The following is a 144,179-nucleotide window of genomic DNA, read 5'->3' as shown; positions in this document are numbered from 1 at the left end:
ACATATGCACACACTAAATAGATAAATGTGTTTTTTTAAATGATGGAAAAATATTGTCAAGTCATATTTCTGAAAAAAGGACTTGAAACTGCAATACATAAAAAAATTTATAGTTTGATAACATAAGACAAGTAGCTTACTTTCTAAGTAGGGGAAAGATATGGACAGACATTTCTCCTAAGACTATACATAAATGGTCAAAAGCATGTGATTCTCAGTAGCATTAGCCATAGGACCATGAAAATGAGAAGACATGCTGTCACTTCAGTGTTGGTCAGAATGAGAGGGCTGGAATTTTCATTCACGTTAATAGTGGGTCTGTAAACCAGAGCAGATACTTGTTTAGAAAAAAATCTGATCATTCTTCCAAAGGTTAAGCAAACATATTATATGATTGATGGGTGATTCGTTCTGCATGCTGTGAATATGTGTTGCTCTGATTGGATGATAAATAAAATGCTTATTGGCCAGTAGCTAGGCAGGAAGTATAGGCGGGATAAGCAGACAAGGAGAATTTTGGGAAGAGGAAGACTGGGTCAGGAGACACCAGCCAGACACAGAGGAAATAAGATGTGAAGGCAGAACTGAGAAAAGGTACCAAGCCATGTGGCTAAACATAAATAAGAATTATGGGTTAATTTAAGTAAAAGAGCTAGTAAGTAATAAACTTGAGCTAGTGGCCATTCAGTTCATAAATAATATAAGCCTCTAGGTATTTATTTGGGTCGAGTGGTTGTGGAACCGGTGGGTGAGAGATTTGTCCTGACCATGGGCCAGGCGAGACACGGGAAAACTTTCAGCTACATATGATCTGGCAATCCAAGAGAAGTAAAACATGAATACATAAAAACTTGTTCATACTTCATAGCAGCATTATTAATAGTAAACAAATAATAAAAGCTAAATGTTGGTCAACTGCTAAACAGATAAAGGTGTTATGTTCATAAAATGAAATTATATTCAACAATGAGAAGGAATTTATACATGCCATGGCAAGAATGCAATTTTAAAACCTTTAAAGACACTAGTTACAAAAGGCCAAAGCTTGTATGATTCCATATTATAAAGAGCAGGATAAAAAAAAAAGCAGGTTGGGGATTTAGCTCAGTGGTAGAGCGCTTGCCTAGCAAGTGCAAGACCCTGGTCCTCAGCTCTGGAAAAAAAAAAAGAGCAGGATAGAAAAATCTATTAGGGCTAGACTGGATTTCAGGAATTTCTTATAGGTAGAGTACAAGGGACTTGAGGGACTGCTAATAGCTACAGTTTGGAAAACCTCTTTACAGACCTTTAGACAGGCCACACACTCATCTTTCAATACCAAGCAATGGTTGGTTCCGAAGATAAAGAGAGCCTGGAAGATCCTAGATCAACTGCTGGATGCACAATAGTTTCTTCATCTTCTTTTCAGGTTCACCACTGAAAGGTTCTGTGGCGATAAAAGAGCCTTTTGTCTTCTCCCTGCACACTGCAAGGAATTGCTTTTCTTCTTCAGGCCCAATCACGTGACTTCTATTTAGCTGCAAGAACCCACAGGGAACCCTCCACCATCACCACACACTTCTGGCAGAGACGAGAAAAGCAATGAACACTCACCACGCCTACTCCCCTCCCCCAAACACACACTGGCTTGTTCAGTGTAACTCTACAGGCTGAGAACAAGTCAAGGGCGGGCTCTGAATAGATATCACTGCTCCCTTCAAGTGAGCTCGGTGGACTAGAGACTTCTCTTCAGAAAAAGCTAAATAATAAAAACTAAAATTTGCATGTGGTTTCGGAAGTGTCTCAGTCTCCTGAAGCCTCTGTAGACGTATGGGCTCTTGCTCCTCTACAATACCAATGATGCGCCTGAATTTAAGAATGCCGAAAACCATGTTTCCATTCCACCAACGGTGAGCGCCCTTGTTTTTAGTCTGAGCATAAAGAATAGAGTAGGGGCAGAGCACGTTTTTGGCTTCAGGTGGCTCTGGGGTAAAATCTCAGTATTTCCCTACTTCAGTTCCCACAGCCTCAAGTTGTGCTGTCTGAAAATAGAGGGCCAGAAACACCCAGTTACCAACTCTTGGTTTCTCTTATAGGCTCTTAGAAATAAGGTCTTACTCTGTAACCCAAGGTGCCCTGGAACTCACTTAGTCCAGCCTGGCCTTGAATTCATGGAAATCCTCTTTCTGCAGCTTCCCAAGTGCTGAAATTACGGGCATAAACCACCTACCTGTCTTCCAGAGGCATTGTGGACATTAAATCCAGTGATGCCAAAAGCAACCTGACTTCCTTCCCACAGCACTCTACTCCTTGCCATGATTCAGTCAGTTAAATTTAGTGACTGTCACTCCCGTCCATACAAATCTCAGGAAGCTGTCTGCACAATCCCAGGGACCATATAATTGCTGACAGGCTGGTTATTCAATAAATGGTAGGTCTTCTTAACGTCCAAACCAATAAAGACCAGTAAGGGCCAGCCAAAGGGTTTCCTGAAGAGACTGCTGACCTCAGAAACCAGTTGAGAAGATGCGTAGCCTCCACAGTGAGGAACAAGTATTGCTGTTGTGAAGAGGTAAGGTATTCAGAGACTTGAAGTTTATCACACCACAGAGCGCCAGAACATGAGTTCCTTCACTCCACTCCTCCCTCACATATGATCCTCACAGGATCTGTGAGTCTGAGTGGAAAAGAACTGTGTGTGTGTGTTGGGGGGAGAGGGGGCATCTACGGTGAGAGACCCTATCCTTCGCCCAAGAAGTTGTTACTTTTGATTTCCTCCAAGTGTTATGAAGGTAGGTGAGGCAAAAGCAACTGGAAAGCTGGGTGAGGTCTAAACTGGCTTAGTCAGTATTGCCCAGGGCCCCCTGGGAAGCTCTCATGGAGAGAGGTGCAGGCAAGCAATCGTCATCTGGGAAATAAACTTCAAAACCAGTGGGTAGATTGTTATCAGCCCACAGAAAAACCTGGATTTAATTAACGGATAGCATACTGGGTGGAAGTAAGATCTTGTATTCAGAAGTAGAATCTTGTGTTTACCTTGGCCTTTCTGTCCCCCCAGTGACATTCTTTTTCACCTTTCTAGTTCATGAAGATATGGCTAGAATCAATGAAACGAAGTGGAATCTACACTATTAACTGAAAAAGTACTTAGGGGGTATCCTAGATAATGAAATATTGTCTTTGATGGTTAGCTTTAATTGTCAACTTGATACAACCGAAAGTCACCTGGGAAGTCTCAAGGAGAGACAGTCTACATTGGGTTGACCTGTGGGCGAGTGTGTGGGAGGGTGTCTTAATTCAGTTAATTGATGTGGGAAAACATGGCCCACCATGGGCAGCACCACTCACTAGGCTGGAATATCAGCCCTGAACTGTGCAAGAGTGGAGAACTGAGAGCATGCAATCATGCATGTATACATTCATTTTTCTCTGCTCTCAACTATGCATGGGATGTGACTAGCTGTTCTGATTTTCCTTATATGATGGACTGTAATCTGGAATTGTGAGGTAAAGTAAGCCCTTTCTCCTTCAAGTTGCTTTTTGTCAAGGTATGTTTTCACAGCAATGTAGCTGGAGTTTTCCTGGTCCTGCCTGGCCCAAGGTCAGGACAAATCTCTCTTGCCCGCCAGTCCCGCAGCTGCTCAGACCCAATCAAGAAAACACACAGAGACTTATATTGCTTACAAACTGAATGGCCGTGGCAGGCTTCTTGCTAACTGTTCTTATATCTTAAATCAACCCATTTCTATTCATCTATAAGTTGCCACGTGGCTCGTGGCTTACCAGTACCTTACATCTCGCTTGTCATGGCTATGGATGGCAGCATCTCTCTGACTCAGCCTTCCTGTTCCCAGAATTCTCTTCTCTGCTTGTCCGACCTATATTTCCTGCCTGGCTACTGGCCAATCAGCATTTTATTTATACAGAGCAATATCCACAGCACAGCAGCAGAAATGAAACTGAAACATTATCTAAAAGAATTGGGTTAATAAAAATACCATTGGAAAACACTAATGTGGGCTATTATTATAGCAATTCAGCTCAAGTTTGAAAAGAGGCAGAAATATCCCATCTTATAAGATACAACCTCAACCAAAGGATCAGCATTCTTGGGTGATTTCAGTTTGACCAACTATGTGATCTCAGGGCCGCAAACTACAAAGGAAGAAAAACTGTAAGAACCCAACCCAATCACGAAAGTTTGCAAGAGGCGATTTAAGCTCCCTCCCAAATTCTTACGTTTAAACGTTCCTTTCAAATTCTTAACCTGATTCCAAAGAAAGACTGACAAGCTTGTATAAAAGAGTTTTAAAAAGCAGAGAAGTGCAGAGTGGTGAGGATTCTGTGAGCGAAGTCTAGAACTACGTTCCAGGAGAAACTTCCGTAACAAGGAGAAAAAGCAAGACCATTTCCCAGGAAATGTTCTCTATCCACAATGGCTGCAATTGTCAGACCCAGCGATGCCTTAACTACATCCTATGCATTATTTCTAGTCCTCGAGCAAGTCTTTGTTTATAAATGAGACAGAGAGAGAGCTTGAGCCAGTGAAGAGTCACAAAGCCTAGATTTGAAGTCAAGACTGCTTGCTGGGCCAGGCCTTGCATCCCACTGCCATGCCTGTTGCCATCCACAGTGGACCCCAGAGGCTGGTCCATCAGAAGGGACCAGCCAGGCTGGCCTATGCTTCAGTCCTAACTGGGACAATTACTCTGCCAGAAGTATAATACTGAGCTAGGTAGCTCTCTCTCTCTCTCTCTCTCTCTCTCTCTCTCTCTCTCTCTCTCTCTCTCTCTCTCTCTCTCTCCAAGTCTTTATCCAATAGAATAAAGATTTCAAAACCAGACACACAAAAAATGATTAAAAAAACCTTTTTATTGTGGAATTTTAAATATAGACAAGTCAAGATAGTGGTAAAAAGAATAACTTAGAGTTGGGCTGTGGTGGCGCACACCTTTAATCCCAGCACTCAGGAGGCAGAGACAGGCAGATCTCTGTGAGTTCGAGGCCAGCCTGGTCTACAGAGCAAGATCCAGGACAGGCACCAAAAACTACATGGAGAAACCCAGTCTTGAAAAACCAAAAAAAAAAAAAAAGACTAACTTAGCTCTACTCAGCCACCAGCTTCCATCAGCAATTTGGCATTCTTATTTTAATCATTCCCCTTCTTTTCTGAAATGTTTTCAATGATTTCATCTCACTTCATGACATTTTGGTATTGGTCTTTATATATAAAGATGACATACCCACAAATTAATTATCATTCCCAAGAAAAGAAATAATTCTCTATTATTCCTTAGTGCATTATTTTTTTCTGTCTTTAATTTTTTTCTTTTATTATGGTTTTTGTTTGTTTGTTTGTTTTTGATTTTTCAAGACAGGGTTTCTCTGTGTAGCTTTGTACCTTTCCTGGATCTCGCTCTGTAGACCAGGCTGGCCTCGAACTCACAAAGATCCGCCTGCCTCTGCCTCCCGAGTGCTGGGATTAAAGGTGTGCGCCACCACCGCCCGGCAGGAATATTATTTCTAGGTGGTAAAAAATATTTCTTACACAATGGACTCAGAAAGACATAACCATTCAAGCAAAGCAAACTACATTATCCCAGTTTTGTTCTTCATGTTACTTGAAATTATTTCAGGGTTATGCATTAATTCCTGCTGTTGCCAAAGCCAAAGACTGGATTTTCATTGCAATGGACAATGTGTGGATCAGTGAAGAAAACTAAATGAACGGAATGGGTGAGAAACAAACTTGTTGATTACCTTAATCGTAAGTAGAAAACTGTTCCTGGAAGATAAAAATATATCCACAGCATTAACAATAATGTACTGTTTAAAATATAGGATAAGTTTCATAGCCTCCTTTATAATATGAGGGATGAGTCTGAGCCATTTTGTGTTTCATATTTAATAAGCAAAAAGATTATTATTTTTTTTTCAGAGCTGAGGACCTAATCCAGGGCCTTGTGCTTGCTAGGCAAGCGCTCTACCACTGAGCTAAATCCCCAACCCCTTATGGATTGGGGATTATTATTAATAATAATATGGATTATTAACACGTAAAACATATTTTCACCCTCTGTGGGCCTCTTTTTCTTTTTGCTAAACAATTGTGTATTTATGTATGTATTATTCACTTTGTGTGTGTGTGTGTGTGTGTGTGTGTGTGTGTGTGTGTGTGTATGTGTGTACGCACGTGTCCATCAGAGGACTTGTTGGGGGCAGTCCTCTCTTTCCACTACATGAGTCCTAGGGTTGCACATCATCAGGTTTGGCAGCAAACGCCCTCTGAGCCACCCATCAGCCCTCTAGGTGGTGTCTAGTTGGTGGTGTCAGTGTTGATGGGCTGGTAACAGTCTTGTAACGGCTCTTCCACCAGTTACCTCTGGGGTACACACTGGTATGCCACTCAAATACCTGTTCAACACTAAACCACTCCTTCCCCAGGTCACCTGGAGTCTTTGTAGCTGAGAAGCCGAGCTAAATCATCCCCTGGGAACAGTTACTGACCCATCACATCCCTTTTCCATGGGTCTCTCACAACTGACTAGTTCGCGTGGAAGGTGGGAAGACTCGGGCGTCGTCAGACCTTTGTGACAGTCACTGTTACCACTGCACTGGAGTCTGGTGTCTCCTTCGGTTCATCCCCCTTACAAACCATGTTTGAAAAAGGAATTCCACAGTCTGTGTCCTGGGAACTACCATGAGGCTATGACTCACCTCCACACGTCACATCTTGGACCTCACTGTATTTCTCAGATCCTCAAGCCCCAACACGGAGGGCTAAAATCCAATGGGCTATCAGCTAGAAAGGAAGCACCTTCCTTTCAAAGACAAGAGTTCTAAAATCTATAAAACCGAAAGAACTGCACCCAAGCAAACTTGTAGCCAAAATTTTCTCAGGGGTCAGATTGTCCATACTCATACTCAGTTAAAACTGTCACCCACAGCTGTGAATCCAGAGAGAGCATTAGCGAAGCTACCCAGAAAAGATAACTCACAACACCACCATTTCCAGGGGATAATCGATGCAGCCTTGAGCAAGCCTTTTCAACTAGAGCTGGGTAGTGATGCCCAGTGCTAAACCCTCATCTCAGCCGCAAGACACTCCAAACTCCTACCTTGGACTCCAGTTCCTAGCACACTACTAATGGCCTCTCTGACCTCCTTCCGTGATGTCCCTTATTCACCCACACAGCCCGTTTTGCTGGTCTGTGACATTCACGCCCACTGGTGCTTCAGAACCTTTGCCTCGTAGCTCCTTCTCCTTGGTGTACACTTCCTTCAATTAGCTATATGATTTCAATGTTTATCCAAGTCTCAAATAGAATTTCATCATGTGAAGGGTGCTGCTAGGGTTTGGATAGGTGTCCCCAAAGGCCCATGTGTTAAAAAGCTTGGGACCCTGCATGGCACTGTGTTGGGAGGTAAGGTCATGTGGGAGGTCCTTGGGTCATACCCAGCATGCCCACCTGAGGCCCAGAGCGACAGGCCCACCTGATTTTGGACTGCAACTGTGAGTCCAGATAACCCTTTTCCCTTTGTAAACTGACGATCTCACCTACTTAGAGAGGTCTTCAAAACAGTGTGTCAGCTCTAGTCACAAAATCTTTCCAAGGCACAGCTAGGCTCCTGGGCAGTTATACAGAACATAGTTTTCAGAACCTCAAGATCCACCTTCAGCTTTGAATACAACAAGGGCAGAGTGTCACAAGTTCCCATGTCTCAAATTACCAATGGAAATAGGTCCTTTTCCCCCCTTTACAATGATATTCTCACCTTTATAACAATGTGCTATCTGTGCGAAATCTCCAGGGTGCCAAGAAATGTTCATACAAAATCTTGATGCTGATTCTGAGCAAGTGTAATAATTCTAATAACTAATAAAATATCTTCCTGAAGTTTAAGAAGTTTATAACATTGCTTTCAAGAAAATGGAAAGTTTTTAATAGAGTTAGTTATTTACTATCAATACCTAAAAGTCATTTTTGGCAAAAGAAAAAAAATCAAGTGATTTCTGGTGTTTAATTCTGGAGGGAGTCCGAATTGCCCAACATTGCTCTAACGGAATCGTCCTGGTCCTCTCTGCTTAGTTATACAGGTGTCTTCGCACCCACAGCCATGAAAAGCAATACAGTGACATTCAAGCAGTAAGTCATGTTCAACCCTAGATGCTGGAACTCACTGTGACCTTAAAAGGGACACCGAGTCTGTTTCAGAAGATGAGGCATTTCCAGTAAGAATTTTGCTTTTTGTGTTGTAAGAAAATGCTAATGTTTTCAAGTATGAAGTAATTTATTATTAAGATAAAGTTCTGGAGGAGGAGTGAGACAGAAACACAAGTTCAAGGAGAAAATGGAATGTTGAGTGTTCCCAGCGCTTCAAATCATATACATGTGCTAATTAGCTCAACCGAACCATTCCGAGATACAGCTGCTTCCAAACACCTTGTTGAACAAAATAAATACATGCTTTTGCCAGTTAAAAAATAAAGAAAATGAAATAATAGACACACAACTTTGTTTACATAATTTGAAATAGATGATTGTGTAGTGATTAATATAGTATTTGGATTCCATTAGATACATATAATCATTTAATTTTCAACAAAAGTAGTGGATTACATAACTTGCAGGAAATTCTATTCTTCGTAACTACTTATAGCAATACTGAGAGGGATACTTAAAATAGTGACCGTGGTGGCTCATGTCTGTCAGCCCAGCACTCAGGAGGGTTGATGAAATTGGATGGCCACAATGAAGTAAGTATGGACTACAGTATATGACCATTTTAAATAAAAATAACATAAAGTCAAGAGTTATCATTATTAGCCCCACAGGCATTAAAGGAATTATGCAGGTATATTATAAAAAATTCTATGACTACAAATACGATAACTTAGATGAAAATAATCAATGTTTTAAAGACACAAACTACTATAATTCAGCCGGGTGGTGGTGCACAGCTTCAATCCCAGCACTTGGGAGGCAGAAGCAGGTGGACCTCTAAGTCTGAGGCCAGCCCATCTATAGTAAAGCTAGGGCTACACAGAGAAACCCTGGCTCACAAAAAAAGAAAGGAAGAAACTGAACATATAATTAATACTTTCATAAAAAGAAAGTGTCAGGCTAGATGGTTCCCCTGGTGAATTTCCAAACAGTTAATAAAGAAACAATATAAATTATATACAATCTCTTCCAGAAATTGCCAGAAAGAGAGCACCTCCCAGCCCTTTCTAGAAGGTCAGCAGGACTTAAATACCAGAAGATAAAGGACATTTCCAAACAAAGTGGTACATACATACCTTGAGTCCTAGCATTCAGAAGGCTGAGGCAGGAGAATTGTGAGTTTGCAACCAGCCTGGGAAACCTAACAAAACCCTGGCCTCGTGTTACTACAGCCTGTAACACTAGCTGCTTGGGAGGCTGAAGAAAGAGTAATGAAGCAAAGCAAGTTCAAGTCCAGCCTGAGCAATTTAGCAAGACTCTAGCTTAAAAAAAAAAAAAGTACTGCCAGGCAGTGGTGGCACACACCTTTAATCCCAGCACTTGAGGCAGAGATAGGCAGATCTCTATGAGTTCGAGGCCAGCCTAGTCTACATAGTCAGTTTCAGGACAGCCAGGGCTACACCGAAAAACTCTGTCTCAAAAAACAAAACAAAACAAAAATCACAGAAGACCTAGGGAATGTAGTTCAGGGTAGAACGGATGTTTGGCATCTCTGAGGCTCTATCTCCAGTATCATTATCATTTGTTTTGTTTTCTTTAAAAGAAGATAAGCTGGGCATGGTAGTGCACACCTTTAATCCCAGCACTGGAGAGGCAGAGGCAAGCAGATCTCAGTGAGTTCAAGGTCAGCCCGGTCTGCATAGTGAGCACCAGGACAGACAGAGCTACATAGTGAGGCCTTGTTTTGAAAAACCAAACAAACAAATAAACACCCTCTTGTCCTGTGGTGGTGGTCCATGCCTTTAATCCCTGCCCTAGGGAGGCAGAGGCAGGAGGATCTCTGAGTTTGTGGTCAGCCTGGTCTACAGAGCAAGTTACAAGACAACCAAGGCTACACAGAGGAACTGTCTCAAAACACCAAAATGAGGAGGGGGAGAGAGAGAGAGGCAGAGGCAGGAGTGTCTGTGACATAGTAACTTCCAGTCCAGGGCTACATAGTATGACCTTGTCACAACACAGGAAATAAAAACTATATACAATACCTCTCAAGTACACAGACACAAAACTCTCAACAAAACATCAGTGAAGCGATTATGACAACGTATGCAAAGAATTCTAAACCACAAATCTAAGTGGAAACACTTCACACATTTGGTTGATTAAGAGATGCACCGTAGAAATTATTCCTTATTAAACCAAAAACGTTCACATTAATTTTACTTGTAAATAATGACAATTTCACACAAGTGCCAAGAATACCCCTCTATATAATGACATTTTCCAGAAAATTCTGTTCTGTATGTGGAAACAATCTTCTAATGCCTTAATTTATCCCCTGGAAACTATGAGTATAGAGTAGTCCTGCCCAGGGAGAGCCCAGCACTATAGGGTAGAGCAGTCCTGCCCAGGGAGAGCCCAGCACTATAGGGTAGAGCAGTCCTGCCCAGGGAGAGCCCAGCACTATAGGGTAGAGCAGTCCTGCCCAGGGAGAGCCCAGCACTATAGGGTAGAGCAGTCCTGCCCAGGGAGAGCCCAGCACTATAGGATAGAGCAGCCCTTGCTGTGGGATGTTCTGTATGGCAAATGTGTTGCTCTGATTGGTTAGTAAATAAAACACTGATTGGCCAGTAGTCAGGCAGGAGGAAGTATAGGCGGGACAAGGAGGAGAATAATTCTGGGAAGTGGAAGGCTGAGTCAGAGACACTGCCAGTCGCCGCCATGGCTAGCAGCATGTGAAGATGCCGGTAAGCCATGAGCCACGTGACAAGGTATAGATTTATAAAAATGGATTAATTTAAGATATAAGAACAGTTACAAAGAAGCCTGCCACGGCCATACAGTTTGTAAGCAATATAAGTCTCTGTGTTTACTTGGTTGGGTCTGAGCGGCTGTGGGACTGGTGGGTGAGAGAAATTTGTCCTGACTGTGGGAGAGTTCAGCACTATAGGATAGAACAGTCCTGCCAAGGGAGAACCCAGCACTATAGTGTAGAGCAGTCCTGCCCAGGGAGAGCTCAGCACTATAGTGTAGAGTAGCCCTGCCCAGGGAGAGCCCAGCACTATAGGATAGAGCAGTCCTGTCCAGGGAGAGCCCAGCACTATAGGGTAGAGCAGTCCTGTCCAGGGAGAGCCCAGCACTATAGGATAGAGCAGTCCTGCCCAGGGAGAGCCCAGCACTATAGGATAGAGCAGTCCTGCCCAGGGAGAGCCCAGCACTATAGGATAGAGCAGTCCTGCCCAGGGAGAGCCCAGCACTATAGGATAGAGCAGTCCTGCCCAGGGAGAACCCAGCACTATAGGGTAGAGCAGTCCTGCCCAGGGAGAGCCCAGCACTATAGGATAGAGCAGTCCTGCCCAGGGAGAGCCCAGCACTATAGGATAGAGCAGTCCTGCCCAGGGAGAGCCCAGCATTATAGTGTAGAGCAGTCCTGCCCAGGGAGAGCCCAGCACTATAGTACAGAGCAGTCCTGCTCAGAGAGAGCCCAGCACTGCTCCTGTGGCACTCTGCACAGCTTTTAACCCCAAGCAGCTTTTCAAAATAGCAACCTTGCCAAATTTGAAATTACCATAAAATTCTAATAACCAGGACAGTGTGATAACTAAGGTTTTCATATAGATGAATGAAGAATTAAACTTGTTTATTTATGCATATTTTGTCTGCATGTACATGTGTACATCAGAAGAGGGCATCAGATCCCTTGAGACTACAGACACAGATGGTTGTGAGCCACCATGTGGGTGCTGGGAATTGAACTCATGATCTCTGGAAAATCAGCCAGTGCTCTTAACCACTAAACCATCTCTCCAGCCCCAGGGAGGATGTCTTAAATACAGGCTTACAGCACAATGGGAGAACCCCGGAGGGCAGAAGTTCATTACCGATGTTTATAATCTTGCATCTAAGCTGTTAAGGCCCATTATGCAGGATGCACAGACAAGGAACTTCCCTTAAGCATTCAGGAGGGTGGAACCCGGGAGGGAATTGGCATAGGGAGGATATCAAGGTCAAGGTCAGCAAGCAAAGCAACAGTTACCCAAAACAGGGGCCAGGGACCTACAGGTCCCCCTTTTACTAATAAATGAGCTTCTGACTTAGGTTGTGTGGGACGTCAACAGGTCACCTTACCCGTCATGGAGACATTTGCCCAGGCCACACAGGCACTCTGTCTTAGGTTGGTGAGCGCCCCCCAGGTATTACCTGTCTTTGAATACTCATTATCATACAGGTTCAATCATGTGTGAGCTGTAGCGTTAACTGCTGCCAAAGTTCTCAAAGTGGCGCTGGGCTTGCAATCTGTGTGTTCGACACAGGAAAGACCAACAGAAGTCTTAACCCACCCACAGCAAGTAGGCTAAAGGCAACTGAGCCATTCCGTTCCTTAACGAGTCTTACTGCAAATTGGAGTCCTTGTAAGATGGTATCCCAAAAGCAAATGGAACTTGAGTTTATAAATTTATAATTTTCAAAGCCCATCAAAATGTATATAACTATTGAATTAAATTTATCATGTCCAATAGAATGAAAGATTAATTAACTGTGGTAGCTACTTTTGCTGCCAGGGTCTCCACTGTGCTAGCTATAGTAAGCAATTATGAAATGGTAATCCTGGAAACAGTAGCAGTGGTGGCCGCCTCTGCTACAAAAGCAACAACAGCAGCAGCAATGTCAAATTCTCTTCTGGAGTTTTTTGGCATGGATACAACTCCAGGAACACGAACTGCCAAGGCCCATTTTTCTTGATCCCAGCACGACTTAATCTGGCAGCTCTGCAAAAGAACAACTAAGAACCATAAAGAAAAAACAGGCAGCTCACAAGGTGCATAACTAATGGTCTTATAATGGCTACATTTAGGCTCATAAATTTTAAGGTATCTTCAAAGGGGGCTAAATGAATTTCAGGAGGCCAATAAATGTTGCACAGAGCCACTCCTAAAAAGTAGGTACTACACCAGCTTAAAGTGGATTTTGAAAATGAAAAGGCTTAGCTGGCATGCTACTGTTAACAAATGGAGGTCAGTCACCTTCAGGGTTATCCTTAATCTCCAAGGTGTCTGGGTGACACGTTCTCAAACATACTTGAATAAGCAGTTACCATACATTACCTTCTGGAGAATCCAACCACATGGCTACAGTTCCTAAGCTTACATTATTAATGCTTGCCAAAGCCATATTGGGCTCTCAATCCCCATTGGCATCAGAAGGGGAGAGTTTTTCACGAAGGCCCAGTAGATCTCTGCCATGTTGGGAGCTGAAGTTCTCTTTAAGCAACTTTCATACTCTATCAGCAGGCTGCATACTCAGCTCTGGTCAACTAACTTTGTTGTTGTTTGTTTTTTTTTTGTTTTTTTATTTGTTTCCAAGTCAGGGTTTCTTGGTGTATCTCTGGCTGTCCTAGAACTAGCTTTGTAGACTGGGCTGGCCTTGAACTCAGAGATCAGAGATCTGCCTGCCTCTGCCTCCGGAGTGCTGGGATCAAAGGCATGTGCCACCACCACATGGCTAAAACACTGAGATTTTATTTCTTATATGAGGAATAACACAGAATAATACTTTCAAGTGACTTTAAAAGCCAGTGATATTCTGTATGTTCTGTAGTAAATATCCCTGTCTTTGGTAAGCACATTGTTTGTGGTAGTACTGGTACACCCACTCTAAGACTCCCACGTACACTGAAAAAGTGAAGAAGTGGTTATGTTGGTGTGAGTGGAACTAAGAAGATTCAGGCTGGTAAGATGGTTCAGCTAGTAAAGGCACTTGTCACCAAGCCTGATAAATAATAACCTGTGTTCAAGCCCCAGGACCCACATGCTGGAAGGAGAGAACTGACTCCTAACACAACTCGTCTCCACACACACAATAAATAAATAAATGAAATTGATTTTATTTTAAAAAAAGAACAAAAGATTTAAAGTAGAGGAAGGAAATAGAAATGTAAAACCAATTAAACTAAATCAAATCCAAGTGTCTTGAATTTGAGGTAAGAGTATGTACTGATCATGTATTTTATATTAACTACTTTTTTAGAGTTGGGGAGATGGCTCAGTGGTTAAGAACACTGGTTGTTCTTTCTGAGGATCCAGGTTTGATTCCCAGCACCTACAGGACAGTTCACAATCATCTCTAACTCCAGTTCTAGTGGATCTGATGCCTCCTCAGGCATCGGGCATGTACATGGTACACATACATACAGGAAAGCAAAATACTTATACATTTAAAATTATTTTTAACAAAAATATTGAGGTAATTTAAACAATTTAAATATAATTAAAAAATTTAAAATAACTAATTTGAATTTAAATTAAATTTTAAAAACACTTAAAAAAAAAGGTTTTGTCCACTAAAACTCCCAGTGGGATGGTTGTACATGTCTGTTGCCCCCGTTACTACAGAGTCGAAAGCAAAGAGACTGAGAGTTAAGGCCAAGTGCACACGTACATTCAGGCACTAACATATTATACACATTCAATTTATATTTAAAAATTTGAGATAAGGTCTCATTATGTAGTTTTGGCTAGCCTAGATCTTGCTATGTAGACCAACCTAGATCTTGCTATGTAGACTAGCCTAGATCTTGCTATGTAGACCAGACTGGCCTCAGACTCACAGAGATCCATCTACCTCTGCCTCCAGATTACTGGGATTAGAAGCAAGCTCTACCATGTCCAGCAGAAATAAATACATCTAAAACAAACAAACAAAAAACTTCCTTACCGGGTAGATACATGGATAACATAAGAAACATACTTAAAAAAAAAAAAAAAGAAACCACTACATTTTAATTGAACATGTATGAGTGCTTTGCCTGCATGCATTTAGGTGTACCACATGGGTGCCTGGCGCCCAGAGAGGTCAGAAGAGGGTGTTGAATCCCTCAGAACTGAAGTCACAGTGGTTATAAATCAGTTTCTGGGTCCTGGAACTGGCAGCTGTCTGTAGGAGCAGTCAACCTTCTTATTGCTGGGCCACTTCTCCATCTCCAAGATAACACTGCTCATACCATGCCCTGCATGGAAGATGTTAACTAAAACTCATGGCTACGATGGTTTCTAAACCCAAGGCTCTCAGGAGAATGAATCAGACCCAAGCCTTGTGGCCCATTTCACTAGCAAAACATCAAAACAAAACAAGGTGCTGTGGACGGCCTGGCAGGGCACATGTCTAGCAAACAGAATTTTCCAGTGATGATCCTGAAATGGCAATGATGTTTAAAAGAACTCCACAGGAGTGTGGCCAACCTCTGAGAGTCTACACTCCTGGCCCTGTCACCCTTCAGAGCTGAAGCGGCATCATGGAAGGAAGGAGCAGTCAGACAGAAATCAAGTCTTTGTTCGGGCCACCACTGACCATCCACCTCCTCCACCTCCTCTTCCAGAAACAAAGGTGAGCAGGGCTGCTTTGTAGAGGAAGGAACCCGACAGCTGCGGTGTTGGGAACTCCCCGACACTGGACTCTGACAGCCAGAGTTTCCAGACACTGGGCTGCTTCATCCCCAGGGCAATCTGGAAAACAAGGTATTCTTATCCCACTTTGTCAACAAGGAAAGAAAAGTTTCGACTGGCCAAGGCAGTTGCCCAAGGTTATATAACCGTTGAGTGACTAAGCCAAGCTTTAACACTGGGTCCAGATTCAACTCTTGTAAACACCCAGCACCAACTTGGGGCATAGACTGGCCCAGAGACCACATGCAGGACAGGACAGGACCATTTAGGTTTCATCCTGTCCTTGTGACTTCATTAATCTTGACCATGCATTCACAGAGGAAGGCATAGCTGAGACCTGGACTCATGTTCCTCCCCACTTCAGCTGCCACAGTCCGTGGATTAAGCCCTGGAGTACTCAGTAGGATCTTTGGGAAACCTCTGGCTCCCAAAACGTGACTGGGGGATTTCTTTGGTCTCTAGTGGTCACTTCCTAGAACAATATGGTCATTCACCTAAAGTCTGTTTCTTTGGAAAATTAATGAATGGGAGGTCTGCTCTGACTCAAGCTACCAGATCCCCAAATTAAGAAAGCCTAAGAGCCTCTTTTACAAGCTACATGTCCCATTGCTTAAATTCCATAAAGCCAGAGTTCTAGTCTCAAAGATAGCCAGAGTTAACCTAAGTCTAAAAATCCTCAGGTGTCTGATACGTCCCATGGCTGCTAAGTTGTATAGTTGTTTTCAGGCTGATTAAACACAGGCAGAGCCAAGTGTCCTCCCTCCAGCATGGAACTGCTCCCAAGAACCATGTGTTATGGTTTCCATCACACATGAAGTCCAAGTTGAGCTTGTCATCCTTTCAAGCCATGTAGCTACACTTACCTAGGTCACAGCTGCCTCATGCCTAGGGTCATCACTTTCCGTAGAAAAGGCCACAGTCTCTTGCTGTGAGTCAGAAGTTCCCCAAATGTCCTGACACAACTCAGAAGCAGAAGGGAAGGGACAGCAAACAGACTCGGTGGGGGCTGTCTAGCCATGACATAAGAATCAAGCACATTGATTTAGGGAGTATTCACCTCCTAATCTGATTTGCTTTCCAACACCTGCGGAAGCTCTCAAGCCAACTTTTCCATTAGGAGAGACAGAAACCTGGCTAAGCATCACATGTTCCCAAGGGCACTCTCAGCATTCAAGGTCACCTGGCTTGTTCAAGCAACCCAAGATCTGGAGACCCAGTGGAGCCAATGAACCCTTTTGCAGGAAGTGAGAGTCTGAGCAGGAGTACTTTTCACTGGAGAGATACAGTTTCTTGTTGAAAAAGAAGTCGTTCTTCAGCATGAGAGACGTGGGGCAGAAAGCTGAGGCCAGTAGAGAACTGAGGCCAGGTTTAGTTCCCCAGGAATACCCATGTCCAAGAAGGAAGGAGCCCTGTGGAACAAGAGTCTTCTGTCTGCCTCTCTGTCTCCTCCACTCAACTTCTACAAAATCCTCTATTTTTTTTACTCACTTAGCCTCTCTAGCCTTGGCCTGAAACTCACTAGGTAGCACAGGCTTGCCTGGAACTTACAACAATCCTCCTACCTCACTCTTCCAAGTGCTGGTACTCTATGTGCTTCCACACCAGGGTCTACAAAGACCTCTGAATACCCTATTTGATTGACGTACCTTGGGTAGCTTTTGAGCTAGTAGGAACAGGTTCAAACTCAGCACCTCTCATTACTTCAGAGTATGAGCCCACCCCGTAATGCTCAACCAAGTGGTCCTCATTAAGTGTGCCTGGTCTTCTACTTCCCCTTGCACCTAAGACCCAGCCTCCTCTGCTCTGTTCAGGCCTTGAACCTCCAGCCAAACTTGCCTGTTGGTTCTTCTTTCGGTCTTTCTTTCTCTCAGTGTGGTCTATATCTTTCAGATATCATCTACCTCAAATGCTGCTTCCCTACTCCTGTCCTGGGAAGCAAAATGCCCCAGCTTTCAAGATGCTATCAAATGAGCCAGTGACTAAGGGCTTATACCTGATCCCCTGTGCCTTACTTTCAGCCTGTACCTCACTCCGGGGGTACTTTATCCCAACTCACCACCTAAGTCAGGAGGAGCTAGGAGTGTACAATTCACTTTACCTTCAGGCCTGTTGTAGCATTTCTTTCTCACTTTATCAGCTTGTGTGTGTGTATGTGTGTGTGTGTGTGTGTGTGTGTGTGTGTGTGTGTGTGTGTGTGTGTACATATTGCCCTCTATTATTTTGAGCTAAGTAATATTCAAAAGGATCATAAAAACAGTAGAATTTTAATTTAACTGTCCTTCAGTTTCCTGTAATGCCAAAGGCTTACACAATCATAGTATAATAATCAAAATCAGGAAATTAACATTTATATCATTGCTACAAAACCACAATCTTTATCAAGATTTTTCCCTGATGTTCTTTTTGTCCCATCTGTCCCCCTGCCTTTTTTTCAAGAGCCAATTCACATTTGGCAAGATGACTCACTGCATTAAAGTGATGACCTGAGTTCAATCCCCAGAACCCATGTGAAAAAGCTGGATGCTGTGGCACACATATTACTTAGGAGTAATCCCAACACTCCTAAGGCAATATGGGAAGCAGAGATGCCTTGAAACTCACAGGTCAGCTAAATGGCAGTACACAATATAGCAGAAATAACAAGGAGACCCTGTTTTAACAAGAAGGAAGGTGAAAACCAACTCCTGAAGGCTCTCTAGTCTCTATACATGGACTCTGGTATACACACACATGTACACACACATACACACACACAACAGAAACAAAATGCCTGCACACACACACACACACACACACACACACACACACACACACACACACACACACACACAGAGAGACAGAGACAGAGAGAGACAGAGAGAGAGAGACAGAGTAAATATATAAGTGTAATAAAACATTTAAAAATAAAAAGATCCAGTCCAGGATCCCTCTTTGCCTTGGTCACCCACATCTCCTTAGTCCCTTCCACTTGGGAGGCTTCCTTGTTCTTCACTTCGTATACTGACATTTTGGGAGGATATCAGCTGGGTATGTTGTAGAATGTTTCTTAACGTGGGTGTGTGAGGTTTTGTCCCCATCAGGTTTAGGCAAGGCCATCACAGAGGCTTGCTTTTCTCTGCACATCACACTAAGGGCACCCGATGCCCATGCATCTTATTGCCAGTGATGGTGATATTGACCACAGAACCAAAATGTTACCAGCCAAGATGCTCCTTAGTTATCTCATTATTTTCCTTTGCTAATAGAAAACATTTCAGGGAAGATGCTTTCAAGGTACACAAACACACTGTTTCTCCCTCAACTTTCATCTTGGAATTATCTAGGTCAGCAGTGGTTCAGAATTATTAGGATATTCTAAAACTGGTCACATTTCTTTCTTTGTGTAGCCCTATCTGGTAGCTTCCTCTGTAGACTAGGCTAGCCTTGAACTCAGAGATCTACCTGCCTCTGACTTCTGAGTGCTGGGATTAAAGAGAATACATTACCATGCCAAGCTATGCATCTTTTTGGTAGAATTTTTCTGTAATTCTACCACAAATAATTGTCCCCACTTATTTATTTAAGCCATTTATAAATCTCAGTGTGAACTCAATGGCATTATTTAAAAACTATCCAGGTATGGTGGGACACATCTGTAATCCTAGCACTCAGAGGCTAAGACAGGAGAGTTGCCATGAGTTTGAGGCCATTCTGGCTTATATAGTGAGTTCTAAACTAGCCAAGGACTTGTGAAGTAGAGGCAGGAAATCAAGAGTTCAAGGTTATCCTTGACTACACAGAAGAGTCTTAGGCCAGCCTGGGCTACTTGAGGCACTCTCTCAGAACAATAAAACAAAAATTTTAAAACATAATGAATCTATATACTTCATGATAGAATATATAGTTATACTAAGTTACATTGATTATACATATACATTATACAAAGTATATATACATTTATATAAAGTATATTAAATCATACAAATGACATTAAATACAACTGCTATCATCATTTGTTGGGATAAACCAGCCTGCTCCCATCTTGGGCTTAAAAGTCATCTTATAATAAAAACAAACTAGATTCATTCCTATTTTGATTAAATCTATTTCTCAAAGAGTGGGATATACCCTATCTGCAACCTTAACTACAAATGGTTCTATACTGTCTGTTCCAGGAAATTACAACCATGCCTTTGTTTCAAAAAACTGTTATGACCACCTTGCTACCATGTCTTTGTTTCAGGATGTTATGACTAACTTGTTATGCTTATGTTCTGCTTCTATAACCCCACCTATTTGCCTGCCCACCCCCTCCTCCTCAGCTATAAAAAACTTTATCTTCCCTATCTCCAATGCTGATCTCTTGAACCCCACCTTAGAGAGAGGTAGCCCATATATACAAATAAAGCTTGCTGTAATTAATTTGGTCATGATTTGTATCAGTAGTCTTTCTCCTCACAGCTCTGGGATTAAAATTTGGAGGCCCCAGCAAGATCTAGATCCTCAGCCCAAATTCAGAAGCCAGACCCTTCCCTCTGTCCCTCAGGGATTTAAGAGCTGCTCCCTAGGGGAAGCACACCTTGGAAATATTCCAAGGTCCTGGGGTATGCCTTTAATTCTGTGGACTGCCTGAGTGATGGCTGCATCAAAAGAAACCATTAACCACCCATTTGCAGCTGCCTCCTCTGCTAAGTCATAGATACTTTCTGTGACGTCTGGTTCTATGGGATCCTGATCTGGAGACATGGGGGGTCTGATGAGACATGTAGTCACTTATCCAGAGCAAGAAGCAAGATGTTGCATCGTCCATCTGGTTCCCTGGGAGTTCAGCTAAAGTGATCAGTTCTTTTTCTGACCCACCTTGGGACCCTAGGGATGCCCTGATGAGACTGGGAGCCAAGACAGGAATCAGAGAGACCTAGCACCTGGGTGCCCACTGGCAGGGTTTCAATGCCTAGAACTAAGCTGCAGAATCCTGAGGGCATTCCTCAATACTGGGAGCTAAGAGATTGGACAGGTCCAGTGCAGGATATCCAGTGTCACTGAGAGCTGAGAAAGACATGGGAAAGACCTGGCCTAATTGAACTGAAGGGTAGGGGTGGTGGGTGACCCAACACTTAGAAAGCCTATAGTGGGTTGCCAGTGCCTGGGTTGTACAGGGAAGCAGCTAAGACAAGGCCTCCTATTTGCTAAAAAAAAAAAAAAAAAAAAAAAAAAACCTCTTTGGTTAAACTGGTGCATCGCTGAATGACCCCAATTGTTGTTGTCTTTGTCCCTGTTATTTTTGCTCTGTGCCTTGTCTGTCTTCGTGTCTGACTCAAGGGGACTGAAGAAAACAAACACAGGTAATAGGACTAGTAAGCTGCACAGTCCTCTACCCTGCGTTCTGTTTATTGGTTTGGGTTTTGCTGTCTATGTCCCTTGTATGTGTTTCTGTGTCCCCATTAATCTTCTCCAGTTATAGGTGGACTTGGGTGCAGGACCACATTCTAGCTGTCACCACTCTCATGCTGCAGGGCTGGGGCAAGCAGACACCCCCCATCCAGCATACCACTCTGGTGGCCTTGTGCACTTCGCCCCACCCAGACCCAAATTCGTTGCTGCCCCTTGCCATGGCTACTTTGATAGCCAGGGCTCAGACTTTCTTATCTCTCAGCTTTCTTGCCACTGGATTCAGTCTAGCAGGGATTCAAATGTTTTAAGTGTGGATAATGTGAAAATATTGTTTTATGCTGTTCTGCTGTATTGAAAAGCTGGCTCTGGAGTTGACAAGTTTCTATCCTATGTCAGGAGATCCACCTGACAGTATAGAGGAAGAAGGAAAAAAAAAAACAAAAACGGCAGAGCAGGTAAAAAAAAAAATAACTACTGGTTTCATTTAACGGCCTACAACTTTTGCTAAGATATAAACTTTATCTCAAGATCTACATGACTAATATGTGAACTTTCTATACCTCAAGATTTATAAGTTTATTGGGTATGGTTATAAATCTGTAGTAGAAGCTGTAACAAAAGTTGACTTAAGACTTATAGCATAGGGTAATTAGAAATTTACACATAGGTAATCTGCCATTTAGCTTATAAAATCCAGCACGTAGACAGCACCACCAGCCAAAATGAAAACAAAGACCTAATCCATCAAAGTCCATAATTCTGGGAAAGTCTCCAAATGTATTAATCTGTAGTTCCACATCTGGCTAAGTGTTCTGGTTAAATGAAATATGTCAACCTAAAAGATGATTTTTTTATACTTAAAGGTTCACCCTGAGAAAGGCTCAAGGCTACACTGGAATCCCAAACACCCAGTATAATCACTGGCTGACAAAAGTTAAGGCTACAACTATTTAAACACCAAACATTAAATACCAGAAACCAGCATATTCCTATCTCATGATTCAGTAAGACAATGACCTAAGCAGTCTGACAAAGAGTCTATAAAATGTCTCTCCTTATCTAAAGTCTCTTCAGGTTAACAGAGACTGACTTAAGAATGTATGTCTAGCTTTGTTGTCTTTGCTGACTTTGTTAAGCATTAGCTATTTTGATAAACTGAGTCATACAAGAAGTTATGATATTCTGCAATGGTGCACTATAAAAGGACCAAAAAAGGAAAGTTGCCAGCCTCTCTATGGACTGTACTCATGATTTAAAGCTTTATTAACAGAGCTTCAATTCAAGAATTGTAATTCTTTAAGAATAAACTTAACAGGGATAAAACTGTAAAATCCTAATCTTATAAAAGCTACTAACCTGTTTAAATTGTTAAAGATGTTTAAGACATTCAAGTTAATAGTCACCTTATAAATGATCAAATTCTTTAGTGTGTTCAAAACTATACTTGTAGTTATGCTAAGTACCAATATAATTTACTTACACAAATAAGCTTTATTTAGCCTCCTGTATATGTTTTCAAGTTTAAGCCTAAAGCAAGTACCTAAAAACAAGTAAAGTTTATTGAAAACCAGGTATACTTAATAGATGGCTCTCACAACGTTTCAGAGATCTGCTAAATATGGTACTTAAAATGTTTAATGAAAAAAGCTGCCCATGATAGAGAGAAATGCCTGCTCCTATCAGAAACTCTAAGATCTCCAAAGAAGACGATGGGACACGAACTACTCTGCCTGGATTATGGTAGTGCTAGCCACTGGGCAAACTGCCCCATGCTATGCCTGCTGCCAGGGCTCTGCCCACACTGTGGACACTGTTGGGTTGACTACCCTGCTCTGCCTCATCACAACAGGTCAGTTTTCCCAGGTTCCTCCCCTACAGGAAAATCTCTCAGATCTTTTGGGTCTGGCAGCCAAAGGCCAATGCTGCTCTGTGTGATGGCTGAAGATGTAATACTGCCCTGTGCGACAGCCAAAGACCTATGACCTCTGCCTTTCAACAAAATCATTGAGACTATGGGAGCCCATGGTAATGGGTAAATCTCCATCATTTTAATTGATACCTATAATACACTGGATTATAATTCCTGCTATGATTTATCCTTCTCAGATCTCTGATGGTGTTGACAGCTAAGTGTAGTTTTAACTGTTTAGCAGTAACTTCCAGGTCAATGAATTTCATATGTAAAAACCAGGCCTTGCTTTTTCTAGAGCTATGAAGTCTCCTGATGAGAGGGATAAACTCCCAAAGCAAGGTTCAAAATAATTTTTATTATTCCTTTATTTAAAGAAAGTTGTTTTACTATAACTGCTCTCAGTAACCAACCACTTATGTCCCATGATTAATGATTGGATTAAAAAAGATCTAAAGATATTAAAGCTTAAATAAGTTATAAAGGTCCAAAAAATAACTTATGATATATGAAAACCTAAATATACAAGTTATAAAGATACAAAACTATTTCAAATTTCTCTTCTTCTTGCTATGCTATTATTATATTAAGATTTCAAAAGTTCAAATTTCTAACATTGATTAATCGAGTTCTGATAAGCTGATAGAGCACTATCTACTATTATCAGTCACAAGCTCATGATTTTAAATTCCCTCTGCGTTTTTTCCAAATATAGACTTAAAAATGCTTCTGAGAGTGCCAAACATTTCTGTCCAATCTATATTTCTAGCCCTCTGGACAGAGAAAACAACGTCCATGCTTTTAACACCAAAGCCATATAGCATTTGCTATGACTCAAAGGTGTGAGTCTACCCTGTTTTACAGAAACCTATTAGCTGCCTTTTCTACAATGTGAATTTCAGTGCAGATTACAAACAATGGTAATGTAAGATTCAGGGAGCTGAAAAGTTCTAAGACTTAGATCCACTTCTCATGGGTCAAACAGACTCCAGGTGAATAACTCCTGTCAATCAATAGCTAAGCTTCCCTGCCTATTGCCTATTCCTGAGGGGAACCTTCAAATATATTTCCCTTCAGTTCTTTAACTTCTGTCTTGACAGAGTTCCACTCAGCTTGTAAACAATACCCAGAAATCATCTGCAGACCATAAACTGCTCCAAAGGTGATCTACACCATGCTGACCCCAGATAGTCCTACAAAACCAGAAAGCCCTGGACTGAAAATTAATGCAAACTAGTCTAGTCAATGTGATTGCTCCCCACCTCTTCAGCTGGGTCAGCAAGCAAGTTGCTTCTGATGAGTACCCCATTGTCCTAATTCCCTCCCAGCCTTTAATATTCCAGCCTTCCTGGACCCCGACAATGGTGTCCTAATTTCACGTGAGAAGTAGTTACAGAAGAGAATGCATCACCCCTTATCCTCAACAGAAGGCTGGAATATTAGATCAAAAGGAAACTCCCTAAGAAAGAAGACAAAATAGAGATTTGTTCATGCTAACAAACAAAACAGGTATCATTTATGAATGGGCTATGAACTTTTGATGCATTACAAATTTTGTTTCCCCCAGATTAAAAAAATATTAAGACTCTATCAAGGATTTGACAGAGACACACAAGATGGGGGGGGGGATGAAAAACCAGCCTGCCTCTATCTTGGGCTTGAAAGCCATCTTATATAGGTTCATTCCTGTTTATGATTAAATCTGTTTCTCGAGGATTGGGCTGTGCCCTACCTGAAACCTTAAGTACAAATGGTTCTACACTGCCTGTTACAGGAAACAACAACCATACCTTATTTCAAAAATTTATTATGACCACCTTGTTATGACCACCTGTTGTTATAACCACGTTGTCATGACTACCTCATTATGACTACCTTGTTATGACCACCTTGCAACCATGTCTTTGTTTCAGGAGGTTGTTATGACCAACTTGTTTATGCATATGTTTTGCATCTGTAACCTCGCCTACTTGTCAGCCAAATCCCCCATTTGGAAACACTCTACTCCTAAGCCATAAAAACCTGATCTTCACCATGTCCAGTGCTGATCTCTCGAACCCCACCTTAGGGGGAGGTGACCCAATAAATGAATAAAACTTGCTTTAATTAATGTGGCCATGTTTTGGGTCAGTGGTCTTTCTTCTCATCTGTGGAATTAACAGTTGCTCAGATTATTCTACTACTGGCCATTAGAGGCTTACCTTGTCAGCTGCAATTTAATTAGAATCTTAATTTCTTTTTTCTTTTTCTTTTTGCAGAGTTAAGGGTTGACCCCATGGCCTTCCACTATGCTACATTCCCAGTCCTTGATCTGAAGTTTTTGAAGGTAGGAATCATGTCTTACTGGTCTTTCACTTGGACTGCCCTTAACACTATGTCATAGTACAGCCGATTCTCCTAAGGGACAACTAATGTTTATATACACTTTAAACTTCGAAACGTTGTCAGATCAATTATACTGGCTCTTAAATTGTTAGAATAGTTGAATGAATACTGATCATGAATACTAAAATAATTTATACATGATTTTTATTTTTATTTCCAAAAGATACCTAAATTGGAAACCCTTCATGGATGGGTCTTTCCTCATCCGATTTTGGAGTTCCTATAGGAAAAAGAGTTTTTAATTTGGCTATGTGCAGTCACATCTCTAAGGCTAATGTGCATAGGACTCTTTTTAGAAGAGCATGGGTTGTTTCATTTACTTGCCAAATCAAGTAGGCTCTCCCTTCCTGCTCTGGTCTGGACTATACGGTTTGCTGTTACATACAGTGGAGAGAAGGGGGCAACTTCCACAGTCTCACAGACTTCTTGGTGTTGGAAACAAGATCTCATTATGTTTCTGAGGCCTGGAACTCTTTTTGTAGCCCGAGTGCCTCTAACTTGTTGAGGTCCTCCTGCCTCAGCTTCCCAAATCCTGGGATTACTAGTGTGTGCCACCATGCCTGGATTGACCCGTAATGTTTTCTTCTTGTGGCTACGCCAAAAGGTTCTAGAATACGGTATCAGATGATGTGTGTCCAGCCTCCTGCTGAAGGGTAGGAACTCATATCCACAAGACACAGACTGGTAGAATTTGGAGTAGGTGGCATAGAGTGGCTCCAGATTAAAAAACAATGTTTCCCAGTTATTCAAAGTCCTTAATGTGGATTAAGATCAGACTGTCATTTGCAATGTTGTTCTCCCTATCAGGGAGGGACAGCCATGAGACATCATAAAAGTAATCTATTTATCTAGGTGTCGCCAGGAAGCCATGTACAACCTGATGGCTGCCGTCCTCATTCTTCCCTGGACCCCACAGCTACCATTTGCATGCCTGGGGGAACTGTTGTGTATAATGAGGGTGCCAGTGATTTGTGGTTTAAACCAGGAAATTTATTTATTTATTTTTATTTGGTTTTTTGAGACAGGATTTCTCTGTGTAGCATTGGCACCTATCCTGGAACTCACTCTGTAGCTCAGGCTGGCCTCAAACTCACAGAGATCCACCTGCCTCTGCCTCCCGGGTGCTGGGATTAAAGGCGTGCGCCATCACTGCCCGGCAAACCAGGACATTTATGAAAGAAAAAGATGGTAATTGGGCTAGACAGATGGCTGAGTAGGTAAAGATGTTTGCCCTGTAAGCCCCAGAGCCCTGAGTTTCATCCCCAGAATCTACATAAAGGTCGGAGAGAACCAATTCCACCAGGTTGTCCTCTGACCCCCACAAGTGTGCTATGGTGTGTGTGTGCCCCCGATCATAAATGCATACTTTTTAAAATAAAGTGCTTATTCATAATTGCAATAAGGCAAAAAATGAGGCCTTCCTAGCAAAGTGTGATACAGAACCACTCCAGGTTCAACAAAATCTCCAGCTGAAACAACTGAGGTGGGCAATGCTTACTAAAAATAGCAATATCTTCAGCTAAGCCTCAGTGAAGTCTGAAGGGGAAATAAACTTATGGCTGAATGAATATGCAAAAACCTAGAGATGGCTGGATGGTTAAGAGATACTGGATGGAAGAGAATCAAGAGATACAGGCAGAATATAAAAAACACACAGACACATAACCCATGCCATGAAAAAAGAGAATGAAAGCTCTGTCTTGGAACCAGCTGGATGGACATGTCACTGCACACACGGCCCTGCACACACGGCCCTGCACACACGGCCCTGCACACACGGCCCTGCACGCACGGCCCTGCACACACGGCCCTGCACACACGGCCCTGCACACACGGCCCTGCACACACGGCCCTGCACGCACGGCCCTGCACACACGGCCCTGCACACACGGCCCTGCACACGCGGCCCTGCACACACGGCCCTGCACACGCGGCCCTGCACACACGGCCCTGCACACGCGGCCCTGCACACACGGCCCTGCACACACGGCCCTGCACACGCGGCCCTGCACACACGGCCCTGCACACGCGGCCCTGCACACACGGCCCTGCACACACGGCCCTGCACACACGGCCCTGCACACACGGCCCTGCAAAGGAGTTGTTGTGTAGCACGTACCCACTAGTTCTTCAAGTCCTCAACACTTTCTTCTAAATCAAGGACAGTTTTAAGTATTCTGCCTAATAATTTCCTTCAAATACCTAGTCACTTAGATCACTTCCTCTTAAAAGTCATGAAGGCACAAAGGAGGTAAGATGGGAACTCTCGGCAGGCAGGGTGTGTTCTCTAGGGTGCTCATCTCCCATATTCATTTGGAAGCAGTTATGATTCCCATAGCCACCAGAGCTGTTCAGTTAGCCTATAGAGGAAAACACTTTTTTTTTTTGGCTCAAAGTCATGACCCTGTATTATTTCTCTCTGTTCTACTGCAGAGGAAATGGAGCCTTTGTGAGGGGCAAATGGTCCGTTTAAGCTTTTGGCTTGACTCAGTAAGCAAAGAGACGTGGTATTACTCATGCTCCAACTATGGTCCTTCTCTTTCAACTTTAATGGGAATAATCAACATTCTATTATTTGAGTGTTTATCCTGGCTTCCTATTATTTTGCACAGAGAAAGGCATTTGATGATAGAAAAAAAATTTAATTTTATATGTAAGAAGTTTAAGAAGAAGGCTCTTCCTGCAATCCACACTGGAGATGGTAGCCTAGAAGGAACCCACAGAAAACATCAAAGATAGACCAACTACCTGGGGGCAAAAGCCATGAGGACTGATACATACAAATGCCACCTCTGAGGATCTGCTGAGTGGATTCAGTGAGTGTCCAGGTTAGCCCCTGACGAAAACGGTAGTGTGTATACCACAGCCCAGCCCCAGAGAAGGCTGAGAGAGACCTTCCAACCAACCAAGTACAGTAGGAGTTTCAAAAACACCTGCATTCCCGAAGCGACTAAAATCTAGTGAGTTCACAGGCATCCAAATTGTTGTTTCGGGGAAGTCTGTTTCTGGAAGTTTCCATGAATGAATCTGGAAGAAATGACAGGATTAGAATGCCACTATTTATTGCCCTCATGGAAAAGTCATGATCAATTGCTATAGAGCTCATACATGAAAGGGATGATTCCATACGCTTCCATCATCTCCAGTCACAAACTACTTTGGGCTGTTCTTGAAAGAGTTGGGCCTACCTAAGCCAGACATGGTGGTCCCAAGCCTGTAATTCCAGCATTCAGAAGGTTGGGGCAGGAGGAACACCAGTTCCAGACCAACCTGAGATGCCGATGGAGAGCCTGTCTCAACAAAAACAAAAAACAAACAAAATGTAGCATATTTAAAGAAAATATGTGCCCACCTATATCTGAATATGTATAATATATAAAAGATATATTTCTATTATCTCTACATTTCAACAGCTAATATCTATCCTCTTCTATAAAGACCTCCTTGGTCAGGCCTGGTGGCGCATGCCTTTTGTCCCAGCACCCAGGAGGCAAAAGCAGGCAGATCTCTGAGTTCGAGGCCAGCCCAGTCTACAGAGAAACTTCCAGCCAGGGCTACACAGAGAAACCCTGTCTCAAAAAAATTAATTAAAATAAAAGACAACTCAATCTTTAAAATAGACAAAATATTTAAAAGTTACTTTGTAAAACAAGACATACAAGTGGGAAATAAACTGAAATCAGATCAGTGCTTGGTTCTCGGCATGTAACTAACTGACTGATAAGGAAGTAGGGAGCAGAGGAAGCTCTGAGTGAATGTATTATCGATATGAGCAAGGACTTCAAAGCTTCATACCATGGGAATGCCAAAGCTCCCCACCCCAAGGAAAGAGGTTCAGAGAGATTGCAAAGCCTTCCTCTGGTCCATGTGCAGATACTGATAGTGTGCGCAGAAAATGCCCATCATAGTTTTCTGCCCCACACCCCATATCATGGCTTGAAGTCTACTCCCTACAGAGACTGCTCCTACTGAGATTAGCTAAACCTGACTCTTTGTTTATCTATATGTAATAAGCCTATCTCCTTGTTCAGCTGTATGCAATAACCTTGCCTCCCTGCTCAATACATATAAACATAAAATACTATACTATACTATACTATACTATACTATACTATACTATACTATACTATACTAAACATGCTGAGCTTCCGTGGTGCTGAGACTTGTCCATTAGAAATCTGAAGTCACCTGATTCCAGCTTTTCTGTCTACATGTCCACATGTATCTGTTTTTTCTTTGTTTCATTATTCCCTTGATTGCCCCAGTCAGGTCAAGTCCCAAAGGCTGTGTGAGGACGCAGCAGGGGACATAGAGAATGGCCAAGGGAAATATTATGTAACTTAATTTTCAGTTGTTCAAATGACTCAACGTTATATTTAAGTTTTGAAGATTTGATTGTATGCAATTTATGTGTAAACATACTCTAGCACTCGGAAGCACTTGAATCATTATATATTATAGAATACTTCACACATTTGAGTATGTACTTAGAGGGGAAATTACATGATATTTTCTTCAAAATAATCTAGTGCTAAATGTGAATAGAGAGAAACCAAGTTTAGCTACAAGCTAATCATTACTCAACCTTTGTGATGAGTTTACATTATACTTTATGTGTGGGAGAGAGAGAGAAAGAGAGAGAGAGAGAGACAGAGACAGACAGAGACACCTTGGGGATTGAACCCAGGGCCTCTAGAATGGAAGCAAATGCTCTACCACTGAGCTATACCCCCAACCTCCCATTGTACTTTTTATTCTCTTTATTTTTGTTTATGTGTGAAGTTTTCCATAATAAACCTCACAGTGAAATAAATTACTATGTACAGTTCTGCAATTTTTCCATAAGAATGAGTGGCAAGAGGAAGGAAGGAGTGAGGAGGCAAAAAGAAGAGGTAGGAAAAGAGAAGGGGGAGGCAGCAGAAGGGAAGGAAGAAAGGACAGAGGAGTCCAACAAGATGTCCCCTTCAACAGCTCCCAGGGCATGGCGCACACCAAATGCTCAGTCACATATGTTCCTAATGATGACCCTGAGTCATGAGGAAAGATCAGGGGGTTGGGGGTTTAGCTCAGTGGTAGAGTGATCAAGCGCAAGGCCCTGGGTTCGGTCCTCAGCTCTGGAAAGGGGGGGGGGGTCAGGTTGTACTGGATATGGTTCTGACTTTAAAGGAAGATTGATTTATATCCTACTTTGGGACACACTTTACAAACCAAATAGAAAAAAAAAAAAAAACTAGGCAATTTCCAGGAACCAAGAATATTCCCTAGTGTAAATAGTGCCCAGCTTGCCACGACACCCAGATGAACTGCCGCTGTTACTGTCTCAGAGTGTCTGGTGTTTCTGGGACAGCTCCTACGGGGCTGGGATAGGGAGGGGATTCCATCATTGGCTCAACTGGACATGTGCAAAGCTCCTCCCAGCTAGGTTCCCTGAAAGACCTCGCCTCTGTGAGCTGCCTTGTTCGTGAGAGGAGGGGGTGGGGCTGGCTTCATTTCTGATGGGAAACAAAACCTTCCTGTTCTGGCCTGCTCCTGCCCTCAGATTTGGATGTGTTTAGCTCAGCCACGGAGCAGCCTGGCTCAGAGGGGCCCTTCCCAGGTCCGCTCTCAGCTCAGACTGCCTTCATGCTGCTCCAGTGTTATCTGTGTTGTGGATGTCATCCCAGAGCCGGCACTTTGCCAGGCCTGCCTGGCTAGGGAAGCCCCTAACAAGCTGGAGGCCAAGCTGTCCACCACCCAGGTAAGAACCTAGTAGTTACTCAATCCAACTGGCTTTCCCTCGCTTTTTAAAAGACAAGGATCGATGTACTCCAGGCTGACCATAAACTCCATCTTCCCTCTCAAGTCTCCCTCCTGAGTGCAGGGATTACAAGGATGTGCCCCCACCACATCTGGTTCAAGCAGTCTGTTTTAACAGACTACTTCGTAACATTTTTCTGCTAAACTGGACCACATATCCAAAGAGAAGCGGAGGACCACAGCTCTCCAAGAATACACAGAATGCATCTACCTGGCTTAGTGAGTAGGGGATCTGCTGACCTGGTATGCAGCAGGCACTGGGTAAGTCAACTTAACTTCGGAAGGAATGGAAGGATGGATGGATAACGGCTGGGACGACAGAACACATTAGTTACAGAATCTCTGTCTGGATCAGAAGCTTCAGGGTTCACAGAAATCATCTGGTACACGATGGAGATATCTGTCCCATCATACTCCCATCACTAGTGCGACTCCACGGTCTAGGGACAGTACCCTGGAGTTTGCAGGTCTATGACTCCTCCCATGTCTTGTGAGTCATCTTGTGTCATTTCCAGGTTCCTCACGGTCCCCAGTAAGTCACCTTCAGGGCTCCAGGGACAGGGTTTCACTATCTGTGGTTCAGGGAAATCGAGTCTGGACTAACCTTTTCATTTCAGAGGGAAGATGAGGAGGACACGTAGAAGAACCGGGTTCCCTTTAACAGGAGGTATTACAAATGGAAATTGCCACTCAAATCAGAAAGTCTTTGGGAGAAAAAGCTTTTCCTAGTAATCCATTCACTTAAAAATTTGTATTCATTGGTATTGTGGGTGTATATGATGCATGTGTGTAGGTACCTGTGCACATGGAGATTAAGTCTGTGGAGTTGGCTTGCGCTCTCTCTCTCTCTCTCTCTCTCCTCTTTTTTTATTTTGTTTGAGACAGGGTTTCTCTGGTGCCTGTCCTGGAACTCACTCTGTAGACCAGGCTGGCCTCGAACTCACAGAGATCCACCTGCCTCTGCCTCCCGAGTGCTGGGATTAAGGGCATGCACCACCGCTGCCCGGCTCCCATTTGCTTTTTACAATTACAGTTTTTCCTCAAGTCCTGGAACTGCACTGGAAAAAATAAAAACAGCGTATCTTTCTGAGAAAAAAAATCTAATTCCAATGTTTAGGTTTGTTTTGCTGGCCAATGGCCAGCCTTGCTTACACATATTTCATTTTTGTGGAATTCCTTCCCTGATATCTACAAAGATGGCGGACCTCCCTGAGCAAGCTGCAGCTCTCTCCCCGTCTCAACACTCGAGGAGAATCAAGAGCTTTAGCTCTGAGTGCTTATTAGTGGAATTCAGAACAGCACCTTTGGGACCCTGGGAGGATGGGAACTTTTTTGCTATCAAAGAGCATTAAAAATTCTCCTCCTCAAATGTACCATGGTCCCTAGCAGACTGAAGTTTTATTCATGAAGTTCTTACTAGTTGCCCAACACTCAGATCCCAAAGCAGGAAGATGGGTAGATTTGGAGAAACTGTAGAACCAAATAAAAGAACAGACTTGGAAAGTATTATACAACAGACTACACAGCCTGGAAACATTCCAGTCTTTTTATAGTTAGTCACAAATGACAAAGGGAGTCATCTGCTCCAGGAAGGTTTGAGAGTGGTGTGGCTGAGGCTTCCAAGAAAGCAGTTTTCCTGTCTTCTCTCCCTCTATCCCTGCCAGTAGCCAAGTGATAAGAGAATTATTGCTAGCCATCTAGTTTTTAATCATGGGATTGCCTTATAAAAGCCAAGGACAACTGCTTAGGTGGTTGTTTTCCTCCCCAAAGCACTTTACAGTCATATGAGATCCTGGACAGCTGGAGTGCTTCTAGCCGGCTCCATCCAGGGTTTTGAAAACCATATCTATGCTTTTAATAGAATATGTTACTGAAGAATCACCCCCCCTTCAGGAAGGAGTCAGAAGGCACTAGAAACTTCAAGATAATATTGATTTAAAGTGTAACCCACAAATCTCTCAGAACTTCTGAGGTCTTAGATACATTTATAAGACTACATCAAATTTTCTATCCAGGGTATGTTTCATCACAACTTCACAATTGCTGCATTGTGGGTGTGGGGAGATTGTAAAGAAGGCAAAACCTTGGGAAGGAGAGTTAATTACTTCACCCCAGATACTTCATTTCAAAAACACTAAAACATTTGAACTTCCACATGTCTCAGGATATTTAAAAAAATATCAGAACATAAAAACTCCCCCTTTTTCTACTCTCCATGGGTTGGAGAGAGGTACAGAAACCACCACCCCAGGCAAACATTCTGAATGGGACCAGCGAGATGACTCAGCATCAGGGGTAGATGATGCATCTGTGGCACACACTCACACACATACACACATCTCACTCAAAAGAAACAGAAAACAACAAGAAAAAAAAAGCTACAAATCAGTAGTGCTTACATCTTTCTCAGGTGGAATGTGGAAAACAATTATATTACAAAATTAATAAAGGTAGCCACCTGCCTCTTTTTAACTCGGAGGATGTGATCGGGCCAGGGACAGTACAACTTGGTTGTTTCTGGAGAAACGAACCCTGAGAGGACGCACATGAACTGGCACTCACTGCCCGGACATTGCTAATAGCAACTTTAGAGATGGGAGCAAACGAAAGGTCAGTTGTCCTTGATGCTAACGCAAAGGAGGCGGCTAGCTGGAAGATGGGCGAAGGTCCTGTCTAGTCATGGTATCTTTGGTTGGCCCCTTCTTTCCCTTTGCACTTTTCTTGGTGGAATGAAGGGAATTGCTGCTCCAGACTCGTCAAAATAGCTCTGGTTTCTTGTTCTGTCTTTAATTTATTGTAATGTTGGCAGACGCAGACTGGCTCACCAAAGAGGAATGTCTTTGGCTGTGTCCAGGGTCAAGTGCACTGGCAGTTGCTACAGATTCACTGGGAGCCAGGGTGTGACCCAGTCCATTAGGCCTGGCCCTGAGGTCTTGGTGGGATGCCTTGGGGCCACCTCTGAAGGCTTGTCACTATATACCCAGGGCTTAAATAGTTACAGGCTTGTTTGGAAAAGGGATCCTACACTCATTCAGCTCACCTGTTTAGCTACTCTGAGGGCTTTGGTACCTTTTAAGGACAAGACCTTGATTACTAGGGGAGGGAGGTGAAAGCATTTCAGAGAGAGACCTGGCACACAGGAAGAATGGAAGCATCAGAGGGACTAGCTGTGATATATGCATATGGTGGAGGCAAATGCAGAGGAAAGTTGGGAAAACACTTTGGTATAATGTCCATTCTACCTGGGCTGCTGTAATATAATGCTACAGGCTGGGTGGCTTATAAAGAAATACAAATTTGGGACTGCCAAGAAGACCCAGAGGGTGAAGATACTTGCTGCCAAGCTTGACAGCCAGAGTTTGACTCCTAGGACCCACTTGGTAGGAGGAGGGAACTAATGCATGAACACATACAAAACATGATTTAAAAAGATAAAAATTTGCACCAGGTGCTGGTGGTGTATGTCTTTAATCCCAGCACTTGGGAGACAGAGGCATTCCAATTTCTGAGTTGAGGCTAGCCTGGTCTACAGAGTTTCAGGACAGCCAGGGCCACAAAGAGAAATCCTGTCTCAAAACAACAAACAAAAAGGTACAAATCTGGACAGTTCTGAAGACTCAGAAGTCCATGGTGAAGGTCAAGCAGGTCCTTTGTCTGGCAAAGGCCTGTTTCTCAGCTCACAGACTGCCTTCTCACCGTAACTCTGGAAGTCTCACAAATCAAACCAAATCCCATTTGTGAGGGTTCCGTCACCACATCACCATGATCTAAACACCTCTTAAAGCTTGCACCTCCTACTGTGGTGACTGTGAGGGCAGGGATTCAAACTTGTGACTTAGAAAGGGCACACAAATGTTTAAACCATAGCCTAGGTTGAGATACCAGTCTTAACATTCCTTACAAATAAACCCCCCCCCCCCCCCCCCCCCCCCGATCCACAGCAGTGTCGTAGTAAGTCTTTTCATCCCATGGAGTCTCTTTGCACACCCATTGTTTGTGGAGGTTTTAGGAAGCAGGTGATATGTGACTTTTTGTTTTTTATGATGAACATATAAGACAATAGCTTGTTTGGGGCAAACCAGAATGTTTGGCCAATTTTACTTCTGGAGGGGAGGTCTTGCTAAGCGCAGGGCACTGTGATGGGGGCAGGGATTAACTGTTATTAGCACAGTGACTCCAGCAAGCAGTGATGTTATCCTATTATAAACAATCATTCTTAACAGAACCGGCATCCTGCATATTCCAATTCCAAAGACTTCCTCTCCCACCTTCACAGTGAAGATGTTTGATGTGTGTATCAACCAGTTACACTACTGCACTGTTACCCTTACCAGTCAGTCATTCACTTGCACTTTCACATAGGTTTCTCTTCCAACCAAAGGCTCTGTCTGGTACACGGAAAGGACACTCTCCACCCCTGTGGTTGGTTTTGATATCTAACTGGCCAATGACACCCAATCTTGAAGCCTTGGCGTTCTCTGGCCTGTGGATGTGTAGTGGAGCTCTGTATCTCAACCATCTCACTGCTGCCTCAACCATGCTCCACATCCTCCCTCTGGTTCTCAGCTCATTTCCAGGCTCCCAATCTGTGCCACCCAAACCACTGGTCTCCCAATATCTTCATACTCCCTAGTCAGTGGTGTGCTGGTAAAGGCTTAATGACCTACTCCATAGAAGCAGGCATGCCCACGTCTGTGTGCTTATTATCATGCCAACACAAAAGACATGAAATAACATATGAATAGCCAATACTCTTCAATGTAAAGTCCATCAAGCCAATTGAGTTTTGCAAAATGACTTCATTGGTTTTTGTTGTGGTCAGAGGCAGGGCCACATTGTAGCTTAGGCTGGCCCCAAACTCACCTCAGTCCTCCTCAGCTGACATCACAGGTGATTTAATAGTAAGTACATACAACTACATTGTTGATAATGTATTTAAAATCAACATGCAAAATTCCCATAGCCCACAGCGACCCTAACACCAGCTTTCTTTTCTCGTCTCCTGGTTCTCTACTATATGGAAGAACTAATGGGAGAGGTCACATAGGGACAGAGATCCCAAGTCTACTCTAGACTGGAGCAAGGGCAACCCGAACACTCAGGAGGCTGAAGCAAAATTATGGCTTCTAAGCCAGCCTGTGCTATACAAAAGCCTCTCAAATACCAGAGGGCACTAGTCTGTTGCAATGTTGCTCTTTCTTCCTGGAGGCTGTAAATCTATTCACCAATACACTCAAGACTTTCATTTCTGGAGTTTGTAAACACTATAAGCATGTTAAGGGCCCCAAACTGTCATTGGTATGAGTTCATGAAAAGTATTTGAGGGCAGTTTGAATGCCTTCTCAGTTCCTCAGGCACCAGCACACCCTCTCAGCTGATTTATTCAAAGTCCATGAGGTGTGTAAGGGCACACACCTGTAATCTCAGCAGTCGGCTGGCTCAAGCACTACATGGTCTACAAAGACTCCATCTTCCCAAATTCCTAACTTCTAGACACCCAACACTGTGGGTTAAAGGATCATTGGGCTCTAGTTCTCACACTGGTGGCTCCCTTTAATGTCTGGTTTCCTATGTACTCCCCTCACCCTTTCCTTCTTGTTTTTAAACTTGAAAACATCCCTAAGCCCATGTATACACATTATCGCTAAAGCCCCTTCTCTTTTGTTTAGGTTGTCTTTACTTCATTACTGGGGGGGGGGGGGGGGGATATGGAAACAATGAGTAGAGGTTGCAGTATTTTTTATACTTGCATTATGACTTAAGTGTATGCAACCCTACATCAGAGTGTAGCTATAAGGCCTGTACTGAGCGCTGTCAGATGATATAAGGGTTAGTGTGTATGTGATGATGCGTACTTCGGAGATTTGTACTCAGTACAGATCTTGGTTCAGCCCTCCCATCTAACCCAACCTTACCAACTACTATGAGATTAACTAGTTCTACCAGTGACAGGTCATTTCAGCTATGGAGAAACTGCAACCAAGACAGTTCTGTAGACTAGCTAGTCCCCAGGTCAAGAGGCAACCCTAGGCACACAAGTACAGACAGACTCCACGGTCCTCTCCAGCCCACAGCAGGACCTAAGCGCTGCTGAAAATCCTGCTGTCTCCTGCCACTTAGCAAGAAATGTCTACTTAGGGACTGATCTTCAATGTTACATGGAGCTGGCAAGTTTCCAAGTTCCCTTTGTCGAGACCAATCAAGGAGACCGACATTTGGTCCAGATGAAAAGCTTTCAAAACTCATCTGTGCATGAGCCCCAGGTTAGCTACAGTTCGTTGTTGTTTGGTTCTCAGTTCTACATACTGGGCTTTCAGGTACCACATTTTAAAAGAAAAGGTTCTGTTGGGGGGGGGGGACCCCAAGCTGACCTTTTGCTGTCTAAACATAAAACTCAACAATTCCCCATTTCTTTGTTACTTTAACTCATCCATTTGCTTTAGTCTTAACTATGTTAACTGGAACTTAACTCATTTCTCAGACCATTTTTTTCAAAGAGCAAAAACATAGAAACCTCTGCTCTGCAACCATTGAGATCCTCCTCTTTGGGGAAGATGTACACTCAGAGGATCATCCCTCCTAACTTGTCTTCAGTCTGTTTAAAATAAGGTTTTATATGCTTATAATGACTGGCCTAAAATGAGGTTCTAGGCATTCCAAGACTAAGAAATTTCTAGATTGTTTTTTCAGTCCTGGCTGTCCTGGAACACTCCATGTAGATAAGGCTAGTCTCTAACTCACAGAGATGCACATGCCTCTGCCTCCCAAGTGCTGGGATTAAAGGCTTATGCTACCATGCCTGACTCTAGAGCAGTGACTGGTTCCCAACCTTCTGCAGCTCTTTAATGTAGTTCATTATAGTGACCTTAACCATAAATTATTTTCATTGCTACTTCATAACTAATTTTGCTACTGTTATGAATCATAATGTAAATATCTGATATACAACCCCTGTGAAAGGGTCATTCGATCCCTAAAGGGTCATGACCCACAGGTTGAGAAACAATGCTCTAGATTGTTGGTTAATTTTATATTGCACTTCTTCCCATCGAGGGCCATGTTTTGGTCCTTTGGGGATGGTTTCCTCTTTCCTCCAAAGGAAATGTCGGATTTGAATAAACCATTAACACCGGGGTTGACAAGGTCTAACTCAAGTGCTTTGGTAGCTATATAAAAACTTTCTTGATCAAGAGCTTCCTTCAAACACTAAGGAAAGAAACACACCAAGCCACTGAAAGGTAATTTATGTACATTTATGGCTTTATACAGTTATAGTAAGATTGTTCTTGTATCTGTAAGTACATCATCATCATCAGGCACTTCTCAGATAGTTCGGAACAGGAACATGGAATCTGCACTGTTACTCAACTAGGTGGTAAAGTGTGTGGGAGGGTGTGACTCTATCCTGATGGGACTTACAAGGCTATCACTGGCCACAGTGCCAGGCTGTGTTGTTTGCATAAACCACAATGCACACTACACTGAATGATCACTCCCCAGCTGAAACCACAGAGACAATTTTCACTTAAAATTAGTTAACTTTTAAGAGCTGTAACCAAGAACTTCAAGGTTTTTAGGGGGAAAGGAGCTATATATTCAGCAGCTGAACAAGTTCAAATTGTACATTTTTGGGGAACTATTTCGTCTTTAAGTGTCTTTATCCCTTATTGTTATATTCCAGGTTTTACTGGTCAATGGGATAGTATTTGCTAATTAACTCAGACTCAGTCAGTTTGTTGAAACAGAACTTTCCATGTCATACATCTATCACCTAAATATATTCCATACATCTACATTATGGAAACAATACATCTTTATATTTAAAATATCCAAATAGCTCTATAATACAATATGCTTTGAATAACAGTACAAACCAAAGGAAATAAATCAACCAAGGCTGCATAGGTGAAATCATTTCACAAAGCAATCATGTACAATAATATACCAGGTACTCTAGAAAGTGAACATTCTTACAGAAAAGGACTCCCAGAGGCCACATGATATTTATTTTTAAAAGAGACAAGAAGCCTTTCCTGGACTTCATTGTACCCGACAACTACCCATGATTCACGTTATGATCGTAACACTAAGGAAACTGGGGTTTGAGATTTATACAGCTTCAGGAGGAAGAAACTCCTCCAAGTCACTCAGCGCCATCCTGCAAGTCTACCACTGATTACGGCTGTAGTTGCCTCTGTGTTGAATGATTAAATGCAGAGGCTCTTTCTTTCTTCAACAGTGAAGAAATGGTGCATGAAACAGCAAAGTGAGACCCAAATTCTTTGACACCAGTAAGGCTCTGCTTGGAGGAACTCAGGTTTCTAAAATGAGCCCTGTTTTGGAGTGCTCAAAGAGGATGATCGGAGGAGCAGTAGCAAAAACAAAACAAACAAAATATCACAGCAAGAAGCTTATGACAAAGCTGGTCACCTGTGAAATTCTTGTTAATGTGCACAAAGAAAACACTAAGCAAAAAGGAGAGATAAGTAACATACTAAAAACAGTAAATCTGATTTGGGCTGTGTACACAAAAACCAGGCCTTTTCAAGAAGGCAAAGAGGGATGCTACTGTACACATATTCCTCAAATTGTGGTAGCTTCGGGCATTCAACAGGACTTGGAAATGTTGATGGATAGGATGGAGGCAAAACCAATTATCCTGGTCTGTCAGTTACAGGTAACTAGAATGTATTAAAATTGAATGTCTGAGATACAAGTTAGGCTGCTCAAGGCCAAAAAAACCTCTCAAATTCTTAAGCTAAATATTTCAAAATAAATGTACACTTATGGCTGGTTGGTTTTCAAGTTTACTGTCTCAATTGTTAACTAGTTCTATGCCATGTGGTAGCCACTATCTATAGTTAAGAATGCAAAGCACTCCATGAATCACTGAAGTCCTGTTTTCAAACTTCCTCCTTAAGATGTACACTGTTTAGAGCCAAAGAGAACAGGGATGGAGCCTGAGAAATCACATGGTTCCTCAGGACACAGCCATAAACCACCTCCAACCTGGACAAAAATGAAGAGCTCAGAGTATGAGGAAACCCCAGTTAGACAAAAAGAACATCATTCTAAATGAAGTTCTCCTTTCCTGACCTACAGACAGGAGGCCTCCCCGCAGGAACAGGGCATCAGTCTACTGTGGCCTCCACTCAGGAACTGTGACAACGTGACACAGGGCATCTGTTTGGAAGGACCTTCCCAGAGGAGCTGTAAGAACGTTGACACAGGGCATCCATCTCAAGACTTGATGCTATGCTGCACACAATTCACAGGGTAATAAAAGCAAGTGAAATTTCTTTAAAATACACACATAAAAACATATTAAATTTTTCTACATACAAAACACAAAGTGTCTGTAAATATACATCACTTTCTTGCCCAAACGGGGCCAGAAACATTGCGTATGCAAGTACTAATTTAATTACAATGATTTAAGATTAGTCAGAAACATCATCAGGTAGCGTCCCAAAGTATACAAACCAGTTAAGCACGTATAAAATTAGTACTAATCCAGTTAGAAATACAAAATGAAAATTACGAATGCTGCCCCCAAATACCTCTGATTCCACAAATTTACAAGCAGACAATGTAACAAAGTAGACTCTAGTTTTAAGAAAACATTACAGTTCAATATCTACTCCAAAATGATCAAGTCCTAACAGTAACATCAAAAGTCATTTATCTGGAAATTAGAACCATTTTAAGGTGTTTGTACAAATTTGCAAATAACAAAATAAACAACAACAAAAATAATAGAAAAGACCTGTACAAAGCTGGCACTTAATCTTGTTCTGCCCCAAAGTCTGACAAGTCCATTTACTCAGCAGATTGATCACAGGCTACTTGGTTCTCATACGAATCCTGTGGCAAGATGAACAGGTTCAACGTCGTTCAACGTCATTCAGCAGAGGAGCAGAATGGAGATCTTAGTTCGTGATTCATCACTTTAGCAGAACACACAGGTAGTACAAAGCAAAGTTTATCAAGACATGAGACCATCACAGTATTACAAAAGAGTATAAACTTTCCTTGGACCAAGTAGATATTAAAACACACACACACACACACACACACACACACACACACACACACACACAAATACAATTCTGTGTCTACTGCATATATACAAACTTGAAAGCACGCCAGGATCTGAAAGTCTTTTCTGCAAGTACACGGTGTAGTGAGTTTGGCACTTCATTGTAATGATTCCCAATGGCACGGTCCTTATCTACAGGAGCACATAACCTGCAAACGCTGGGCAAACATCCTGCACAGGAAAGGCTTTCTGCTGCCAAGTCTGATGAAAGGAGGAAAAGAGGATTTTTTTTTTTTAATCAAGAAAACTGAAAGGAGGGTGAAGGGCATCTTTGGACTGCTTCTCTCAGCTCCTGCTGCCAGACACTCCGCAGTGCTTTAAATGCAGCCTGGGGGGAAACACACACATGAAATACAGTCAGATTCAATTCAATTGTATTTAACCAACCAGAGTGACAGGCACACTTGGGGGTAGGGCAGTTACAGCCTTCTCAAACAGCTCCACAATCATTAAATGGAAAATTCCTTATTCTCCTCAAAGTGGGGACCTTTGGCATCTGATTTGTAACAAATGTGTTCATTTATTGCAGAGCTGGTAGAAAGGATGTAGCCATCCAACAGTGAAAACACAATCTTATAAGCTGTTAAAGGAATCTGCACTCTAGCTTAGCCTCAAAAAGAAAACTGATAAGCTGGCGACGGCAGCAGTGAATAGTACAATTCTGCAACACACAATTAGGAGATATTGGAAAAAAGCCTAATGTGATCCCGGGGTGTAGCTGTGCAGGAGTGCTGCCCTGGTTAGATCCCGGCACCACATAACCCAGGTGTGGGGGAGATGCCGGGTTACGTAAGACTCTGTCTTTAATTCTTTTTAAAAAGGTCTAACCAGGGAAGACACATGGTACCACTGTGTCTCCTTTTCAAAGGCCTTTTGATACCAGAGTGAATGGACTTACCTGCACACTAACTCTTAGCCTGACACCCAGCTGTGTGTCGTAGTCTTGACACTGTGTGAAAAGCTTTGGTTGGGTAACACATTATCAAAGTTAAAATCCAAGGTATCTCCATCCATGAGGTCATTCCGAATGATAGACTCCATGTCACAGTCCAAGTGCTCAATAAGCACTCCATCCAAGTCACTTGGGAGCTTCTCCTGGTGGAGGACACCCACCCTCCCATAGCCATTGCAGCTGCTCACAGACGAGTAGCCGCCCAGGGCACTCATCTGCATGGCATGGGGCAGAGGCACTTGTAAAGACGTCTTCACAGGGGTCATGCGGTTCATGGCAGACGTGTGAGGCATGGCATTCACCCCATGGGGCAGGGTGCGTCCATTGACTGAAGACGTTTGCTGTGAATGTCCAGGGTGGGTGTGGGAACTGGGGTTCATCATTTTGTTATGAGACGCCTGGCTTCCATAGGCTGGCATGACTGAATTAGGGCCCATCATTACACTCTGGCCCAAGACCCGAATGTTGGGTTGGGCCACTCCAGGATCAACTGGTGACATGATGTCATTGTGGGGAGGAGAGTCAGAAGTCAGCAACTCTTTCAAGAGTCCTGGGGCACAGTTATACTGGTTCAGTCCTCCATAACTGGATTTGCTGTCCTGAAGTGTCTGCATAGGCATCTGAGGCAAGGGGCTCATGCTGGACTGGCCATATGTGTACTTTGAGTAGTTTGGGCTGGGTGAGTTCAGACTGGTGTTGGGCGGTGCAAACGAATAGCAAGGTGTCTGCTGCATCATGCTGCCAGGTGAAGACTGGGTTGACACAGTTAAAGATGTTGGGGATGAGAGAAGATTGAGATTATCCAAAAGGTTTTCCATGTTTTCAGGATTGCTGATTTCAGACAGACTGGGCAGAGTGGAAGTCATCTTTGCAGCAGAAGGCGGATATACCAGAGAATGCACATCCCCATCTCCCAGGTCATCCTGTTCTGTCATGATGGGAGAAAGTCTCCCACTGATCGTACTAGCATTTGAGCTGGTTCGAGGACGAAATGTACTCCAGTTATCAAAGTCGTCGTTGCTGTGGGACCCAGGACTTGCAGGCCATTTAGAAAACTGAGACCCAGGGCTGTCCCCGGGACCCTCCTGCCCGGACTGGAGGGATGCTTTCTTCTTGGCAGCTCGTCCCCGGCTCTTAGCAAATTTACTGTTGTTGTCCATGGATGCAGCTCTTCTCCGAGGGGATTTTCCACTCTTGCCTCCCTCTGGGTTGAGCATCCACCAAGAACTTTTTCCAGTTCCTTCATTCTGTACTCGAATAAACTTACTGTGAAGGGACAGGTTATGGCGAATTGAATTCTGTAAAGCAAAACAGTATGTTAGAAATACAGTACTTGCCACCTGGAAAACTTACTGTTCAACAGGATCATATAGATACAGTTTTCAATCTGAACAGCCTAACAGTTCTTGATCTGTGAGGAGGGCAAATGTACCACAGTATTTATGCCAGAGCACGTACATGGAGGTCAGAAGATGACTCGGCAGTCTCTTCTCACCGTCCACCTTTACATGGGTTCTGAGCATCCAACTCAAGGCACCAGGCTAGGCTTGTGCAACAGGTACCTTTACCACTGGCTCTGAACAGTAGCAATACACTCAGTATAAAAGTTCTCAAATTGAGGTAGGAAAAATAGCATTTTTCTTTAAAAAAAAAAAAAAAAAGCACTTATGTCTCTAATAAGTAAGCACAACTGAATTTTCTTGTTTTGTTTTTTTTGTTTGTTTGTTTTTCAAGACAGGGTTTCTCTGTGTAGCTTTGCGCCTTTCCTGGAACTCACTTGGTAGTCCATGCTGGCCTCGAACTCACAGAGATCCGCCTGCCTCTGCCTCCCGAGTGCTGGGATTAAAAGCGTGCGCCACCACCGCCCGGCTGAATTTTCTTTTATACAGTTTTCAACTTGCCTCCAAAACAAAGCCCTTTCCCATTTTTTTTTTTTCAGGTAAAATAAACATCACAAAGTGAGACATTCTGTATTACTGGGCCCAAAGAATCACAGAATAAGGAGATAAAGTAGGATCTTGCTCTACTCAGGAACCAAAATCCCAAACAGACATTCAGCATCCACTTCTAATCTCAGCACTTGAGAGGAAAAGGCAGGATTGTGAGTCTGAGGCCAGTATGAGCTACCTAGCAAGACCCATTCGAAAAAAGAAAAAATAAAACAAAACACCAAATTATTAAGACCTAAATTCATACCTTTATACCTTGAGAGTCATTGCATCAGGCATAACTATGAAAAGTTATTCTCTTGACAAAGTTAACTTGCCATAAAATGAAACATTTAAATTCAAGAGCTTCTCTAACCCTATGAAAGAGGGCGCACTCTGTCCAGAGAGACAATGTGAAAGGAAGCAGGGTAAGAAGGCACCTGAGCGATGCTCCTCCTATTCAGTGGGGATGTAGACAGGACAGTAAAACACATACGTGGCAAGCATGTGCAAACTGCAAATGCAGGGGAGAACGGGTCAGTCCTTCTGATGAAGATGACAAGGACAACCCAGTGTGACTGTGGAGTTTGGGAGAGCCTATGTGGGGAAGAGAAAACACTTAGCCCCAGAAGTACCTTGTCTTAAGCTTTCTGCCCCAGCACGGTTGCTACCTATTCATTTGGCAGCCCGATTAGACCCTGAGAGACCTAATCTCAAATCCAGGAATGTATTCTGGGTATCTCACAATCCTCAGAGCAGAGCTACGCACATGACTCCTCAATTTTCTGGCCTTCTCTGCTAACTGAGTGTCAGGCTTAGCTGCCCAAATACTCTGTGGCCCCTCTTGGACCACAACAAGACTCTAGCTAGATTTGTGGTCACCCGAGGAGGCAGCCACAATGCCCACATCCTCATGCTGTTGACAGGGAATAAAGGCACTCATGTGCCAACCATTGTACCAGAGCAGAACAATACAGGGTCAGACTTCCACATGACCCTGACACACTCATGTCTTTTCTCAACAAGAGATGGGAAACAAAAGGAGTGTAGTGGTAATCTCACTTTCTAAAGACAAAAGTCAGAGAGAGGGCCAAGAGAGCTCAGAAAGCCACATTTCAAAATGCATTCTGCACTACATTCACCCAAGGATTGCAACACAACAGCTATGTGTCAGGTTCTTTGGCCAGGGTGCATGGCAAGGGCGGGTCAGACATGGCCCAACAGGAGCTTTCTGGTTGGATGCCAGGCAGGTATGTGGCAGTGTTAGTCAGCCCCCCCCCCCCCCCCCCCCCCCGCAAGACTTTGTTCTATACTCCTACTTATGATCTATCACAACTCAGGGCCTATTATGAGGGGACAGGTCTTGAACTCCAAACGTCTCTAAAAGAGTTAATCTTCTTTCAATGGTGTATCTCACCCCCTGATTTTCAAACCTTGCTGTCTCTACCTCCCTGTCATCCTCTCCCCACCCCATCACATTGGCTGTCATGTCCACCAACACCAGGGAGCACAATTTCCAACTCTCCTGAAAAGCAGCAGTCTGCTGGGGGGGGGGGGGGGGGGCTGGCAAGCAGTCAGCTCTGTAAACCTGCATTCCGCAGTGCCTTCTACATGTTGGAAGTCTGGGCATTTGCACAATATTCCATCATGACAATTTCGTTCTCTGAACACAATAGACACACAGATAAGCTCTGATGAAACTTCTGGAAGAGAGGAAGCTTGACTCCTGTCCTGTCACATTTAGTTAATAACAAAGGGGAGTCTGGGGGAGATCTTCCCAGAGATCAGCTTCCTGACTGCCTGCAGCTAACAGGGGGAGGGGGTACAGCTCTATAATGCCCAGGAAGAGTCTGCCAGACCATGGCAAGGACACACGGGGGAGGGGCACTTTCAACAGGACTGAAGAAGACATAATAGTAATGGAATCTTCAAAAACGTTTAAAAACAGTTAACTAACTTCAGGGTTAGTATCTACTGACTGCTTGGACTTATTTTGTTTTTGTTTTTGCCATAGCAATCCTTTACTTATCAAAATATCACACTACATATTTTTCTGAGGACATTTCAGGTCACTCTGAGCAATAGAGCTATATACTAACTTTGCCAACAATTACTGCCCCCCGCCCCCAACAGGAAAGTTTGCTATGCAGGGCTTGTTACATAAATTCCTGTTTTTCATGCAGCCAATGGGACATTAAAAAGGGGGCAGGGTTTGGGGAGGTGCTGTGTCCAATTCCGCCTGCAACCGTTAGAGCTCTGAGACAGTATGCTCTCAACGTTCTCTCCCAAGCAGCAGTATGTGAGGGCGGAGACGGTGAGGACAAGACTGCACACTTACCCAAACCCTGTTTCTCTACAACACCACTGGATGGCTACGGCCGGCCATCTCCTCTGGACTAGCTAGCCATCCTGGCCTGCAGTCTGCCAGGCAAGTCTCAGCCACATTCCTCATGCTACCTGCGTGGCTGAACGCTGCAAGCAGCAGAGGACACGCCAAGGAAACCTGACACAGCAAGCCCTGCACGGAAGGTACAGAAGCCTGGTGGACTCATGTTCAACCTGTCGTGCTCTTCGCAATGCTGGTCTACACCCTCCATAGACCAGATTCCAAGTTCCCTAACCACAAGAAGATTAAACTAAGTTTCCAATCTCAAAAGTCTCTCATCAATGTTCTACACAGAAGATGAATTCAATAAACCTTTGTTGACAGACACCCCATAAACAAATCTTCCCTGTATATTCTTAGGTGTCCACTCATGTCCTAAATTGTGACAGCTCATGGTACAGGATGCTAGAGGCACAAACGGATGGAGAAGAATGAAGACACAGCTTTTGCTCCAGGGTTTGTGAAAAGAAGGGAACAAGTAGGTAGTCACTTGACAGCTCAGTAGATGGCCTCCACAGAATGTCTAGGAGCAGTCAACTTCCCCTCAGCTTGGCGTCAACGTATTGAACAAGGTAGTACATGTGAAGATGCTTGCCTCCACCAAAACAAATGAGGTTGACACCTACTAGGATAACAGCATCTTTAGAATAATATGTTTTGCCCTTGTTCATATTACACACGCACACACACGCGCGCGCGCGCGCACACACACACACACACACACACACACACACACACACACACACAGACAATATGGCCTTCCACTGTTCCCACTAATACAAGGCATTTATATATTATTTACTGGAAACAGCAACTGGTGTTGAGGAAGGTTATGATGGCTTTTCAGCACATGCATCATCTCAGGACTGAATTCAAATACTGTCAGTTTCTACATACTTACTGGCCAGAGCAGAGCTGCTTCAATGGCCGTAGTCAGGCATCTCCACTGAGACTGATGTGACTGAGATCCACTGTACTGTCCTAGGGTGGAGAAAGCTAGGCACTTCGTGGAAGGGGGAAAACCCGGAGACACAGGACAGGGTCATTCTGTACCTTGTCCTCACCAACCAAGATGCTTTTATCCTCCCAGTCTAAGGCAACCATCAGGCAGTCATTGAAGTGCAGAAGTAAGTTATTTAAAAGTTGTATTTACTCTGAAGTCTCAAATCTCATTTAAAAATCCATGTCTGACAGTGCGCTACAGAATGCACACAATATATATGAACTGCACAAATAACCTGATGTCCTATCAAAAAGGGTGTGTGACTTAAAAAAAACAAAACAGCCGGGCGGTGGTGGCGCACGCCTTTAATCCCAGCACTCGGGAGGCAGAGCCAGGCGGATCTCTGTGAGTTCGAGGCCAGCCTGGGCTACCAAGTGAGTTCCAGGAGAGGCGCAAAGCTACACAGAGAAACCCTGTCTCGAAAAAACAAACAAAAAAAAAAAAAACAAAACAAAACAAAACACTGAAACCACTCATCCATTATAGTAGATTTCTAGGAATGCTGAATCTCCAACAAAAATCAGAGGTGAGAACTGGCCATGAGTCAGTCCAACATAGACTCTGTGCCTCTTACCCCCAAGGTCTGTGTTGAAAAATTGTCCTGCCCTCTGCTTACTAGTTTCAGCCCCCGTCACTACTGGTGGATCTGGTGCTGCTTCTCTTCATCTAGACCCCTGGCTCCCAGGACCCTGGGGTCTGACCTGAGCCACACTTGAACTTGTTTCTCAGCCTGTGTGAAGGCTACTACCTGCTAGTCAGGGTCTTTTTACATTTCCTATTTCTACTTTTCTATTATAAGCACACCCATGGTCTTTCTTTTCAACCAGGAGTAACCATCAGGCAGCAATTTACGCTGAATGCATCTTGCTCGTGAAATCCTGGCCTTTGGACTTATGCATAGCTCCTCCTTTATAGTTTACTGCTGTGGCTCATCTCATTCCACTTTTGGAACAACCCTATAGGGAGGACTACACCTAGACAGATTTTTACCAGCTCTACTTTAGAAACAGGGAACCCGAGGCAGACACCCTCCCCCATTAGACAGAACTCAAAGCAAGGCTTTGTGACTACCTTCGACACTGCTGCAGGTTGACGAAAAGTACCTGTCTTCACTTGTATCAAGAGTCAAACCAAGGCACTGAAGCTATGTGAATATACCATGAAGGAGGAGAAATAATTCCATTTACTACTTTATGAAACCCACATTCTGCCTTAATGGTTGACAAACGTATACACCACGACTTGCTTCCCATAGGCTCTCCTTTATGAGAAACCCATAGCAGCTGTAGTGTGAGTTTCAGGCGTGCACTGTCCTAGGGAAAGCCTATGTAAAGAGGCTATGGGGACCCTCAGCTGCTGAGAACTGCCACCTGACTGCATGGGGCACGGAACCAACACAAAGGACCTCATGTTCTGAGATGAGGACATACGACCAAAAAGCTCCCACTTGTAGAAATTCTGTAAATTCTTTCTAAAAATGCTAGACAAACTAGATTTTTCCAAACATTGTACTTAATTTCCAAACTTTCTTATTGTTCACAACTGTTACAGATAGACAGCAAGTCTTGATCCCCTCCTCCTGCTTCCTCTCTTACACCATCTCTTCCACACTATCAAGTGAAAACAAACTCAAGACTTAAAAGTAGCAAAAATTACTATTCAACAGAGCTCCCATTTGAGCTACTAATGAAACTACTTAAAATAGTCCAGTGTGATTGTAAATGAGAAAGAAATCGTGTGACATTTACCCAACAGTTTGTGTATATGTGTGCATGTCTAGAGATATGAATTGTCAACGGTGTGCACATAATTTGGCTCAATTTGAACACCCCATACACAATTATCTGTCTGAAGTCTTGGCACTTCTCTGGTGATCCCAAAGCTGTCAGACTCATGGTTCTAAAAGTGCTACCATAAGTTAAAAGCAAGTCATTTGGTCTACACTCTCAGACAATGGCCCTCTTTCAGGCCATCCAACATAACCAGACTGCTGTGGAATCACATTTTACTCTACACTGCTTTAGCTTACTCAAACCATTCCAGAGTAAGGAAAACTACTTTCAAGTAGTCTTTCACTGAGCAAAGGATGTGGGAGATTCTGCTGTCATGTAGGTGAGGGGACTCATTGGTATCATGGGAAGCCTCCTACATTTTAGAGACGCTTGATGAGGTAGAACCAAAGGTGCTGGCCCTGGAATTAGTCTGGACTGGGCAACCCAGAGTCAGTCAGTGGTCTTAGTGAATATTGGCTCTTAACATCTGTCCATAGCCATGGCTATCAGAGGACTACCTATCGCCGAGTGGGTTAGTGTGCATAGAAGGGCTCGGAATATCACTCTACACAGAGTGAGGGAAATAAGCTGGCTACTTTGTTATAGGAAGTAAAGGAATATATAAACAGGAATTTTGAAGCCCTCATGAATGGTTCCAACTTGATTAAGTCATTCATCACAAACTTCCTGTTTAACAGGCTTCCTCAGGCTTGTTTCCATGTCCTCACAGCTGAACTGCAATCCTGTGTTTTTCTCTCCCTTACAAAGATTGTAGATTTAATTCTGGGAGTGGTTAGCATAGTTTTTGGTGTCTTTGGCAGCCTATATCAGATCACTGTCAACAAGATTGTTCCAGGAAAAGGAAGACATGCTAGTTGACAAATGAAAGATCATATCTGGGATAGCAACTATGAAAATTAAGCTTTTTCTCAAATACTGATCATTAAGATTACTCTAGGGGTACCACAACTGTAGACAGCAACTTGTGGCTTCTTAAAACTGTCTGTACTGCAAAGGTCTGTACAGAGTGGAGTGGAGTAAATCCTGCAGGAGAAGTCCTGGGTGAATGTGTATTCTGAAATGGGGATGGCCTGCTGAGGACTCCAAAACCAACTGGCCCACTGGAAATTGGCCACATCCATATGGGCCATGCTCAAGAGGAACGGCAAAGCCTTTCTCTAGAAGAATTCTCTATCCCTACCAATTCTCTAGACAAGGCCTCATTTACACTACAAAATTTAAATTGTACAGAAGATGGCCTCACTGCTGAAGAACAGCACTGCTCACCAGAAACAGGGGAGGGAAACCTAAGGTCTAAAGGAAAGATGTGACAGAAAACGGCTTGAGCCAACCCATGCTAACGTGGGAGAAAAGGTATGCTTTTATCTTCCCCGAAGGTGTGGACCTGTCACTGGGGCGGTGAAGAGCCGATTTCAGTATGAAGAGACCTGGGACTGGGAGACAACTTAGCAGTTCTATTTCTGAGATGTCTGGAATCATATCCATAGAGATAAGTCCAGTCATGGAAAAGGCTTATTGGCCTTACAGCCTCAGAGCACAGCTTTTTAACCCAGCACCTTGGTCACATTCTTCCACACATATATATTAATGACTCCCTTTGCTTTGAGGGGTACTGCTCTAATCACCTCGAGTTCCAATGGGCTCCATTCAATTATTCAGGGTGGGCTATAGCCCTGCAATTTAGGTATCATTTAATACATCACATGGATTACCAATACATATGTGACAAAAGTGACTTCATATAAAAACAGATATATCTGTAAACTGATTTGGGTCCATCTCCTGGCTGACTAGATTCAATAATGATAACAAAGATATGATCCAATTATATCGACACTTCCTAAAAAATACAAAAGGCTTATAATCAGATTATTTCTCTTGTTAATATTACAAAAACAATCCTTGATGAGCTTTGGGGCTTTAATCCCTTTAACCTGCAAACCATTCCTTTTGTTTTTACTGGCACATAGTAGCTGTTACGATCCTTCCTCCTTACCATCTTTATCGCCTAGTGTGGAGCATCGAGGTGAACCCACCCTTGACTAACTTAAGAAATAGGAAAGGGGGCAGGGAATTGTAGGGAGCAGAGGAAGCCCTGCGTTAGTGAAACCCTGAGCAAATGTCTATTTCGGCATGGGCACAGCCATTACCCATATGGGCTAGGCAGACGAGAAATAGCAAAGCTTTTCTTGGAAGTCTGCACATGAGTGTTTACGAACTAACATTGATCAGTGTGAGCAGAGATGAGCAACTGCGACGGCCTGCTCCTGGGGAGTTGGGGAAGTCGTACAGCCCGAGACTGCTCTTCCACAGAGACCTACCCAGACTAGCTAACCTCCTCTTCCCCTGTGCTGTACCTATCAATAGGCTCAAGCGCCCAGGGTGCCTGGTAGTAGCAGAATCAGCAAACCCCATCCGATCCCAGCTTCACTGCCTGTGTGTGTGTGTGTGTGTGTGTGTGTGTGTGTGTGTCCCCTTTCTTCATTCCCTTGTCGCCCCAGGCAAGGTTCTGGGACCCAAGCTATGCAAGACACGGCAAAGGACATGACACCTGTACAAACCCTGACCATTTCACTCAATGAACACGAAGGGACGAGCGTTAAAGAACATATAAAGAACTGTAAGACAGACGTATTTGGTGAGCAGGAGTGAGTCTATACCCTTAAGAAACAAAGATGGAAAGTGGAGGGGCTACAACCTTAAAAAGCAGGAAGAACAAAGCTCTGTAACAGGAAATGTAAAGTTCATGGCTTACCAGCTCTTTAGTCAACAGATCTAGTCATATTAAAATCTTATTTAGTATTTAAAAAAGTGCTCCAGGATGGAATTTTTAAAAAATGTGCTAAATAATATTAATTTTGACAAGTTTTTGGTTCTTGGGAGGTAGTAATTTTTAATAAGTGGTGTTCCACCTTTACCATAAAACTTAACTGTGTCCCACAGGATAGCCTCTTATTAGACAAGATTAGTTTAGTGAAAAAACGAAACTTGTAATGTTCACAATGTGAAAATGAAGTCCTGGGATATGCTCTGCACACTCCCAGCACTGAACTACTGGGTGGGGAGAGGAGTCAGTGGGTAAAGAGCTCAATGTACAGCCTGACGACCCGAGTTTGAGTCCCCAGAACCCACACACCTAGACACACACCTAGACACATCTGCAAACCCAGAGCTCCTGTGGGAAGTTGGCAACAGAGACAGGAGAATCTCCCAGAGGCTTGTGGGTCCGCTACACTGGCCATGTGCAGCAACACACACACACACACACACACACACACACACACACACACACACACACACACACACAGATCCTGTCTCAAAGAAGGCGAAGGCAAGGGCCAGCATCCAAACTTGCTGGCCACAAGCATGATAGATACCACACTCAGAGATTTAAGAGAGAAAAAGAAAAGAAATACCCCCCAAAAGACGAGTCTCAAAGTTCAGGTGAGGCTGAAACAAGCAGCTCTTTTAGACACAGCTTCCCTCCAGTGCAACCACGGGCATTATCTTGATCACTGACCATCTCTAACTTCTGTCAACCAGAGACTGGAGCACAAACTACTGGACACTCTACAGGCTCTGGCTTAAAAGCCACAAAATCCAACAAGGCCAACAGTATAAAGTGTCACCCTCGTTAATAAGGTCTTAGTGGTAGACATAGCTAAAATCTGCTCTCCCCTAATCTACCATTGTTATTATTTTCAAGGGATCTACAAGTGTTTCCAAAGGAAGCTTGCTTTCCTGGGATTAATTCCACTTCCTTGTATGGTGCAGGTGTCCCCCAGAGCCTTTAAACCTCAGTCAGGGAGTCACAGAGGCCAAATATTGCTAAGTACACGGCAGTTAACCACAATTCCCCTATGCTGGTAACCTAAGGAGTCCTCCTTTCCAAAACTTCTACTAACATTTTTATGTATATGACTGTTTTGCCTGCATGTATATCTGCGTAGTATGTCTGTGTCTGGTACCCATAGAGGCTGGAAGAGTGTGGTGGATCCCGGAACTGATGGGTGTTGAAATGCCATGTGGGTGCTGGAATGAAACCCAGGTCATCTGTCAGAGCAGCAAGCGCCCCTAACCGCTGAGCAATCTCTCTAGCCCCGCCAAACTTCACTTAACTGACTGCTCACAATACAAACCCTCTTTGCTGCTCTTGGCAAATAGGTGCTTTAAACACACAGGGCCCCACCACAGGAGAGTATTAAGAGGAATCTCATTTGCCGCTAAAGTGATTCTGCTGTTTCCTAATGAAAATCTTTGTCTATTTTACAGGCCATACCATTTTTTTTTCCAAATCTAAAATGGTTCTATAAACACACAGCATTAACATGTAATTAAGTCCTTTATCTATTTGGCTACAAGAATTAAAAAACAAAAAACAAAATAAAAATCTAGACCAAGTAGCACATTAGGACTTATTTCCTTCCAATAAAGAACTTTAATTGGACATAGAAGTGCAGAGTAGATGTTGAGATCAATTTCAAGGGTTTTTAAAAGTTTCAAAGACTAAAGTAAACTCTGTCAGTGTTATAGTGATAGCTCATTTATGCTGCTCGCGTGTATGTCAGAGGTGTGTGCTCCAAATTATTTGCAAAGTTACTAAAAACCCGATGGATATAAATTCAGAGGTAAACTACTAAAGCTCTGACAGACTGAAACAAGCCTTCATTCATAGAATGTCCTGTCCAGAGTCCTCCTGGCAGAGTCTGTGGAGGAATTAATGCTTTAGATACACAGCTTGCTTCCTAAGAACTGCTCAACTGCTAACACCTATTTGTTATTTTTTTCCTTCCTGCTTTAGAACCCTGATACTATAATAGTCACTACAAGAAAAGCAGAACAAGTAGAATGCAGAATTAATTGTACATTCTTTGTAATGTAATGGGGTTTTTTTGTTGTTGTTTGTTTGTTTGGCCAAGCTGATAGAGAACCTTGTCTATTCTGGCAACAATGACTCATGCTTGTTAAGTTGGGGGACTTCCTTCACCTCAAATTCCTAGTTTGTCTCTAACTAGATGCTAAAATAATGTACTGGCTGGCCCAATATTAACAGAACTATAGGACTGTCCCAAAGTCAAGTACAACCACCACTGCCACATGCCCAAGCCAGACTGTTCCCAGACTTCCCACTGACATTAGGGCCAGCAGGCCTTTGGTGCAACAGCCCCATCCTTCACACTTCCTTCCAAAGACAGCCCCCCAGAGCCGCTGTTCCGTTTGCACCACCATCTGCAAACAAATGTTTCCACAAAGGATCCTGAAGGCTGCTGCATCCCGTGACCCCTCACATTCTTCAGAGCCCACCTGAAAGCCACGCCTCCCAATCACAGTTTTGTTTCTTCTTTTTTAGATCTAGCTTCTGCCCCACAGTGATGAACAACCATGCTGTGGGCAGCATTTCTACCTGTGTGAACCCAGCTAGAACATAAAAGGAGCAACTAGGGTATGCAGCCTGAAGCTGTTCTCAGGTCAAGCCTATCAGCCCCAGAGGAGAAAGAAGGTGCTAACTCAGGACTATTCTGAGGGTCGGAGACAGACCAGGAAGCCACCTCCTACAGCATGCCCTAGGCCAGGCCCAGATGACCCAGGGCTCTAAGTTCCTTAGGCTGCTTAGGGAAACTGAAGGAGGATGCAAAGGGCCTCTGATCTACCTGCGGGCCTGCAGGGGTCCCTGCAAGCCTCACTACTGGGGCGGGTTTTCTTCTGTTTGACCTCTGACTTCAACATTATAGCCTGAAAAGTGTCTTCTTTGAAAAAGTGAGTATTATAACCATGAGTTAAGAGGACAAGATTATGGAATGTCACTGGGTATATTAACCATACTCCATGGCAGGTGCCATGCACAGGAAGATGACTCGAGCCAGGGCAAATCATGAAGCTCCACAGGGCCTGATGATGAGTGGTGGTACACTTTAAACTCTTTGCTCTTTTACTCCACACTGATCAGTGTTAAGAGTTGAATTTCCTCCGAGAGGAAATCGAATAATTACTACTGTGGGTAGCATCTAGCAAACAGTACAGATTTAAACATCTTTTCCAAGCTACCCTCAAGAATACTATCTATGAACTTCACTGTCATTCTCTCTCTGATATACATGCACATACATAAAAGTATTTGTTCCACATAGAGTTTAATACAAATGGTAGCTTCAGAAAGGGTCTGTACATGTATACCAGTTAGTTCATTATCTGTTTATGTGAGTCTGAGCTGTATACTGTCCTGGTGCCAAATAAACCATAGACATGTCATGAATATCCACTGAGGGTATGTTTGGAAAACACAAACCATACCGAAATGTAAAAATGTTAACAATTCCACACACATTAAGAGCTGCATCAAGAAACTCATGGTCACCTAGAATAAATCATCTCATTTTCTAGAAATTGCTGGCTACACTACCACAGCCACTGAAGTCATCAACTGGGAGGTCAGTCTAACAGTTACTGGAGCATTTCAGTTCCTTTCAAAGATCCCACATCTCTAAATCATTGGTTCTCAACCTGTGGGTCACAACCCCTTTGACTAACTTCTATCCCCCCTCCCCAATATTTATATTACAACTCCCAACAGTAGCAGAGTTACCGTTAGGAAGTAGCAATGAGAGCAGTTTTATAGTTGGGGGTCACCATAAAATGAATGGTATTAAAGGGCCGCTGTGTTGGGAAGGTTGAGAACCACTGCTCTAAATCAACATGATTACTGGAGTTTATGCATTCTCTTTAATTCTCTTTTTTAACTTTCTGAGACCAGCCTGGCCTTGAACTCCTGAACCTGCTTCTAACTCCTAAGTACTGGAATTACCACCTTCACCACTATGCTCATTTCCACTGTCTGCATTTTTATTACCAAAAAAGTAACTTATTTAAATTCTGCAACCAAGATTATAATAAATGGTCAGAACTGTAAATGACTGAAAAACAATTCAAACAAGCCTCCTTCCCAGGAATCATCTTCATCCCTACAAAAGTTAGGGATCTCCCTGGAGAGGACCTTGTCGCTTTTCATTGTCCAAGTTCAAATGTGCGTAGATGTCTGCATTTTTATGTTTATATACACATCTCTTGATAAGCAAAGCAAAAGCCCTGCTCCAGGTGATGTGTTTGTCCATGTGCTCGGCTAGTCCCTGAAGTACAGGCGAGTACTGAGAGGCGGTGGACCTTTAAGGAGTGGGTAGGAGCGGGAGATGGCTGGCTCTTTACTGCCCCAGTAAAGAGATTAACGCTGATCCCAGAGGAGTGGAAGAGTTCTGCCACAGAGCTGCCAGGTGGGTGAGACGGCTCAGCGGGCAAAGGCTTGTCAAAAGCCTAATGACCCGGGTCTGATCCCTGGATTCTACACATTGTAGAAGGAGAGAACACTGCTGAAAATTGTTGTCCTTCATGTGTAAACACACACACACACACACACACACACATACACACACACACACACACACACACACACACACACACACACACACACACACACACACACACACACACACACACGGCTGTCTTTGAATGACTCTTTCCTAACCTGAAAAGCATCCTTAGTTTAAAGAATGCTGGTGCAGCCTGTGTGGACAGTATAAGCTCCAGACACAAGCGTCACTCTCAGGACTTCTGAACTGAAAATGGTGTGGTTTTATGTTCAACTAGCCTTCACCTTATGTCCTGTAATTTATGAGACTTGACTCTGTTCTCCCTTACCTACCCCTCACATCTAAGAGGGTAAAACACTGGAGTGGGGACTATTTGTTGAAAACAAATTTAAAAGCCTCCCTCCATGAAGTCTACTGCTTTCAAACATTTTATCCAATATTCTCAACATCTGGCACACAAACTCAATTCATCTTGGTTTCTTGAGACCCTTTTCTAGGACTGATCAACTCTTTAAGGTGTTTTTGAACAGCTTAAAGGAAATTATGGGAAATAATACCTTACAAGGCAACAATGACTTATTTATCATGAACACAGACAGACTGACAACCAATTACTCCCATCTTTGTCAGTGCTCTGGTAGGTTCATGACAAGATTCCAAGACCAAGACGGACCCACGGCTGACCTGGACCAGTGTGCGGCTCAACTGAGAAGGACTCTGACTTCTCCTTGGTTCCCTAATGCACTCTTGTAAAATGAAATGCAGCAGCCACCTCCAAACCACAAGGACACACGAGCTCTAAACCCCAAAGACATTTTAAGGGTTACGGGTTCCTCCCATCAGAACTCCAGTGAAAAGCAGGTGATAATGGTATGAACCTTACTCTTGGCAGACCGCCCCATCCTTCTCCCACCTCAAGGAGCCCTGTCCTCTGACTTCATTCCTTCCACTCTTCCACCAAGCAGCTGAGTACCACACAACTTCCAGCCACACCTCAAAGTCACAGCTACTGTCAAACAAAGAGACATCAACAAATAGCTCAAATACTTTGCAAATGTAGGTCAACTCATGAAGAGAGCTGAGTATGTGCTGAGGGAAGGAGCACTCAACTCACCCGTCAAATCAGGTTTTAGTTGGATGTGCTGGTGCATATGCAACGCTAATATTATACTGGGGTGGCATCAGCAGAGGATTTTTGGGAATTTGCTGTATTTGCTACCTTGGTTTGAGACTTCAATGCCAAGTAACATATTTCTGTGTGGTGTAAACAGACTTGACTTAAAGAACTGACTCCTGAAAGGTGTCCTCTGACCTCCACAGGTGCCATAGCACATACTTTTACCATCTTCCCACTAAATGACAAGCCAATCATTTCAAGTAAAGTCCAGTATTTATTTCTGAAAAGGTGGCAGCCATGATGACGGTATGTGGGGCAATGTGTTTCATCAAACACTGCACTGGGTTGCACAAGATCCACCTTGTTGAGTCCAGAGAGCCTACTAAGTACAGTACGAAAGGCTGCCAAGTGTCAGGCTATATAGTTCATGCATCTTTACCTAACACACCTGATAAATGGCCCTAGAATGTTGATTCTACAGACTGGTAACTTTTGTGTACTCTATTTCAAATCCTCTTTGGTACAGCACACCAGTGGCCAGCTTGCTGCCCCACCCTACCTCCAGGTTTGTTTTCATTGACAGAACATCTCCAACCAGTGACTATGCAAATGCATCCTCTGCATTCCCCAATTTCCCATCATGAGAGATCTCTTCCTCCTCTAGCACTTCCAGGTTACTTCCAATATAACAGCACACTATAGTCTAACAACATATTCTTCAACGTGTGCTTCAGAAACAATGTTCCTTTTGTGGTGAAAGAATTCATTTGAGTAAGCCTATTTGAAGTATAGATTTAAAGAAGGATTCAGTACTACAGGTTTATTTTTCTAAATAAACTTTTAATGAACTATTTTGTGCTAATTTATATACAAAGCAAAGAAAATTAAACCCCACTATTAGTTTAGGGCTTTTTGCTATGTAGGCACAGAGGACAGGCAGGTTAATAAACTGCATGTGTGTGCAAGTACAAACACAGTACGGCATGCTTCTCTGCGCCTCGTGACCTTGTATATTACAAACCAATGCACAGCAGCAGCACACATTTTGGAAAAACTCATCTAACAGAAAGATGGTGATCGAGGGGTAGAAGTTATAATCAAAGTACATTATGTCCAAGTCTGAAAATATTATAACAGAACTCATTGTGTGCATAACTAATACATGTTAACAAAAGCGTTTTACAAGATCTAACCCTGACTTTATTTTCTTTGTAGTCATGACTTTGGACAATTTTTTTTTTTTTTTTTTTTTTTTTTTTTTTTTTTTTTTTTTTTTTTTTTGGTTTTTCGAGACAGGGTTTCTCTGTGTAGCTTTGCGCCTTTCCTGGGACTCATTTGGTAGTCCAGGCTGGCCTCGAACTCACAGAGATCCGCCTGGCTCTGCCTCCCGAGTGCTGGGATTAAAGGCGTGCGCCACCACCGCCCGGCTTGGGCAATTTTTTTTAATCTCATGTTTTTGCTTTCTTGTCTATGAGATACCAGTGCTAACTGTCCCATAGTGGTGTTAGGGTAATAGATGCATTTGTGAGATGCAAGTATGCCCAGAGCACAAAGGGAGCTCGAGCTGAAAGCCTCAGAATGCAGAGAACAAACCTGACCAGGTACCTAAGAAGCCTTGTGGGCCCTGATGGTAGACCTGAGAGAGTAGTGCCTATTGGTCCTTGAAAGATAAAGAACCAGTCGATGCTAGCCATGTCAGACTCCTCAGCATGAAGCAACTCCTACAATCAACCTCCCCTCTCCAAACACCAGACACTAAGTTAACATCAGTTTAATAGAAAAACGGATCAAACCTCTCCTACCTCTTTAAACGCTAAAGTTAAGCGTCTAAGCGAGATAAAGGAAGGTTAAGTCAGATACGGGAAGGAATAGCGGGGGAGAGGACAGTAGGTGATTGATTGGCTGAAAGGACAGGATGAGAGACAGAAAGCATCCTAAGACATTAGCACAAATAACAAAAGAGCAACAGCTGCAACAGTAACCCGACAAGGAAACGTTGTTAGGAGCTAAGTGACGGGTTCTAGGGCCAGCGGAGTTGAGCCCAGAAGAAAAGGAGTCCACACACAGGCTTTCCTGGTCAGCACATCGAAGTTTCTGTACATTTGACAGTGGCCACCAACCATGACATCCTTGACATCTCTACTCTATACCATTTATTTGTAAGTAAAATAAATTCTTCATTACAAATTATTCAAGTTTTGCTAAGTCAATTATTTATGGTTAATTATTTACTATCACTTAAAATTACCTTTAAATTAATAATTATATTTGTGCAGGTATGTCTCTGGCACATGTATGACAAGCACGGGGAGGTCGAAGAGGAATTTGTGGGGTTAGGTTTCTCCTACCAGTATGTGGATCTTGGCAATCCAACTCAGGTCAGCCAAGGCGCCTTTAACTCACTGAGCCATTGCCCTGGCCCAAATCATTTCCAACCATATTTTTACTTATCACTTGCCATCTACATAGATTTATATACTGTATCTTGATCATGTCTACCCTTCCCACTGCCCACGCCTTCCCCAGCACAAATGACGTGTGCCTCTGCACAGCGAATGTACTGAGGATGTTCACCATCCAGTTTACCGCTGTGTGAAGTGTTTGTTCTGCGGGTGTGAAAGCAGGAGTAACTTAGAAAGACGGAATGAACTACACTGTAGAAAGAAACAACAACAAAGCCTATGCCTTTTCCTCACTCATCCACTCACAGAAACAGTTTCTATCAAACAGAACAACTAGTGAAACACGATAATGGATTTGCACAGACAGAAAAACCCATGTGAATATATGCGTGCATCACCAAGCACAAAGGTGCACCTCCTGAGAAACAGAACTTATGTGGGGAGAGGAGAAGAATTTTACACAAAGCTTGTGTAGATAAATCGCTTTTTTTCTACATGTATCAGAAAAATTTAGACCCAGCTGAGTGACCAAACCTCTCCAAGTTTCAATCTCCCCATTTGCAAAGTGAAATTATCCCACAAAGCACTTACAAATATTAGACAATACTGGTGCAAAATTTCAAGCCAGAGTATATAGTCCTCGATTCCAAGTAAGGCAAACGTCCACTTACTGCCTGTCGTCTCCAGAACCAGCACACAGGCCAGGCAGAACACACACAGGGCCCTTACTCTGTGCCCATGCAGCCAGTATTAGCAGGAGAGACAAAGGGTAGCTAAGGAGAGCAAGAGCAGGAGCCCGCTGACCTCTCACAGAAGCTCCAAGACAGTTCCCAGAGCACCCCCAGGGCACACCTCACCCATTTTCACATGGTGCTTGCTTAGGTAGACACAGGCCTTAGGTTAGGCCAGGGCACTACCAACATCTTTAATACCACTAAAAGAGAAGACCCGGGGCCGGGCGGTGGTGGCGCACGCCTTTAATCCCAGCACTCGGGAGGCAGAGCCAGGTGGATCTCTGTGAGTTCGAGGCCAGCCTGGGCTACCAAGTGAGTCCCAGGAAAGGTGCAAAGCTACACAGAGAAACCCTGTCTCGAAAAAACAACAACAAAAAAAAAACAAAAGAGAAGGCCGGGACAAAGAAAAACAGAAAACCCTTTTTTGGAGGGTACAGGAAAGACCACCATCTTTTCTGGGTAGTGTCTAAGGTGCCAGAACACACTGAAGTATCACTAGAAATCATGGGCTACGATCTCTTCCCGCTAGGAGCCCTGAAGAGAACACTTCAGAGTCACAGTGAGCACAGCAGCCACATAGCCACCCCACTTCCTGTTGAGACCCGTGCCTCTACAGAACTTGCAGGGCCACCCTTATACAATAGCATGAATCTGCGTTCAGACTGGGGAACCAGCTGCTCCTTGATCAGTCATCCTTCTATCATCAACAGAACTTTAATTAGCCCCCATCTGCTTCCTGTTTGATGCTACGTATCTTAGCTTTCACCTGTTTGGGCTCAAGTGTAGCCAGCGTAAACAAACTATTTCTTAGTGAATTATAATTTCATAATACTGGACTATTCAACTAATAATTTTCCTATAAATGTCAATGTTCTATACTAAAAATGCAACAAAGACTCTCCTGCCTACTTCTTCCACCTTTCCCCCTTCTGTGGCCCATTCCCTGCACTGCAATCGGAAAGGTTTTCAAACTGTACGGCTTGGATTTCCTGATTTTAGTGTTGAATATGGGGCCAGGTCATGTCCATGGACAAATGTCAAAACCATAATACTGACTTTTTTTAAAAAGAAAATTGAATTATTGACTGAGATTTGTATTAAATGACATCTTTGTGAGTTAAAAAGGGGTGGGCAGTCTTACATAGGACTTATGGGCTCACATCTGTCGTCAGCTTAGCCATTATTTCATGAGCTTCAGAAAGCATCCCCAGGCATCCTCAAGACCAGCTCTGGATTTAGTGGCTGCCTCTGGAGAGGTAAGAAGGCTATTTATAGGAAGACCAGTGGTATTTATCAAAACTTGGAGGCAAACTGTGGGCACTAATTATATAAGCCCGTGAGCCTTTCTAGGTATTTGGAGTATTTCATAAGCTGAAAGGCAGGGCGCTAGTTGCCCCCACACTTTGGGAAGCTGATGAAGACAAAAGCCTCGGGGCACCACTCTACAGGCTTGATGCACATTCACCAAGGACTGGAATACTACAAACTCACTGATTAACCGCAAACCTTTAGGCCAGGGAGAACTCTGCTTATCATCTTCAAACTGCTCAGACGGACCTACACGGTCAGGACCTGAACCATAAATGCTCGACTGGCCTCAGCCAGGGCTTGCTAAGACTGATCTTTAACCCATTTTCACAGCAGAAGAGTTTAAGCCCAATAATCCAACATAACAAATCCAATTTCCTATTCCTCAACTTGAAAATGAGTGGTTGCCAGTCTGGGTAATAGTTGGAAAGCTTTGGAAACATCATGATACTAGTATTCAGAATTTAGAACTAGTGTTCTAAAACGTTCATCAGGTCTGTGAATGTTGAGATCAGCTTCATGTCCAAGATTCTTTTCAGTTCAACCGTGCTATTCCATATGAGCTGTGCTTTAACAGGAAGAGAGTGAAATTCCAGAATATTCTTAAGGAGTAATCATATGGCTGCCAACTCGGAGAAACATGAGGTTAGCAGTACTATTAGTCAGTATCAAACAATAAAAGGCAATTTACTAGATGTTTTAAAAAGGATATTCTCAAAATGTAATCAAGAGGCTATGGACAGAAGCCAGTTAATTCTGGGACCAACTCTGAAGTCCTCATTGTTTTTCAAAGAAAACCAGAAGCAGCCTTAATGAATGTGGAATGTCAACCTCACCTTCCAGTTTCCTGGGATTTTCTTCCTGATTTCCCTTTAACGTTCAGCATTTCCTTTGAACACGCTGAGCTAACTTCACAACAGAGTCTGAAAAGATTACAGTTCCTTACACCAGCCAGCAAAAGTTAGGGCCTCGCCCATGTGGGAGAAAGCTCCGAGTCAGTCCTACCCTAGCCAATCACATCAACCCACACTTCCACAGTGCAAAAAAAGGTTAAGGAGTACAATTTTTTAAAAATCAAATACTAGCCGGGCGGTGGTGGTGCACGCCTTTAATCCCAGCACTCGGGAGGCAGAGCCAGGCGAATCTCTGTGAGTTCGAGGCCAGTCTGGGCTACCAAGTGAGTTCCAGGAAAGGCGCAAAACTACAGAGAAACCCTGTCTCGAAAAACCCAAAAAAAAAAAAAAAAAATACTAACATCAACACCAAAAATTACTTACATTTCTTACAACCCAGCCAACTTCAGGCTAAGGGTGGAATTTATATGTGAGGAAATGAAAAGTGGAATTAACCTTATGAGATTGAAGCTTATGCAGACAGCTGGCTATGAGGTCCCACGAGCCCGATTCTGTGACGAACAATGTCAGCAAAGTGGCCTAACCAACAGCAGCTGCCCACCTTGAACAGCTGAATATATTTAAGTGTCAAACTCTATCATGTTCAGTCTGTCACTTGGGACTTAAAAATTGTCTTTCAGAGCTGTTGGGTTCACTGTTTAATTTTAACTAGTTCCAAGTTTAGACCAATGTAGAGGGACTACTGATTTAACAACCTAGGTCCTTCAATGTGTCTTTGAGTAGACTGTGCTCCATTCCCATTTCTATCCCAGACATCTTCCATATATGGAGATGCAGTTACCTCTCCCCTGACTTCAGGGATGTTGCCAAGACTTGGAGGTCTTGGAAAAATGTGGGTTGCCCCAGGCTAAAACTCTAGATCACAATCCATAAAGTAGTAAAAATCAACTTTGAGAGTCAGGGCCAGCAATTTTTTACATGAATTAAAACGGAGCAAATATATTTCATACTAATGGGTAAGTATACTACTACTCTGTAAGGCACTGGTATCATGTGTGCACATGCACACTGAGTCATACTGTAAGACAGTTTCTCACTACGCATCAGGCTGGGAACAAAATGAAAAAGCCAGAAACATAAGGAAACATACCACTTCCTACAGGATATGCTTTCTCCCTCTAAGGCTTGACAAAGGTCCAATAAAATGGTAGCAAACTTCATGCCCACAGTTTCTAGAGACCCCAGTATATTTACTAATCATCTGCTTTATACGGGCTCTATGCAAATCTCCGCCAAGATGTTTGGCACCCTCAATTTGTAAATTTCAAGGCCTGGGACAGTGAAGGAGACTAGTAGAAACAGTTGTGTGACAATTTGACAATTTTTGTAACCATGTGCTATGGCTACTGTTCAAATATGGTTTGTACCTCAAACTCATGCAGGAGCTTAACCCCCAACATCTTATTTAGGAGGTGTTAAGCAGGTGAGTACAAGGTCTAGGGTGCTTAGAGTTGGGCATTTGAAAACAGACTGACTAGGTCATTGGTACAGAAAACCCATGATTGACTCCCGGTGGCTTAAAGAAGGAACACACAGAGACAATTCATGTTTCGCCATGAAGGAAGCAGGCAAGAGGAACACCCTCATCTGTTCGGACTTTCAGCTTCCCAAACTGTGAACTGTGCAAACCTATTTTTCTTCATAAAGCAGCCTGCTTTGTCTATTTGATTATTTTTCATGTAAAGTTGATTCATATAACAAATAATTTCTGAGTGCATTCATGTTTTCAGCAAAATGAGCACGGCATGGATACACTTACACAGTACATCTTAAAGAAATACCATGCAGACCTTTCATCTGGACAAACACTCCCGCTGCTCTCAGTAGGTACAGAATTAAGAGGAGCAGTCAGGACAAGGGAGGCAGGCCTCGGGCAAGCACAAAAAGAATGACTTTCTGATTACCCTCAGAGCTGAGTTAAGGAGATACACCAAACAATCCTCTGCTGGAAACACTGCTGTGTGTTTTGAAACAAGATTACACTACCACTTCAAGAGATTTTCTTCTCGGCTCTTTTGCTCAGCATATTATAAAACTGAATCTAGGACTGAAATAGCAGATTGCCTCTAGAGCAAATGACAATATTTGTACCATAAATGTGGGCAACCGGCAGTGCAGATGGGTTTCTGCACAACCATCTTCAAACTGGAGCTCTAAGAATAACTCCACCCACTGCACCAATGTTAAAAGGATGAATCTAGTCAGAAGGGCTGATGATTCCATACTTTCCTTCTACCCACTTCTTTTTTAGAAAGCATGTGTACCTGTCCAACCTCTGCCTGGGAAGAGCTCTGAACACAGAAAACAGCAGAGGAGACCACAGTTACAGGAAGGCATGAAGAGACAATGGGGGCTTTGATTATCCATAGGAAGACACAAACATGACAACCAAAAGTCCAGATCAGCCAAACCAGTTACTTTCAAACGCAAATACAAAATGAACGAACAGATACACCTCCAATTTCTTTTGTCTTTCTCCGAAGCTGGATTGTCCTGGGTTGAGCAGTCAATTAGAAAGCACTGTTTTGAAAAAAACAAGACAAAGCCAGACTGGAGAGACGAGCCATAAGGATCACGAGACTGGCCCAAGGCAGCGTCACCTCCTTCCAAGGCTTGCAGAGAGAGCCACCTCTCAACAAAGGGATCAGCTCTTTATCTTGTAGCACTTCTGCACTGGTTCTTACTCTGGCCAACAGAGGTAAAGCTCTCCCTCCCTCCATTCCTTTGCAATTTCTACCAAATGCTCTGGAAAGGCAAATGGAACAAAAATCTTCACTTACAGGGACACTTATTACAAAACCTATCCAACTAAAGTGCAGTCTCTAACAGTCACAGTATCCTTTGCTCATCTCTGCGTGACTGAAAGGGGTTTCTGCCTCTGTGAGACTTCAGGTTGACTACCCAGGGCAACCTGTAGAGGTCTTCCATCTGAATGAAAACAAAAAAAGCAACCTTTTCTAGATAGAGGGTATTTTCACAGTATAGAATGCAGAGTACATATCATGGAGACCTGGGGATAATAAGCACTTAACAATTAACAAAAGGTTCAGCCGAATGAAATCTTCCACTTAAATATGTGCCCGTTTAATCTACAAAAGGACATGTGGAAAAACAGAAGAGCTCATTTCCCATCCTGTCCAAATGATAGGGTATGCCTCAAACTGGCCAAACAAAATTCCCTCAACTGTATGCTCACCAAGGCCGGGTGTGTCTGTCAAACAGGCCTGTCTACTTTCTCCAGCAGCCTCGCTTCTTTGTGTGAGCCTGAACACCGCCAAGGGCTGTCTCAGTGAAATAACTCATAACCCCACGGCTAACCTCCTTCATAATTACCGAACCAAAGCATCTAACAGAATCAAGACTACGGAAAAAAAAATCCTTATACTCTGCAATCCATCTTCATAACCTTGTATTTGAGGGAATTTAATGTAACAAGTGACCATAAGATGAAACCATACAACTAAAGTGGCCAAGAACCCAAGACTGGATGAGTAATGGGCTTAGGGGAAAAATCTACTATTACTCTGCTAAAGGACCACAGCGATAAAACGACTCCCAAGGACATATTGTTATACACACAGCTCAGGGCCCTCACTCAGCTTTCATCTAAGAAGTTCTTCTTGTAGCAGGTGGCAATGCACGAACACAGAGACCACAGGTGAACAATGTGCACAGACTGAGAGACCTGGGAACACCGTCTTGTTCTGTTTTGCTTTTCTGAATCAGGGTCTCCCTATGTAGCCCTGGCTGTCCCAGAACTTGCTATGTACACCAACCTGGCCTCAAACTCATTGAGATCTGCTCACTTCTACACCTCTTGAATGTTGTGCTGGGATCAAAGGTGTACACCACCACACCTATCTGTACTATCATTCAGTACTAATGATATGCCTTCATCAAACTCCTCCCTCAAGGCACAAGGAGCTACAGGGAAAAGGAGGTGGAAAGACTCTTAAGAGTCAGAGGGGATGGAGGACTCCTTCCAGGTGTAACAGGACTGATATACAAATGAACTCAGAGACTGCGGCAGCATGCAGGATTCCACCCCTAACCAAGAAGCGATTTGCAACTTACATCTGCTAGCAAAGAGAAAAATCAGTTTTCTCCAATGAAGTGTCACTGAGTATCAACCACAATCCAAGGCCAAGTGTCCAGGAATAGTGGGCCAATGCAAAACAAAAGACATTTGCTTGTTTGTATTTGAGGACTTTTTATTTTGTTTTAGAATTTGGTAATTGTCGGTTTGTTGAGATTTTCATTTTTTTGTGTCTGTGTTTTGTTTGTTTCTCAGAGACAGAGAGAGAGAGAGAGAGAGAGAGAGAGAGAGAGAGAGAGAGAGAGAGAGAGAGAGAGCGAGCGAGAGAGAGCACACAAGCAACATAAAATTGGGTGGGTGTGGTGGTAGGGAGGACTGGGGGAGGGAAAAACATAATCAAAATTGAAAATAATGAAATAAAAACAACAAAAAGGATGAAAACACTTAAAAGGGACTAGGAAGCAATACAAGTCCTCCTCTATTTATTCATCCATTAAACCCCAAAGACCAGGTTTCATCCGATAAGCCTTAACCAAGTCTCCAAGGAAATCACATGGGCACATAGGAAGCTTTCCTTGGTGAAACAAGACAGGTTTGTTACCAAGTCAGTAACAGAGAGCAAACACAAACAATATGAAAGTACCACTGTATGGTGATATTTTATTTGTACTGAAATGTGACTTTATTTGTATGTTAATAAATAAAGTTGCCTGGGGGTCGGAGCTAATAGCAAGCCATAGCAGAAGTTTGGCAGTGGTAGCACAAGCCCTTAATCCCGATCACATGACAGGCAGATCTCTGTGTGTTCAAGGATACTACCAGCATGGAGACACATGCCTTTAAACTCAATACCAACCATAGAAGACCTGGAGGTCTGTATAGATGGGCAGTGAAGAGGAGGTCATGTGGTTGGGTTTACAACCAAGGAGAAAGCAGAACAGAAAGTCCATATAAAGACAGATACACAGGAAGTAGTGCTCTTGCGGAGAGGTAGGACAGCAGCAGCAGTGAAGGGTAAGGTTTTTAATCTCAGCTCTTAGCTATTGCTCTGACCTCTTGGCTTTTAACTCTGTATTTGGCTCTGTGTTTCTTATTTAACAAGATGGTTTCATCTACACCACTGAGTCTACCATCCATAAGACAGGTGGTTACTGATGAATGTATAAAGAAATCAGAGAATATTATTCAGGTATAAAAAAAGGACAAATTCCTGCCATTTAAACCTGGACAGAACTGAAGGACATCATATTAAGTAAGTCAGGACAGATACACAATCTCACTTACATATGCAATATAAAAATGTTGGTCTCAATAGAAGCTGAAAGAGTAATGTTACTAGAGATCAGGTGGGGGGAGGCTTCATCAAAGGTTATTAAGTTAGAGTTGTATGTGAGTAGTAGTCTGTGTCTACTGTATGACAGTCTGAAAAAACATGATGATAATATTCCGAGTATTTCAATAAAAGCTTCTTAGAGATCAATGATGTTTCTACCAAAAAGAATCAGCATTTTTAGGGGCCAGATGTTTACCTAGATTTGAACATTACACAATACAAATATATGAAAACATTACTTGGTAGCCCTTAAATGCACACAATTTTTATGCCAACTAAAAACTTTTTTTAAATGACAGCAAGAATGTGTATTAAAAGAAATTCCAAACACCTCTATGTATCCCCATAAACAACTCCAACAACTTCAGTGCAATGCTTGCCAATCTGAAAGAAAAGACTGGTACCGAATGTGCATTTCTATCCTAAGCAAGACCGTCTTTTCCAATTAGGACATGGAAAACCAAAATGTACAGTCTATATTATTTTTAGAAGCAATTAATTTTTTGATTTACTTAAAATTCAAAACTTGCTAAAAATAGCACACAGTACTAAGTGTCACTAAAACCAGAAGTACTGCAAAGTAAAGATCTATTTTAGAGTTAAACTCAAAAGATCTGTGTTGTAAAATATTTGGTCTTTGTTATTCTCTCAACATTCAATTTGTAAAGAGAAAAGATGTTCTAGTTTGGGTAATTAACCAGTAACATAAGTCAAATAATGAAAGCGGCTACCTCCTAAATAAAGCAGAATAGATGAACAAATCTTGCAGACAGAACTCATCTCAAAGGCTGAGAAACAGGAAATGGGCTTTGACATGGCAGCAGCAGAGCAGCTTTCAGGAGCCCCGCTGCTCCGAGTGGGCACGGTGTACAGGAAGGGCTCACAGATCTCTGGGGCTGGTCACCAGAGCATAACAGGACAAGGCCAACACCAAAATGGTTAGGGCTGCTCAGGGACCAAGATGTGAGGAGGGAAACGGTACAGTAAAGAATTGACAGAATCCTCGTTCTTTTGTCAGAGTGCAATTAAAAACCCAAAAGCTGTCCTCAAAGTCTGCTGATCAGAATGACAGCCTTTCCTCTCTCTACCCCACTCCTCCCAAGCACACTTGAAATAAGTCTTAAATATACTACTAAAGATGTCATCACTTCTGTGACAGCAAGATGACTCAGTAGGTAAGGCTTGACCTGCTGTCAAGCCAGACCACAGAGTTCAACCCCCAGAGCCCACATGGTGGAAGGCCAGCGGACTCCTCTGATACCCACGACCGTGCCATGGACATGTGCATACTGTAAGTATTAATATATAATATTATTTCTAAAACGTCATTTCTGACGCAGAATGACTGACAACAGTGACAAGAAGCCCTCTCAGGTGACTGATTAAGCCTACTCTTACGTAACAATGAACTAGGTCAGTACCATCTTGTATGGAAACCAAATAACACAGAATATGGCAAGAACCTACACTGACTAAATAACATCACCTGCTGCCAAGATTCTCGGCTACTTCTTACATGAAGACTCCAGGTGGCCACTGTCCCCCAAAACACTGTTCTTTCCAAAACGATTGTTCCCCAAAATGCACCTCCTCGCAGATCTAAAATCAAGAGTGTGAGAGGCTGTCACCTGTCAAGGGTGCACAGGAGAGGGAGGGAGGGAGAGGGAGAGGCAGAGGGAGAGAGAGACAGAGAGAGAGACAGACAGACAGACAGAGACACACTTCAATGGGCTGTTTACTTCCAGAAAGAGGCATCAGGTGTAGGGCAGGAAGCTCATTCAGCAGGTAAGAACCAGGTGGCACTCTTCAGCCAGTGACCTGTTAGAGCCTTTTTGCTACTCAGTGTCCCATTCAACTGGGAGCACAAGGCACTTTAAACTCTACAACCATCTGAATTAAGAAATTAGAAGAGGCCCTTTCTTAGTAACCCAACCAAAAGTGAGGCAAGAGGGGTGAAGAATGTGCTGTATACTCTGCAGAACAGACTCGAGCAGCCCCCCGAAGTGGTGACCCCAGGGGGAAGACACGGGAGCTCACAACCAGAACCCTGAAGTTCCAAACGTGAGCCTACACCAGCACAAAGCCAGAGACACAACCGACCCAGCTGTGTCCTCTCTGCAGCCCAGCTGAAAGCAGTCTCAAAGCTCGAACTCAGCCTGCCCACGCAGGTCTGTTATCCGTGGAAGCCTAGTAGGCACAGCCGTGGACTCATACTGAAGAGCCGTTCCACTTTAAATAAACCACAAGCAATGCTTTCTCAGGAGCTTTTCTCTAAATCAATAAATAGTTAACAACAGCAGGATACTTCATCTAACGTCTTGGTGGCATACTCTGATTCAGACTGTCAAAAGTATTAAACTGTTAAGACCACAGTATTTTTCAAGCAAAATTCCACTTTATACACTGACTTTTAAGTTTCTTGTTTGTGTTCGGTGTCTATCCACTTTCCACCCCTTTCCCCTTCTAGTTCTAACCTACAGATGGGAAAAGCACACTGCTCAGGCTCTAGAAAACCTTTAGATAGGGCCTGACAGACAGTGCTGCTCTGTTCATCAACCGAGTTCCCCAGCTGGACAGATCCCACGGACACACGGTACTATGACCTTCCCCCAGGAGCTAGGGGTGGAAGCTGAGGCCTAGAACAGGACCCTAGCGCCTTCCTACTTGAGGTCAACCAGACCTGGGAAGCAGAGCAGCGGAGGAGCTGAATAGTCAGTGGCTTACAAACTGACAACACTTAAGGCCACCAAGGCCAGTCTATTTGTAATGTCACTTTTGTTGTTGTTATTCTAGGTAACGCCCATTTCCCTGTGGCAACATATATATATATATGGTTGACTAAGTTGCCGAAAAAAACACCCTGAAATGAGGGGGTTTTCTGATTTTGTTTTGAAAGGGGCAGGAAGAATGTTCTTGCTTTTGCAGACACAGTTGTTGAGCCCTCACCAGCAGGCAGCCTGTAACACACACTGTCTTCATATTCAGGCTGGGGTTATCCCCTCCCACTCCAAATACACAGCCAACCAGGGAGCAGCACTCCTGACCCACAAAAACTGTGCCTCAATAGCCACTAAACTGTGAAGTGCTTTGTCATTCACAAGAGATTCCATGTCATCTCCTCAGAGCCTTCCACACGACAATTCCTGTGACTGAACCTAGCGTTTCATTCAAGACAAGCCCACCAGTTCCATATTCAGCCACCTTCTCATCTTCTGGCTCAAAGCCTTTCTTACGGCCCTACAGAATGTTACGAGCGTATCAAAAGTACTGTACTGTGTTTTTTCTCCCCTTGATATTTTGAGGAACTATATTTTTCATGGTACAACATTCAAAGGAAGAGCTGACTTTTACAAGTGTTTACTTAAGTATCACCTCAATGAGACCACCCCCAGAAGTCAGCAAGCAGCTAGTCTTGCTCAATAAAATATGTGACACAAAAGATTGTATTTTCTGTGTCATTGCTTCAGAGACTGTGAACCCCATATCAGTTTGCAGCCTGGCATGTATGGGGCATTTGGTACATACTGTCTGGATAAATACAAAGGGATACATTGAGAAAAGTCCGTATTGTCATGGTTAATTTGTGGGAACCACACGATATTCAATGTAAGGCATCTCTCATCCTAGATTGCAGCTTTTGATTTACTAAAGAGCTCCAAAGGAGACATGTCTTTTCTACAAAAACAATTAACATCTTGCTTTGGGTACACCTCAGGATGTAATTATCTGAAAATGAAGGTCTTTTTATTTGGTGACATGTAAAATTCTCCTTGAGGTATGAGATTCCAATGCATATTTTTCCTTCAGTCAAAATCATTATAGATATTTCTGTGATATCTCCATCTTATTTTGTAATTCAACAATCTATCAAAGAAACCAAACTTTCAAGTACACGAAAAAAGGCTGGACTCAAAATGGTGCTCAAACTTCCAATTCTCAGTTCTCACATCTTCCTATAAAGCTGCTAGTAGTTTATGATCTCCCAAGTACAGTACTTAAAACCATGACAGCATTAGAACATTTCCATTTCCCAAGCTCAGTAAATTAGTTTTGCAAAGAGATCAAATGACATCTCTAGATCCATGACACTGTCTTCCACATCCTCCAAGGCTACCCAAGTATTATACTAACTGGGGAGCATCACAGGCAGTCCACACACTCTCACCTTTCAACAGCAATCTCGATTACTCAATTCTGGACAAACTAACTGTAGAACCTACGTCCTGCCCTACATTAAAACTGACACCCAGGACATAGTTTCTTCTTCTCAGTAGATAACATGTTTTGTGAACTCTGTCTGGGGCGTCATTATAGGAGTTACTCTACAACAAGTAAGAACACTTGTCATGAGTGTGACAGCCTGAGTTCATTCCTAGAATCCAGGGAAAGGGAATATAACCAACGGGCAAATGTTGTCCACTGACCGGCCCCAGATAATAAACAAGAATTATAAAATTGTATTAAACACAGGCTGATCTGTATTCAAAGACCCAATACAAAGAGCTTCCTTTTCCTCAAGAGTGGGAGCTCTAGAGGTCTAGAAAGGCCTTTGGTCCCTACACTCCTTCAGGACATTCTTTGAGGATCTCGGATTTGAGTCTGTCTCTTGGAGGGACTCTTGAAGGAAAACCTTTCAGTCTATGTCGTTTGCCTTTCTGCTGTGCTTAGCACAGCCAGACAACCAGATCCTTAGCAACTGAAAAAGACTCAGTTGCTGCCTTTTTACTCCAATTTCACTAACACCAATTTTCCATATTCTAATCCCTTACATTACTACTTTATGGTAATGGCAGGCCCTGACTGTTTTGCTATGAAACTTGAAGTGAGTATATGAAGGTGGTTTCCAAGCCTATCATTATTTTTTCTTTTTTTTTCCCCAATATAATATCCTTATTGATTATTTGGTATTTCATACAATGCACCCAGATCTCACTCACATCCCATTCCTCTCAGGTCCACTCTCCCACCCTACACCCAAAAAAAGAAGAAAAAAGAAACCGCACTAAGTTCCTTTTGTGTTGCCCACACAGTCACTGGAGCATCGTCACCCTAACGATCCACCCCTTAGAGATAACTAACCGTGTCCCTCTCCTCCCCAGAAGTCATCAACTGTGCAGAGCTACACTTCAGCATTTCTGTCACCATGTTTAAGGACTCTCTTCAATAGCTTCCTGACTGGACTGTGTCTTTTGGGGGGAGAGGGACTGTCATAGAAACCTTCAATGTCTCTCATTCTCAATTATGAGTCTGTAGTCATTGATATCATTGCAAAATAAGCTTCCTTGCTCACAACAGCCACGAGTGGAGGCGGCGGCGGCAGCAGCATAGATCATGAAGTTCCTTCCACTGGATCTTTAGGGGGCAGTGCAGAACATGGACCTCAACATGGTCCCTGGCAGCAGCACAGATCACGGACATCAACATGGGCTCCAGTGGCAGCATGGCCCACAGACATCAACATGGTCTCCTGTAGCTGGCTCTGAACGGTCTCTGAAGGGAGCATGAACCGTGGACACCAACATGGCCCCCAGCCGCAGTAGAGATCACGGCCATCAACATGGCCTTAGGCCAACCCTTGTATTATTAAACTCTATATACAGTTATTTCACAGGTGAGCTAATGATTATTTGTACAAAACACTAGTATGCTATGAATTATGGGGATGAGGAAGAAGGCTGTCTGGGTAAAAGTGTTTCAGGCACAGTCCTAGGACTCTAACTTTGAATTCTGGAACCCTCCTAAAATCCAGAGCCAGATAGTAGTGATTATCTATAATGCCAGCATTCCTAATAAGGCCATACAGAGAGGAGACAGAAAAAAGAGAAATCGGCCAGAAATTCACAGGTCAGCAGACTAGGGCAGGCAGCACCAGAAGAAGCAAGCCCTGCTCCAAAACAAGGTGGCAGTAAGATAACCTATCAACTCACGTAAAATCCTCTGACCTCTAAGTTGACAAGCACACCTATCCACCTATCCCCTCCTCTCAATCAATTATAATAATTCATTAATTTTTTTAAGCTTGAGCCTGACAGATAGCTCAGATGGTTAGGACATTTGGCCACTGAACCTGATGGCCTGAACCTGATCCCTGGACCCATACAGTGAACAGAGAAAACTGGCTATTGCAAGTTGTCCTCTGACCTCTGTCCATGTGCTATAGCACGCACACATCAACATACAAATCATAAAACGGAATACACAAAAATTTAAAAGCCAATTATGCAAGCTGGGAGTGGTACAGCATGTCTTAGATCCCAAAGGCAGAGGCAGGTGGATCTCTATGAGTTTGAGGCCAGCCTGGTCTAGGTAGTAAGTTTCAGGACAGCCAGGGCTACAGTGAGACCCTGTCCCAAAAACACAAACCACAAACAAACAAAAATCAAATCTACGGCTCGAGAGGCTGGGTACTTGACTGTGAGTTTCCTATACATTACAGAACTGAAAAAGTGTGCTCGCTCCAAGACTCTTAAGTACCAGTTCACGATTTCTCTAAAATACTGCCAGCTATTTTCTACCAAGATACTATGAAACTATGATACCACAAATTTTTTTTGCTACTCTGCTTTGAAAGTGTTTCAAGCTCATCTAAACCTATAAACTGGTTCTGCACATTCCACAGGAACAAAGGACATCTTTCCTCTTTGATATTTGTCCTAAGCACTAATTATCTATCTGAAGAATCCTCGGGGTTCTAGTAAAATCTACTAAAATATAGCAAAACAATTGGGCTTTATCTCCTCTGAGATAACTTACATTTAGGGATACGTTTTTAGGCACCCTGTCACCGTTAACACGCCACTACCTAATGAGGTCCCCCACTTCTAAGAGTTGACTTGAGGACAAACACCTACAACTGTTCAGAGAGGATTCAAGAGTTCCTAACACCACTCAATTGGAAACACATCAGTGAATTCAGCCTCCTAAGCAAGGGAAATGAGGTACTAAAAGGGGTGTCTTGTTAATAAGGCTTCTTGGTTTCTTCACTGAGAGCTGTGATAAAATATCCGGACCAAAAGCAACCTGGAGGAGAAAGGGTTTATCGTAGCGCATATCTACAGGTTACGGTCCATTACTGGAGGAACTCAGAGAGGCATGAGTTCAAGAACATTGTTTACAAATAGTCACAGTTTCCTAATGCTTTCATATGCAGTCTTTGCCTTTAGAACAACTTAAATCAACTTCCACACTAACCCTGTGGTATAGTCAGGACTATTATCACCATGGAAAAAGCCATCAGAGTCTGCTATGGCTCCAAACCTCAATAATGCAGCTTTGGGGACTCTCCTCTCATTCGGCAAGTCTGAGATCTTCCCAGTGGGGAGGTGACAGGACTCTGAAGAGGTCTGTTAGCAGAACCCTCCATGTAATTTCATTACACACACATTTCTAATGCTTAGACTCCTTGGGGCTTGTTTTTCTCATTTTGGGGTACACTCATATAATAGATCAGAATCTAAAAATGAAAGCCCATCACCATCTGGAGACCTTATCATGGCTTTTGTAAGGTCTCTGTCTGAATGTGAATGACAAAGCTGAGCTAACAGGAAGCCAAAGTCCTGCATTTTCCCTCACTGAAGTCACTGAACTCTTAGGACCTTTCTCAGCCTGTAGCATCTATGGGGCCCTTTTCTGGTCAGGGTCAAGATGCTCCATGACTGGAGCATCTTCTCCAGCTCAAAGAGGCCTTTCAGAAGTATTAGAGGTGTGCCACGAAATCTTCATGAGTAAGTTACCCACGAGTAGTCTGGTACTTCAGTACCCAACAAAGAGTTACATGCCCAGGAGCAAGTAGGCAAAGCCCTGCTCTTCCTGTTTAGCTGGTTAAGGCTGGCTGGCAGTGTGAAGGATAGATTCCCCAAATGTTCTGCCCTCCAACTGGTGGCTGAAGTGGTTCGATTTCTGTGAGGTCAAGGCTGGCCTGGTCTACACAGTAAGTTCCAAACTAGCCAGCATTTCATAGTGAGACCCTGTCTCAAACAAACAAACAAACAAAATCATCTAGTCCTATCTGCTGGTACAGGAGGAAAAAAAATCAGCACAAAACACCCAAACTTAAGTGCTAATAATACTTTCTTGAATGGACTATTTACATAATCATGGTTCATGTCAACATTACCTACCCAAACTTGTGGGGTAGTGCTTATAAACCAAGTTCTTGTTTTGTTCGTTATATGTACATCTCTGAACTTTTCACTCCTAATTCTGGGCTGCTTCAAGTATGGAACCAGGACTAGCAGCTTTGGTAGGACCTTGGAGATAGTCTAGGTATTTCTATGAGGTATCTCAAAAGGTATTTTATTATCTAAACAACAGTTAAGCTAATTTTAAGAGTTCTGCTAAAATGATTTTCCAATGCTATTTAAAAACACCACATAAAAAGTATGTTGCTATATGCATTATTATAACACATACTACATGCCTAAAAAAGTTCCTGCATTAAGTTGTATCATGCTCACTTTTCAAGGATGCTTCCTACAACTGGCATTGTGGTATGTGCCTGTAATCCCAGCACCTGGAAGGTGAGCCATGAGAACATCTTGCCAGCCTAAGGTACAAAGTGACATCTACCTCAAAAAACAAAACAAAATCCTTCTTTATTAACTAGAAAACTCTGTGTGGTGGTTTGAAAGAAAATGGCTTTCCTGTTGCCTGCACAAGATGTAGGACTCTCAGCTACCTCTCTAGCACCATGCCTGCCTGCACACTTCCATGTCCCACCATGATGATAATGGACTGAACCTCTGAACTGTAACCAAGCCACCCCAATTAAATGTTTTCCTTTTTAAGGCCTGCCATGGTCATGGTGTCTCTTCACAGCAATAGAAACCCTGACTAAGACACTCTGGAAAATAAATCTTAAGCTTGCCTTCAATACTTTTTAAAATTATTATTACTCTGTGTGTGTGTGTGTGTGTGTGTGTGTGTGTGTGTGTGTGTGTGTGTGCGCGCGCGCGCATGCATGCATGCATGCATGCATGCCACCATACATATAGGGAGGTGAGAGGAGAGCTTTGTGGAATTGGTTCTCTTCTTCCACATTTACATGGTTTCTGGGGACCTATCTCAAGTCACCAAGGCTTACTCAGCAAGAGCTTTTACCCTTTGACCATCTCTCTGACCCTTAAATACTTTAAAAACAAACCCAAAGTTCTTTGTAGAATGTATGCAAACAGGCAAAGGGGAAAGAAAGCACTTAACCTAGTAACTCATACTTCCATTGTTTCTACTGAAGATCAGACATCAGATGTAAATAAAACACACCATCATAAAAAACAAAAGCAAAGAACCCATGAAACAAAGCACACTAATTGAGTAATAACTATAGCAATAAACCTCAAGTGAGTAACGCAATGAAAAAACAAACAAAACCTTTCTGGCTGGGGATGTGGCTCAGCTATAAAGTGCGTGCCCTGAATTTTGTCCCCAGCAGGGCAAATCTCCAAAGCCTAACTGTATGCAAAGTCAGTCTGGTGAGGCAGTAAATCAGCTATGCATTTCCAACTGACAAACACTATTTTTGTCTAACAAGGGATGGGTATTCCCCCACCACAAGCCAGTCACGGTGCTCGACACTGTACATACATCCTAACTTAATTTAAGCCTTGCCACAGCGTTTTAGAGGATGGGCATAAAACCATTTATTGAGGTGTAATTTACACACCACTCAAGAATACAAGCATGCTGCACATAGGTGGATGAACCTTAACCTTTGTCTTCTGCAGCTTCAACCCAGCTCGTTCTGAAAACGCCATCACTTTATCCTTGCTCCTCAGTGAGGAGGCCCTCTTCTTCTTCACGGTACTAGCATACATTCTAGTTTCCCACAAACAGAACTATACATCATGTGCTCTCTGAAGCCTGGCTTCTTTTGCTGAGTGGTTCTAAAAGATCAGAGTGATTGCAAAAGAGCAGGGTTAAACAAAACATCCAGTAGGGAGGGGAATCCACAAGGTAAGCAAGTGGGGAATGGTCGGAAGAAGGATGGAGGAAGGGAAGCTTTGGAAAGGCTGACCTTTCGGGGGTTAAATGATTTTGAACTCTAGACAAGGGCTTTAGATTTTATTCTTCAGGTAGGACTACAGCCTAAAGATGTTTGAAGAGATGAGTGGAGTAGCTACTACCTATATCAGAGACCACTCAAGGCAGTAAAGAACAGAAGGACCAGAGTAGTGACACAGGTGTGAAATGAAACCATAGGATGCAGGGCAGAGAAGGAAGAGCAAATTGGCAATGTTTCCTAGGCTCTTACACTGAAAAAATCATTCTTCTGAGGGAAAAAATAATAATAAAAGGCAGTGAATACTACTCAAAACCCAATGGAGGGAAAATGATCTGTAGGAGAGGGGGAAGTGACAGGCTTTCAGCAACAAGAAGCTAGCCATTTAGTCTCTGCTGAACTGAGAAATCAGATCAAAGCTCAGGAAAAGATGTGGAGATCCTGACACTAGCCATTTAGACAAACTTGCAGAGGCCTCCAGAGATCACATGTGAATGTCAAGGTGATGGGCTGAGTGCTGTGCAAACAGAGGACCACCAGGGAACACTGGCCAATACTTACAGAAAAACTAAGAGCATGTGCTGGGAAAAGGGACACAGTAGGACAGGATAAAATCAAAGACTAGCTTCAGTTTGAGGCAGCAGCTCTGCCCAGAGGCGCTCAGTTTGAAGCCACCTGTTCTCAAGGCCTGTTCTGTGACTGCTGAGTCACTCTCCCCCAGAGCACGAGGTCTCAGAATCTTGTTAAGTCTGCCAGCTTCTTCAGGGTATTCCTTGCAAATTACTGTCTCAGTATGCTAAACTTAGTAAATTACTGTTTGGGAAGACTAAATAGTACCCCAGTACTCAAGAGTTACTGGGGCTTCCAAACTCTAATTTAGTCCTAGGGTAATTTTGATATGACAGTGCTAACCTAATTTGCCTATCACTAGTGAGATTTAAAGGCACTCCACTAAATTGGGCATTCAAATGTCTGGCCCAACTGCATATAACCAATTTTTCATATAGATTTCTTCCTCATGCATCTTAAGCTGATTTCTAATCAATGAACAGTGCTCTAAGAAATTTTCTACAAATAAAAGATGAACAGGGCCAAGCTGGTGAGGTGACTCATGCTTGTGAACCCAGCATGCAGGAAGCTGAGGGACAAGGGGGCACAAATTCCAGTCCAGCCTGGGCTACATAGTGAGACCCGTCTCAAAAATCAATCAGTGCAGCGCGGTGGTGGTGCATGCCTTTAATCCCAGCACTCGGGAGGCAGAGGCAGAAGGATCTCTGTGAGTTCAAGACCAGCCTGGTCTACAGAGGGAGTTCCAGGACAGGCTCCAAAGCTACACAGAAAAACTCTGCCTCAAAAAACCACAATCAGTCAGTAAGTAAATAAATGAAGCCAGGTGAGGAACTAAGACTACTACTTTTGAAGTGTTGAATACGCAACCGAGTCTCTAAATGAAAGCAGTCTCTAAATGAAAGCATCCAGAGCCTCAGGGTATAGCGAATACCGTCTTTTCCCTTTTTCTGCACTTCTCTCCCTCTTCTCCAGACTGTACTAACGTCCCTGGATGAGAAAATAAAAACTGACTTTCTCATTAAGGCACAGTCTGGAAGACATTGAATGAGGATTCAGAAGGAGGTATGTTTCTTTTATCTGAATAGGCAAAATAAAAATAATGAAAGGAGAATTTAGCTCCAAGGCAACTGGCTTCCAAGGCCTCCTCCCTCTCTATGTGGGGAGGGAGAGGATTTCTGCTGCAGTTATCAGGCTTCCTTGACCTTCCTATGTAGCCTAGGATGACCCTGAACTTCTGATCCTCTAGCCTCACCTTTGAAGCACCAGATTCCAGGCAGGTGTCACCATGGCAGTTATGCCTGCTGGGGACCGAAACCAGGCAGGCTTTCATAGACACCAACTGAACCAAATCCCAGGCCACTGCAACAAGTCTCCATCTGCCTGAGGGGCTGGCAAGATGGCTCAACAGGTAGAAGTACTTGCTGCTCAGGTCAGGTCTGGCAACCACCTCAAACATGAGAGAATGGACTCAACAAAGTCGTTTTTTCAACCTCCCAGACCTCCAGACATGTGCCATGGCTGGCCCACCTGAACATGTACACAAATACACACACACACACGTTTTAAAAATTGAGCACTTGTTCTTGAAGAGGATTGAGGTTTGAGTTCAGGCACCTACACAGAGGAGATCCAATACCCTCTTCTGGACTCTGTAGGCACCAGGCACAAATGCAGTGCGCATACACACACACACACACACACACACACACACACACGCAAAACATCCATACCCCTTAAGCAAGCCTGAACAAATCAATCTTTTTAACCTATTACATTAAACATTGATATTGTTATCAAATTTTTAAAAATTCCACTGACTATCTGTAGTTAAATGGCTTTGATTAGGTTGGCACTTTTTCCAACATGCATGTCCAAGCTATATCCTCGCTTTACCATTTACTATTCACCATTACCATTTACTATAATACTAATTACTATTAATCACGTAAAAACATGCAACAGTTATCAAAGGACTTTTCATAGATGCAGGAATAGTTCAGTGGTGGAGGATTCAACATATTCAGGGTCATGGGGGTTTTAGGGAAAAAAAACTATCAAGCTCTTTACTCCAAGTACAGTGGCACAAACTAGTAACCCCAGCACCTGAGAAGCTGAGGCAGGAGAATTACGTGTTGCTGCTACAAAGCAAGCTGGAGGCTTGCCTGGGTGACATGGGATGAAGGAGGACATGAATTCGAATACATTCCACACTGTAACAAAATTACATATGCACAGCTTTTTCAGCACCAAGATGCTCTGGGTGAAAAATACACAACAAAATTCACAGCAACAGAAATTCTATTATGACAGGAACTAATTAATATTTTAACCTTTTTAAAAACTGAGCCTCCAAATTCATAACCAACCTCCACCTTAATTCTAAGGAAGTTACACTTCCTTTCCCTTACATTCTAACGCAAGTCTGAGCACAGGACATTTCCAACCAACAAGCCTACTATGCTTAAGAGAATTTTTCAAAACAAATGTATATATAAGGTAAATAAAAGCTTTAAAGAGAAACTTGTCAAAGCGTACCTTTTTTGTTTCTCTCCAGTCTCACTTCTGAGGACAAGAAACATGTTCAACTTAAAGTACATTAACTGTGGAGGGTGGAAGACATATAGTCAATGGATTTGTTCAAGTTAGAAGAGAACGACCTTTCATAACCAACAAAAAATGTTGTTTCTAACCAGAATGAGAAGTCATCTTCAACAGCAAATACAGCTTTTATGATGCTCATGTTTTTCTATGCAAGTTCATTTACATTTAAAAAAGTTGTTTCCGATTCATTCCATTATGGCACATTCTGTTCTGTCTAGCAAAGCCCCCGATACACCATATTTTGTCACTGAAGACCGTTGAAAGCTTTCCCAGGATTGTGACAGAGACCTGGGGGCAGGCAGGCAGGCAGCAGAGGGCCCCAGACACCTAGAACATATATATGCAGGACAAATGAAGCTCTGCAACTGATGCTATCAGAAGGATGGAGCACCAGGCTCCTGGAGCATCCAGGTCTGGCTTCCTCCAAGGTGGAGATGAAGACAGACACCATACTTACCCACTCACCACCTCAGTAACACCATTAAGCCACTTTAAGGTGATTTCAACCTGGCAGGAGCATTTCATCAGCTTTAATGGGTAGTACTGGCAACAGTGCCTAAAGGTCTTTTTCACTTCTCACTGTGACTACTGCCTTTACGTGTGTTCTAGACTTCTTAGCACATGCTTAGGCTAAATCCATTTCATCGTTAGGCCATGAGGAAGAATGAAATGACTATCAAAGAAAGTAGATTAGATAAGGCTTTCAGCAGTTAATACTCTTTCTAAATTTGGAACGGTCTGAAACTTCGGAGTTAAGGAGAATTATTTTGTGTATGTGTGTGTTTTGCCTGAGTGCACTACTTTCATAGCCAGTGCACATAGAGACCAGAAGACTGGATCAGATTTCCTGGAACTGGAGCTACAACAGATGGTTGTGAGCCACTACATGGGTGCTGGGAACCAAACCTGGGTCCTCTGGAAGAGCAGGCAGTACTCTTAACTGCCGAGTCATCTCTCCAGACCCAGAAATTAATAGTCCTAATAGTCTAAGTCAGGCATGGTAGCACATACCTTTAGACCTAGCACTCAGAGGCAGGCCGATCTTTTGAGTTTGAGGCAAGCCTGATCTATAGAACAAGAACCAGGACAGCGAGGGCTACACAGAGAAATTTTGTCTTGAATAATCATATATCTATATCTATATAATCATATATAGATACATATTCCTAATATAGTAATAGTATTCCCAATACTATTGATCATAGGTTCCAATATGTTTAATTTAATTCACATCTAGCCAAAACCAGATCAAGATGCACTGGCTGGTAATGAACCCTACAATAGTATTACAAGCAGATCATTTTAAGAACAGTGTTCATACTTTAAGCATTACCCTTAAAAGTACATATACATGTAAATCTGCTTGACATCTAGCAGACCTTTCCTATTATCAAGTCCTCTGGCTAGGCTTCCAGTCTTTCTTATAAACCCACAATGTACTACTGTCAAAGATTTAAATTTTGGAAAGGAAACTACCTTGTCCAACAGTATAGTCACAGAATTCTTCATATACTTTCACACATCTTTTGGGGAATTTGACCACAACTAATCTATAATGTAAATGTAAATTTTCAAATGATTTGGTTTTCAGAGACAACTTTCACATTCATATTCAATATTTAATTTCAGCCGAGCGTGGTGGCACATGCCTTTAATCTCAGCACTTGGGAGGCAGAGTCTGCAAGTTCAATCAAGGCCAGCCTGATGTACACAGTGAGTTCTAGGACAACCAGAGCTACAGAGTGAGACCCTGTCTCAAAAACTAAAAAATACACATAAAAAAATTCCATTAAGGAAACAAGTGTGCCTACAAGAGCGTAACTGGTCCCAGAACAACTAGAATGCAGCTGTTAACACTGTGAGCTGAGGCAGCTGTGGCTGCTCTCCAAGAGAGGGATCCAAGGAATCGGAGGGTGAATACGCCTGGTGCTAGGGAATGGACATGGGCAGGACAGACAGAGGTGCCACGAAGAGGTAAAGAGAAAGACTGCTTCCAGATGTTTTGTCTTTCCCTTGTCTTTTTTAAAGACATGTATGCATGGTATGATACGTGTGTCTGGTGCCCTCAGAGGTCAAGAGTGCGTCAGGCGCCCTGGAACTGGAGTTACAGAGGGCTGTCAGGTACCTTGTAGGTGCTGGGAACCAAACCCAGGTCCTCTGCAGGAACAGCCAGTGTTGCTGACTGCGGAACCACCTCTTTCTTGCCTTCAAAGTGGTTTCTTTCTCCTCCTGTGTCTGTCTGTCTCTCTCTTTCTTTTTGGGTTTTGGAGACAGGGTTTCTCTGTGTAATTGTCCTGGCTGTCCTTGAACTTTCTCTGTAGACCAAGTTGAGAGATCTGCCAGCCTCTGCTTCTTAAGTGCTGGTATTAATGACCTGGCACCTGGCCAGAATGTTTTCTTAAATGCAGTTTGTACTGAATATAATAGACACAATTGCTGCAATTTCTCTTTAAAAAGGCAAAACAAAAATCCAAGCACCCACTACCTAAGAAGCTGTGCTAGCTAGTTATATCAACTTGATACAACCTAGGGTCATCTGAGAAGATGGAATCTTAATTAAGAAAATGTCTCTATAAGACTGGTATAGGCAAGTCTGTAGAGCATTTTCTCGTTGATGTAGAAGGGGCCAAGCTCACTGTAGCTGGTGCTATCAGCTGGTGGTTCTGGGTGCTATAAGACAGGCTGAATAAGCTATAGGAGCAAATCGGTAAGCAATCCTCCTCCACAGCCTCTGCATAAGCTCCTGAGTCCAACCAAGTTCCTGACCTGTTTGAGGCCCTGCCCCGACTTCCTTTGATGACAGACTTGGACTGTGAGGAAGTGTAACATGAACACACACACACATACACACACACCCGCCCAAGTTGTTTTTTATCATGGTTTTTCAACATAGCAATAGAAACCCTGAAACAGAAGCACTAATATTAATTCTTTCAACATGCATGAGTGGTGTACACCTTTAACCCAGCACTCGGAGGCAGAACTAACAGATGGACCTCAGTAAGCTGGAGGCCAGCCTGGTCTATTAAGTGAGTTACAGGCCAGCCAGAGCTACAAAGTGAGACTCTGTTTCAACGAAATAAAATAATAAAAAGTGAAGAGCGCTCAATTTTACTTGTTCCTACAAATCTTTCTTTGACGAATTCAAAATGATGACAGTGTACGTATGTTAACTAATATATACATGACCATGTGTAATTATCTCACAATGAGCTTGATGTCAGATAATCTTAAAATTCATTTATATTTGAATATATAGTATGTACTCTAAGATAAACATGTTTATGTTCCCATTTACACCAAACTTGATTATCTGCCTCAAGCCAGCATGGTATTGGAATCTGGCAAGATAGCGGGTGACCGGCATGGACAGAAAGGCAGACAGATACGTACGTCCGTAACAGACACTGAGAGGTGATGCTGCCTCTGCTGGAAGCATCCTTCTTCGGAAATGTTGCAGCAGGAATACAGAGTTCGCCACTCATTCTTTAATGTGCAAATACTGTTATCCCTATAGTTGTGTGTACAGGAGCAAGCCACCTGCCGCCAGGCTGAGACGCCGTTTCCTTCCAGACAGAAACTAAGTGTATCTATTTTACGAGACAGAGGGCAAAATGGCTATACATCAACTTCCTCTTTCTAAAATTCAGCTGTTTCTCTCATCTGACTTTTTCTTCTGCTTCTAAACTGCCTTTGGAATACAGATTTTGCATAATTTGTGAATAGTCACATGTAAAATTCAAAGAAACCTGGAGTGTTTGTCTTTAGAACTTAAAAATGAGTACTTATTTCTTGATTCAAAAGTTGTAAGTGAAGTTTTCCTTATTTACTTTTTAGTAAACAGATTTAAAAACTTTACAAGTCTATACTAACTTTGCACAGTAATGCCAGCACCAAGGCCTGGGCTGAAAATGACACCTTTCAAATACAATTTACACGGTTTCAGTAAAAAGGCACACATTCTCAGGAAAAGTAATTATGGCCAGTTAGGAGAAGGCCTTTTTAGTTAGATAAAATTAGAATTTAAAGTCTTTAGAATGCTGGCGATTTAGGGTTAGGGTTGTAATTTTAAAAAATTAAAAACAAAACAAAAAAGGGGGGGCTGACCCGAGATGAGGGCTCACTCCTGTGATCCCAGCACTCAGAGTTCAAAGTCAGCCTGGGCCATAGGTGATCTGTCTTACACAAACAACAAAGTTACACGTCACTTGCCTACATGGCATGCACAAAGTCCTGGATCTGACGCCCAGAACATTCAACCCAAAATCTATGCTATATATGTGGACATACACATACAGACCTCAGCTGTCCACCAGTCTGCATTTTAAGTCAGTCAAGCCACATTATCAAAAGAATTTAAAATGACATTAGTAAATATCGACAGGAGTTAAGTAATGAAACAGAAACACTAAACTCCTTAACAACCCACTTCTGGACCACAGTCAGCCGAGGAGTAAGTGGTGTTCCTGTGGTGTGCTGAGGCTCTTTATCCCAGTCCGCTTGCACAGGTTCTACTGTACCTTCAACGTTCTAAACCGTTATCACTGTCACCGCTAAACACAGGAAACTTCCTTCCTCAGCAGTTCCCAATCTTCAAATGCCAATCCTGGAGACACAGTCCCATCTCCCATAGCCCAACCCCCACCCATTGCTCTCCTGAACTCTTGCCCTTAAGTTGATGCTGCTCTGGGCAGCATCTCCTCCATTCCAGTGAGTGCAGCCTCAGCCTGTGGAAACTGCACCTGGACTGCAGTGCTCATCTGAAACAGGGCCTTGCTTCTTGTCCTGGTACTCCCATGGTGTGCTGCCACTCACCACTAAGAAATGCCTATCCAGCTGGAGAATGTCACAACGGCTAAGAGTGTTTGCTACACAATCAGTAGTCCAAATCCCCAGCACCCATATAAATGCAGTGATGTGATCATTCAAAAGCAAGTCCTGGAGGGAGTGGAGACAAGTTGATCTAGGGCTTACAGTGAGAAACACTGTCTCAAGAGACTGATGGAGCAGGAAATCTGGTATCCTCCACTGGCTTTCATATGCAAGCACACATACACTTACAGATATACACGCAGACACCATATTCACCAGATGCATGCACACACCATAATTCAGACACACATAAAATACAAAAAGTTTAAAAGCTTCTTAGTATCAGGTGACAACTACTTGAAAGTGGTTAAGTATCAACCTTATAATCTAGAAAATGCACTAAGAATAAGGAATAAAAATATATTAGCAAATGTGGCACAAAATAAAAGACGTGCCACAGTGATATAGCAATACTCACTAAAGGCATGTTTCACTTAGTCAAACTACAGTAAAAAACAAATTTCCAGATATTATTACCTAAATCAAAGCAAATGGAAAAAACTAAGATCCCAAACCATCCATTACTTCAGTAACCAAGAGGACATTATCCATTCCAAGGCTCTATAATTCTTCAATCCTGAGGTTTTCTGCTGCCTGAGGCTATTGATCCTGAAACAGAAGATTACAGGAAGCCACATTTCAGAAGTAGTGTGATCGCCTGTTAGCTTATGAAAAGGGAGTTTTATATGACAGACACCATAGTCTCCTTTATGAAAGGAGAAGGGAAGGGGCAGGGCCAAAAGGCAGCAGTGTGTTGCTCATGTAGATGCTATCTGCCAGGTAAACCTAGCCCAACTCCCTACCCATAAGGATGGTCCTGCACCTCACAACTGATGACATTCCTGAGATACAGATGAAATACAGAAAGCCTCCTCTCATCCCACCTCTCCCTTCAGACCATGTTTAGGCTCCCCCAAATGTATTCCCATGTTTAGGCTCCCCCAAATGTATTCCCATTTCCCAGGAGGCTCTCCATAACCGCACGTGGCTGGCCTATTTCTCCCTACTCTTCAATCAAGGCAACAAGATCACACTCAAGTTTCTTCCATTGAGCTCTGCTCATCTCTACCATGGTTCTATCTTCTTCAGGGCTCTGGCACGAGGCAATGGAACTCTATTTTCACGTATGCCTCTCCGGTAAAAATGTGTATCTTGGACGCCAGCAAACACTGCTGGTGCTAAAACACAACAGAGTCAAAGGTCTTAATCAGGAGTTCAATCCTTGAACCACCAGAACATTTTAAACTACCTGAAGCAGACAGCTGTCCATCCTAGTTGTTAATGACGGACAACAGAAAACCGGTATTATTCTTGGAGATACTAGAAACTTCTCCCCTCAGTTCCCACTTGGCTATTTCATTTTCATTCATTTCATCTACATGTGCTGTAACTATCAGTCAGAAACTACAGCAGGTACTATAATTGAATGAATAAGGCTTGCAGAGCTTAGCGCCTATTGCCACTTCTATCTCCCAATATGGCAGTCCACAGGTAATAATTCCAAGTTGCAAATGGTGGCAAATGTCTTAAATCCTAGCACCGGGGAAATGAGGCTAGAAGACTGTGAATTTATATGACAAGCCTGCGCCACGTAGTGAGTCTGAGGCCTAACCATCCCAACATAGTGAGATCCTGTCTCAATCTCCCATCCCCTAAAATCAACATTCTACATTATAGGTAACAGATGTCCATACATTCAACAGTTTTATTCTGGTTAGCTGCCTTACCACATTTGACTACTAAAGTAATTTCTGTTGACTCTGGGCCTTTATGAAGCTTTTGCATACCCCTCAACAGGGCAACAAAAAGTAGACTAGAGAGCACCAATGTTTAAAACCTGCCTTTAAAGATAAGTTGTTCATTTCAAGTCTTACTGGTGAAGAAACCAAGGGGCTGGGCAGACTAGCCACACCTTCACTTTACAGAACATGTGGCCCCAAAGCAGAGGGAAGCTCCGTGAACTGCTGGCTCACCTCCCACCTCCCTCCCCACCCCACCGTTAACAGTGATCTGCCTCAATCTCTATAAGCCTCAAATCAACGCTCCCTGACCCTTGCTCCTCACCTGATTGACTGTAACCTACCTAAGTCTTGTAAACTAAGTCCACATCCATATGTAAAAAAACTGAACTGTTTATCGGGCAGAGAAAACGACATAACCTGGGTTCAATTCCCAACAGTCACGTGGCAGCTCACATTTTTAATTCCAGTTTCAGAGGATCTGATAATTTCACCTGACCTCCATAGGCACATACATGGTACATATACATATATGCAGGTAAAACATTCACAGACATAAAATAACAATAAATTAATCTTAAAAAAAAAAAATAAGCTGGGCGGTGGTGGCGCACGCCTTTAATCCCAGCACTTGGGAGGCAGAGCCAGGCGGATCTCTGTGAGTTCGAGGCCAGCCTGGGCTACCAAGTGAGTTCCAGGAAAGGCGCAAAGCTATACAGAGAAACCCTGTCTCGAAAAACCAAAATAAATAAATAAATAAATAAATAAATAAATAAATAAATAAATAAATAAATAAATAAATAAATAAATAAATAAATAAATAAATAAAACAAGACTGTGAGGCCAAGCTCCCGGTCTTGTACATCTGACATCTTCATAAAAAAGTACCCGAGTCACTTACTTCCAGCCTTGACCTCAAAGACAGACCACAAAGTGGGCTGCCGAGGCAAACTCGCACATAAAAGCAAGAAATATAAGCAACAGTGGCATGCCTCTGAGAAGAAATAGAAGCAACAGTAGCATGCCTCTGAGAAGAAATAGAAGCAACAGTGGCATGCCTCTGAGAAGAAATAGAAGCAACAGTGGCATGCCTCTGAGAAGAAATAGAAGCAACAGTGGCATGCCTCTGAGAAGAAATAGAAGCAACAGTGGCATGCCTCTGAGAAGAAATAGAAGCAACAGTGGCATGCCTCTGAGAAGAAATAGAAGCAACAGTGGCATGCCTCTGAGAAGTTGTGGCTTGCTGTTACGCAGCAACAGCTGACTGATACATTCCATCCTCAAACCAAAAACACTTCTCTCTCGCTGTCCTTCAGGGTGTCGGCTCAATGGTAATGCAGCATCTCTTATTCGATTTATTTTCATTTTATTAGAACAGGCCTTCAAATTAAAGCATTGTCTCCCAGTAATTTCCTGATTCATAAAATAGGTATTATATAAGATGGTGGGACAAAATTATCCTTTCAGAAATCACCTCACAAATTCCTCCTCCTCCTCCCTGCAAAGCATTAAGATTTGTCACGACCAGTTGTTAAAAGATAATATTCAACTGATGTGATGGATCTACAGAGCAGTGGGAAGGGAGTGCATGTGTCTTTGACTGTAAGTAGTAATGATATTTTTAAAAGGCCGTTTTAAAACCCTAGAATGGAATAAATGTTCAAACATACTTTTGCTATTTTAAAGGACTTCCACAGTGGTGTAACATTAGACAATGACAGCTAATGCAAATGCTAAAGTCTTTCAGTTTTGACATTTTCTTACTATAGTACATAGCTCAATGCTATTCAAACCACTCGTATTTAATTATCTATCAAAATCATTTGTAAGTTTTGAAGCTTGGTAGACTTGAAATAAAATTACCTTTGGATGACAAGCACATTATGCAATAAAGTCGTGGGTAAGGGGATTGAGCATTAAGTGTCACACAGCATCAGGGAAAACAGAATAACACAATCTACCCTTTCAGGAAGGGGTGGGAGCTTTATGGTGGAGGACATCTGAGGCCAGGCTGTCCTTAAGACACAATATCCTCCTTATTCCCGGGTACGGGGATTTCAGGTTGTGTGTCACACCTGACTTGGACCTACATTTTCAAAAGTTTCTTTTAAAGATCTTTTACTTTAGTTTGGTGGGGTTATGTGTGGGGCGGAGCATGTGCACCCAGGGAGGCCTGAAGAGAGCATCAGCTGGATCCCATGGAACCAATTAGAGGCGGCCATGTGCTGCCTGGTGTGGGTGCAGGGAGCCCTGGAAGAGAAGAGGTCCAGCCATTTCTCTAGCCCTGGCATCGATCTACCTTTGACATTCTATTTGTTGGTGATTTTCTTAAGAAAATTCTCATTTTCCCCCCTCTTGAGCAGATAACTGAATTTGGCCAAGAAAACAGAATCTCTGTTGTTCTGAACCACAAGACCAATTCAACTGAATGGCTATCCTCACAATTTCCATATATTTAATCTAATGTCTAAAAAAAATCTTAGGAAAAAGCAGTCCCTCAATGCCATAGAGGGACAATGCTACTTTTTTTTTTTTTTTTTAACCCAGAGCCCATATGTAGAACATGGGATTAGTGATTAATAATAATAACAAGAACAACAATAATAAAATCACTCAAGGGAGATGCACAGAATAATAGTAAAAAAAAAAAAAAAAAAAAGAACATTTTGACTTTTCCCCAACCATTTTGAAAGGTAGCAAATACTAGTGGTCCCTGTGACAGATACAATTAAATAACTGCTATTTTTGAGAGACGGCACAGCAGCTAAGAGCACCTGTCGTTCTAGCAGAGAAACAGGTTCAATCTCCAGCATCCCCATGGTGGCTCACAACCATCTAAACTTCAACCAGCTTCTGTGGGCACCAGGCATATCTGTGCTGCACAGCACACACACAAGCAAAACAACCATACACATGAAACACAAATAAATCTAATTTTAAAACAACTTGGTATTTTCATGTGATAGTTGCTGTCAACAATACAAACCATTAGCTGGGCTGGCAAGATGATTCATAAGTAAATGTATTTAATGCTGAACTGAGCAACCCAAGTTTCATTTTAGAACACAACATATTGGAAGGGGAGAATTAAGTTTGGCAAGCTGACTTCTGACCTCCGTATGTACTGTGGCACTCATGTACACACACATCCACACACACAAACCGAAAATGTAACAAAGTTTCTAAATTTGAAATATTAACTAGGAATGTAGTTTACTAACAGAACCTCTACCTCCCATGCACCAGGCTCTGAATTGAATCCCTAGCACCTTGCTCCAACACACAGTTCAAAGTAGTGTTTACTTATCACCTCTCCACCACCAAACCTGATCATGTAATATATCGATAAAGAACCACATCTGCCATGAAGTGTACTTGAGCTCTTTGTGTTTTTCTTTGCAACTCCATGCTTTTACATTCTGTATTTTATAACACTGAAGACACACCCCACTTGCCTCCTACATCCCATTCTTAAGGTGCCTTTTTACTAACTAAAGAGATTTTCCACGGGAAAGAAGAGTGTACTGGGGAAAAAGAGGGGGCGCTCTCTCTCTCTCTCTCTCTCTCTTTCTCTCTCTCTCTCAACAGTGAAATTTAAAAAATGGTCATTATGATGAGGCATCTGCCTATTTGGCATCATCTAAAACTAGCAAGCAATAATTGTGCAAGGGGTGTTTAGTGTGTAAGGCTGAGTACACTACACCGGAAAGTCTAAACCATACAAGTTGTAAAACACTGTAATAAGCAGGTAATCTTGGCATCCAAGTTTCTGCCCTAACCTGTTCCTTATGATTATTATTTAAAACATCTCCGTGTCAGCAAGTTCACTGTGAGTCAGACCTGCAATAATAATGGCTTATTTTCCATCATGATGGAGGAAATACATCATTGTTCATTGTGGCTCACTTAAGTGAGAATGTTTTCACAGGAAAATATAAAAATAACTCTGTTATTCAGCCTCACAGTTTTTGATTTTATTAACAAGACTCTATAACTACAATCGATTTAAAGAAGAAAGAGCATGTTTTCAATATGGGCTCTAAGACAACAGCTCAGTTAACACCTAGAAGGAAAAACGCATAAACACCAAAAACTAAGTTCATGACCAATAAACAGCCTGCAATGCCCAGACAACCAATAAAACGCATTCACTTCATCAAGACAGAATGCTGCTTACTTTAATGGTCATCCAACTGATAACCCTGGCTAAAAAGGCAGGCAAATCTTCTACCATTCATGAGGGCTGCTGGGTTCTATTACACTGTATGTATTTTTCACATAGCACCGAAGTTACAGGAACCAAAGTCTTTGTTACTGTGCCTCAACTTAAAATTAGAGAAAGTTCTTTGGCAAAAAACAAATGTGGGGGTTGGAGAAATGGCTCAGTGGTTAAGAGCAGAAGACCCTCGTTCAAGTCTCAGCAACCACATGGCGGCTCCCAACTATAACTCCAGTTCCACGAGATCTGACACCTTCATACCAATGCACATGAAATAAAGATAAAAAACAAGACACAAATGCTTACAGGGCTTGGTGGTACACACTGCAATGTCAGCACCTGGGAAGTAGAGGCAGTAGGTTTTAGAGTCATATAGCCTGGTGAGACCCTGAACCCCATTTCCCCCAAAGCTTATTTTAATGGCATTTTTACTGCAAATGTAGTATAAGGCTTATGTAGATTAGAACTAAAGTAACAGAGCAGTAACGTATCTCAAGGCAATGAGTGAGGGTTCTAGAAACTATTTATGACCACTACTTCATAATGGAAACAACTTACTCAAATCATGTAGCGTACTACTACAATGCTTAGTACATATTTAATTTAAAATCTAAGACATCACTGCATCCAACCTTAGGTACACAGCATAGATTTTAATAAGCTTTCATTTATAGATTAAGGCTCTCAGTGTACAATGTGTATAAAGACAAATCTGAAGTGTCTGCTGAATTATTACAATGAAATAATTGAGCCATGATTGTCTCACCTTTCTTCAAACAGTACTAAGGGAAAGCCTGCCAGAAGACTTCACCCTCTTTCTGGACCTCTAGCATGAGGGGCTCACAGAAAAGAAGCCTGACAAGGCAAAGACAGATGTGTTGGGGCAGGTGAGTGAGTTCTAGGATGCAGACAGAAACTGTACTTACCAATGAATCCTGTGTATGCTACCCAAGGTGAAAGATGTGCCTAAGGAGGCTTTACCCTGCAGTTTTTACAGATTTAGCCAAGGGCAGCACTACATTCTTAAAGGTCTGTTAGAAAAGGCAGTGACAATGGTTTCAGTACCCCACTTCCATTTGCTAGCTTTTGATTCTTCCCGACAAAAACCTAGGGTTCCTGGCAGAAATCTGGGGTCCTATCAACAACAGGCATTCAACACAGGACAGTATTAAAGGGACGAAACGTGCAAACTCTGAGGGAAAACTGCACCAAGTTCTTCATGAAATCACAGGAAGACACCAGGTTTCCAACCTTAATGAAGACACCAAAGAGATACCCCTCCTTTCTCCCTGTCTCTCCACGCTGAGTGTGAGTTAGTATGCATTAGCATACATACACACACGCAAGTTAACGGAAGATTCCCTTGAAAAAAGAAAGTGGCAATACAGGTTCTGTGGCCAAGGAAGTTAAGCAACCCAGGCTCCAACATTTCTCATCTACAGCAACTTTTTAAAGAGCAAATGACCCACAAACTCTGCCTCTCTTGCCTCCATTTTTCTTTCATCAAGACACAAAGAATAAGCTTCATGTCAGACACAATTTTAAAAAGACCGTGAGATGCCAACAAGGATGACTGCTGTGGAATCAGAGTTGTAGAAAAGTCATCCAGAGTGGGTGAACACTTCTCCACAGTCCTGCCGTCCAGCCCATAAAGCACAGCAAAAGAGAGCTGTGTTCTGAATAGGTGTGCTCTGAGAACACAGTCTGTAAGGAATGGTTAGAGCTCTAAGAAGGAAAATGGTTTGCAAGAGGCCTCCTCCCTCTAAATCAATTTTTGTTTGACGTTGAAAGAAAAGGAAAGAAAAGAAGAAAAGAGTTACCACACAGACTTTAATCACATCAACGTCTGCAACATCAGAGTTGCAGTTCCACAGCAACAGCAACTCAGCTTCCATGTGCAGTTTCCGAGTTACTTACTGCCTATGGCATTCTCTCAGACTGACTAAGAGCATGGTATGTCGCAAGTTATAGACCCCGTGAATTTCAATTTCCTGACTCTCATGTGTTGAGATTAGCACCATTATGGGGCATCAGGATCTCGTTTAAGACAGGGACTCCAGGAGGAAACACAGCCGGGCCACTTGAGTGAACACGGTGAGTTCACACAGAACATCTCATGGGCTAGCTGCCCTTTTCAGTTGCATGATCTTCCATCAGGACCCAGGGTAGCTTTCCTGAGATTTAACACTGGAACCTGGAGGTGGGAACCATTTTAAGAGCCCATGAAATGCTTTAAGAGGGAGAAGAGAAAGTAAATCAATCCTCTAAAGAGAAAGTAAATCAATCCTCTAAAGAGAAAGTAAATCAATCCTCTAAAGAGAAAAAAAAATGGGGGTGAAGGGAACTACATCCTTTTAACCATTGGCAGTTACCGGTTTCCTACCTTGCAACCCAAGTTTCCAAAGGTATTTTCCAGCCATTTTAGTTCCTGATTTCAGTGGCTTCTGTTTCAGGAGAAAGAATAAAATTCAATACAAAAAGGACTTCTGGGGAAGTCCCAGGGGAGTAACTTGAGGCCAGCAGTTCTATGCAAACCTACCCAGCCGAGATACCTGAGATGCCAAACTATTTTCTGTATGATTGGTCCCCACTTTCCTCATCTCTTCAAGTAGACTGAATTTAAAGGCTAAACCCATTTCCCCATCAGGGTATGTGCTGGCTGTGAGTTCAGTCAACTTTGAAAAGGCGAGAATAATGCAGAGAACAGGACCTCGCCCGTCATTTCAAAACACGATCCTGCAACAGGATGGCAGGTCCTTTAAACCCTCCTACCATGAGAAGTAACCTATACAACTCAAGGGCACTGAAGTAGTCAGAGCCGTGAAAATGACCAGTGCCCATGGTCAGAGCATCACATCTTCATGTTGTTCTGACAGTGCTCTGAAACTCCTCAGTGCTGCAGTCCGTGAGAGCACAGCATAACGACCTCTGCCACTCAGAAAGCACTCAGCCTGTCACCAAACACAACCAGAGTCCAGTGAACTACAGCAGCGGCCTCCAAGCCTCCCGCAAAGCTGCCGTCGAGCTGCGGAGACAATGAGAGCCAGTCACTTACACTTCACTGCTGAGCTTCCTTTCCCGCTCTCAGCCTGAGAAGCACGGGTAAGGAAAGCAGCCGGGAGGCCCGTGTGGGCAGTGTGAAGAGTGTCATCAACTCCAGAAAGCACTGTCTATAAGGGACAACTAAAACAGCCAATGTTCCCATGAGCATTTCCAATGACCCCGTGAAGTAGACTCGCACAGTGTGTGAAATGGAGTTTCTAGGACAGTGTCTGGCCTAAGAAAGGGATGAACAAAGCAGATAAAATGCTTTTCCTTGTGGAATCTATGCTGTGGCAAGCTCCTGACCCCTGCAAAAACTAAAAATCAACAAAACAAACACCTCCTCCAAATGGACAGCAACATGGAGAGTAAACGTGTGGGGAGACCACATTGGAAAGATGACGTGCCAGTGAGGCAGAAGGGGAGCCAAACATCATGTTCCAGACAGAAGAGGCCAAGACAGTGTGAAAACCTTGAGGCATGGTCCGAAAGAGGCCATGCGACTCGAAGGATATGCAGGGGAGAAAAGGAAGTCAGGAAAACCACTGGGGTCAGACCCTGCAGAAGGGATGAAGCAGATGGACCCTCTGGTCCAGCTGAGAACAGACTGCTGGAAAGCAGAGGCAGGAGGCACCTGGGAGGCACGGGGATCACTAGTGGCAATTACAGAGGTATGCAGCAGGGCAGCCACGGATGAGACGAGAATTCAAGGGACGTGTATGCAGTCAGGTGCTGCAGAACACTGTTTCAGTGAAAGACAGAGTACACACATAAAAGTGGTTCCATAAGGCTGCAGTGACCTTGTGCAGCACAGAAGTCTCAGCTGGTCTCCAATGATGAAATCACCAACGTACATTTCTCCTAACCTATCCCACTGTTAGGCAACTTAAAACTCTATTTTTAAGGTAAGGTCATAGAACTTCCTGGCTAGTGGCATATGGTTAGTTTTCCATTGGAAAGATTAGTAGAGCTTTTAGTTACTTGGAGTATTTGTTCCTAACTCCCCAAAATGAGTATGTTTAGTTGAACCAATACTGCACACTCACAAAAAACAAGAAACAAAAACCAAGTGACCAGGTGAACAGAAGCACTACTGCTTACAGGAATTATGAAGAAGAAAAAAGCAGACAAGTACTGAAAAGCAGGTCTGGAGGTATAACTCAGTGACAGACTCTGCCAACCACATAAGACCTGGGGTTTAATTCCCAGCACCAAAAGAAGTAAAAACCCCCAAGCAGTTAAGGAAAAAGTAAGACCCACAGACGGTATCTCTACACGAAGTTCTATGGAGGAAATGGATCATAAAGATGAAACAGCACAAGTCTAATGAAAGGATGGGAAAGAAACTCAAGAGGTACAGAGGGCAGCGTGCACCAGAGGGCCTGCCAGGGCACTCAAGGCAGGCAGAAAAGGTGGCATTCAAGGGCCACATCAACAATCTACTCACTGTGGGTGGGAATAAACAAGGCTGAAATCCAGGAAGAGGGAAGTGTGGATGAAGTTGTGACTCTGAGCCTACCACAAAGGAGGTGGGGCAGGAAGAAGGCAGAATGGAGACCTGGAGCCAGATCCAAGTAATAAAAAGAATACATACTACAAGGTGGTCTACACTGGGAGCCAGAAGGAATGGATGGAGACAGGAGCAGAGAGATAGCCAGGCCATATCACATGTAACCTTGGGCAAGTGTTTAGTTGGTAGTGATCAGTTCTCACAGCCAACACATACACCTAACCGTTAAGTGTTTTTATTTTGGCTGAAATTCCCTTCTGCTTCACTCCATCCCTCTCAACATGCAAACACATACAGTCTATCCCCATACTCACCTTGCTTTACAAGTAACTGAGTGGCTATTTTTAGATGCTTTTCAAATTAAATATACTCCTAATATACTTTCCTAATGCTAGGAAAGGTTAACAAGTTAATTAAGCTCAAACTTTTTAATGAAGGACAGGTAACATGTTTGTAGTAGCTAGAAAAGGCATCCAGAACCACATCACAGATCCATGGCACACAAGCCCCAAGATGCTGGCACCCCTCTTCTCCTGCCTTATTTGGAAAGGGCGTAACAAGTTGTTGAGAGGGCGGGATCTGAAAGTCCTTAACACTGAACACAATAATGAAGTAGAAAGGCAGCGTCCACTGGTGCCTGTTAGAATCACTCTTTTCTATCACCAGAGCAGCAGTGTGGACGCACATGTAGAGCTGTCCTGCCAGCTCAGTGTTCAAGCCAGGAGGCCATCTGAGTCGGAATTTGAGGCCCCATGAGACCCCGATGGGAAGCTCCTAGGAAGGGCTGCGGGCACAGGTGCCTTGTACTGATGGAACATATGGAGAGCTTTGGGGAGGAAAGGAGGTGTGGGCAGCGAAGTTCCTGGTGTTTTACATTTCTTCTCAGCTTGAACCTTCCATGGGCAGGGCATGGTTTGTTTACCAGCAGTATGTATATGAGGATCTGGATTCGATTAAAATGTAATAGAAACAGCAATGAAGATTATTTAATCTGGAGGTGGGGGAGGATGAAGTAGAAACCCAGTTATTTCTCTCTTTTAAAAAATAATTTATTTATTTCGTGTGCATTTTGTTTTGCCTGCATGTGTGTCTGTGTGAAGGTGTCAGACCCCCGAAACTGGAGTTACAAGAAGTTGTGAGCTGCCTTGTGGGTGCTGGGAACTGAACCCGGGTCCTCTGGAAGAGCAGCCAGTGCTCTTAACAGCTGAGCCACCCACCTCTCCAGCCCCCAGTTATTTCTCTTTTAACTTGAGGATTTCCTCTGTAATTCAAGCCTGAATTTTCTATACAATTTGTAGGCACAGCAAATGAGATTTAATCCATGTAACATCCTTTGGAGGGAAGGTTCTAGAGCACACAGCTAAGATTATAAAGAACAAAACGAGGAGCTTCAAGCCTCACTTCTTGAGTGACAAAACAGAAATCAATAAACATGCCTGCCAAAATGGCCTCAAGTGATGCTGCAGGTTACCCTCCCAAAGCAGTTCCGGGTTAAAGAGGACACACAGCAGTCCCAACACAACACACACCACTCAAATTCCTATGTTCACGCTCCCCTCACCCAGCTCCAAAAGCTGCGATCCATGCTGCAAAGCAGATTCATTTGGAGGCTAATCAGGCAACGCTGACTCATGGTGAACCTAAGGAGAAGACTGGCATTTTACCCAACAGTAGGGCTGTGATACTCGAGACCAGACCTTGATTGATTTGAACTTGTACTTTTTGATTTAACTACTCGACCTACCTGAAGGATGCTCTGCTCATAAAAAGCAACTACCACAGGCAGATTCTCCAAATCAAGGGTGTGCCTCAAAGACTTAAGCCCCTACCAATCATCATATATTAGCTATGGTATCACATCATTGCAGCCTAATTATTAGCTGAAATACCTTTCACCAAAGATTACTACTCAATCAAAACAATTCTTCTAGTGTTGGGAGATCATGTAAAAACTGTTAATCCAAGGTATCTTTATCCAAACAAAAGAAATTACAGTGGTATCAACAATTCACACTGCTTGTAATTTCCAGTGCTAATATTACTTTACCTGCAAACTCTAAGTATTGTTCAGTGAACGACCACAATTTCACACCACTCACAGTGGGGGACAGCAAAGGAGGAATACCTGCACATGACTCAGGAGAAATTTCAGACATCAAACAGAGCTTTTTATAATACTCAAATTTCCATTGGTTGGAATACCGCCCAAAGTCTCATTTCCACACAAGGGAAGGTGGTGTGATGATTCTGCGGTAGTTTTACATAAGGCAATACGAATGTACAGTATTTTTAAGGGAAAATTCCCACCAAGTACGGCTTCTGACAGTGTAGACGGCAACCTTCCTATTGCCACTGAAGACCTGCCTAGGCAGGCAGGGCACGGCTAGGCTCCTCCAAGGACTGAACACGCACTAGCATACCCACTCAGACCAAGTATCTGGAACAGTCACGCTCATAGACAAGAAAGCACAGTGGTAGCTGCCACAGCTGGGGGGAAGAAGAAACGGGATTAGTGTTTAATAGGTTCAAAGCTTGGGACAAAAGAGTTCTGAAAGTAGACGGCAATGACAGCTACAGAATGATGTGCAAAGTACACAACTCAAAATGGCTGAGATAGTGTATTTTTGTGTACTTCACCGCATTTTTAAAGAAAACAAATGGAGCCAGGTACTAAAGCACAGGCCTGTAATCCCAACACTTGGAAGCTGAGGCAGGGCACCTCAGGTTCCAGGCTAGCCTGAGCTAGAGCCAGACTTTGTCTCAAATAATCCAAACAAAACACAAAAGAAGTACTATTACAAGTACTTACAAGAGAAGTGCTAGAGACTTAGTTCTAAGGAGTTCTGCTCTTGCTTTTCCCCTCTTTTTTTCTAGACAGGTTCTCTCTGTGTAACCCTGGCTGTTCTGGAACTCACTCTGTAGACCAGGCTGCCCTCAAACTCAGAGATCTGCCTGCCTCTGCCTCCCAAGCGCTGGGATGAAAGGTGTGCGCTACCACCACCCAGCCTGCCCTTACTCTTATGAGCTAATTAGAATCTAAGATTTAACAGTAGTTAAGCTGTCAGTCTACATTACAGGTACAGGACAATACTGGAAACTGTGGCTCCATAGTCGTGTGAATTTACAGCAAAACTTTAGGAAGATTCTGTTTTCTAGTCAAGGTGCCCAAGATGAAGTCCTTTAACTTTACAACTTTTCTGGTAACACCACAAAGACTTATTTTGGTCAGGGCATCAGTAATTTAACTGGTTTCTGTCTATAGAATTATGTAACAGACAAATAATAATGGCTTGCTACATTAAAATGACAAATATCACAGACATTAACAAATGAACAGTGCTCTATATTCAATAAACTAAATACAAACCTAAGAAGCTGAAGAAGAAAAACTATGTCATTCTAAATGTAGTCCTAATCCCCCCCCCCAAACACACACATCCTCTACAAATTCAATGTCAATTCAACAACTAAATCTAAGCCTCTATACTCAACTTATGATTCTTAACCAATTAAACACATAAAACATCTTCCTGGGCATCTGGCATTATTCCAACACCACACAAATGCATACAGAAGTGACTGAAGAGGTGGCTCAGCAGTGAAGAGCTCTCGCTGTTCTTTCAGAGGACTGGAGTTCAGTTTTGTTTCCAGCACCTATGCTAGGCAGCTAACAACCACCTCTAACTTGAGATCCAGGGGGATCCAATGCCCTCAGCAGGCATCTGAGGATGCCGTAGGCTTCATTCCACATTCACTCTGGTTATCAGTGCTAACTGCCACTTTGGCCATAAGAAGCACCATTCCCTGGCTGAGACCTGCATGATGTAAGTGCAGAGAGGGAGCTGACCAGCAGCAGAGCATCCTTCCTTCCCTCTTAACTAGCCTCTGTGTTACCAGAACCCTTCGGCTCCTGCTGTGATTTCCCTGCCACCATGGAACTAACTGTGAGCTAAAAAACCCTCAAGTTGCTTTGTGTCAAGGTTTGGTTGTTGTTAAGCAGGGTCTCACTATGTCGTCCTGGCTGGCCTGTAACTCACAGAGATCTATCTGCCTCTGCCTCCTGAGTGCTGGGATTACAGCTAAGTACCACCACACCTGGCATCTGGTGGCATCAGGGGGCAACATCCTGCTACTTTATTACAGCAACCAAAAAGTAGCCATGACACTAACCAAACAAGGTCTGGAAAACACACTTGCCACTCTGACTCCAGTTCTTCTGTGAAAACTGACAAGGTTAACTGAAGATAAGGTTTTCGGTAGGCTACTAACGATCAGCAGTTTTACAGAACCATGGCAAGGACAGCTTCCTTTAATAGGAGGAAACCAATGAAATGTTTCTAATAAACAGCCATTTAACAGAGAGCAGCGTTAGAAACTTAATTTGTAATTGAATACTACAGTCCATGGGGAGGAAACGAGGAAGTTGTGTTATACATACACTGTTTAGGCAATCTTTCAAAAACCAGACAGGATGGCTCAAGCTTACACTCCCAGACTCAGCTCAAAATCTGGCTGTCAAGCACTGCTGAAACTTCTTTTTGACAAATATACTCTATCTGCTATTACAATAATGAAAAATCTTCACAGAAATTCTGACACAGTATTTTTACAAAGGAAAATCTGGATAATTTATAGCCTTAAGCAAGCCTTTAAACATCTCACCTCTAATCACTGCTTTCTACAACTGGGCCAGCTCGTCACCTCTGTAGGAAGGTATCAGCACAGCCTGGGACAGGAGGGATGCTTCAGGAAACCCCTCACTGAGGCCGATCAGCTCTGCAGTCACTGCTGCCCCTGTCCTGGGTATTCAAAGGATGTGTGCCCCAGGCCCACAGGAGAAGCAGTAGGGTCCAACTAACCTCTGCCAAACAAAGCTACCCAATCTCCGGCAAGACCTTGGTTATTTCAGAGCTCCCTTTCCTAAGCCGGCAAATCAGAGTGGTAAAAGTTTGCTGTGAGAGTGAAAGAACATCTAACAAAAGAGCCCAGCAACGGCTGGCCAGCAAGGATCCTCTGGGACTGAACATGCTTCCAACACTGTCCCCTAAGTGCTGAACCATCAGCTCACACACGTGAGCGCATACAAGTCTCCATCATTATTAACCCACTTTATGAGCAAACCGAAGCATAAAGAACAGAGGGCTTGGGCCAGCGGGACGGCTTCACCCTCGAGCCCAAGTCCAACCTCCAGCACATACACACATGGTGAAGGAGAGAACCAACTCCTCCAAGCTGTCCTCTGACTCCACACAAGCACTGTGGAATGCCCACGCACACAAGTATGGACAGGCATACATACATACAGACAGACAGACAGACACAAGTAAAAGACTGAGAATTTCAATCAAAGTAGAGGGCATCTGGATTCAAGACTCAAACACAAAGATAACAGCTCTTATTGGTACCAGTGTACAATTCTACAACAGTCCCTCACTGGGATTTCACCTTCAACCTAAGCCTTCCTATCAAACATTAACGAACTCAAAAGATTCAGCCACACACTTTGTTCTATGCTAAAATGGTAATAATAGCTTCCCGTTATAAAACACTTCCTACACACCCAACACTACAGAACACATTTCATATTTTATTCAATTCTAACAAACCTACCAGTTGTTTACACTTTTAAACGAGAAAAAGCGATGTAGTCAAGCCGACTGCCTGAGTAACAAAACTGCTAAGTGCTACACAACCCATATAATGCAGCTGACTTGCAAAAACTCAAAAACCCAAGCTGACTTCCTCAGCTCTATGGGGAGAACTTGGAAATGTAGGGTTAAAATAATCAAACCCCTGGCCGGGCGGTGGTGGCGCACGCCTTTAATCCCAGCACTCGGGAGGCAGAGCCAGGCGGATCTCTGTGAGTTCGAGGCCAGCCTGGGCTACCAAGTGAGTTCCAGGAAAGGCACAAAGCTACACAGAGAAACCCTGTCTCGAAAAACCAAAAAAAAAAAAAAAAATAATCAAACCCCAAACATCTATGTGTAAACTGGACATTACAAACGAGACTGAATTTTAGAAGCCCCACACTTAGGACCACTTCTAAGTGACAGTACGTATCATACCACCAAGAGTGTACTAGTCACCTACCCATGACTATGTCTGCCCACTTTAATTTGGGTTTGGAGAAAATCCTTGAAAGATCAGGCCCAATTGCCCATGCTGTAATCTCACTACTAAGAAGACTGAGGCAGGAGCGTGGGGAATCCCAAGCCAGAGGGAGGAATATGATGATGAGACTACCTAATAAAACACTAAGTGGGGAGATCTTAAAATGTATTTTTCTGTCAGCAGAGTTCAGGAGCAGAAAGCTAGGACACTGTAAGACGTTCTTTCCGTTGTCTTTTTAAATTTATTTTTATTTTATGTACATGAGCGTTTTGTCTACATGTACTGTGTGTGTACTGTGTGTGTCTTATGCCTGAGGAGTTCAGATCCCCGGGAACTGGAGTTATGGACAGCTATTAGCTGTCACGTAGGTGCCAGGAATCAAAGGCAGGTCCTTTGGAAGAGGAACAAGTGCTCTTAACCACCGACCATCTCTTCAGCCTTTTCCTAAACTTAAAAAGGAAGACGGATTTAGGGTTACTTACGTGTGATAACAGCAAAGAACCAGACATTTTAAGGACCTAGTGATTTTTAAAAGTTGTACTAGAAAAATATGTCAAGCGAAGGGCCCCTGGCATCATAGTGAGATAACTTCAGTGAAACACTAGTATAAAGTGAAGTAAGAAAAACCTAGTACAAAATGATAAGCTATTTTTATGTTCCCTTATCCATTAAAACTGCGCTTTGCCATTTAGTAAATGTCTGTTTCCTGCCCATTATATGCAGAGAACTATTACACACTCAGGTGCTTCCAAGGACCAGGAAAAAGATAGGGTTCACCAGAGAGAGTCAAACAAGGCGAGACTTACCCACAAGAAGTTCCCTGAGAACACAACTTCTGCAGAGACTCAGGAAGAGTCCAGGCCCCCGGGGGAGGAGCTCAACACAAGTTGGGAGGGAAGTGGGCTGGCTTTTGCCTGGGCAGAAAAGGCAGGAGGGCAAGGGTGAGGATGACTTTTGGTCTGCCAATATGCACCCCCACACCTACAGTTCCCAAGGGCAGCAGTCTTACATATGTGCCCCCTCTTAAGACAGTGATGAGATATGAAGCATCTCATGATAAGCTGGGGATACCGAGGGCACAAGAAACGTCCAAGGGAGTGGAAAGGATATGAAGGGGTGGGTAACTATAGGCAAGAGGCAGGAGGTCTGAGGAGCTTCAAAGTCTACAGCTCCACCCCAGAGAGTAGATGGGAGTCACCTGAGGTAGTGACAGAGGGAAAGAAAGCCTAAGAGGACGTGGCAGAGGGCTTGGGCAAGATCAGGATGCTTCCTAAGTGCATTTACAATCTTTTCATCAAGAGATTTACTAGTGCACACTCATCTAAAAGAATGTGATCAACAGCAATCTAACACTGTGGTCTGTGATGGCAGAGCAAGTTAAGGAAACAGACGCTAAGACCTGTCTGCAGTACACACTGACCACCCCGCTCCACGTGCCCAGGTACACAGGGCCTCCTCTTTCTCTGCTGGTTTACATTTTAGACAAAAGGAGAGACCTTTGAAAAAGTGGGAGAGGGGTAAATATAACAAGAGGACATTCAAAGAGAGAGACAGAGACAGAGACAGAGACAGAGAAAGATCGAGATCAAAAGTAAGTCATTGTTTAAACCTTTCCATTCTGCTGCTTCTTATTTGGGGCTTGAGGGCTGGGGAAGGAACTGAGCAGCTCATTATCTCAACAAACTCAAAACAGTAGCTTGGACAAAGAAAAGAAAAAGCTTGACCATGGAAGGTTCAGAAAGTAGGGAAGGCCCCTCACTGTCTATTAGCAGCGATCAACTGGCCAAGATCACAGCTCTGTCCAACCCTCTGTGAAAGTCCAACCTTTGTGGCTCTGTCTAGAGTCGAAGATCTAGGGTCCTACTTAGTCCTCTAATTTTAGGTAATGAAGGTCAGAAATAAATAAATCAGCACAAGTTGGTTCTTTCCTTCTGTCATGTACCTTTCTGGAATCAATCCTCAAGTCATCAGGCTTGGTGGCAAGCACCTTTACCTGGTAAGCCACCTCATCTGCCCTCTCCCCTGCCCCAAAGAACAAACTTTTACTTCAGAAAAAATTACTTATTTGGCCTGGAACAGTTTCTCAACCTCAACATTTCTTACTTTGTGGGCTAGATAATTCCTTGTTGTGGGAGGTTGGTCCTGTGCACTGTGGGGTATTCAGCAGCATCTCTGGTCCCTATCACTAGATGCCAATATCAAACAGCATCCTCCCAAGAAGTTATAACAACCAAAAAGTTTCCTGGATTGTGAAGTGTGCCAGGTGGAGGACAAAACCAAACCAAACCAAACTGAGACCTATTCACCTTACTCTTTTGTAGAATATAGACATCCTTAGAATTCCCTTCTCTCTGAAAACTCTACAATTAAAAACGTAAGAACAAGCAGCAACAGCACCTCCAATCCACACGGAAACCCCACGTCTCAACCTTCGGCAATCCCAGAAGCGGCCTTGCTTTCAACAAGGAGACCAAGAGTTAAAGGTTAACTGGTTCAACCTTAAGCTCAGCAACTTTCGCTAGATTTTGACACTGCTTAAGGTTCTAAACATCACAAAACTTCTGTAAAAAAGAGCTCTTGTACTTAAGTAAATGAAATTCTATTTTAAAATTAAAATATGTTCAAAGGTACAAAATGTGTGCTTCTATTAATCACTTGCTCAAGAAAAGGTAGCCAGGCCTATAGTGATGCATGTCTTTAATCCTAGTACTCAGGAAGCAGAAGCAGATGGATCTCTGTGAGTTCAAGCCCAGCCTGGTCTACAAGGCAAGTTCCAGGTTAGCCAGGATTTTAATGAGACTGTCTCAAAAAAAAAAAAAAAAATCACAAAACAAAACAAAAAGGTAACATGCCACCACTTCACATAAGTAATATTATGTAAAGTCTATACGGGAAAGAGAGGATGTTTGGGCAGGGCTTGAAAGTGGGTTGGTCCAATACCAACCCAGATGAGACTATGACATCCAAACTATCATTGTCCCCAAAACCACACAATCCACCCCACCCCCGTATCTTTCAAAGCAAAACCAAGAAACTTTCTCAGTTAGAGGGACTCCTATCCAATATACAGACCGCACCTTATTCTAATAAAAAGGGTGGTTACAGCATGTCATTTAGGAGTTCTTGACCCTGGTCTCCTCCCATGCAACAGAGACAGGACCCAATGACACAGAAGGTGCTAGTACTCAAATGGTAAGAAAAACCAACATGCTACAAGATGTGGACGATCATGGTATTCTGCTTTTGTTCCTTAGAAGAGGCGGCCTTCCTGAAGTCAAGTTCACTCCAGGAACAAAGTCCTTTCCTCTAGATAGGCCAATGTCTGTGAATTCTGTCTGCCTATCCTACAGCACCAAGAGGAATAAGCCCCAGTCAGTGAACGTAAATACTTCTGCTTTACCTCTGAGCACTTCATAGAGCTCCTTTATCCATCTGGTATAAAAACCATGAATGACCTCTTCACCACACTGTGAACCATGACTTTATCATCTCCACAAACGCCCATGAATAATCTAAGAAAAGAAAATTCAGTAATTCAAAGCCTGCTGTATCAAAGTACTTTTCATCTTTTAGCATCTAGTTAATGGCTCAAGAGTATAGCTCAGGGCCACAGTATTTACTCACCCAGCATCAGGCCCTGTATTCAATTCTTAGCAAAAAAAAAAAAAAAAGAGAAGGGATGTTGGGGGTGGGGGGTAGAGACAAACTCCAGTTAACCAGCTGGAGAAGCCAGTAAGCTTCTATTACAGGACTGGTTGTCAGTCCAAGCCTAGAGCCCAGGTTAGTGATCCCAGGTGCTTGGAAGGTTAAGATGTGACAATCATAAATCCAAGGCCATCCTGGGCGTCAGTTAGGGTTCTACTGCTGTGAAGAGACACCAAGACCATAGCAACTCTTATAAAGGAAAACATTTAATTGCGGTTGGCTTACAGTTCAGAGGTTTAGTCCATTATCATTGTGACAGGAAGCATGGCAGTGTGCAGGCAGACATGGTGCTGGAGAAGGAGCTGAGAGTTCTACATCTAGATTCACAGGCAGCAGGAAGAGACAGTGAGCCACTAGGCCTACTTTGAGCTTCTGAGACCTCAAAGCCCACCCCCAGTGACCCACTTCCTTCAACAGGGCCACACCCTATCAACCTATGGGGGTCATTTTGATCCAAACCACTATACTAGGCTACACAGGACTTTTAGTACATGTATTGTTAGAACTCCTAGTTAACTGATTATTTATTCCTTAATTTTATCTTTGTTTGTTTGTTTGAGACAGGGTTTCTCTGTGTAGTTTTGGTTCCTGTCCTGGATCTCACTCTGTAGACCGACCAGGTTGGCCTCGAACTCACAGAGATCCTCCTGGCTCTGCCTCCCAAGTGCTGGGATTAAAGGCATGTGCCACTGCCACCCAGCCCTTAATTTTATCTTACCTTGGAATTTCTCTCTTTAATTAAGTCCTAGCCTTTTCTCTAAGATTTCAGATAATTTTCTTTTCTGCTACAGCAACAAAATGGTCACAGTACTTCACATGACTTCAGTTTACACTTTTTGTTTTGCTTATTCACTATCCTAGAGATTGAACCTAAGGCTTTCCACATGCTAGGCAAGTTCTCCACTACTGAACTATATCCCTATCCTCCCTACCCACTTGTGAAGAGGTCTCAATATATTGTCCAGGCTGGCCTCAAACTCACGTTCAAGCGATCCTCCTGCCTCAGCCTCAAGAAGGCAGGACTACAAGCACATAAATAATCTTCCTTCTTCATGCTTCTAGGTATTCCTCAGTCCAATTGAAGTTCCTCTAAAACAAAACCCAAGAAGCCGAGTGTGGCGGTACAAGCATTTAATCTTGTCATTCAGGAGACAGGGACAGGTACATCAGCCTGGACTACACAGCTGAGTTCCAAACCAGCCAGGTGTATATAGTGAGACCCTGTCTAAAAAACAAACCAACAACAACAAATCCCCCCCCCCCATAAGAAAACCCCTCAAGGGCACAATAGTACCTACCTTTAACCTACTTTTTTTTTCTCCCCCCAGACAGGATTTCTCTGTGTAGTTTTGGAGCCTGTCCTGGAACTCTCTCTGTAGACCAGGCTGGCCTTGAATTCAGAGAGATCCGCCTGCCTCTGCCTCCCAAGTGCTGAGATTAAAGGCGTGCGTCACCACCAGCCGACCTTAACCTATTTCTTACAGAATTATCAAGATGTATCTGTGAAGTCTTGGTTATTCTTTTGGTTCTGGCTTGTTTGTATTTTAAAGTGTTCCACAGAATCACAAAGCCAGCAGACTCTTAGTGCCTTTGAATTCTAACCCCAAGCATTTTGGCTAATGCTACACTTCATGAATTGACACAGACTTTTTCTTGGAGTATCTCGGCCTGTCCTACATTGTTTCTCAGTAGTAGTAGTAGTAGTAGTAGTAGTAGTAGTAGTAGTAGTAGTAGTAGTAGTAGTAGTAGTGTGAGGCCACTCTACAGATGAGCATGCTGGCACAGTTGTGAAGTGACTGTCAACATCAGAATTGTGTAGTTAGCAATCCAAAAACAGAGACTAAGCCTCCTGATATTTACTACAAAACTACAGCCTGAGGTAGGCTCCTGAGGATATTCTAAAAAGCAAATGCTAGAGGGAATTCCGATAGTTCTGAAGTGACCCTAACACAGGTTTTGAAACAACACCCCAGCATCTTTGGTCTAAAGATTTCCAAGCGTGCTTTGGAGACAATGACATTGCTAACCACTTACCACTGTTCAAAATTATAAGTAGGAAAAGGCAGGAGTCTGAAACCCACCCTCTAACAATCAAAGCTCCCAGGTGGAATGACAGCGAGGGAGGGAGGGCCCTGGCTGCCTCTAACGGAAAGAATAAAAGGTCATGGGGAGAGGAAAATGGCTGGGGTTGAGAGAAGAGCAGAAGGAAGCCAGTGTGTGAGAACAAAATCCAAACGAAACTGGAGGAAACTTCAAGACATAAGAAAGATACCAATGGGTGAGGCAGAGTGGCACACACATGTGATCCCGGCATTCAAAAGACAGAGGCAGGAGGATTCCGAGTACATGCACGCACGCACGCACGCACGCACGCACGCACGCACGCACACCCACACCCACACTCACATGCACACTAACCCACTGGAGAGAGAGGGTAGGTAAGGATAAGGAAGTGCTCGGGAGTGCTGCATGATCTCCCAGGTCACACAGACAGGGCTGGCTCAGGTGACTCCTGAGTGGTCCATAGGAGCAGAGAGCTCTAGACACTGCAGAGCCCAATTACACACAGCCAAACCTGTCGTCTCAACATATACCTATCTACGGACTTCCTCACCCCAGACAAAGGCAGTGCTAACCCCCATGTCACTCAAGCACAGAAAACAAACTCCCTCACATTTGGCCTCCTTTTGCTAACATAAGAAACTTCCCTAGTCCACGGCCTCGTAATTTTATAGGCCAGATATTAAAAATACAAATTGCCAAATGTGAAGGCAATGTTAACCATCTCTAAGTATTCTTTGCAGTTCACTTCGTATTTTTTTTTTAATTCTGTTTGGGGTCCTAACATTTGGTAATGATATTCAAGTACAGAAAACTAAGTTCTCAAGGGACATCTATGACTTCAGCCTGGTTAGCCGAGAGAAGAAAACTCAGGGGCTGGCTTCATGCATCTAATGGGAAACCCGCCAAGCTAATTCAATGTAGCTTCCTAATCCAAAGCAAGATGTGTAGAAGGGGTAATGTACAGAGAAATAAGTCAGTGCAGTACTACACATTTCTCTATTTATTATTTATTTATCTTTTATTTACACATTCTTCTATTTATTTATTTTGGACAATTTCTTTTTTTTTTTTTTTTTTTTTTTGGTTTTTCGAGACAGGGTTTCTCTGTGTAGCTTTGCGCCTTTCCTGGAACTCGCTTTGGAGACCAGGCTGGCCTCGAACTCACAGAGATCCGCCTGGCTCTGCCTCCCGAGTGCTGGGATTAAAGGCGTGCGCCACCACCGCCCGGCACTATTTTGGACAATTTCAACTATATATTTATGCATTTTGATCACACACATACCCATTACCTACTGAAACCCTCCTTCCTCCCAACTAATCCCCTCTTCCCTTCATGAACACAGAGAGGCTCATTTCCTGGAACACAGACAACTTACCAGTCACTACACCACTCAAGAAAATGTCTCCCGGAGCTTGTTTTATTTTCCTCATTATTATAGCATGGAGACAGGGGATTCGCAAAAACCTCCAAATGTCCAACCAAGCAAAGGACATACTGCATTAAATGATTTGAAATCTGTTAAAGAATACACACACACACACACACACACACACACACACACACACACACACACAAAATAAATAAATAAATAAATAAACAAGGAGCTGGGGAGATGGCCCAGTGGAGTAGCACTTGCTGCTTACACAGAGGACCCAGGTTAGCGCCCAGAACTAACAATCATCTGTAACGCCAATTCCAGGGGACCCAATGCCTTCTTCTGGGCCCTATGGGCACCAGACACATGGTGCACATACATACATACATACACATACACACACACACACACACACACACACACACACACACACACACACACACACGCAAAGCATGCATGCACATAACAAAACAAAACTAAACCTTTTAAAAATGATAAAGTAAATCTGTTCAAGCTGAGTCTGGTGGACTCACATCTTAAGAAAACACTGAGGAGGCTGAACGTGGAGGGTCACTCAGGAGTCCAGACTAGTCTGGGGTAAATACTGATTTTCGGGATAACCAGTGGGACCTGTTTACTGAAAAAAGTAACAACTTCAAGTCATTACTTATGGTACTCCTGATAATTTAGGAAGCAGGTCTTAGAGTCTGTGGCGTAGCAGTACCCAGCCTTCCTCACTCCTTCACTGTTGTTATGGCAGGCAATAGTCTGGGAGAACTATCAGCAAAAAGGCAAACTTCAGTTTTTCCTGACACTTATACATGAATGCAAAATAGTCCAAGGACTTCAAAAATCTAACTAGTTAAAAAAAAAAAAAAAAAAAAAAAAAAAAAAAAAAAAAAAAAAACCTCATTCTAAATCAAAGAAAATAAAGCCAAATATAACTACAGAATTTTCTTGTTCTACACCTAACCAAGTCTTTTCCTTGTCTCAAACTTGGATAATGTATGCTAATTCACCACACCCAGCAAAGTCATTAATACCTTCTTCATGCATTCCAGATCTACTTCCCCACCCATTCCAAACCCCATCCTGTTCCACCTCTGGTTGAAAAGTCAAAGTGTATTTCCCCATGCTAGCCCAGGAAACAAAACACGGGAATTCCACTTAAACTGAAGGATGTCAAACTCCCAGGCAGGACACCAAAAGGTATGCCCCATATTTGGCCAAAACATTACCAATGTATTATGAACAGAATATGAAACTGTAAATCCGAAAGCTTTAAGCTTATGAAAAACTGGAAGCGTGATTAGGTTTTTAAAGTCTGTTTCAGTATGCTGTCCCAGGAATACTCACGCTCATTCACTCAAGTACCAGTTAACAAGTCACTGCTTGGCTTCGGTGGTTTTTGATGCCATATGCTCCAAACACTTTTGCAGAAAGATGGCTGTGGCTTGCTTGAGGCCACAGCAAAAGCAACCTAAGAGAGCAAGGTATCTGTCCCCTACCAAAGTAAGCTTTTCTACAAGCCTTCTCCGAGATAAAACCCTGGGGATCCAACCAGAGCCTCTTAACAAGCTACATTCCAACCCAAGTCAGCATTCTAGGTGAGTCCTGAAATCATCTCAACAAGCCACAAACAAGTAAGTGCAACCCAACAGGACAGGTAACAAAGGGAAATAACTTCATTTCAAATATCAGGGGTGTACTCAGTTAATAGTCACAGCCAGGAGTGCTGGTACAAGCCTGTAATCTCCCTACTTGGGAGACCAAAACAGGAAGATTGTGAGTTCCCCAGCTAGTCTGGGCTATACATAACAAGTACCAGGCCAACCCAAACTGCAGAGTGAGACCCTGTCTCAAAATGGAAATGTAAAAGCACCTTAAGGTAGCAGCACTGGATTACTGAAATAGAACATTATGGAAGGGGTACTATGAGCAATGTTGTCAAAAACAAAACAAAAGGCAAAAAGTTACCCATCCCATCAGTATGTGCCCAATTACAGAAATTTAATATGATCAAATATTTCAGTAGAGAACTCCTAAAAGCAATCAACATTAAGTATTTTAAATTAATAATTCTAAGCATGTGTATGCCTTCAGCACTTAGGAGGCGGAGACAAGAGGAATGCTGCAAAGTAAAATCAGCCTGGTCTACACTGCAGGCTCAAGGCTAATAGGGTAACACTGCCCTGAGACCCTGCCTCTTAATAAACAAACAGAACACTCAAAAAGTATTCTACAATAAGCTGAAAGCCTTTGTAGCACTACAAATCTGAGATCTACAGAATTCATTCTATTTCACCCCAAGAAACTGCTACACACACACACACACACACACACACACACACACACACACACACACACACACACACACAGAGGAATCTTTCACATTTGATATATGCAAGCCCATAATGGGCCACCACGAAGAAAGTTCTAATATGCTAATTAAAAAAGACCCATTTGATCACACAGATTATGGGATGGGGCTGTAAAATGGTACGGGGGGGGGGGGGGGGGGGGGGGGGGACTTTTTCTTTTCATTCACTGCACGTCAACTTCATGATGGCTTCTGTATCTACCTATTTAGAGAGAAAATTTTTTCATTAAATTTAGAGATGCAACCAGCTAGCAACCCAGTACACAAACAACCTCAACAGATAGTTAGCTTCCCTCTCCTTGGCATCCCTTCCTCTTCCTCCCCCATCCACCCTCTCAGGAATTAGCCCCATAGAGAAAGCTCCCAGATGTACACAGAGACAAGTGTAACTCTCGCCTTAAAGTTGTTGGCTTTGTGTTAAATGCACATGTAAGGAGGACTGAGGCCTGACACTGAGCTCTTTCTTCTTTGACAGTCACGATTCTACAAGTTAACCCTTAGACTAAGAGTCATAATGCCACATCACCTCTGATTAAAAAAAAAACTACAATGACTGAACACATACATCTGCTTGACATTCTTTTTTTCTTTTTTCCTTTTGTTTTTCGAGACAGGGTTTCTCTGTGTAGTTTTGGTGCCTGTCCTGGATCCCACTCTGTTGGCCAGGTTGGCCTCGAACTCAGAGATCTGCCTGGCTCTGCCTCCTGAGTGCTGGGATTATAAGTGTATGCTACCACCGCCCGGCTCTCCTTGACATTCTTAATACAATCTTACATTTAAGATTATACGATAGTAACCAAAACTTTTCTCAAATTGAGACAAAAACACACATTTTGACCATTACTAACTCAAGAATCTGCCAAAATAAGGTCTCTAGTTAAACCATGTGCAAACCATTTCCTTTGATCTTGACTCCAAGCAACCAAACCGTCTCAAGTATTTGACACTTGAACAAACATTTGCAGGGTTTCATTTTTCAAGCTTTGAAGGCACAATATTTATAAGTTTAGGAATTAAGTGTTTCTGTAATTTCTCTCCCCAGATTAGACTTGAAATCTCAGTGCACTGCTCCTTAGATACGGCTGTGGTGTCATCTCACTCTTACCCGTCACCTGCAAAGACAGAAGACCCTTTCTGTATGTGACGATTTCTCACTCAGACAGGGTTTCCCTTGGCCACCTGCATGGCAGGCTTCTAGTGTAAAGCACTGACGGTCGAAACAGTAACAACTCCAGATTTCAAAACCGAAAAAGAGGGAAGAAAGATGGCTGAGTCAGCACCAGGAGCTCTTGCAGAAGACCCGAGTTCAATTCCCAGCACACACATGGCGGCTCACAACCATCTGTAACTGCAGTCCCAGGGGACCCAATGCCCTCCTCTGGCCTCTGTAGGCACTGCGCACACACATCAAATTAAAGGAGGAGGTCTGAAAGTTTTCAAAGGGAAGCAGATATAAAAATGAAGGGAGGCTAAGAAAGAGAAAAAACCCAGTGCCTCCAGGCCTCAGCTAACTCTTCTGAACTTGGGGCCCTGAAAAAGACAATCCTTATCTTCCCACATAACTCAAACTAGTTTCCCTAACCCTCTCTCCCTCCCTTAGGATCCTCCCTTGTTTATGATCTGAATTTGACTTCTCTGGTAATCACGAGCTTTTCTATAGCAGTTACAACAGGTAGCCACTAAGAGATCGATGTCAGGCTCTCTCAAAGTTTTAACTGGGAAACTCAAAAATGAAGGTACTTCACTTTTAACAACTTAAAGATGGGGAGAAACATGACTGTAAACAGAAAATTTTTTTTTTCTCAAATTGGACCCTTATAAGTTTCTGGTCTAATCCAAGTAAAGATCCACAAAACCATGACCTAGTTTCCCGATTTGTGAGGACCAGCAGTCGAGAAAAGCTGTGCAGTCAGGAAATGTCTCCACTCCACCAGGAGACACGAGGAGCAGACCCCCCTCTCCTCACTCCTCTCTAACCATGGCTTCACTGTAATCAGATGAAGCTGGGCAGCTTCTCCACGGCTGTTAAGGTCCTAGATATGTCATTAGGATCAGTTCCTAACTTAGGCCACAAAAGGCACACTGTAATTAAGACAAATATCACACATCAAAGTGGAGTCTTGAAACTAAATCACAGTGAGGAAGGGGGCAACCTCGGGGTTTCCACGGGTGGCCAAGTTGGACTTCCTGCACACAGCAGCAATTTTCAGGGGTGTTGTGTTGTAGACCAACAAGACACCAGAGGTTTCACTCTCTACAAATGGGATGTGTTTTCATCCTAACAATTAAAGAACTCACCTAAAAATGACAGAAGTGACATGGATCTGGGTAGATAAGGTCCCTTCCCCCTAGATCTACAAGCTGATTTCTACCTCTCCTCCCCAAGGCATGTAATACCCTATACTTTTCCCATTGCAAGTTACAATCAAGAAGAGACAGAAATTAAAGGTCAAAGATGTTTGACAGTATCTCTCTACTTATAAAATGAAGGGGGTGGGGGGAATAGGTTGAAATTCAGAACTGTACTGAATTTAAAAACATAACTATCATTTCAAACATTTTAAATCAGGTGGTCCCCTTAGCCTGTTATAATAAACCACCATATAAGTGTGGTAGCTAGTGTCTTCTAAAAGCTGTTTTATCCATGTTATTTGTGTTAACTGTCTCCTATCCCCCAGCAGGGTACCTTTCAAATAAAATCTCCGAGCACTGCTACAACACACTCCTACACTACTGAAACAGCGTCACTGTGTCTACGATGAATGGCTGCTTAGTTTTAGTACATTTGTATACATGCCTTTTGTTATGCCATAAAGAAGTTGTACTGCGGCAACCAGGCCTGAGGGGTACACTGCTGTAAGTAACACCAGATACTGAGGAGGCTAAAAGAGGGTCTAAGTTCAAAGCCGGCCTGTGCCACTAAGTGAAACCCTGTTTCAAAGAGAGAGAGAGAGACAGACAGACACAGAGAGACAGAGAGAGGAGAAGAAAGAAAAAGAAAAGTAAATGCAAAGAGCATGGGCTACAGTTCAGTGGTAGAGTACTTGCCCAGCATAAGCCAAGTCCTAGGTTCAATCCCTAATTGAGGAAGAATAGTACTGCACAAACTATTTGGTCCATCACACACTAGTCAGGCTTACTCTGGTGTTCTGAACATACTTAACCTAGTCAACTGACATCACTTTGGGTCAATTGGTGTTGTTCTGAGGTTTAGCCTAAACACATCTAACAGCTTTAGTACCTATCAACTGAAACATCTCATTGCTGTACTTGAGCTAGTGGATGATAATATACTATAATGAAAAAGTTATCAAAAATGTCCAACATTGAGCTAATGCAATATTACAGCTCACGTTTATACTATTGAACATTTTATTAACTCATCTAGGATTATAAATTCTTCACAATTGCCATAAATATATTTTGAGGTTGCTAACTTCTACTTAGAATTTCTCATTTTTCAGACAGGTGTGGTGGCACACACCTGTTCATCTCAGTCCTTGGGCAGCTGACATCTGAAGAGCAGGAATTTGCTACCATATTCAGCTCCATATTGACTTTGAGGACAGCTTGGGCTATGTAAGACCTAATCTAAAAAAGTGAAAAAAGGAAGAAATGGGAGGAGGAAAGAAAGGGGGAGTACATGGAAAAAGAAGGAATGGCTGTCGCGTTTTTTAAGGGAACAAACACCAGTCAGGCTTGCTGGGATCACATCTTTAATCTCAGGAATCAGGAGGCAAAGGAAGGTGGAGCTCTCCTTCAGGGCCAACCTGGTCTACACAGTGAATTCCAGACCAGCAAGGGGGTTACATGGAGTACCTTATGATTTACTTTTAGGGGCTGGAGAGACAGCTCAGTGGTTAAGAGCACTTGTTCTTGTAGGAGCACAGTTCAGTTCCCAGCACCCACATCTGTAACTCCACCACATCTGTAACACTCCCCACCATCTGTAATTCCAGTTCCAGGGGATCAGAAGCCTTCTTCCTACCTCTTCAGGTACTAGGCACACGCACAATGTACAAGATACATGCAGGCAAAATACTCATACACATAAACTAAATAAATCTTGAAACAAAACAACCACCAAACAAAACCATGAGGGTTAGGAGTTTGATTAAAGGGGTTTAGAAGCAAAAGATAGAAAAAACATTACCATCGAGTTCTCTTTGCCTCACCTCATCTGGATACCAAGATGGAGTGTGCAAAGCATGAAATCCAGCAGTATTTCTGGCTGCTCCCTTCTCAGCAATTTGGGGATCTCAAACAACTCCAACTTTCCAAAATTTAAAATATTCAGATTAAAATGCCTTATTTTCAATACTCAAATGTTTGCTACTCAATAAAACTAAAATTCAAGCCCCCTAAATAGTTGCACCATTCCCAGTATCTACAACAAAATCAAACCCCTGGGCAAGAAGACGGCCCAGTGGGTGAAAGTCTGACACTCAGTCCCAGCACCAGGACCAGGACCACTGCGGGTTCTTGAACATTCTGACTCCAAAGCACAACCCACGCTTGCATACAAATTCATACACATACTGTGCAGACAAATGCATACAGTAATAAAAAAGCTTCAGCACAGTGGGGCAGTGGTGGCACACACCTTTAACCCCAGCAGAGGCAGATGGATCCCTGAGTTCGAGGCCAGCCTGGTCTACAGAGCAAGTTCCAGGACAGCCAGGGCTACAAGGGGGGGGGGGGGGGGGCGGCAAAAAGCTTTAACATGCCTTCTCCAAAAATTATGAATCCTACAGTAATGGCTCATAATAAAAAGCCACCTGGAAGAACTTCCAAATAATTTTTAAAACTATTATGTTCAAACAACTCAAAGACACAAATATACTCCAAGAGAATAAAAAAAAAAGAGAGAGAGATGAGTGAAATAAGGAAGGCAACTAAAGATGGAAATACAGCTAGAACTGCCGAGGAAAACCCACCCTGAATTTATGCTGAAAAGGAGAACAGTTACATAAAACATTTCAGTGCAAAGACTTGACAACAAAATGGACCATGGGGGGAAACAGAGTTGGCGTTAGAAAACAAAGGAGAGCGATTGGATCACTCAATAAAAGTCAATGAGAAATGTTCAAATAAGTTTTAAAAAGATATGGAAAGATCATGGGAAAGCTTTAGGTTATCAAGAAAACACTTAACCTTCAAATTGCAAGAAAACAGTTCCAATAAGTCATAGAAGAAAATTTCCCAACTCTAGAGGAAAAGCTGCTCATTCAGGTATGAGAGGCATACGGAACACCAAATGGACAGGACCAGAAAAGAAACTCCCAGACATAATTAAACCAGAAAAAGCACAGAACAAGAAAGGTCCTGACAGTTGCAGGAGAGAAAGGCAAGCCTCTTCTGAGGGCAGGCCCATCAGGCTAACACCTGTTATCTAACAGAAACTTGGAAAGCCAGCATGGGGTGGAAAAACAGATTCCAAGCTCTCAATGACTATGACTGTCAAACCACATTATTATACTCAGCAAAACTATCTGTTAAAACTGAAAGAAAAATTCAAACTTTCCATGATAAAGTAGACTAAAGGGATTTGTGAACAGGAAGCCAGATCTACAGGGGATACTTAGGTCTGAAGAAGATAAATATACCCAAGAATTCACAAGGACCAGACAATGCCAGGACACTTACCAAGAGGTCTGAGAAAACACCACAAACCATCAAAATGACAGGAATTAATACATCTCTCAATAATAACTCTTCACATTAATTGTCCTAATTCCCCAATAAAAGATACAGACTAGATTAGAAAATGGGCCATCTATATATAGAGAGACAGACAGACAGATTGCTGCCTCCAAGAAAAATACCTCAATACCAGCTTAGACTCAAAGGATAAAAAGGGTATTCCAGGCAAACAGAACTAAAAAAAGCAAGCATAATTATTTTATGAAAACTAATCAGAAGGGATAAGGAAGGTCACTTCATATTCACTGAAGGAACAATCTACCAAAAGATACTACAATTCTAGACATGTACAAACCAAACACCTGCATACTCCATTAAAGACACATGACTTACCTAAAACCACTTAACTTCAACACAGTAACTGTGGATGACTTCAATATCTCATTCACACCAATAAAAAAGTCATCTAAGATAAAAAACTAAATCGAGAAACATTAAATAACACTCTATCAAATAAATGGACCTAATAGACATCTACAGAACATTTGTAGCCATTAAGGTTTCTCAGGTCCTGCCTGACTCCCACGGACCCATAGACACATAAAATAATTACTCAAGAGACTTAGTATTATTTGTAACTGCTCGGCCATTAGCTCAGGCTTCTTCCTGACTAGCTCTTATACTTAAATTAACCCATTAATTCTTATTTATGTTTAGCCACATGGCTTGGTACCTTTTCTCAGTTCTGCCTTGACATCTTGCTTCCTCTGTGTCTGACTGGTGACTCCTGACTCAGCCTTCCTCTTCCCAGAATTCTCGTCTGCTTGCCCCGCCTATACTTCCTGCTTGGCCACTGGCCAATCAGTGTTTTATTTATCAACCAATCAGAGGAAAACATATTCAGTGTACAGAAAGACATCACCCAACAGAACAATCCACCCAAAAATTAATGAAAAATATGGTTTCTGAATGAGAAATGTCCCTGTGTTTAAATACCTGGTCCCTGTGGTGATTTGAATGAGATGGCCTCCATAGGCTCATACATTTCGCAAGGGAGTGAAACCATTTGGAAGGTTTAGAAGGATCAGGAAGTATGGCCTTGTTGGAGAAATGGTCACTGGAGGTGGGATCTGAGGTTTCAGAGACCCGTGTCAGGTCCAGTGTCTGTCTATCTGTCTCTCCTTGTCATGGTGTCTCTTCACAGCAATAGAATGGTGACTAAGACAGTTAGTTCCTCAGCTGGTGGTTTGGGGAGGTTATGGAACCTTTAGGAGGTAGAAGCGTTTCTGGAGGAAGGATGTTACCAGGGTGTGCTTTGAAGGTTTATGCCTTACCCCACCTCCTGTTCTCTCTTCCTGTTTGTAGATGAAAAAAGTCATCAGTCAGCTTCCTGCTTGGTCCTGAAACACAGTTTACCTAACTGCTGACCTTCCTTCCCTGCCACTGTAGGCCAAAGCAAACCTAGCCTAGTTTCTACCACTGTGATAAACCAACAAGTGAAGCCCACAAGAGAAGACAAAGAAAGGAACTCAAGCTAAGAACCTGGAGCAGAGACAATGAAGAGATGCTGGAGCCTCCCACAGCAAATATTAACAAGAAAAATACCCCCACCACGTTGCTTATAAGCCAATCGGATGGAGGCATTTTCTCAGTTGAGGCTCCTTCTTTGAGGATGCCCCTAGCTTGTATCATATTGACAAAAAACTAACCATCACAAAACCCTTTCTTCCTTCATTCCCCTGTCATATTTTCACAGCAATAGAAAAGTAACCACTGAGAATACACATTCTCTCTGCAGCCCGCAGAGCTTCCTCCAAAATCAATCATAGATTAGGATACAAAGCAACTCTTAAAAAACACAGGAAAAGGTGGTGGTGGCTCACATCTTTAATCCCAGTACTTGGTTGGCAGAAGCAGGTAGATCTCTGTGACTTCAAGGCTAGCCTGGTCTACATAGTGAGTTCCAGGAGAGCTAGGGCTACACAGAGAAACTCTGCCTCAAAAATAATAAAAGAAATAAAAATTAAAAATCGACACAAAGCATAGAACTCAGGAGGCAGAGACAGGCAAATCTCTCTGAGTTTGAGGCCAGTCTGGTCTACAAAGTGAGTTTCAGGACAGCCAAGGCTACACAGAGAAACCCTATCTGAGGGGCAGGGAGGAAATCAGTACAATGAATCAATGAAATGAACTGGATGTTTGAAAATACTAAGATTAAGAAATCTTTAGCTCAACTAGTCAAAATTGAAAAAGACAAAAAATAATACAATTAGAGGTGAAAATGGACACATTATAAGAGATACTGCGCAAGTTCAGAGAACCCTTAGGACAAACCTAAAACTTAACATTACACTAATCTGAAAGAAACGGATGAATTTCTAGATGCATATGACCAAAGTTAATTCAAGATGAAGTAAATAAATTAAGCAGACCCACACAGAAACAGACTATGGGATTAAGAGGAAAACGGCTACTCTGCCCAAAGCAATCTACTGATTCAAAATTTCAAAGCAACTCTTCAAAAAAAAAAAAAAAAAAAAAAAATCTCAAAACTCATACGGAAATACAAAGGACCCAAGATCGCAAAAACATTCCTCAGTATTAAAAATACTGAAGCTCTGATTTCCAGTTACAATACAGTGCTACAGCAATAAACAACACAGCACTGGCAGGCAGGCAGACAGACAGACAGACATTGATCAGTACAACAGAATGCTCCTACAGCCAAATAGTTTTTGACAAAAAGGTCCAAAGTACACACTGCAGAAAACTGGATACTAACTGTAGAAGAATGAAACCAGATTCTCTCCTCTGAGTCCGCCCACTCAAAACTCAACTCCCAATGATCAACGATCTCAAAAGTAAGACTGGATACCTGAACCTCTTAGAGAGGGAAGTAGGGACTATGTTTCATCTTAAAGGTCCAGGAAAAGACTTTCTGAACAAGACCCCCAGTAATGTAGGTATTAAGATCAACAATTAATAAACAGAATAAAGACTCTACGCAGCAAAGGACACCATAATTCCAGAAAAGGCAACCCAGGAAATGGTAAAAAAAAAAAATAATAATAATAATTAACAGCTATAAAACTGACATAGGGTTAGTGTTTAGAATATACAAAGACCCAACCAAACAACACCCCCCCACACACACACACAAAAAAAAATCCTAAACACAGAAACAAAACAAAACACATAAAAAACTGGGGCATGGAACTAAACAGTTCTGGGAAAAAAAAACAGATGTACAATACTCTTAGTCATTAGGGAATGTAAAATAAAACTACTTTGAGATTTTCATCTCACTCCAATCAGAACGACTAAAATGAAAAAAATATCAGCATGCATATGTATTGAATATAGATATTAGCATGCAGACTGACAATGTATACTGCAGCTGGGTGTTAGGGTGCACAACTTTAATCCCAGCACTTGGGAGGCAGAAGCAGGTGAATTTCTATGAGTTGGAAACCAGCCTGGTCTACATAGTTCCAGGCCAGCCAGGGATATATAATGAGACACTGTCTTAACAACAACAACAACAAAAAGGCAGAATATAAAACTGGGACATTAGCTATGGCAATGAGTGTAGTTCTTCCTCAGAAAGTTAGAAATAGATCCACCATATCTAATCTTGCTATCCCAATTTTGGGCTTATTCCCAAGCAGTCTATATCCTACTAGAGACATTTGCTCATCCACATTCACTGCTACTCTATTCAACAACACCTAGGAAACAAAAAACAGCCATAGTATCCATAATAAATGATGCAAATACACAATGAAGTATCATTCAGCTATAAAGAAAAATTAAATTAGGAAATTCACAGGTAAATGGATGGACCTGGAAATAACCATTCTGAGTGAAGTAACCCAGATACAGAAAGAAAAACACTGTATGTTCTCTTTCATATGTGATGGCTAGCTGTGAAGCTTTAGATATGTTTAAATGGGAAATTAAGGCAATCAGGAAACCAGCAAGGGGCCATGAAGGTCTGGATTTTAAGAGAAGGAAATAGAATGTAAGATGCATGAAGGCAAAAAGGGAATTAACGGGAGGATTGAATGAGGTGGGATGGTAGGGCAAGGTAGAGGAGGGAGCATGGGGAGGGCTAACACTAAAGACATTTGAGAAAGCCACACAGAAACTATTATAGCCGTTTCCTAAAATATATACATATACACATACAAAAGGCGTTTAAATGATATTATCTTCCTGTAACAGGGGAGGTTGGCACAATGCCTTTCCTAGATACCATAGGCTATCAAGTAAGAAACCCATTACCAGGTATGGATTGCCTCATTTCAAATCGTTGGTCAGCAGGGTACCATAAATGCTCCTCCCACTAAATCAAGAGACTATAGCTACTGCCATTGCTCTTTACTACCATCAAGAACTTGACAGTAAGACCCGATTGCTAAGGATACTAGATATCTAAGTCGTATGATGTGGAGAAATCAAGTTGGATGCTTCATTCCTACTGTTAGCCTTCATAGTGCTGGAAGAGTCTATGGACACTTTTAGGGGAGAAAAGTCATCTATATTCATACTTAGCTGTGAATCCTGAAAGCTAAAACCATGATTATTACCCTGGCAAGATCATGCCCACTGGTGCAGTAATGGCCTAACAGTATGAGAGTAACCAACCACACACTTTCTAACTGGACTTAAAGCCCACTTCTCAAAATCAAACGGGTGCCTAGTACTATTTACTGGGCCAAATCCCATGGCTGGCTAGGTCATTAACTCTAGTAATCTAGAATTATTATACTAAATGAACATACTAATAAACTGTCCCCTAAGTTATCTTAATAACCATAGATTAGTTCACCTTTCCACACTCACCACAGTAGCCTCTTTTTGTAGTAGACTGCAAAGACCCACAACTAGTCAACGTACAGAGAACTAAGACTCTGGAGTGCTCAGCTCTAAATGGGACATCTAAATCCAATCACAACCAACACCTCCAAGAATCCTCTTAGAAGGAGGAGCAGAAGGACTTTAAAGAGCCACAGGTAGCAGCCATCTACAGCAAAACAGTATTTGCTGGGCATGACCGAGGCAGGGCACCCATGAAGTCACGGTGGCTGTGACTGCATGTACAAGACTTGCACAAGGTGAAGGCAACAAAACCCCAACGTGGCTGTGGGAGTGGCTCATAAAGACCCACTGAGGAGCTATCGACAGCTGATCCCGACTAGGGGAAGAGTCCGTTTTCTTCAGGGATGTGGCCCTAAGAAGCTACCCATGCTCTAGTAGACAGTCCTACACCCATGCACATACAAACAGCATTAAGTAGACTCAGTGCATCTAACACCACAGCACATGAAGCTGGGAGGGTCAAGGTGTTGGGGCCATAGAGGAAGAACTGGAGGAGAGGAGATGGAAGGTGGATTTGATCAAAACATATGCATGTATGAAAAATCCTCAAGCAATAAACATGGAAGGTCCTTCCTGCTGAGAAAAAGTTCACAGGTGAAGCATAACAGAATAATAGTCTTATGTTTTTCAGATCTGACATCTGTTTTCTGTTGTGGAGACTTGGGGGGTGGGGTGCCTTGCTATGAAGCTTGTGTCAAATTCACAGTCCTCTTGCTATGGTGTCCCAAGCAGGGGATAGGTACAGGACTCCATTCTCTAAACTGTTTTAGCATTTAACAGATAAGACACACACTTAGCTTGGGTCTCCTGACTCCACCCCTCATTCTCTTTATCTATCCAGGTAGTCAACATACTGCACCTCTGAGGGGTTTGTCTGAATATCAAAATGGCTTTAAGGGAACTTCAGTGACCACAAAAAGCAGCAGCAGCAGCAGATACTAGAAACAGGAGCTGGGGAGGTGGCTCAGAGGTTAAGAGCAATCACTGTTCTTACTTAAGAGCAATCACTGATTTTGTAGAGAACCAGGGTTTGGTTACCAGTACCTAGATCATGGCTCACAACCACCTGTAACTCCAGGTCAAGGGTATCCGACACCTCTTCTGACCTCCATGGATGCCTACACACAGGTGGTGCACACGCACAAAGGAAAAACTACAAGTAGGAAAAGTACCATCAAGTCCTCTCCTCAGTCTCAGAAGAAGGGCTCTCTGAAGTCAAAGGCGAGTGGGCACAATACAGCAGCCACCCTCCCCTCCCAGCCAGCTGTCTGGAGCTACTCACCCCTAAACTAAAACACTAAATTGCAGACTAAACATACATTTGAAGACATTTAAAAATGCACTATTATTTTATTGATAAAATTAAAGAAATTTCACTCAAAATTAACAAGTGAGCTATTTCATTTAAAAAAGAAAGAAACCTCAAACCTTCTTTAATAAATCTTAAATCTTACAGTCAAATTTGTTGTTGCTGAAGCAGTGTCTCAAATACCCCAGGGGAGATATGTGGCCAGGAATGTTCTTGAACTTAGAATCCTCCTGCCTCCACTTCCCGAATGCTATGATCACCAGCAGGCACAGCACATAGGAGTAAAATCAAGGCTCTCTTGCACTCGGGGCAAGCACACTGCCATCTTAGCTACACCCTCAGCCCTAAAGCATTTTTTGAAGTGTTCCACCAAAACAATCAACAAGAGTCAACTCAAAACCACCACTTAAAAAAAAATACTACTCACAATGCTACTTCCCAAGTTTAAAAAGTCTTCTATATGGGGAAACAGGTCATGGACATGAAGTTTCATTGTTTACAAATACTGTGCTGTTTAAAACATTCCAGGTTTTCCAAGTTTTAGGTTCCACTCGTGTGTTACTTAGGACAGTTCTAGCTGATATCAAAATAAAGAGACCAGGAAGACGTTGGTAAGTGCTTGCTTTCGAAAGCCTGAGAGCCTGAGTCCTGGTTACAGGCACCAACATAAAAGCCTGTGTCTTTGCAGTTTACTTCCGGGAGGCAGACCCCCTGGAGCTCATTTCAGGCCAGTCTGGCCAAATCTCTAAAGGCCACAGTAAGAGACCCTACTGAGACCCTATCTTGAAAAATAAGGTGGAGAGAGGCTGAGGAAGGCATCCAAACCATGCATACCAGCTAACAAATGTGTGTTCGCACACACATTAAGACAGATGTTACTTATACACCATGTCCACAAACAGGAAAAGTGTATGTTCAATGCTTTACCAAACATTAAATGTTTTGTTTTTTCTTTCATTTTTTTGACTCAGGTGGCCCAGGCTGCACTATGGAGATAGGCATGACTTTTAGGATCCTCTTGCCGCCAACTGCTGAATGCTGTAACATCAAGCACGTTATCACTATGCCAAGTTTTAAACGTATAACTTACTCTCCAATTGTGTATACAAATATGCATCATTTCCCGAATAGCTGAGGACCACAGACAAGCACTAGAAATGATGGCATGTACCACCACACCCTGTTTATACAGCGCTAGGGAGTGAACCCAGAACCGCCTGCATGCTAGGAAACCATTCTACCAACTGAACTACGTCTCCATTTCTAAAAATAAAGTTTTTGGACACTAACAGCTTTCCAGTTATTTTGTCCTTTGTAAAAAGACTTTCAAATTCTCAGTCAAGTCCCAGGAAGTGCACCACAAAGCACAGTTTAATTAATGATTCAGCCTAATTCCCAAAAACTAATCAGAGGAAATACTCTGTTTCAAAGCTACTTGTCCATAGCACTAGGCCAGTTAAGTTTGGGTTGATTTGCATTTTAGAATCCGATTTTAAACCATAATATAACTTCTTCCTTTTATGAGTTTTCAGGGTATCTTTCAGATCTGAGAGTGAAACTTGGTTTTAACAAGTATCATAACTCATTCTTATGAAAGCCTTAAACAGAAGACTAGTTATGAGTTACAAAGGTTCAAGTTTTTCTTAAAATACCCCGTTACTCAGACTGAAAACGCATTTGCTACAGTTTAGCTTACCCGGACAGACTTCTTACAGTCAAACATCTACTCCTTTGAAAACACAGTGCCTTGCTCCCCACCCCAACACTTGCTAGTTGCTCAAGTAACAGTGGCTAGACCTTCACTTCCGGAGGGCCCTTAATTCATGCTTAACACGTTTCTTAGCTCCAATGAGAATTTTTTTTAAATACGTAAATAATTACACTTGAATTATTAAGAAATCAGAAGAATGAAATAAAATAGCTTAAAATGTGACCCGACTATTTTTCTAAAGACTAATTTTAAAATTGTTACCGTTCTAGTTGAAGAGTATCTTCACAAGCCATCTAAAAGGCAAAACTAAAAATATCCCCAACACTGCCTGTATCTTTAAAGTAAGGCACTCAAACTGAAGTAGGTTGTATCCCTTTCCAAGAACATTAAAGAATGGTGTAAGTACACACTGTACTTTAGGTGCCCAAAGGGTTTTAGAGTTTTGTTGTTTGTTTTTAATGACAAATGCTTTGTGTAATAGCTAAAGTTTCATAGATAAGTAAAGCAGTCAAGTACTTACAGTCAAATGTTAATTAAAATTGGATTTTAAAGACAACCTCTATGTTTGTGAATTAGAGTATCAGAAATAGGTATTTTACTTTTTGGTACACTTGGTAATATGCATGTCAGGCATAGTAGATATCTTCAAAACACACTGTGGCAAAACTAAAACCACCCCTGGCTCTTTCTCCAAGAACTTTCATATGATGTGAGTAACTTGACCTTTTAGATACTTTAACCACGGGGATGACAGAGTATGTAAAAGCACCTTGCTGTAACAATCACGAAGCAAAGACTCTGCTATGCTGTGCAGTCAAGACCGGGAGAAAAAACAACTAAAAAATGTTGTGTTAAACTCGAGAGAGAGGAGACTCTTAAGATCTATTATGTTCCACCAGTGACGCTGAGAAACTGTCAGCCAAGGGTGACCGCCGCGAGAATGACCCCTGTGTAATATTCCACTTCTTGCCTCCAAAAGGCCCCGGGCCCTTATACCACCCCCCACCACGGGGTAGATATGTCGTAGTCCAACTCTTGAGTCACCTCGGTCTCTCCCTGCCACCTCCAGAAAGGTAAACAAGGACCATAAGCACCTAAATTTGCAAATCTGCAATCCTCCACTGAGGCAGAAGGTCCTCGGCAATTCCCTACGCGGGCATCCCACTTAAGACTTCCACCAAATACTCAAAGTTCCCAGCCTTGCCCCTGGTGGGTAGCTCCAGGCTTTATGGTTAGAGAAAGTACTCGCAAACACCCATGCATAATCTGGTCACCCGTAGCAGCTTCTCGGCTTCCAATTAAAAAAAGCACCCCTCCCCAAGCAAGACCAACTGTGGCAGCACTTCCCTGACTACTAAAGTGTAGCCTCCCAAGCTGGAGGCACTGGCCCTTTAAAGGCTCTAGCTTCCTGTACACGCGGTCCCTCCCTCCCCGCCCGCTCCCGCCCCGGCCAAGGGTCACACTTGAACTTTAGGCTGCCCAGAGCCTAAAAGCCGTGGCCGCCCCCTTGCACGCGTCGGACACCCTACCTAGGGAGTAGGAACGCTCGACCACCTGCTCAGGTCACTTTGGCTAAAACTCAATTCGCTCTGGCCTCGGGAACCTTGGGCAGCTGCCGGCCCGCACCTAGCTCGGCCAGCTGCGCGTCTTTGGCCATCCCACCGGCAGCCAGAGTCCCCAAGGGTGCGTGTGCGTGAAAAGGGGACGTCTCCAGGGCTCCTCCGGGGAAACCTTGGCGGCCAAAGGCTGGGAGAGTGGGTGCGCGTGTGGGCGGAGAGCAGCCGCCCGAAGCCTCGCGGGGTCGGGGTGTCAAGGAGGAGAGCGCAGCGAAGTGAACCCCCTCCGCTCCAACAACCAGCTAACTTTCACGCCTGCCAGACCTGGCGTTCCCCTTTAGTTCCCAAACAAGCCCTTTCCGGGTCCCACTGAGAACTCGCGGGCGTGCACTCGGTCCAGCGCTCCAGGTCTCCGAGAAGCCCCCGCCAGCCACACCTGCCGTTTCTCACCCGCTCTCCCCGCACGTCCTGACATTTCCGGGGGGGCCCCCCCAGCAAACCCCACACCTGCCGACCCCCTTCGCCCGCCCCCACCACGTCCCCCGGGGCCACCCCGGGGCCGTTCACCTTCCAGCCGGCCGAGCTGTTGCTGTCGCCCTTATCCTTGAAGTAGGGCACGCTCTTCACCATCCACTCGTAGATCTGCGACAGGGTGAGCCTCTTCTCGGCCGAGCTCTCGATGGCCTTGGTGATGAGGTCGGCGTACGACAGGTTGCCCCACGCGTTGCGGCGCGACGAGCTGCTCTTGCGCGGCTGTCCCGCCAGGGGCCCCGCGGCGGCGGGGGGCACGGGCGGGGGTTGCGACAGCGGCCCGCCCGGCGGGGGTTGCTGCGGTGGCGCCGGGTGCACGCAGCCCGCCTCGGGGCCCTGGAAGTCCCCGCACAGGCCCCTGCTGGCCGCCGCCGCCGCCGCCGCCACGGCCACGCAGCCCGGCGCCCGCGCGAAGTCCTCGCTCTCCTCCAGCAGGCTCAGGTTGCTCATAAAGTCGCCGCTGACAGCGGCCGCCGAGACCAGGTTGGCCGCGGCGTCGGGGTTGGTGGCCGCGCCGCCGCCCGACGGCGCCGGGCTGGAGGTGGTCGAGTTGGACTGGGTCAACTCCGGCCTGGGCAGCGGCCAGGTGCAGGAGCGCTGCCGAGGCAGCGGCTCGAAGTCCGGGTCGGTCTCCACCACCTGGGGCGCCTCGGCCATGGTGACCCCCCCCCGCGCCCCTCCCCCAACCCGCAGACGAGAGTACCGGGAGACGCGGCCACCCGGGGGCGCGGGGCGGGCGACCGGAGGGAGAGTCGCTCCGAGATTGGGGGGGGAGCCCCCCGCGGTCAGCGGACGCACGCCGGGGCGAGGCGCGGCGCGGCGCGGCGGACGGACGCGCCCAGAACTTCCAACTTCGCTGGGTCACCACGGGCGTCCGGGAGCCTCCGACTTCGGCGGCTCGCACCGGGGGGCACGGAGCAGGCCGCGGGGCCCGGCAGCTCGGGCGCCAGGCTCCGGCTGACAGGGCCGCGGACTCCAGAGCAGACGGGCGGACGCCGCGGGCCGCTCTCGCCCTCCTCTCGCCTCTCCCCGCGGCCGCGCGACAGCGGCGCTGCTGCCTGTTGAATGTGGCGGCGGCAAGGACTGCAGCGACTCCGCAGCCTCCTGACTTACGAGCTCGGCACAGGCTCCCCGCCCGCCGCGGCGGCGCGCGCCGACCCGCCCCTGACTGGCAGGCGGCGCGGCCAATGGGCGCGCCACGTCCCCGCCGAGCTAGCCAATGAGCGCGGGCCTGGGCGGGAGCGGCTCTCCCTCGGGAGGCGGCAGTGAGGTTGGTGGGGGGCAGTGGGGTGTTTTTCTTTCTCACACTTTTTTTTTTTTTTGCTTTTTTCGATCTCCGTTATTATTTTCTGTAATTCTCAAGTGTTTCTGAGTCTCTCGCCTCTCAGAGTTCGGATTGCCAGGAGGCAAAGCAGCGTGGAGGCGGCGACCATACTTTTGTTTACTACGCGGAGTGCAAACGAGTCCTCCTCCTCGGAGCCCAAACCCGGGCTCCAGGGGTGGCGCGGGGCCACTGCGCGCTCCGGGACGCGACGTGGGCGGCGGGGCGCCTCGTGGATTCCACTAAGCCCGCTCCGCCCACGCGTCTTCGCGGAGCTCTGGGGAAGTCGGTGGGGTTTGTTTTGGAGGAATGTTTTCCTAAGCTGGCATCTGTCCGGGCCGCCTCGGGTTCGGAGATCTTAGAGTGGAGAGCCCTGGCTCTGCGGCTCCGGGTCCCCCTTCCCACGGTACCGTGCACACCTGCAAGCTGAGACACTCTGCGGTTCGGTCCAGCCCCCAGCCGCCAGTCATCCTGAACCCAAGAGAGGTGCGGCTCGGGGAGAAGACACGACTGCTGCACGAGCGCACAGATCCAGTAGCGCCTCGGATCTGAAGTCGGCTGTGGGAACCGCTTTCCTGCCCCGGGAATCTCACTGTGCCCCGAGAACCCCAGTGGTGGCCAAAGGGTCAGGGGAGCGTTTTAGAGACAACCTTGTCACTTTATTACCCCCTCATTAAGTTTAACTGGCTGCTTATTTCTTTTTTATTTAGAGGGGAAGCGATGAGGTGTTGAGTGAAATCGAAAAAGGAGATCAGACCCAAGTGTTGGGGCACAGCCCCTCCCCCCAGGGTTTTTTAAGCTTCCTGCTTCTGCGCCATCAGCCTGCTCCCACCTACACCTCACTTTTCCCAGTGTGAGCTCCCAGATCCAGATTTCTAGTATAGGCTCAGCAGGGCCAAAGGTAGAAAGATAATGATCCTTTTCGTCTTACAGAGTGGAAGAAAATGTTTCCTCGCTTGGGTTTCTGATTTGCTTTCTCTTTTAAAAAGAAATGATGTGGATGGTCTTTTCTTTTCATGAATGGGAATCCGTAGAACTGAAGATGAATATTAGGGTTTTAAATGTTTCCAAAACGACAGCTCCTAATTTCCTGTTGCTGTTCTGTTTCACTCTTCTTTCTTACATGGAATTTTTCTATTTGAAAGGAAGCATCGAAAGAAAACCAGGTTCTTACAAAGGCTAGAACTATGTAGAGATTTGTTCCTTCCTTTGTCTCAAGCATCTCTCTAGTCCAGGCCCATATTTCTTCACAATCCCTTTATCGCAGTGGCTTCCTACTGATTCGAAAGGAGATGTGGGTGGAGATTCCTGAACCAGGACGGGGGTTGGTTGTCACCTCTTCACCTGGACTATAAATTTTGGCAGGTGGGGTCTTCTTTAGCAGCCCCTGGGAGACTTGAGTAAACCAGTGAGTTTCAAAGGACCACAAAGAACAAGTCTTTGCTACTCCTTCCCTTTATAATCACAGTCTGCTGAGATGGGCCCACATTCAGACAGCCGCACCCTGCAAATAGAATGAGTACTAGTGGATCATGCCTGGCCATGAAATCCAGCTGTGCATTTGGCCTTAACCTCATCTCTATTCCGGTTTCTCGGGGACTTGTTTCTCAGGGATAAGAGCATTTGGTTAAAGGAGTTTTCCTAAAGCTTTCCCCAAATTTTCAAATTCTCTAAGGCCACTGTCCCCAATTGTTCCTTTAAATGTCACAGTCTGGGCTAGAGGTAAAACACAGGCTTAGGATGTGTGAAGCCCTGAGTTTAATACCCAAGGCCAAAAAGGAAAAGAGTCAGAGACCCTGGACTGTCAATGTCCCTAATACAAAGGTCAAGAAAATAAAAACGTGTCTTAAAAGGTTGATATAGATATAGATGATTATCCTATGGTTGTATCAAAACATCCGTTTACTGAAGCACGGGGCATTGCTAACATCTCACTGTTTCCTGTGTTTACCTGGCACAAACTATTCTGTAAAGAAAAACCTGTGTCACTGGCATGTCACATCCTCACAAGTGTGAAGTGTGCAAGAATAGGCGTCTCTGCAAGAGCAGGTGTGTGCTTTGGGAATCCTGAAAGAAACAGGCAAGCTCTCCTTGATAAAAGATATCTCTAGTTAAACTTCCTTTTCTGATAGCCCTACAGAACATTACATTTGAAAGTTAGCTTGGAGATTATCTCTGATCTCCTTTAATTAATAAATAATAAGACAGCACACTTAAAAGGTAGTAAGTGCCAGGGCGAGGGCTTCAGTCTCTGGCTTTCCCATCAATATCCTCAGCGTCCCTGCAGAGAAGCACGAGGGCCCTGTAATGCCAGTCTGTGCATAAACACTGCGGCTTGTGTGTGTTCTTCCTGCCAGCTGGGCATCATCGTAACTTTAGTCAAATGAATTCCACCAAGATGAGTGATTAAGAACACTGGGCTTGTGACGGAGCCAGATGGGGAGTGCCTGCTGAGGATGCACGGTGCCCTGGGTTCCAACATCAACTCCAGGAGGTAGCACACACCAGTAACCACAGCACTTCAGATGTGGAAGCAGGAAGGTTGGAAGTTCGAGGTGAGTTCCAAGCTAGCCTGGGCTACATGAGATCATGCCCCCTCCCACAGAGAGAGAGAGAGAGGATTAAGAAAGCAGGGGGGAGGTTACATACTACAATAAAAGGTGTTTTGTGAAAAATATCAACTTGCTGGGCACAGTGGCGCACGCCTTTAAGCTCAGCCCTCAGGGAGGCAGAGGCAGTCAGATCTCTCGGAGTTCTAGGCCAGTCTGTTCTGCATGGTGCATTCATTCCCGGCCAGCTCAGGCTGTACAGTGAGGGCTTGTCTCAAAAACTAGCAAACAAATACAGTCAATGTTTTAGCTGGGAGCTAAGGGCCCCAAATCCAGAAATTCATAAAACTGAAACAGGAGACTCCTGGGCTACAGAACAAGTTCAAGTCTAATTACAATAAGACTTCAAAAGATGCTGTTTCAAAATCACAAGGGGCTGGGGATGCAGCCTAGTGGTGGAGATCGCCATCTGAGGCCCTAGGTTTAATCCTTTGTATTGGAAGTTGAAAAAGAAAAAGTGGAAATAAGTGACTAAAATACAGTTACCAGGCTGTGAGTATAGCTCAGTAGTATGTATATTCAGTGACTCACGTATGAGACACTGGCCTTAATCCCTAGTGTTGCCATAAAATAAAAACATTTGAGATGCCAGTGACATAACCTTTACCAGTCCGGGAAGTGCTCCTGTCACTGAAGATGTCATGCTCAGTTTAACACGGAGCCCCCACCTTTCAAATCAGGGAACAGCAACACTGAGAAGTTAAATGGTCTGCCCAAGTTCTGTGCAGTTAGCAGGGCTGGGTGTGAAATTCAGATTTCCTCTTGTCCAGGCGAACACTCTGCTTTCTGTTACGATACTGGTGATATTACCTGGGGGTGTGAAACCATCTGATGACATTTAACCTCTTTGAAATAGTAGGTCCTTATACTATTTTTTTTAAAATAAACAAATGCTGAGCTCCAAACTGCATGCAGGTTAGAATTTTTAAAAAAAAAAATTTTTGTGACATTGAAGACTCATAGTATGGCCATAAAAATAATAGAGAGCACGTGAAACTTCCAATTCTCATAGTGCCACAAATCTGAACCTTGCATTCATTTTGAAACACAATGTGTTTTCACTATTTTATTTCTGTTTCTTGTCATATTAAAGCTTTTTACCATGCTTTTCCCCAAAGTGGGACATGTGTATTAAATAAGAAAACGTTGCCGTGTAGAACCCAGATGGCAGTGCATTCTTGGCAGAGAGGAGGTTTGACAAGGCATTTTACTTGGAGAACTAGTGTGCACGGATGTTCGAGTTAGAACGTAAGAAATCAATGGCTGCTTTATAATATCGGTCCATTTTCTTTTCTTTGTTTTTCTAGCCTAATTGCCCTGTTTCTATAGCATCCTAGCCCTGACAAGGGGGTCAAATGTGATCGCAACCAAATGACCGCGTCCAGGATAGCAGTAAACACATGACTGAAAAAGAAACTACTAGCATTTTCTTTTAACACGTATGTGTGTGTGTGTGTGTGTGTGTGTGTGTGTGTGTGTGTGTGTGTGTGTACATGTGTACTCACGAGCTCACGTAACAGGAAGTATGTGGAGGTCAGAAGCCAACTTTGATTCCCTTCTCTCATTCTAGCTTGTAGACCCTGAGGATCAAGTTCAGCTCCTCAGGGTTGGCGACAGGAGCCTTGACCCACTAATCATGTTGCTGCTGGTCCTACTGCTAGCATTTTTTTAGGGACTAACCATATTGCTTGTTGTTTGTTGATTAAAAAAATAATAATAACAAGAGGCAACGGCTGTGTAGTTAGTTAAGAGTGTATGTGTTTTTCTATAATGTGTAGATGACCTGTGTCAATGAGGATGTAAAAATGGGAGACAAGAGATTATCAAATTTCAGGGGCTGGAGGAATGGCTGAGGTTAAGAAAACTGAGCGCTCTAGCGGAGACCACATGGTGGCTCACAACTAACGATATGTAAATCTAATTCCAGGGGATCCGACGCCCTCTATTGGCCTCTGCAGTTGCTAGGTGTGAACGTGCCTCCGAGACATACATGTAGGCAAAACACCCATATATATTTAAAAAAAAAATTTTAAACAGACAGGGAGGAAGAGATTTTTAAATATTGGATCTGGCTGACTCAGAGGGCCCACTCTTATGTAAAGTCCCCATGCCAGAAAATAAAGAGACAAATATACATCTCTTTCAGGATAGCATGTGATGAATACGACTTTTAAAAACACATGGAAACACTCTGTATTGTAAGGGTTAACATTTACTTACTATTTTTGGTTTTGAGGCAGGGTCTCCTGTAGACCAGGCTGGTCTTACACTGTAGCTGAGGGTGACCTTGAACTCCTGATTCTTCCTCCTCTGTCTCCCAAGAAGGCAGGGAATACAGGGTTCCTGCTGCACTGAGGTTTAACATTTAAAAATGAAATTTCTAATTAGCAGATGACTGAGAGAGCGCCTGGAAAGAAACTAATTTGTCTCAAAAGATGCCATATGTACTTTAAATAAGCTTATGTTTCAACAACAAACAAAAAACAGGATATTTGAGTTATGTTGCTTGTGCGAGCTCTAGAAGATTCCAACTAGGAAGATCCGCAATCTAAAACTAAGCGCCACTGAATGTCTGCCTTGTGTTTTTCCACTTTGTGCATCCTTTGAAACAAGAAAATCTATTGTCTGATGTGGCTAAGGAAGTCACTCAGTGGGAGGAGGCCCTGGGTTCAAATCTATAGCACTTCTCCCAAAGCTAAAATAAATAATGGATAGGTATACGTGTGCAGTCTTGTGTCTGAATGTTCTAGCTCTAGATCTGAAATCATAAAACATCATGAACATATGAAGCTTGAGGCGTAGCATAGTGGTGTCACACTGAACTAATATATATATATATATGCACACACAAAGCTTGTGGTGTAGGACGTTGGTATCAGTTGGTATGTGATACCAACGTCCTACATACATGAGACCCTTATTTGGATTCAATGCAACATAAGGGAGAAAATACCTACATACATCTAAAAAACATTTTTAATCTGTCTCAATAAAAACTATATTTTCAACAGTAATAAAGACCAGGGACTTTACCACTTTACAGCTATCTTTTGTGGGGTTTTTTGTTTTGTTTTGTTTTTTTATGAGACAAGGTCTCGCTGTGCAGCCTTGACTGGCCTCGAACTCATAGAGATCTACCTGTCTCTGCCTCCCCAGTGCTGGGACCACACCTGGCTTACAGCTATCTTTTGAATAAATCATGCAAATCACCCAGTAAAGTAAGGGCTGATGTGTTTTTATCTTTACAGAAATGAAAACTCAGGTACAAATTTACTTCCAGGTTTATCTTAGAAGCTGGTCTAATTATAGTCAGACTTGTCTGGAGCCAACTGTATCCAAGTTCAGAGCTCATCTGTTGCATGCATCTATACTGCATCTATACAATGTTGGGACTGGAAATTAATCCAATGTTAATCTCATGGTTCAAAATGACTTTCCTAGAAACTTTATACTTGGAAAAATTGAGAGAGAAATGTGTCTCAGGCCTGTAATCCCAGGACCTAGAAGACTAAGACAGAAGGATTGCAGCAAGTTCAGGGCCAGCCTGGGTTACAACAGCTCCAGTCCACAGGGAGTTAGGGGAGGGGTTAGGTGTGGGGAGGAGTTGGATAACCTTTGAGATTTCCTTTCTCGTTTCCATCACTATTAGCAGTCTGCTCTGCTTACAAAGCAGTTCAAGAAGCTGGAGCCGTGGCTCAGTGGTTAAGAGCACTTGCTACTCTTCCAGAGGACCTGGGTTCAGTTCCCAGCACCCACAACTGCCTATGTATTGGGGAGTGTCTCCCCTCTACTGCCCAGTGACCATAAATATCATAGGTATTTTTAAAGGAGAACTTACTTTGGGAATGGGATGGGATTGGACATTTATGTTCCTAGTTTTCATTAAACACCTACCCCCCATTCCACCCCTCCCCACCCTCATCCCATCCCGCCCCACCCCCATCCCATCCCATCCCGCCCTACCCCCATTCCGCCCCACCCCCATTCCGCCCCATCCCACCCCACCCGTCCTACCCTATCCCACCTCATCCCCATCCTACCCTATCTCCATTCCACTCCCCGCGGGGGAGGGGGATGTGAGGGGCGGGGCGGGGGTGGGAGGGAGGGGGCAGGGAAGCACACTGACAACTGGAAACTTCCAATACCTTCCACTCCGTTCCAGGTGATCGGCTGCCATCTTCTGGTCTCTGAGAGCGCTGCATGCACTTGGTTCACACATACGAGCACAACACCCATGCACATAAAATAAAAATAAATCGTTAAAAAAAAAGAAAGCTAGTTCAGTTTATGTTAATAAAAGAAGCTTAGACACAACGAAATTAACCACAATGATGATGATTTTGCATTTGTACACAGAAATAAAGTAGGGACTACCCAGCCATCCATCACTTGGGCTGTTCAGACAGCTTCAGCAGCCAGCTCTTCAGGGGTGATTGACCTATCTGAAGTCCTTTCCTGACTTTCTTTATCCTGAATCAAACTGAGTTCTATAGGCACCGGAGAGTGATAATTATTGCTTTTTTTTTTTTTTAATAGAAAAGGCATCCTTCCTCCTGAGTTCCAGAAGCATGGGGACAGAACCTGGAAAGTTTATCCTACAGTCCACCCGGAGGGCCTTGTTCCATTTCGTCTAGCCCCGGCTGACACACTGCTGGATCCACGCCAGAGCCGTCGGGAGGCCACAGACAACGGTTAAAGCAGAGCAAAACCAACACAATTGTGGTTCCTCTTTATTTATTTATTCCTCAAACGTGGCCGCAAAGAAAACCAAAGAGTGTCCGCGTTACTGCCCAGTGAGCATAAATGTTGGAGGTATCCATTTACTTGTTTATTTTTTCACTTACTTATTTTGGTTTTTCTAGACAGGGTTTCTCTGTGTAAGAGCTTCGGCTGTCCTGGAACTCGCTCTGTAGCCCAGGCTGGCCTCAAACTCACAGAGACCTACCTGCCTCTGCCTCCAGAGTGCTAGGATTAAGGCGTGTGCCACCATGTCCGCAGGTTCAGAGGTATTTTTAAAGAAAAACTTACCTTGGGAATGGAGTGGGACTAGAAGTTTATGTTCATAGATTTCATTTAAAAAAAAAAAAAAGCCCCACCACAAAGGAGTAACCTTCAGTGAAAATGAGGCTGACTTCTAGCAGGCTCACGCCAGAGCAGAAGTGGCCATTTAATAAGCCAGAGTTATGTACGGTTGTGCATAGACTCCCCAAGTGCATGCTTGTTCAGGACCATAGGAGGTCACCTCCTCTTCTCCTTTCGGCTGCAGCATGGGTCCAGGGACAGTAGGGATAGAGCTGGCAAGGACTGCTGCCTTGGGCACTACGGCCCTAATCAGAGGAGGCATGGGCCTAAACAGGTAAGTTACCAGATCCAGGCAGACCGCAGGCATCTTCAGTTATCTCTTGGTTATTATATGTAAATGTTCTGAGGTCATACAATGGATAAGATCAGTGGTACAGGCACTTCCTGTGGGAGTGAGATAAGCCAAGAGTAACGGTGGGCTAGGGTTACAAGAGGCAGAAAGGACGTAATAGATATAAGCAAACAGGAGTCCTGTTTATGAGAGTCCGAGTGGACCCAAGCGAGACGGCCCATTTCGGGTCCTGGTGTGGAGTAGGCTTGGCATGGGAGTGATGCGTCCAGGAGAACATCCCACCCACCTTGACCACAGTTGGTGTCATCAGAACAGCAGTGTGAGGTCCTTTCCAGGCAGGTGTCAGTCCACGTTGCTGAAACTTTTGGATGACCACCTGGTCCTGGGGTTGGTATGAATGACAGGGCCCTGAGGAGGGAACTGGAGGGGCCCCCAAACCCTAGAACGGGCTGCAATCTGGAGACACTCTAAAAGGACTGACTAGTAGTCTCAACAACAGGTTCTCTTAAACGGGGCAACAGAGGGAGGTCTTCCAAACAGAAGTTCGTGGCAGTGAGTTCCGTCTTGCAAAGGGTACATCTTGTCCTAAGAAGGGCCAGAGTAAAAGGCTGAGCCGATTTTTACCAGCTTTAAAGATTAAATTAGAGAGGGTGGACTTAAGAGTTAAGTCCGTGTGTGTGAACTGTCCAAAGCACTGAGGCTAGTAGGGAGGCTCAGTGGAGTTTCCGGGGTACGTTTAAGGACTTACCGACCATTTTGGTTATGGACGAAGGGAAGAGGGGTTCAGTTGTGGTGGTGGTGGTGGTGGTGGTGGTGGTGGTGGTGGTGGTGGTGGTGGTGATGTGGTGGTGATGGTGGTAATGGTGGTGGTGGTGGTGGTGATGTGATGGTGGTGGGGGGGTGGTGATGGTGTGGTGGTGGTGTGGTGGTGGTGGTGGATGGTGGTGGTGGTAGTGGTGGTGATGTGATGGTGGAGGTGGTAGTGATGGTGTAGTGGTGTGGTGGTGGTGGTGGGTGGTGGTGGTGGTGGTGTTGTGGTGGTGATGGTGTGGTGGTAATGGTGGTGGGGTGATGGTGATGGTGTGGTGGTGGTGGTGGTGGTGATGTGGTGGTGGTGGTGGTGGTGGGTTTGTTGTTGTTTTGTCCTTACAGTCAATAGAGCTCTCTTATAAGCCGCAGCATGAACACAGAGGGAAGCCAAGCACACCTTCTGTTTGTATAAATGTTTACATGTTTGTCCTTTCCCTGTATATGACTTGAGTGAGAGCGACCAGGTCTGCCTTTTGTGCAGATGATGTGCCCTGTGGCAAGGCTTGTGCCATAGGGTGACCCACTGGGTAGTCACTGTTCTCTGACTCTCCTGACCCCATTGATGACCGGTCTGTGTCCATCAATAAACAGATCGGCCTCGGCCTCAGGCAAGGGAGAGTCCTGAGTGAAAAGTTTCCACACCCGGATAAACCTCTCCTCAGATGCAGCAATCCAAATCAGACCACATTAGAAAAAGTCCTAGTTTAAAGCATTCCTGGTGATTCTCCGGCCCCCCAGAGAGGAGACGGGGAAGAGAGACTGAAAAACTACATGTCTGTTTTCTGGGGTGCAGTTTAACTACCCGGTGGGAGTGATTTTGAGCATCTCTGGGGGAGGAGAGGTGTTTGGTGGGCTTGAGACAGGGCAGGGTTTGGGGAGAGAGAGATGGGGGAGGGGAGTTGAGGTGGAGCTTCCACCGGAACATTCCAGACTCTTTCGGTATATAGGTGCCAGGGGCTGGGTGGAGTTTCCACCGGAACACTGAGGTCTGGGCAGCCGGCCCGAGAACTGTCCGGCAAACCCTCACAGTCATGGAGGGGACCTGAGGTTTGTAATCAGGCACCGGGGTCGCAGGATTGAGGCTCTACTGTATAGCAACAAAGGTGAGACCAGGCTGATCAAACTCAGACTCTGATGTTGAGTGATGTGGACATTTGCCATCCACCAGCCATCTGCCTCTCTTAGGGGGATTTCCACAGCATGGGGAACTCTTAAAGTCGGGTCCTGGCCTGGGCCAGGGTGAGGGCATCAGCTTCCTGGTATGGTGGCTGCAGCTATGGAATGTAGGCAAACAGGATCGCCAACCGGAGGCCACTGGGTCCAGACTTCTGGACAGATATGCTAGAGGTCTCCACCAAGATCCCAGAATCCGGGTCTCATTTCCCGGACAGAAAGTGGAATGGTTTAGTGATGCCAGCCAGGGCTAGGGCCCAGGTTGGGGTCTGCTTTAGTTTCTGGAAAGCTCGTTCCTCTGTTTGAGTCCATTTTTTTTTTTTTAAGATTTATTTATTTTTTATGCATATAGTGTTCTGCCTGCATCTATGCCTGCACACCAGAAGAGGGCACCAGATCCCATTACAGGTGGTTGTGAGCCACCATGTGGGTGCTGGGAATCAAACTCAGGACCTCTGGAAGAGCAGTCATTGCTCTTTAACCTCTGAGCCATCTCTCCAGCCCCTGTTTGAGTCCATTTTAAAGGCTGGTCTCCCACTGTGGAAGAATAAAGGGGTTGAGCTATTTCCGCAAAGCCAGGAATCCAGAGCCTGAGATATCCCAGCGGCCCCAGAAATTCTCATACCTGCTTCTTGGTTTGAGGATGGCTTCCTTTTGGGCAGCGTTGAGAATTTCCTACCTTGAACGAGCACGTATCCCAGACAGGAGACCTCCATTTGGTAGAGCTGAGCCTTCTTCATGGAGACACAATATCACAATGTGGAGAGCAGCTGGAGCAAGTCCTCTGTCTTGCAAGGGTAGCAGCGTCAGCTGTTGCTAGTAGAAGGCTATCTACATACTAGAGTGGAATGGAATCAGGGTGTGACAGCCTGAATCCTCAGGGTGTGACAGCCTGAATCCTGTTAAGTAATTTTGTAAGCCTGTTGGAGAGGTTTTGAATGCTTCAGGCAGTCATGTCCAGGTTAGCTGGCTAGTCTCATTGGTCATTGGATCAGTCTATATTCAAAGGCAAATATGAGCTGGCTCCCTGGCACTGGGGAAATGGAGAAGGGAGCATTAAGTTCCAGGACTGTGTAGCCCTGGAGGTCTGGTGGGAAGAGACTGAGCAAAATGTAGGGATTTGGAATATGGACAAGCAGGTTCCAAGTCAATTGGCATGGGGTGAGGATGTTAGCTCCCAACAGCCTCTTGAGATGGGGAGCAATTTTTAGTCTAGTCTTTTGGTTTATGGGATATTGCCAGAGCCAGATCAGCAAGGTTGTAGCCAAGAGACTTACCTCGGCTGGGGGGTGGTCCGCTGCCAAGCCCGGAGGATTTGTCTCAGCCCATACCTTAAGAAACTTGTTATAAATCCTGGGGCTGGGTCCCTGAGTCTGGATTTGTTTCCGTTGTGGAGTCTGGGAGAGCTAGAAAATATTTCTTTCAGACAGAGACAGTCAAGCTACATTCCAAGGCAGGTGCAAAGGAAATTTTTTTCTTTTCTTTTTTTAAAGCAGTAAAGGTAATGGGACTGCCTATCTTTCAACTGAGATCTCTGCTCAGACGGGGAGGGACAGTCTGGGACCACCATGGAGGAGTGAGTCGCCTGCTTCTGGCCCGGGCTAACTGTTCTTTGAGGTGTGAGGTTATGGTCCCTAATTGCACCCGTGGCTCCCTGTACTGGCATTTTTTATTGGTAACTGCCGACACCTCCTTTGTTTGTTTTTAAGGATCTCTCCTTTGGATGTGAACAGTGCGGGCAGTCGGGAGCTCAGAGCTAGCTGTCTGGAAAGCAGCCAGCATACTCTTTCTTTGCCTGCCTGTGTGGCCCCATTAGCCCCAGGCAGCATGCTGCCTTTTAGTGTCTCGGTGATTGTAAACTTCTGATACGCTGAGAGGTATTCATCCCTGTAAAGCCCTCTAAATTTTGGAGTTCTATCGTTGTCTGTCCCCCACCACACACACTCTCCCCTCCCGGATGTCCAGAGCTGATTTGACAAAAGTCAAATTAAATGTCCTACCATTTTCTGGGGCCAGTGGATCAAAAAGGGTGTAACTTTTTAAAGCTTTTTTGTTGTTGTTGTTTTCTTTTTGTAATCTCTTGAGAAATGCTCCAGGAGACTCTTCTGAGCCCTGAAGAACCTCGGTAGCCATAGACAAATTCATGAGTTTTCAGGCTGCACCCCAAATTCCAGTAATAAGGTCCCTGTGAAATGTGTCCCGGGCCTAGGGGTCTCAATCAGGGTGCTTGCGTGGGAAAGCTGCTGAAAGGACAGTAGCTTTTCAGCATCTGTACCAGTGGCTGAGGAAGAAGAACAAAACAAAACAAAGCCCAGCTTCCTTGCCTCTGCCCCAAGAAGTTCCCTTTGCACTTAAGTAAACAGAGTTTGAAGGAACTGCGGACAAACATCCCATGTAGGGCAATGGTTGCAAGGCAGATTCCAAGAGGGCAGTTTAGGGCTTGGGGATTATGGAGGGGTGATGGGCCGGAAGGGAAGGGGTGGTGGTCTGGAGTCTGCCCCCTCCCACACACAGTGGCGCCTATGACTCAACTCCGCTGGCCCACCTTGCCTGGTGAAGCAAGCCAGGACTGGGGTTGATCCCCAACCACAGAGCCCAGAGCCAGAGAGTAGCAGGGGGCGGGAAGAAGAAAAAAAAACAAAAAAACAAACAAAAACCAAAACCAAAACCAAACCAAGCAACGTCGTGCAGAGGGTGCCACCTAGTGGCAGAATCCGGAAAAAAACAGCAGACCTTCAGTCAACAGGACTCAGCTTCCCTTTGCAGGGATCAGACAAAACAGAAACATCAGCGACAAAATCAAGAAATCAAATAAACAACTCCCTGGGCCAAACTTGTCCGTCACACATTTAGTCCTTTACACAGTTGGCCGGCCATTTATTCAAGCAAAACCGAAACCGTGTCTCTCCTGAGGACACAGGATAAAGGGTCCCCCACTATAGGTATCCCAACTTTCTGTGGGGGACTTGGGGGGAGTTTCCTGTCCGAAATTGTCTTCCCAAACCAGAAAGAGGCTTTTAACACCCCTCTTATGCAGAAGAAGACTGTCCAGAAAAAGGGCCCATCCCTGCAGGGCGGTGGTGGCGGCGCACGCCTTTAATCCCAGCACTCGGGAGGCAGAGGCAGGAGGATCTCTGTGAGTTCGAGGCCAGCCTGGTCTACAAAGTGAGTTCCAGGAAAGGCGCAAAACTACAGAGAAACCCTGTCTCGAAAAACCAAAAAAAAAAAAAAAAAAAAAAAGGGCCCATCCCCCTTAATTGGGGGGCTCCCGAGGGGCTTGAACCACAACTAGAACCCAGAACCAGAACTCATGCTAACTGAGCCAAGAAAAAGTTTGGTATATTTTTTTCTTTTCTTCTTTTTTGGGGGGTAGTTTACAAGGGTCGGGGGTGGACCTGGAAAGACTGGGAAGTGAATGTGATCCGGGTGCATTATGTGAAATTCCCAAATAATCAATAAAAATATTGTGTTAGGGAAAGAAAAGTGTTGAGTTCCTCATTAATGACCAGACCACGAACTTACCCTTGGAAAGTATCTTGAAGCCCAAGCTCCGGGTACAGCATTTTAAGAGACAAAACCATAATTACATCAGTGATGGGGGGTTGGGAGGGGGCTTTAGTAATGGATTTAGAGTGGCCTAGTAATATTCACTTTCTTCACAAGGCCCAGCGGCATCTGTCAGACACTACATATTATGTTTGGACCATGGTCAAGGTCATGGACAGTCCCAGAAGTGTCGCCAAGGTGAATGTGGCTATTGGGGGAGAGGAGGAAGGCTGAGAAGTGACCAGGCAGGCATAAAATAACCTTGGGACTGGATAGTGTTACCTTAGTTATATATATATATATATATATATATATATATATATATATATATATATATATATATCCGTATTTTTCCCCCTAAGAGATGTTGCCTCTAAGAAACAGAAGTTGCAGACGTGTCTAGTTCATGAATAGAATCCAAAACAACAAACGGTTCACAATCATATTTCTAAGGGAAAAGAAAGCTTTGGAAAGAGGGCCAACAGAACAATTACAACACACGTTACTCAAAGGGAAGAGGAATACACAGGCTTCCAGGTCCTGCATTTATTCTTTTGTGTTTTTTCTTTAACTCCCTTTTCAACTAGTTAAATATTTCTCATGGGAGAAGTCCACAGCTTAATTTTACTGTTCCTTTTTCAAACTAGAAGGGATTCTCTTCATGTAAGCGAATTCCACCGCCTGCATTATGGTATTTTACAGTTATTCCTAGACTGCTGGTTCTCAGCACTGTGAAAACACCCGTTGAAATGGGTTGAGATGTGTATCCGTAGTAATATTCTATTAAAAGATCCCATCAATGCCATCTTATTTTCACCCTAACTTGTGAGCTCCCATCCCCAGCGGGGCGGAGGAAGGACACAAGCCCTCTCCCTCTGTGACTGACATCAGCGGATCTAAGCTGTTTTGATTCTGTTTTCATCTTTGGCTTTGCTTGCTTGGGGAACCTGACTGAAGACTCAGTTGTACCCTTAGAGATTCCTACATGGAAGCCCCGAAACTACCAGTGTGACTGGAAATAACAGGGCCTTTAAAGAGGTGACTGAGTTAAAATGAGGTCACTAGGGGGGTCCCAAGTGCACCCTGCCTGCCGTCTCCACCAGAGGAAATGTAAACA

General features: G+C 43.7%; 1 protein-coding gene across 1 annotated transcript; it reads right to left on the bottom strand.

The window, feature by feature from the left end:
* Window positions 1-38,278: 38,278 nt before the first annotated feature.
* On the bottom strand, window positions 38,279-128,997 carry Foxo1 (forkhead box O1). Its single transcript, XM_052730560.1, has 3 exons — window positions 128,266-128,997; window positions 42,044-43,395; window positions 38,279-41,473 (listed from the first exon to the last, which is right to left on the bottom strand). The coding sequence occupies exons 1-2, from the start codon at window positions 128,884-128,886 to the stop codon at window positions 42,058-42,060; spliced, it is 1,959 nt and encodes a 652-aa protein (XP_052586520.1). The 5' UTR covers window positions 128,887-128,997; the 3' UTR covers window positions 38,279-41,473; window positions 42,044-42,057.
* Between the last annotated feature and the right edge of the window lie 15,182 nt (window positions 128,998-144,179).

This window comes from Peromyscus californicus, unplaced genomic scaffold (assembly GCF_007827085.1).
Source record: "Peromyscus californicus insignis strain IS unplaced genomic scaffold, ASM782708v3 Scaffold_9__1_contigs__length_137607984, whole genome shotgun sequence".
NCBI lineage: Eukaryota > Metazoa > Chordata > Mammalia > Rodentia > Cricetidae > Peromyscus > Peromyscus californicus.
This window is presented reverse-complemented; position numbering and strand designations above follow the sequence as displayed.

Excerpts from the sequence above, each read along its gene's own strand:
- Foxo1 (XM_052730560.1), bottom strand. The coding sequence starts at position 128,886 with ATGGCCGAGGCGCCCCAGGTGGTGGAGACCGACCCGGACTTCGAGCCG. Across the intron at positions 43,396-128,265 it reads ACAGCTCGGCCGGCTGGAAG|AATTCAATTCGCCATAACCT; the intron begins GTGAACGGCCCC and ends TTTGCTTTACAG.